Genomic DNA, 123731 nt, shown 5'->3' with positions numbered 1-123731 from the left:
AGTCATTTGCATTTTTATTTTAATTAGAAGCTAGGCTGGTGCTATTAGCTCTAATAAGATTAGAAAGCCCTGCAGGGAGTGTTTTTGAAAATGGAACTAAAAATTTAAATGGTGTTTTTATGCTGCAAAAAAGTGCCATTTTGGCAGTGCTGGAAAGCAAATCCGTCTCTAGATGCAGAATGGAAAGCACGGTTGGTGGCAGGTTGTGTTGTTGCTGTCTAATTTTGCATAACCCTGAGGTAGCAGGACTGTATTTTGCTCATTTATTTTCTTCTTTCATGCGAGAAAGCCAGTTTCTCTCCAGAGAGCCCAGTGGGTCATCAGTGTTCCTGTAGAAACTTGAGAGAAGGTGTGGACAATTGTCTGTTAGGGAGTGCTGCAGCTGGGAGAGGCTGAAACTCTCCAGGTTTTTTTTTTTTCCTACATCCTACAGCTTCCCTTAGCATTGGGCCTGAGGGAGGAAGGCAACAGGTGAAACAACTATTCATCTTCCCTTTTTCGTAGCAACATAGGGGAGAATGGCAAGATTTTGATACAGCAGTAGATCCCTGTGGAGATCAGATGCAGGGAATGTCAAGGCTTGTTGTTTTGGCAGTGGATTTAATCAGTTCTGTTCACTACCATGTAGAATTAGTGAAGTTTTTGGTTAAGGAACCAAATTTTATCTCTGTAAAATTTTACAATCTAAAACCTTTTAAAAGAGCATGAATGAGCTTGAGCTGTAGTATCTGGGAATACCAAGATATGTTTTTCTCCTGGTTTTGCAGGCCTGGCTATGGTATGTGGTCTATGTGTTGTGAAGATAATGAGCCCTGTGAGGTGATTATTTATTTAATTTGTGGGTGGATCTAGTGCCTGCAGAATAGTCCTGATTATCACAGTTGTAATCTAGCTGGGTGCAGTACTGACATTTGCAGCAGCCAAACTGCATTACATTTAATTCAAGAACAGCAATGTTCTTCACCTTAAAAACAGATGTGGTAATACAGAATCTTATTGTGTAAGTGGTCTGCAAATGCAGATTATAAACATTTTCTGTTTCAAGTTCGGAAATCATAAGAGACCTCCCAGATTCGCAGAAAGGTGGGGAAGTGGATATGAGGAGACTTTGCAACGGTATTGGTCAGGATAATGATACTGGGCTTAGCTGTTCATTAACGAATATTAAGGTTTCCCCTAAATAGGCAAGATTCTGTGTTGATGAATTTGGCAAACTGTTATGGCTTTGTGATATGGACAGACGGTGCTCAAGGAATTGAGATTTCCAGAGGACTGCTTCCCAGCAGTGGCCTGTTGCAGGAATGGTGTAATAGTGTCTTGTGCTCTGGATGCTGCTTTTGTGATCAGTGAACTGATATTTATGAGAACCTTAACTGGGGTGGATGTGCTACCAGGCTTCTCCTAACATCTTTGTTACTGACAGACAGTTCAGAAGGGAATATGTGGCAGGGATGTGACTTGCAGTTAGGTACAGTGAAATCCTGAAGTTAAAGTCAGGGGAGCATTTTTGTATCTGACAACCCCCTTCTCTCCAAAGTGGATTATCTGTTTTAAATCAAATTTATGTGTTTTGATTATAAAAATGTGAGCTGGTGATAGATCAGGGAATTAGACAGTGGAGTATTTCAAAATACAATTTCTTAAAAAGTTGTAAACACAGTACTGTAAACTGAAGATGGAAGAGAATCCTTCAAGTACATTCCAGTTTGTCCTTGACCTCATTTGCTATTCCTTTATTTGGAGAACATTGATCAGAACTGTCAATTAGGGCATGGTATTCTCCTTACGGGCATACAGTTCTTTAAAAATATCTTGGCTGCAACCACAGCTTTTAGAAACCACTTTCAGAACAAATGAATCTGCGTGACCTGCTAGAGATTGGAAAAATACCTGTTCCCCAGGAAATACGCTATTGGTGACCTCAAGGAGATGTATAAAGGGAACAAGAGAAAAGATGCTATTACTGCAAGTTTCTGGTCTTCTAAAGAGCAAGAGTTTGTGTCAGTTACGACTGTATGTTTTAAGAACAGTGTGTGATTGGCTGTTGCTTTTCTCATCTTCAAATAAATGACTTGTTGGTCTGTATTATTCTTCTTGTTTGTTTTTTTAGGAAGCGGCAAAACGCTTGCATTTGCAATTCCAATGATTCACTCTGTGCTGCAGTGGCAAAAATCAAATAGCTCAACAATCAGAAATGACAGTGTTTCTAAAGAGTGCCATCAGCATCATGATGAAACAAGATGGGAAAATGAGGATGAAGCAGAAAAACTAACCCAACAGCAGGTTGAAGATAGTGGAGATGAAGATGATGCATCTTTCACAACAGACTGTGTGAAGGTGCTGGAAAATGTTGAATTTGATTCCAGTGACAAGACACATACTGTTGGCTCCCATAAAAAGAGACCTCTTTTAGGACTGGTACTTACTCCCACAAGAGAATTAGCTGTACAAGTCAAACACCACATTGATGCAGTCGCAAAGTTTACAGGTACGTAGACCATGCCTGGGCCATATTCCATATTAGGCTAGGTTTGGATCTTGGCATTGGTGTTGAGCCAGAATGTGTGCCACAGTTTCTTCCACATCATAAAGTTGGGGTGGTTTTTGAAGGGTTAGGGTTCGTAGTGACTAATATTTGAGAAATGCATTAAGGTTTTTCAATGAGATGCACATGTAAGTGAACAGTTAATGTGGGATATTTTGCTTTAAAATGTTCATTCCTTCAAATAGCTTTTAACTCGTACTGTAGCAACACAGAATCAGTACTAGATACCTAGCCACAGCTAACTTTGTCCTGGTTTTGGATGATGTAGGTTATATCTAAAAAATAATTTCATTTTTTATATATATATATTTTTATATATATTTTTTGTTATTTCCTTTTCTGACAGATATATCTATATAGATAATAGATAGATATAGATATATCTAGATATATCATTTTGCTCTATCAAAAAAAGAAATTATGGCCATAAATTTTAAGGGTAGAAGGCATTGCTGGATTGTCTGACTTATTTCTTGCAGCCATCAGGCCACAGCATATTGATGGGTAACAAGCCCGATGAAAGCAATTCCATCCTGTTCCTTTCTGTTCTAAACCAAAGGTCAGCACATCTGTTAAGTGAATAAATGAGGATGTGAAACTGTTCAAGATGGGGAGAATTGGGAAACAACTCCCACCTTCTCCAATAGTAGTAACTATTTATTGAAGAGGATATGTAGTGCAGCGAACTGCTTTTAAGCACATCTTCCTTTGTTGTCTCTATGTCCTGCCATGCTCATCAGTTCACAGTTGATTACAAGGCTAATTTTAACTCCTAGCCTGAAATAATCAATTTATGTCAGTGCAGTTTTGATAGGAGCAGTGCTATTTGTGTGTAAAAAATCTGCTGCCCAAGTGATGTATAGTTGCTGCAGCAGGAGAGAAAATGTTTTGATGTGGGCTTTTTTTATTATAGCAAACTCACTTCAAAAAAAATCCCCACCTGGAAGCATGGGATTCCACAAGTAGTAGGGAAGAGAGATCTGTGGTAGCTTGGATATTGGAGGAATCTTGCACAGTAGCATTGAGTTTGTCATGGGCCAGTGTATTCTTTGAAGAAGCAGTAGAAGTAGAAATAAGCCGTGTGTGGAGTCTATGCTTCCAAAGCTCAACTCCTTTTAGTACCTGAGCAAATTACTTAAAGCAAACTTAGGGTCTGTGTGCTACGGTGCAGTCCAGAGAATCATTAATTGGGCAGGAGCATTTGTCTTGTGATTATTCCGTAGCAAATGAGCAGTTATTAGCAAGACAAGCATTTCTCAGTCTTGTTCTGGGAGGGGCCTGCTGGTTATTTGTAACAGCAACATGCTTGTTCATGCAGATATAGTTGACAAAACATGAGATTCTGAAGTACAGGTAAACAAAGCTAACAGCTATGGAGGACATACGTGATTCTTCCTGCTATTGGAAGACAGGTGCACTAAAAGAAAGACTACTTTATTTTTGGTGTCTAACTGTAACGAGGATTTTTCTGTAAAATTGAGGGCGTTGCTGTGTGTTCAGTGTTATATGAACCCCATGAAGTTTCCTGGGCAAAATGCTTGCTGAAAGTTGCAGTATAGACTTAATACTTATTTGAGTGGATGTATGTAAAGACATTCACTGATAAATTAGTTAGATAAAAACTATTATTTATATGTTCTAGGCATTAAGACTGCAATTCTAGTTGGAGGCATGGCTGCACAGAAGCAAGAACGTGTACTGAATCGAAAGCCAGAAATTGTGATTGCAACCCCAGGCCGTCTGTGGGAATTAGTTAAAGAGAGACACCCACATCTTTCAAATCTTCGGCAGCTCAGGTAAAGGGTGCCTTTTAGACTAACTGCTGGATACTGAACTGGGCATCACTGCATACTGATTATGTTTACTAACTGATTAAATAATTTAGACTACATAAGATCACGTATTTCTTTGCCAGAGTGTTTTATTGAAATGCACAGTGATTATATTGATGGAGGGAAATGTCATTTAAAAGCCAGTAGCAAAAACCTCATTTTTCCTTTAGAAAACCTGATTTTTCAAACAGAAATGTGTAAGGGCTACTGTAGCTACCCCGGCATACTTGGTGTTCCTTTGGGTTTTACATGCAGAACTTCTCTTATGTGTTTAGCAGGAAAAGTTCTTTTGAAGTATATCAGATTTGTATTCATCTGCATAAGTGTATTTTTACTGTGTGTCTTCTATTTGACAGGTGCCTTGTAATTGATGAAGCAGACCGAATGGTTGAGAAAGGTCACTTCTTAGAGCTGTCTCAGTTGCTGGAAATCTTAAATGATTCACAATATAACCCTCAACGACAGACTTTTGTTTTTTCTGCCACTTTGACTTTAGTCCATCAGACTCCCACAAGAGTTTTACAGAAAAAGAATGCTAAAAAGATGGACAAGAAGACCAAACTAGAATTGTTAATGGAAAAAGTAGGAATAAAGGGCAAACCCAAAGTGTTAGACTTAACAAGGAAAGAGGCTACTGTTGAGACTCTGACAGAAACCAGAATCCACTGTAATACAAATGAGAAGGACTATTATCTCTATTACTTTCTTCTCCAGTATCCAGGGAGAACCATGGTCTTTGCAAACAGCATAGATTGTGTAAAACGCCTCAGTTCTCTCCTCACAATCTTAAGTTGTGATCCTCTTCCTTTGCATGCCAACATGCACCAAAAGCAAAGGCTGAAAAACCTGGAAAGGTTTGCTGAGCGAGAGAGGTGAGTTGATTTTCTGCTGCCTAGTAGAGAAAGAAAGAAATAATGTAAAATGTAGTGGGGAGAGGAAACAGCTCTGTTGGAGTAAGAGCAGGCTGGGGGACTTCGCTGTGGCTGTGAGTCCCCCATTCGTGAGCCCAGGTTATTAGCGATTAAGGATGAGGTTTCACAGGATGGTTAAGGTGGTGAACTGGAGCGAGTTCAGTGGAAGGCCACCAAGATGGTCAAGAAGCACTGGCTCTGCAAGGAGAGAGGCTGAGGGCACTAGGTTTGTATCACCTGGGAAAAAGACTTTGTGGGGACCTAATGGTAGCCCTCTGATATCTTAAAAGAAGATTGTCAAGAAGATGGAGCCAGGCTCTTCACAGTTGTGTGTGGTGGGAGGATGAAGGATGACAGGTGCAAGTTGAAACGAGAGGTTCAGGCTGGATATAAGAGCGAGCTTTTTCTCTGTGAGGACAGTCAGGCATTGGAACAGGCTGCTCGTTCTTGGAGGTTTTTGAGGCTTGGTTGGATAAAGCCCTCAGCAATCTGGTCCAACCTTATAGCTCATTCTGCTTTGAGGAAGAGGCTGGACTAGCGCCCTCCTGAGGTCCCTTGGAGCCTGAATTATCCTGTGGTCTGGCAGCTCATTGTGCTGAAGGAGCTGTCACTTGCCCTGTTTTCAGCCCTATGCTTTTATAACGATCCTGCACACCTCTCTGCCCCTGTGCCCTGGCTCTGCAGCTCATTTGATCCTTCTGTATGTTGTTTAATCTCACTAAGCCACCAAAAGCTATCCACTTTGTGCTGGGTTAGGATTTTTTGCATTTAGTTACATGAATTTACTTCCTGAGGGTCAGGTATCCTAAAGCAATGCAAGAGAAGGGGCACAGCTGCCCCTTCAGCAGCAGTGGGCAGTCAGGTTTACCCAGGCAGGCTTGTCCTGCCATTTTAAGAATTATTGTTTCTTGCTGGCTTTGGGATGACCTTGGGGAGGAGATTGGTGTCTAAATACATCCATAATCCAGAAGCCTCACAGTTCAGTCCTGCTGGGAAGTGCTGTGTGCTGTCTGACTGCGTGGGAATTTGTACTTTGGTAATAGACTCAGCAGAGAGAACAGAGGTTGAATTGCTGTGATAGATCTGCAGTATCCCTTGGCAAAATGTAGTGTCGATAGCATTGGCCTAGGCAGACGGGGCATTTTCAGAGACTGAAGATTTTCAAGGCAAGAAGAAATCTATGAGACCATCTATCACAGCTTCCTGCAGATTGCAGGCCATAGAATTGGCTCTGTTTATTTCTGCTTTGAACCTTGTAGCAATAGAGTATGCAGTCAGATGCCATAAAATCTTAACAAATTCCTGTTACCTACAGTAACTCGTTTCAGTTGCTGGGAGATTTTTTTAAAACTAATTGTTCCATACCCTAGGGAGACTTTTGTCTCTGTAGTAGACTTTATATAAACAGAATGATTTTTTGAGGAGTTCTTAATTTCTAGGGTTAAGGAGAAATACTAATTGTCAGAACAGAATCCCCCCCCCCGCCCCTTATATTTCTAGCTTTTAATTTACTGAGAACTTACTTGGGTGCAACTTGGTAGAAGATATTTCAGCCCCGAAAAGCTCTTAATTAAATCTATAATGTTAATAATATGATTTTTCTCAGCTGGTGAGGCTTGTAATAACCTGTTTGTTCTGCCAAAAGATCAACTGTGTTATTAATGATAGGGTCATATCAAGCTAAAGATATTTTTAAACCCAGCCTGGGCAGAGTACTGAAAAATGTAATGAAGGGAGCATACCCCCCTTCCAAGTAGTTGGATTACGTCACTGAATAGCAATTTGCTGTGAATTGGGAGAAATAAAAGCATAGGAAAACAGGATCTAGAAAGGTACTGAATTTCTTTATTGGGAACAGAATAGACCTGCTGAAGGTAACATTTGCATTTTTTCTTTTACTTCAAGAACTACTGTTTCAAGACTGCCTCTGATGTAATACTGGGTATCGTTTTCTGTAAGGGCAAACAAATAGCATATTTCCAGCAGGTGATACAGTACAAATCTGTTCCTTAAATTGCTGTGGTAGAATTCTAGGTCGTTGATTTTATGTTCCTTGACAGATGGTTTACTCTTCAATTTTATGTTCATGAAATGTTATCACATTCTCAGCTGTGTCCTCCTGACAACAGATGTTGCAGCTCGTGGTCTTGATATTCCCAACGTGCAGCATGTCATCCACTACCAGGTTAAATATTTTTAATGTTTTTGCTTTTACTGTTTTGGTTTTGAAATAAGCTTTTGCTGATCCAAACACTGAACACTATAAAGCTGTGATTCTCGGGTCCTGTGTATAGTATAGCCCCAAGTACAGAGATTTAATCATTATTAATTTAACTGTCCTTAGTGCTTTGTACTTAAGGATCTCATTGCTGCAGTGACTGACTGTGGTAGGTAGCACTTCATGAATGTGTGATGATATATGAGAAATGACATAACAGATATGATTCTCCTTGCTTTTTGCTTAACTTTGATATCTGAAGGTGTCAAATGACTCAGCCCTATGACTTTTCTCTGAGGACACATACAATTTTTTCCTGCTTTGCAAATGAAATGACAGAGGGTCAGAAGTTAGGAGAGACTCACAAAAGATTATGCGAGGAAGAATACTGGCCCAGAGAACAAAAAGTGTCTCCAGACATCATCTTTTACTTTACCTTCAGCTGTGTTACATGCAATGTACCATGTGTATATAAAAAACAATATTCTCTGGCAGGCAGCCTCTTGGCCAAATCATGACAGGCTGCTGCTAGATTTCCATGGCCAGCTTCATGGTTTTTCTGAATATTTGTAGGTCCCTCGTACTTCTGAGTTGTACGTACACAGAAGCGGCAGAACGGCCCGAGCTGCCAATGAAGGCCTTAGCCTATTGCTGATTGGCCCTGATGACTTGATCAATTTCAGGAAAATTTATAAAACGTTGGAGAAGAGTGAAGAGCTGCCATTTTTCCCAGTTGAAACCAAGTGCATGACTTCTATCAAGGTAAAGAAACAACAATCTCTTTGCAGCCTCAGTAGATGAAAATGAACTTATTCACACTTTATCTTTTTTTAAGCAATATTTGTAATTTCTTCTCAATAACTGGCCCAAGAAAGGTATTCAAACATAAACATCACTTACGTTTTTCTTGCACATTGCTATGCAGAGCTTCTCCTGACTAGATTCCCAAAAACAGTACAGGGAAGTGAGTATCTTTTATGTCTGGGGAGCTCTGATGGCTCTGTTAAGTACGTTGTTTAAAGCCTCTTGTGTTGGCAGCAGACTAGAAAACAGTAGCAGGTCCAGGGATCTTCAGTGGTCTTTGTCTGCCTCAGCTGAAGTAGGGAGTTGTGTGTGTTTCTGAAAGTTCCTATGCTGTGAGGCCACAGCTGCCAATGAACCCTGTCAAACCAGGTATGTTTCCTTTTTCTAGGTTATCTCCCGTTTTAGGGGGAATTCAGTCATTCACTAACTCACAAGATAGACAATGGTTAAGATTCACAAAACAATATATTTTAGAAAGCATCTAGTCACCACAGATTTTCTGCTTCTCGAATAAGAGGCCATTTAATATCTCAGCATTCTCTTAACAGGTTGGGTGACATCAGCTGTATACAAATGGGACATAAATATTGCATTTGAAAGGAATCCAGCTGGGTTGGAGTGTCTGAATATTGCACAGTCCATTGAGAACAGAAGAAAAATGCAGGAAGCCAGATAATGCAACAGATACCCTCCTTATGGTATTCTGGTTCATGCTTATCCAGTTGGCTTGGACTGAGCCTACGGTCCACCCCAGAGCCAACAGCGGTATCATTACCTTGGGAATAATGTCAGCAAGTTTCAAAGCCCAGGCTTGCTGCAAGTGGGGTATTTAGCATGAATCTTTCAGGAGGTACAGCTTTCTGAAAGAGAAAGAAATCAAAGAAAACGCTTCCACGGACTCATTTTTTTCCTCTTGGTAGTAACAAAACAGTATTTGATCCGTGTCATCCCCCCGCCCCTCCTCCACCCACCAAATCTTTCTGGTTACTGAAAGAAATCTGTTGGTTTTGGAGTGTTTCTTCAGAGGTCCCTTCTGTGTTTCTTGATGAGTAGTTCTTGGCTCTTATGCTCTGTCAATTAATGGGCAAATAAATATTGTTTCCACACTTTAAATTTTCCTGGCACCATCTCACCATCTTCTCTTCTATCCATAATAGCACTCCTCTCCCCACAAAAAGATGTCTTCGTAATTGTAATTACAGGACTTCAGCCTCCTAAGCCCTTCACACAGTCATGTCTCATTTACACTTTGCCCTGGGCTTAATCATAAAGCCATTGTAGTTTGGACTACTAGTGCTGCTGTTTTTTTATGTCTGTCCCTTTGGCACACTCCTGTGGTTCTGCATGCCTTCATTCAAGTTCAGTAAAAGTCTGGAAGGTATTTTACACTGGAGAGGAATAGAATTGGTGACCAGGATAGAGGAGAGACCAAAAGAGGACTCAAGTTTACAAAGATGGAAGAACTATTTTAAATTTCTTGTAATGATCTAAGGAGAAGTGACTGACTTGTTTAAGTTAGACAACTAAAATTTAATTTCCTCTCTTTCTGCATTTTAATTATCCAGCAGTTCTGGCTGGTGCTATTACTGTGTAGCAACACACTATTCTGTTGGGGTTGTCAGGGTGTACTGCACAGAGTTTGTTTTGTGCAACCGCAGACACATTCCAAACAGCAGAACTTGCTGCTGGGTTGATTATTATTTGCTATCAGTACTGATTTTCTTTCCATAATGAATTAGTTATTTAAGACAGCTTGGCCCAGCTGGAAGGCTGCAGGTCAGGTTAGGTTTGCTGGACATCTTTGTTCCATCTGTGTGCAGCTGGGAAGGAGGACAGGACATTTTGTCCTGTGCCTAAACAAGATCAGGTGCATTTCTGAAAACATGAGTAACTCCTTCCACGTGGCCTGCAGGAGCTTACTTCTTCAGAGTGAGATGGAGCTAGCAGCTGCTGCTTATTGTTGAGACTAGTAAGTTTAAGATCCAGCTGTACTCTGCAAATATGTAACTTGAAAATGATTGCTATCTGAATCATGATTTGTCCTTGATGTCTCTGAAGTGTTTGTATGATTCGTTTGAAGAACGAGGAGTTAATGTTCAGGCATGTTTAGTAGTTGAGAATCTGAAGAAGGAGAACACTTTAGCAAATGATGACCTGTCTTTATTAGATGGGCATCTGCTGGGACAGCGGTATAGGAACAAAAGTGTCTCTGCAACCGTCAGTTGCATTGTAATGCATGCTCTCAAACACTGATTCTGCTGAAGTGCTTCACATTTAAACCTGATCATAATGTCTAAAATTTACTATTGTTGCAGGAGCGGATGAATTTGGCACGGCAGATTGAGAAAGCAGAATTTTTTAACAGTCGGGCAAAGCAGCACAACTCCTGGCTCCAGCAAGCTGCAGAGGCCCTTGAGATTGATCTTGATGATGACATGTTTATGGGCAAGTAGAAATGCTTGTTTATGGGTATGCTCGGTTGGTCCCATAGCACTGGTGTCCAGAAGAAGCCCCAGAGGAACTCTTGAAACCTGTAGAGCAGAAGGGAAAGGAAAGGAGTGTCATTATTTAGTACGTGGTGTTGCTGGTGTTTTCAGGATGATTGTGCAGTAGATAGCGCTGAAGCTGAGGGAATGAGGTGTGACAATTCTGGCAAGCCACAGACAAGTCCACATGTCATAGGACAAGAACTGTTTAGCTTCTGGCAAACATTTTAGGGCAGTCTAACAGCCAGTATGTCCTGATTGAGTCTTGTCCCCTCTGTCTCAAAGAAAAAGCTGTTTCTCCACTTCTGCTTATCCCTCCCACTTCCCTGTAGTCAGGCAGCAGGACAGGAGCCTGACAGCTCTGTGTGCAAACATCTAGGAAACACTAGCAAACACCAAAAATTATGTGACCCTTATGTAAGTTGAGTTGTGTGGGCTAAATGGCCAATACTTACATTCAAGTTGCTGAGGTTTTTGGTGCTGTGTTAGAAGTAAATAATTTCTTACATTTTTAAAATTAAATGTTCTGCATGCTGTGCCTGAGAGAATGTGTAGGGCTGTGCAACTACAGGTGCCAATTAGTTCAATGCCATGAAGCTTTGCACTCCTTAGATGCACTGTAAAATGCCACATTGTGTTCAGATTTTAGGTGCTGAAGGTATGATTTCCTATCAGTTCTTTGAAGGCATGCTGAGTAGGGGTGCTGCCTGGGTCACTTCAGCTTAAGATGTCTCTAACCTGTTAGCTGCAAAATATGCAGATGCTTGATATTGAAGCATGTTCAGATTCATTTTTTCCTTTCCTTATTCATGGCTGGACTAGCTTGTCCTCAACCACTACTTCACAAGCAAATACTATTCGATCTCTCTCAAACTGTTCAGGAGCGCTCTCATAATTAGCACTCTGCTGTTTTGTTTTGACATAATTTGAGTATGCTGTGCTTTGAAATGAGTTTCAAAACAACACATCCCATCCAAGTAAGTTGTGGCTCTCGAGTGAAGCACTTCGTAATTGCCACCCAGAATCTTGCCAGATTCATGCTTTAAAATGTATTCAGTCTCTGATTCTTCTGTAGCTTGTTGGAGATCAATTAAAATCTCAGTTATTCCTCCCATAAGCGAAATGCCTCTAACACTGTAATGGTCCTTTCAATTACATTACAGCAACCTTGATTTCATTTATTGTCTCCAGTTCAGGCCTCTGACTCTATTAACTATCTCCAATCTAGGCCCTTCTTTCTAGGCCCTTCTTTCTCCTATGTTATTAAATCTAAGCACCTCATTGTTTTTTGTGTATAAGGAGGAGAGGGCTTCCTGTTTTACAGGTGCTGAAATGAGGCATGCATAAAGTAATAAAATACACAGAAGAAGCTTCTGTTTGAGCTAGAAGCCCTAGGTTAATACCTTACCTTCTGGTCCTTCTTTCTTTTTGTTCCCGAGTCTGTTCTGGGTTGAGAGCCAACTCAATTTAGTAGAAAGATACCTGGACTATAATAACTCAGTGGTCAAGGTTCTTCTTGATCTTATTATTTTTTGGACAGCCTGGGTGATCTGAAAGTGTCACAGATGACTGGCATACTGTATGGGAGTTGAGTGACCTTGTTAGAAAGATGAGATTAGCATCTGCCCCTAGCACTACAAAAGCCTGATGAAAGAGGCCAATGCAAGTTCTTCTCTTGTTGTAACATTCTGTGTCTTTGATTTCTGCCCCAAGGAAGAAAACCTAGTGAGGCAAGAAGAAAGCCAGAAGCAAAAGATGCTGAAGGGGATGAAAAAACAACTAAACATATGTTGTCCCAGCCACTGTTTAAAGTCCTTATGAAACCAAGTACCCAACACAGTCCTGGAAAACTACTCCTGCCTCAGACATCAGCAGGCACTTCAGAATCTGCTCTGGGTACCGTGTCCAAACAACAAGCCAAGAAGAAGAAATCAATAAAATTAAATTAGATAACAGCAAGATCACTCAGTGTGACAGAAGCAAGGACAATCCTTATCAAGGCTGTCAGTGCTTATGGAGAAGCTCAGCTAGAAGACACGTAGTATCAGAGGATGTTGCCTGTGTCTTGGTTGTGCAGGAACAAAGCAAAATGTTGATTTAAAGAGCTCTTTTAACATGCGGTTAGTTACTGTTGAATCTTGTCTTGGATCTTGTTTTCTTACATTCTTACTTCTTTTTTCTTACTCTCTGTATTAATAGAAGTGAATTAGTTTTGAAATAGTTCTGTTTATTACTCCTTTTTGTGAGATGGGTAAAGTTACTGGGGAAAATTCAGTGGGCATAATCTAATGATAAAATTTGATTTGAATTTAATGCCCTTCAAGGACAGGGGAAGGTAGGCTGTATGCAGTGTGAGTACAATCTGAGCGGGTGGTAGTGGGAGGTTTGGCTTTTCCTGCAGCCAGTTCAGTGAGAAAGGCAGCAAATATAGGTAGTGTTACCAGCAAGTCTACAATTCTGGTTATGGAAATCTCTCCCAAGTTTCTTTCTCCTCTGATAATATTTCTCTGTTCTGTTCTCTGATGAGTCTAATTCACTTAGTCCTGTGTTAATATGTTTTAGAATGTGCAAAAAAAGTCAAGGTGGCAATGGGCCAGCACTGACCTTGGGAGATGTGTAGATTTTTGAGGAATAAGTGTTGCTCCTCAGTGTTTTGTTAATTAATATTTGAAGTTAAGTCTGTATTTGAAAACATGTTAAAGCCATGACCTTTGCTTTAATGGAAAAAGATGATGATGATGTCAAATGTCACTTTTGAAGAGTGCTTTCTGATAATTACGCTTTTAATCATTTAACCTGACCAGGCAAATAATTTTTAAAAACTATTTTTAAAAATATGTCAGAAAAATGTATTTTGAGTTTTTTATTAAATTATATCTGCTATAAAACCCAAAGACTGTGTCTCTGTCTGTTTTCAATTGTGAGATTTCTAAATTGTTCATAGCTGATGCCCTTTGCACTTAGCAGGCAAGGAGAGGGGGAAAAGCACCCAAAATTTAAGACATAGCAGTGGGATCTATATTGGTGGGAGCACAGGGAACCTTTACCTCTCAGCTCTGGACTGGGCTGAGTTTGTGTCTCATACAGTATAGAACCAGTGTCACAGCCGTGATAGGAGGCATTAATATACTCAGCTAGTCAAGAAGAAATTTGTCTATGGAGTTGAGTGCCCCCTCCAACCACTTGCCAGTTATGTGAGAAGAGCAAACTCTTTACTCTTTCATCTATGTAAATACTTGAAGACCCCCTCCCTACTCTCCCATCTCTGGAGGGCTTTTCTCTTGCTTCCTTGCATTACTGAAAGAGAGCTGTGACAATTTAATCATAGCATACAGAGCTTATCAATTATGGCTGAAGCTTTCCTTGCAATGCAGTATGTTTCATGCCCTTCAGAGTAGAGAGTGGAAGAGATGGTAAGGGTCTGTTTCCTCACCCATGTGAGAGAAGATGACACATCTTTGGAGTTAATGTGACATCTGAAAAATAACAAGAAGTTAAAGTTCCTTGTAAGGAAAACTGAAAAAAGGAAACTAAGCAAAGGTATTCTTTTCTGTGGAAAAAGAATATTACATTATGGAAAGGAAAATTTGCCATTGGTTTTGCATCCCTGAAGGGATTGAAAACCAGGTGACCTTTTCTGTGTCTTGTGATATATTTCTGCTTACAGTTCATTAGCAAAATCAAGGCTGGATCCTGAAACAAGAGCTCTGCATCTCCTTCCTTGTCTGAAAATCTGCATGAGGTAGGACAGTTTTGGCAATTTCTAACTCCATGTGATCATGAGAACTGAATTAGGGGACAGTGAGAGTATTGTTACTTCCTCTCCATCACTGCTGTCAAGTTTTTCAGTGCTTCTGTTTCCCTGTGTTTAACAACCAACTTCTCACACTCCCACCCCTCTGGCCATCAGCCCACTGTCTTGCTAAGTCTCCCCAAGATGGAGCACAACACTTCTGCCCTGCTCACCTTCTCAGTGCTTGCCTGTGGCATGTTCTGCTGATGGTTTTCTCCTGCAGCCTCTGATGTGCTCAGCATGAGCTCTCAATGCTTGATCTACTGATGCTGCACCCCCCCCAGGAAGCTCAAGCAGAGCTTGGACCCTAAAAATATCTCGGTGTCTTAAAAAGAATACTTGTCGAGTGCTCTGAAAGCTCTCTTGTGGCTGCCTGCTTTGCCTTGTCCTTATCTTACCAGGATAACCTGAGTCTTCTACCTAGAGGAAAAACTTTATAGTTCCTTTAGCTAATTTAAACAAAATATTAAACAATAACTGGAAAATATTACCATTTAGCTACCCTTCTCCAGTGTGAACTAGGTTACTGCAGGAAAAGAGGAAGGCAAAGGAGAATGTTTTCTCCAGCTCTCATCATTTGCATGTGTATTACTGGTGCAAATTAGACATGAAGAGTTTGACATCAAGTACATATGGGCAATTTAATTTTAGTATTTAATGAAATATGTAGTATCGAATGGTTTCTGTAATGCTCTACTGGTACAGCAGTTATGCTAAGGTCTCAAACAAGTAATCTTGTGTTTTGTGGCAGCTGATGTCTGCTAAAATACCCATTAATTAAAGGACTAATTAAGCCTATTTAAGCTGTCACAGCAGCTTCCAAGTAGATTAATAAAAGCGTGAATTCAGCAGAGTGTTGGTAGGGGCCAAGCTGATACAGAGCAACCAGTACTACATAACAGAAAACTGAAACCCTAATAGCTTCTGAGCCTGCATTTTTATTTTGTGAATATGTGGGGCCAGTTGACCTCATCCTTGCTGCGGAGTTCCTGGTCTGTCTATCAAGAGAAGGAAGTGTCCCTGTGGTTTAATACATCTGCTGAGGAGATAGTTTGAACAGGATCTCACATATTGGACAGCAAAGTTTCCTGACATTCCCCTAGCCTTTTCTTTCTCTCCTCTCCTGGACGTTAATAAAACAGCAAGTTAGCAAAGCAGAAGCTGGAGTGCTGCCTTGCCATATGCCAGCAGCCCAGGCACACGGCTGGCCATGTGGCACAGGGGAGGTAATTTGCACCTTGCTGAGAAAGGGCCGGGTACCACACGCTTACTGCAGTCAGTTTGAGTATCCAGGTCCCTAAGGGGGAAAGACGATAGGAAAAGGACACTTTCTGATGATCTCACCTCATACCACCTGACACCAGGAGGAAAATCAGGTAAGAAACACTGTGCTTTCTTGGGTGTTGAAATACCCACTGCTTTGTCCTGTGCTAGCAGGGTGCGTTTTGGGTGCCTGAGTGATTCCAGTTTGTTTGATAAATGGCTTGGTGAAGGAAGCAGCTCAGAAGACCATGAGTTGAGTAACCAGTAACTGACTGCTAATATAGCAAGCAACAATATGCAAGTAATATCCAATAGTCCTTGCAGAAAAGTAGGGTGTTGTCAGAGATCATAGGATTGGGGAGAAGAAGGGAGGCACCAGGCAGAAGGGCTCTCTTTTAGGAAATGGTCCTGATTCCGTAACCTCTATAGATCCTTTCCACCCCCCTTCTGATACTCAGACAGATGGTGTCTGATATTTTTCTGGCCCATGTGAAACTTCCTATTCCAGCTTCCTTTTGCAAAAGGTACTTAAGGGTTTCAGTGTTTTCTCAAGTCAATCAAAAGCTCCTCATGGGGTGGGCTTTACAGAGTGGATAAGAAAGAGGAAAATAATCTGACTCCTCAGGCAAGTTCATCGGCCTGAGGAAGCAAATGAACAGACATGCTATGCTTGTTTGTCTCGGAGTTCAGCAGCTCTTGCTGTGAAGCTGGAAGAAATTGTGGCCTGTTTCCAGAGCAACCAACTTTAGATGGTGCAAATTGCCAAGTTTCTGTAGGTAAGGGCTGCAGTTTCAGAACGCAGATCCAAATCCTGGGTTGGAAACAGAGAAAGTACACACAGGCTTTGGTACCACTGTACTAATTAGCGGTCTGATGTTCTTTTATTATTGATGTAATTATATCAGCCTAATCAGTAGTGTGGATGCTTTTATAGGAGTAGAGTTAATTTTCCTTTCCTCATGGGAATACCTGCACCAGTATAAGCAATTATAGTACTGACAGATGTTACAGATTTAGGCACGCTGGCCACCATAACAGGGTCTGACCCTAGGATCCTCTGATTAAGGTAAAGTCCAAGTGAAGGTTTCCAATTCCTCTCTTATTAGTTCTCACAGGAGGCATGTCAGCGTAATCAATTTACAGTCTTTGGAATGGGAAGTGTGCTCATGGTCGTCGTCCAACCTCCTGTTTTGGTTTTCCAACGGAAAACTTCCAACATGTGGGACAAGAACTCAAAACCCTTTTTACTGCCATGTGCATTCTGGGGGCTGCCCACATTTTTTCAATCGTCTGGTTAACAATTGCTGTCATCCCTCTCTGTGTTTTATCATGAAACCACTTAGCTAAAGACATTAAATATTTTTGTGGTAAAATGGGTTGTCCCCCAATAGTTCATATTCCAGTTTCATCTTTCACAGCCTCCCAACCTTCCTATCAAGCCCCTTCTTCCTGAGTAACTTCTGCATATATCTGGGCTGATCAATATATATTATTCTCTGGCCAGTCATCATCAGAGGGAGTTGTTGTGGCAATACACTTATGTATAGGTTGGTGGCCAGCAGCTTTAGCTGCCAATTCGTTATTTCTTTCAATTTTGCTGGGTCCTTTGGCATGAGTTGGACAGTGTACTACAGCAATTTCCCTTGGAAGATAATAGCTTCCAACAGCATTCAGATTTCAGTTCTGTTAGAAATATCCTTTCCCACCGAGGTAAGGAACCTTTGTTCTTTCCATAGCATACCCCTTGCGTGACACACTCCAAAAGCGTATTTAGAATCAGTATAAATAGTTACCCTCTGATTATGTCCCCACTGGGCTGCTCTTGCTAATGCAGTTAATTCAGCCCCTTGGGCACTCACTGAGGGTTGTAGAGGTTCTGCTTCAAGTACCTCTATGTTTCTCACCACTGCATAGCCTGTGTGTTGTTTTCCATTCACATAACAAAGATCCATTGGTAAAAAGGGTTAGATGCAAGTTCTCTAGAGCTTGATCCTGCAGATCTTCCTGTAGGCAGCTGAAGCGAAACACTGCCTTAGCACAATCATGATGCAGCTCACCATCGGAAGGAACAGCCAGTAAACTTGCTGGATTCAAAACATTACATCTTTTTAAAGTAATAGTATCTACATTTAAAATCATTATTTCATAGCGATTAGCCATTTGTAGGGACAATGCTTGTGTAGCATGTTGCTTAAGAATCAGTTCTGCTTCATGCGGGACATACACGATTGTCAGGTGACCCAGGACTAATGGTCTGCTTTTTTCTATGCTGGTCACTGTTGCTGCTATTGCTTTAACACAGGAGTTACTCCCTGCCACTACAGGATCCAGTTGAGTTGAGGAACAAGCCACGGGGCGGCGATGTGACCTAGCCTTTGAGTAAGGACTCCGCTGGCTACTCCTTTGTTATCATGCACAAATAGTTCAAAGGGTTTGGTGTAATCCGGCAATCCCAGTGCCAGAGCAGAAGGTAGAGCTCCTTTCATAGCTTGGAAAGCCTTCTGGACCCCAACATATAGGCTCCACTTCCTCTGCCTTGGTAACTTCTGTCAATGGCTTGCTTAACTCCCCTAGCCCTGATATCCAGGGTCTGCAATAGCCTGGGCCTGTTCTGGGTCTACTAGTCTTTGTCCTTGTTTTAACATAAAACCTAAATATTCCACTTCCTGCTGACACAGCTGAAGCTTAGAAAGAGATGCACGGTGACCTTTTTCTGCTAAAGCAGTACATAGACGAATAGTATCTTTCAAGCACTCTTCGTATGTCTTACTGGCAAGTAACAAATCATCTACATATTGTACAAGTATAGAACCTCCAGGTAATATAATATCTTTCAAGTCATCTTTAAGCAACCGGGAGAATATCGTAAGAGACTCAGTGAACCCTTGTGGCAAGTGGGTTCACGTTAGTTGTTGGCCTTGACACGTAAAAGCAAACAGATGCTGGCTGTCTTCTGCTAAAGGAATACTAAAAAATGCAGCTGTTAAATTGATAACAGTAAAGTATTTTGCCCAAGGTGATATTTGGAATAATACTGTTGATGTGTCCGAAACTACCGGATGAGGTACAATCACATGTTGATTTATTGCTCTGATATTCTGGATCTCCTTTTTTGTCTAATCTATTTCTGCTTACAGGTAAAATAGGAGTATTATACAGGGAACTGCATGATCATAAAACCCCTTTTTTCAGATATTGGTCGATTTGTTTCTGAATACTTCTTTCTGCTTCCCTGGGAATTTGATACTTCTTGATTGCTACGGGCTTTCCTCCTTTTCTTTTTATGGAGACCGGTCATGCTGATTTCGATAAACTCACATCCATTCCAGAGGAGCTCCACAATTTTGACAGTTCAGGTGGAATTTTAGGCGAGTTTTCAGCAGTGGGACAGACCACTGCTACTATAAGTTCTACCCCCTCTGGGGACAGACAGATCTGAGCATTTAGGGATTGTAATATGTCTCATCCCAACAAACACATGGGCGATTCTTCTGCAATCACAAATCTTCCCTGCACCCCCTGGCCACCTATGCCTAGCAACACTGGCTGGCTAAGTGATTGTTCCTTTTTTTTCCCATGACTCCTTGAACCAATACTCTACCGGTTGAGAGTTGCCCCTTAGGCTTCAAATTCAAAAGAGATATAGTGGCTCCTGTGTCCACTAGGAATGGTATTTCCTTGTCTTCTATTTTTCCCACAATTTGACCCTTATGATTCAGTTTAGTACTCCAAAACCCATATATATCCCAAGATTTCTCTGAATCCCTCTCTTCCCGTCATTGCTATTCAGCGATATTCATCTGATTTCTCCCAAATCCGGGTCCCTGGGGCCCTCTCGGCCTCATGGGACATTCCTGTTTCCAGTGCCCCCGTTCTCCACAATAACCACAACAGTCATTAGCTCCCAGATGGAAATCACGTTCACTTTGATTCCATCTACCTTCTCTGGCTCTTCCCCGGCCTCTCTCTCTGCTTTCTCAAAACCCTTCCCTCAGCACAGCCACAAACACACTTACTGCCTCTTTCCTCTGTCGTCTCTTTTCTTTAACCCTTTCCTCATCTCAACCATTGTATACAAACATAGCCAAACACACTACCTTGTCCATTGACTTCCCTGGCCAGTCGGGGACATGTTTAGAAAAATATTTTTTAATATCCAGAGCTGTTTGATCCACAAAAGTAGAGACCATTAGGGGTCTATTAGCTTCTGCTTCATGGTCTATTCCTCCTCCAAACATTCCGACTTGTTTAAATAATCTCGAGAGAAAAGCTGAGGGGTCTTCCTCAGGCTTCTGTTGACAATCCCTTATTTTAGACCAATTTGCAGTTTTTTGTCTTGCCAAACATATAGCTTCTTCAAAGCTTTGTCTGGCTAATTGTAGTTGTCTGTAGTCTGCATCTACATTATGATTCCACCCAGGATCCACAGTTGGCCAGGCTGTCCGGGCAGCTGCATCTCCCCCTTGTTCTGCCTAGCAATGGTTCACATCAAGAATTATGTGCTTTTTGTCTGGGGTGAATAGGAGCATCTGCACATCTCCCCAGGTAGGGTCGTATGCCCGTAGTGTTCCCTTCACGACTTGTAACGCTTTCTCTGGGTCCTCTCTAAGTTTGGGAGTCTGTTGACTCCAAGCAATCAAATCCTGGGGACACCAAGGTCAGTAGACCCTTGTGTTGGCTACCTGGGATGCCCCACCTGGACCAGCTCAGCTGTCCCCAGTACTGGCACCACCTATGAGGGGGTCTGGAAAATAAGAGTAGATGAGAGCAGTGGGGCTAGAGAAGCCAAAGTAGAGAGCGGAGCATAGGGTGGAGCAGATTCTACAAGCGTTTTAACAGATTATATACTCAAGGTATTTCTAAAGGAACTTTTTCCACTTTTTCTAGGCTTTTCTTTCCACCCAGGAAATGCCCAATTATCCCATGCATGCCAATAATCCATTTGTCCAGGGAATCCATCTTCCACATGTTGACACAGGGAGGTCAGTTCTTGTTGTCAAAGATCCCCTGCAGTGGCCACCTTTCTGCCGGATTGCCCTCTTGTGTAAGGAGTGGCCAGTCCTCTCGGCATGATGTTACTAATCTCTTTTTCCCTATTCCTTTGTACCATCGATTTTACCCCACTTTTCGAGTAGTTTGGCTAAGGGTGTCCCCTTTTCTATGCCAAAAGTATTTCCCATTGTAAAATTCTGTGTCTTATGCAGATCAGGCCGTGCAATTCTCCCGGTTTTGCATCTTATGCTGATCAGGCCACACAATTCTCCTTCAATGGACTATTTTACAAGAATTTAAAATTTTGAAGCGGGAATTTAAGACTCACCAGGTTTGGTGCCTCCTGCCACCAAAGATCCCAGGTGAACTCACCCACTGGTACCAATCAGACATTTGTCAACAAGACTAGGTGACGGTGGTCACCTAGTGTCACATCTAGGTCGCCAAACTGTTATGGATTTACACACGCCGACCACCATAACAGGGTCCGACCCTAGGATCCCACTGATCAATGTAAAGTCCAAGTGAAGCTTTCCAATTCCTCTTTTATTAGTTCTCAAGTTTCAGCTCGAGCTGGGTGCCTCCAGAGAGGGACCCCTACCCCAGATCACACTCTTCAATTGTACCCCTACCACCCATCACCTGATCCCTAAGCCCAATCACTTAATTCTGGTCAGTGGTCTCTTGATTTCTTACTGGTTTTCACTGTTGCTGGGCTGGCTGCCTTCTGAATTACCTCATTCTCTTGGCATTGTTTCCTTGGTCCTTATCTTCTTCATTCCGCTCGCATCCATTGGATTCAGCTAGTTCAGCATTAGTTTTATCAAAAAGTTTACTCTTGGTCAGCTTTTGCGGCCCAAGGCTTCAACTACTTTAGCTACTAGTGCTAAGCTACTAATGTTAAACAAGACTATTCAGAAGAATACAGTTAATCAAATTTCTTCTATAACACAGGAATATAACCCTATTAGATTTCTGTACCAGTATGGGTAATAACAGTGCTGTAAGGTACAAGGTATAAGGTGCAGTCATTTCAAACTATTTCTCGTAGTGTTACTTCTAGACTGGCTCAAGTGAGGTCATTTCCAACATCTCAGTTCTGAGATAACCTCACAGTGTGGTTTTCTTGGCAAGTTAAAAAATTTGTGAGAATTAAATTTGCTGAAATATTTCTCACTATTTTTCTACTTTGTTTTCCTGGGTTCTCAAAATCTCCTAAGTTCCAGCTGGGAAAAAAGTTTATTCTTGCACATATATACATGTTTAAACATGACTGGAAAGTTATGTCCTATTAATTAAAGAAATGAAGTATACATTTACTAAATGATAAATAAATGCAAGCTGGAAAAATGTTATCATCACGCATTTCGAAAGAAACAAGAAAATCTCAATGTTCAATCTCAGCTAAATCTCAGCCAAAAAAATGCACCTTCCTTTAAGCCTTCAAACAGGATCCCTGTTACTGGCTTATCTTTCTTCTTTCTATTTCCCACCAAGGACAACAAAAATGACATTGGTTCATTAGCAAAAAAAGGAAAAGAAGGGAATCAAGACCTGATATTTGGAGCATAAAAACCAGGACAGCTTTATCAAGTTGAAATTCCATGTTGTTTTCTCTTATTTAAGATATGATCAATCACAGTGCAAAAATAAACATTGAGTGACATTTATCGAGAACTATTTTATTAGAAAAGGTTACCATCATTTATCCCAGCACTTTTCTGTACACAAAAGTCTGGGTGTTACCAATAGCTAGGGGCAGCTTTCTGCTTGCAATGAAGAAAATGTTTGCATTTTCCATTATACTTCATTATACTGCAATGCCTTGTTATTTAAAAAAAAAACCAAACAAACCAAAAACCTTGACTGGGAAACTGCCTCTTGTAAGGCATCGGTCTGACTGAGAAAGGTTTGTCATCTAGTGTATGTCAATGGAAGCTGTCTTTGTTATTCCTGCATTTTAATTACACTGTTCCTCATATACAGAGGGTGAGGCCAGAATTCAGTTCACGATGAATTACAGCCTCCCAGAGCTGGGTTATGGTGCAAGAACAAACAACCGTGAGACACTGCTTCCACTGTTGGGCAAACAATGCCATAAATAAACATTCCTGCTCTTTAGCGTACTTATATTTATGACCATTTTATATGCTTTGAAAAGCAAGTCAGGCTCCTGAATATATGGCATTGTTTCCCCAACAGAGGACTAATGCACAGGTACACGCAGAGCTGGTAAATGTGCTTTGCTCTACCAAAGGCCAAAGTGGAGGAGTTAAGGAGGAGGGAGTGCAAGAAAAAAATTTACTGTGACCTTGCAATTGCTAGAACTACATGTTCTCCCTCTCTGCTTCGTTTTTAAGCTATCAGCATAACTTTTCAGATGAATTAACGTGAAAAGTAAACACTCATTTAGAAAAATTGATTAAGTACCTTAGAGTGTTGGGGGGGGAACTGGATTCAAGTGACAGCTTTACAAGTGGTGCTTGCCAATTCCTGACAGCTCTCATTAATTACTGATCCAATACTATTAATATAGCCAGAACTGCCAGGTGCAAACCAGGCTCCTGAGTGCTTGTTGCTTAACAAACATCTAGCAAAAGATTGCCCGAGTCCCCTAAGCCTGAGCCCATTTGGGTGTCAAATCATTTGTCATTTTAAAACCCTGGGAGTTCAGCAGGCTGCATTGTGTCTGGGGGACAGACAGGCATCATTCCCAATTAAAACATTGAAAGATTCTTGCTTTATCTGGTGAACGGTGAATATCAGGCATTGTGTTTGTGTGCGCCTTGCACAAAAATGCCATGGCCATTCAAAAACTTTTCTCAGGTTCTGGAAGGAAACCTTCAAATTCAAAAGGCTGCTGCCATAGTAAGAAGCAAACAGGTCTCTCTGCTTTAGCCATTGGGTTTATCCAACGTGGCAAATCTGATAGTACATTTTTCCCTGGCCAGCACTGAATTTTAGGTGGACAAATTCACTTTGCTGTTGGATTATAAAGTGCAGAGCACATTGCAGCAGTAGATACATTGAGGGATAAGCTGGTACAGTGATTAACTCCAGTATTAGTTTCATGCAGGGGTCTCTTATGGAGATAGTGTTTTGTCCCATGTACAAAACCAGAGTGATGCTGCTGCACAAGCAGTGGTTATTCTCCTTGTGGAATTCTACCTCCTCTTGCAAGAGAGAAAAAAAATACAGTAAGATGAAAGTAAGAGCCTTGCTCTCCCCTCAGTTCGGCTTCAGCACCTTATATCTCTCACCACTGGACATACTTACCACACCACTTTTCTGCCCCACTTCTCTAGGCATTATCACAATAACAGAGCATGAGCTGTTAGTCTGTCTCTTGTTGGTCCTTACCATGGCTGAATATAAATCCCTATCAATCCCTCTCTTCTTTTTACACTTGCAGCTTTCTGCATATTCGTTTATTCAGCTATTGCAACTAAAGCCAAGTCTTGCCAGGTATCATTGCATTGCAGTGATTGAGAAGAGGAGACTTCCTGAAAGGTGATAAATACTCATAGTAACTACATTGCTGATAATTCACTTCGTGGAAACAATAACAGAGCAAGCATCTAAGTTGTTAAAATATCGCTTGTTAACATGATTTTTTTAAAAAAAATCCCAATAAGACAGTGCTGTTTGAATTTAAGCCACTAATCCTAGGGGATTCCTAGTCCAGGTGATGCATTTTCCTTCAGCGTCTTCCTCTTCCAAGCAAAATCCTCCATACCTGCCTGTCAGCTTGTCTCTAGAAAGAGCCTCTTCAATAGCCCTTTTCCCAAGGATGCAGGAGCACGTTAAGGGGAGCTAAGAGGGGCCCTAAGCTTGGCCTTTCTTCCTGTTAATCCAGCATTAACACAATAGCTATTTATATTGCTGAAACCTCACACATTTAATCTCCTGCACAGCTAGCATGTCTTGCTGCTGAGCAGAGCAGGATGCCAACGGCTGCTCCCGTCACCCTCCCGCTGGCTGTAGTTGTGTGTCTGAGCTGGCCTCTGCCAGCACCCACCTCACCTCACCCGCGGGGGAGAGGAGCAGAACTGGGGGAGGACTTGGGACAGACTAAAACATTGGCAGAAAAAGAGAAAGGAGGGGCTTCTCTGGGACAGTTGAGTTTGTGTCAGCTCTACATTGTGCTCCACTGGCCGCAGTTGTATTACAAGTAGGAAAGTTTCCTGGAGTCTTGCCGATTTCTCAGAGTATTACCTTTGCCCACATTTTGTCCCATTTTCTGCAACTGACTGTTGCTCCTTGGCTTATTTCTCTACAGGATGAAGCTGGACAGAGATGCCAGAGTTTCTGGTCAAGCAGCAGATCTATCTGCCTGCACCTAAAGCAGCTGCAGCGTTGCCTGGAGGCTCTTCAGGCAGGAGTGCTCATCTTCAGCACCTCCGCTCTATGTTACCACATCAAAGATGTATTCGTCTGCCCTGTCCCTAAGCACAGCAGCCTGGCTGTGCTGTCTGGTGTCTTTTTCAGCCATACTAAAAGCATCACATGGCACTAAAGATGTTTCAGGCTGTTGCATGCTGTGGCTTTGATATGCTTTTTAGGTTCCCATCAAAATGTCACTGCTGTTTGCAGGAGTTTGACTCAGCAAGTGACTCTCCTGTTCTGCCTACGTTAGGCACAGCTCATGGACAGCTTGTCTGGCCAGGTCCAAGGCCTGCCTAGGCCAGTATGCTGTCTCCTGCAGGAGACAGCAGGTTCCATATTTCATAGAGCGTACTGATCCTCTGTGAACATCTGGGAAGGACTTTTCTGTAATCCTTAACCTTTTTGTGTCTGTCTTCTGGAGCCATACAGATGCAATGTCAGATAAAAAGCTGTATTATTTCTATTGGCTTGGAAAAAAAATTCAAAACTCTGGTGTCTTGCTTCAACAGTTGTAGTAAAATTCAGGCTAACTGGAATTGGTAGTTTTGGGAGGATTATTTAGGTGTTTGGGTTTTTTTTTTGCCTTCCTCTGTGTTGTGGAGTGCGATGACTTTTTAGAGGAAAACATCTAGATGACCCTTACAAAATTCTCTGCTACAGCAGGAACCACAAAGAGCGAACATGCCTTTTTTCCTTCGCTCTCTTCTGTTCACACGTAGTTTTGGCATCTTGTATTGAAGATCCTCAGTTTGCTGCAAATATGTGAGGAAGGGTTTTGTGGGCTGATAAGCAGAGGCCTTCTTGCTCTTGCAGACACATCCAAATAGAGGCTTATGAAAGCTGTGATTAAGTAGGGGATTATTAATTAGAGAAAAGGCAAACATATAAAGCACTTCATGCTTGATTTACCTCTGAAATAACAACTCTAACGTCCATTTTAATGGATCTTTGTGTTACCTTTGTGCTTTCTCTCCAGAGGAAAACACCCAAGTGCTCTGAAGTACTTACTTAGAAAGACACCAAGGGAGTTTTGAACGCTGCCTGAATTGAACTTCATGGCGTAGTTCCCAGAGGGCAAAACTGCAGCACATTCTTTTTCATAGGTAACAAAAAAAGAAATGGGCAGAAAGAACTAACTTACCTGTGCTCATCTCTCCCTGGTGTGTAATGACTCGATGACCGTGTGCCTATGGATGCAATAGAGTTTGTGCGGCTTCCATCTCAGGTATATCTTTACTCAGCTAAAGTTATTAGCAATTAGCCAGCTGATTACTTCCCAGAATGTCTTTATGACAGCCATGGGCTGCTCCAAGTGGAACAGTCGCTAGATGGCACAGGCGGACTTGCGAAGCAGGAGGAAGGATGGGCTGGGCTGGGCTAACCCGTGTAACCATGAACTGTCAGTGTAATACACTGTGCTTCGTTAGCCTCTGCAAGAGGTGTCACAGGCCAGGTTTATATATCTGTAAATGTTCCTCTCTGTGGTTCATGGGTGAAATTATGACCACTGGATATTTGCGTTGCCCCTTTTACTTGCCCAAACTTACCTTTTTTTGGTAACTCATTTACCTCAGCAACAACAAAAGTGAAGCAGACTGGACTTTAGCCTCACTTAAATCCTCAGCATTTTGCATCCATTTTGTTCTTGTGCACTTGTGTTGTTCCGTGTATGTTCAGTCCCGGAGACGAAGATGACCACAGTTGTCCTTTAAGTCTACCCTAGCGAGGCAGGGCCAAGGAAGATGGAAAAGTTCTATACAAAACAGTGGTGTGAAGCAAGTGGACAGATGTAGGCCTTGACAGCGAGGACCGGCATTTTGTATCATCGGATGAACAAACCCCTGTTACTGTTCCAAAGCTGTCCAGACACAGCAGTTCTGGATTACTTTCCCCATGGGCCTCCTGCCTGAAACAAGGGTATTTTAACTCTCCACACTTTTGTTGGTAAATGGCCTCAGCAGACACCTCTTGTGGGTTTGTCTTTTGGGGAAATCTCACTCGGATGCTTCACTCATTGGTACTTACACTCTATAGACTCCTAACTGCGATGGTCACATGGGCTGAGGCCAGCTCTCCATTTATACTGGTTAGCTGCACACAGATCTGCATGGGGCAGCTGTGGGGGATGGGAGTTTGGATGCATGCAATGGGGCTGTTTGCCAAGCACATCTTAGGGATTGATAGCCACAGGCATGACCTAGAGGTGACATCGCTACCCTCTGCTGGGCTTCCCTCAAGAAGCTTGAGCAGCTGGATCCCAATTTTCTCAAGTGCTGTTGGTGCCTGCAAAAGTACAAAGCCAGGGAAAACTGGTAGGGATGGGCTCTCCAGCCGAGTCCCCATGTCCCTCTGGGGCACTGGGCACAGCCATGAGAGACAGCAGGGGTGCTGCCCACAGCACCTCTCCTCTCCTGGCCTTATTTTCTTGCTCTTGCTCTAAACACTGATGGTAAAAGAATTCCAACCCAGAAGCCAGGCTATAAAAAGTGTGAAACAAATACAGCAAGTACAGCAGCTGCTTGCACCTGATAAATCCTCCCATTTTTCAGCAAACAATGATTTAGGGATTCCCACTTCTTCACTTAGTCTCACACTGCAATCCTGGAAAGTCTGTCAAGAGTTGCAAGAACCCTTTTGCGGGATGACTGAGGCACAGCAAGGTTGCAGAAATATGGGAATCTACTAGATTCAAGTCATGACTGTTACAAATATGGAGGATATTAGATTTAAGAGGAATCTGCCAGATACTTGGTCTTAATTTTTACTCCTGAGCTTCATAAGCTTTTATACAGTCAGCGGTCATACTCTGTTTTATGTACTTCTGTTGCCTGAGAGTAAGTCAGTCAGTACTTTTTTGCTGTCAGTATTCAATGTTTTCAGTAATTTTCCCAGTTCATAGGGCAGAAGCCCAGCTTAAAGTTTACAATTCTTCCTCAGGTTCCTATGAAGGAGTGAGAGTATGAATAAAAAGTAGGCTGCATTTAATTCAATCCATAACATCAAACACTATCCAGATTTAATTCTCTCTAACACTGAGAGCAAGACATTCACTGAATGACAGTCAAGTAACACAAAGATGCTTCTTCAACTAGGAAACTGAACTGAGCTATGATTGCACATGTTTAGTCCTATAATGTTGATGTGATGAATATCTTGTTTTAATGAGATACGCACGTACCAATTCTGTTAGCTGCTGAGGGCATGCAGCCGTTTGGCAATAGGCTGATTTGTGAAATGTAGGAATTGCTGTTCTGGATTGCAGCAGCAGAGAAGCTTCCATCTCTGACAGCAGTCAGAAGCAGCTGTTGAGAAGGAATAATGCAAAAAACCCAACAAGTTGCGACAGGCAGATGTGGGTTAATTGGTCCTCCATAGAGATCTCATACTGATCCCAAAAATTAGAGATTAGAGTAATTTTTGAAACACAATGTTTTTAGCATCTGGTGTACTTCATGACAGATTGATTTTTATCCTATTCTCTTCCCATTCCTTTCCTTCTCTTTCCCTTGTCCCTGGAGAATATATTTTGGGCGGAAGAGTTATGGCTGTTCTACGCAGAACATGGTATGTGATGGGAAAAATCTCTCTTGAGCATGATGATCTTGCTTCATGAATACAAACTTTATTTTTAAGCAGATTATTTTGAAATAAATACAGGTTCATCAGATTGCTATCCCACCAGCTGATGCCTTTTTATGACAGTAAAAATAAAACACAGTCTTCTTGCTGCCTTTTTCCATTAATTAAATTGATAGAAGCTATTCAAAACCTTGTTTAGGATTTTAATATTCTTAATGGCTTTTTATATTCGTTTAACAAAATCAGTCTTGTTTAAAAATATGAAACTTCTTCAATTGTTTGACCCTATTGCTCTAATACTGAGTGAGCTACAGATTCAGTTTCAACAGTATAAAACAAGATTTGAATTGCTTGGTTTGAGGCAAATCTGTATTTGTCTCTGTCTTGGATCTTGGGCTTGGTATTCTGTATATTACTGTACGTCTTTCACCTCTTTCCAAGGTCGGGTCTCTGCATGAAGCACTATGCATACAGGTAGAAAGCAGAGCCAACCAAAAAGTGAGATGTCATGGGAAATTTTTGAATTTTTTTTCTTAAAAACCTGGTTTTGATCCAAATTGGTTGGGAACCAACATTTTTCTGAATTTCCAGCAAACTGAAACCTCCGCAGTCCGTGGTGTGGCTGGCTGGAACTGATACACTTGTCAGTTCCACTGCTAACCGCATCTGTCGGTGCCCCAGGCAGCTGCAGGAGGCTCCCAAAATCCCTCCTCTGGGGCAGACCCACAGGCACGTCAGGGTCTGTCAGCCCCAGGGTGGGTGTCAAGAGCACCTGCGCTGCGGCCGTGACCTGTTGCACTGCCTCAGCTTCAGTAAAAAATTATTGATTAGAACATTGCCTCTATTGCCAGTAAATGCATTATTTTATTCTACCTTAACTTGGCTGATCTGAGGTTAACTGATGTTCCTATCTAGGCTTTCTAGTCCTTTAGGAATACAGCCCTTAAAACCATGCTTTTATTTGCTGTGCTCGCTGCTATTCTCCAGGATACCAAAAAGACACATCTCCACTTAGGTGTTCCAGGCACCCTGGAAGCTGGCAATGCCACCACCTGGATGGAGGAGTACTCTTCCTGTTAATATTCTGTTTGTATTCTTTTACACTTTTTTCTTTTGTGTTGTTGCTTAATTGCTCCCAAAGACTGTGACCACTTAATGTTTTTGAACATAAGATTCTTTTTTTAACTTGAAGTTGTTATTTAGTTTGTGCAATAGAGTTTAAATATGACCAGAGTCAATTAGCGCTCCAAATCAGCAGCTGTAAGTCAGCACAATCACTTCCACTGTATAAGGCAATAAGCTCATTCTGCTGCAATATGGATACCTACGTGATATAGGAAGCAGTTTAGAAGTAACATGCCTGCTTTGTGTTTCTGCATTATGCATTTTTATCCCAATATATCCCAAGTCACCAACAGATCCTAAACTGAAAAAGCTAAATGCAAGCTATTGTTCTTAGGGAAGGGAAGACTGCTTGTAGGTCATGACAGTCCTCTTGACTTTTGTAGGAAAGAGAAAGTTCAAAGATCCATCCAGATGTAACCCAGCTGGAATGGTATTGAAGCCTGATTATATCCCCATTTCACTGGGGTAAAGCTAGCATTCAGTGGTTCCTAATAACATTGTTAAACCCTTCTCCGATTCAGAAGTGTATTGATTCCTGTGTACCAACATGGAATGTAGCTACTGCTCATTGTAAAATGTGGTTAATTCTGGAAATAGGCTTGGTAGCAGTGGTGTGGAAGGGAACCTACACAAAATTGATGTAAACTTTCTACAAATAACCTTGCCATCCTCCTGAGGCCCACACTAAAAACAATCAGCTTTGCCAGAGCCCGGAAAAGTCTGATTCTTCTTTTAGCTTGTGTCTTTTCACATCATAAAGCAGTCTGGAGATGTCAGACCTACCAGCTTCTGCCAATAATCTGCTAAAGCAGAAACAACCCCTTCATGTAGAGAGCAGAAAATGAGCAGTTGCTTGCATGATCCTGTTTTACAGATAAAAGATCAAAATGTGGCATAACCAGTCAGTTAAACTGAGCTGCCCAAGCTTTGGTTACTGCTTTCTTCCATTGCCTGAGATGTGAAATTCTGATGCTAACAAAGATCTTTTCTGAGTTCCCAGCAAAGCTGTTTGTTCCCTGTAGATAGGTCAGTCATAAGTTCAGGATCTGGATGGTCCTGCTCTCCCCATCCCTCTCTCCTCTTTTCTCCCTTCCTCTTGCCAAGTAAACAACCAAAAGCCTCAGCAGGGTCGCATTTACTTTCTACAGATGCTGGTTTGCTGCTGGAGTAAAACTATGGGTCTAAACTGACTGTGACCAATGATAAATCACAGAATGAGTAATTTTTTCAGTGGTGCTGAATCTCCTTTGAATTGCTCCGGTGGCAAATGCACCTGATGTATGTCCTTTCTGGGAGGGGTTCTCCATGGTGGGTATAGCTGCAGAATCACCTCTCCTGCTGGGTGATGCCTGGGGGGGAAGGGGAGCAGGGGGCTTGGAGTCTGGTCATCCCTCTTCAGTACAGATGAGCTGGGCTAGGATCAATGGCATGTCCATGCAGCAGGCAACAATGAGCAGCTAAAGGCAGAAGCTGGGAGCTGGAATCACAGCTGGAAGAAGATGGTGGGGAACTGCAGGTTAGGAATAGCCATGCTTGGCTGCCGCTGCCCTGCACCCAGAGCTGCTTGGGACCAGTGCATTTTGGTTGCATTCTACACTCTGCACAGGCTAAACAAAAGTGCAAAGAGGAGGAATGAGATGTTTCTGAGTTTTGTCCGTGTAATTGTCAGGGCTTTTGATTCATGCCAGAGGGACCAAGTCCAGTGTGGGCACCGTTCTGCTCTCATACCCCTGTCATGGAAATAAAGACCATAGCAACTCCAAACATTTGGTTTTCTTATAGAAAAGGGACTTAGGGTGGCCTGAAGAAAAGAATAAGGAAACAAAAATGATATGCAGCAGTTTACAGTTTTAGTTGAAATCCTTTGAAGCATTTTGGTAGGAGAGGGGAAGCGAGGGAAATTGTTGCTGAAATGGAAATGTTTCATTAAGTGGAAAACTCTGACTTAATTTCCAAAAACATGTAAGACTGCAGTCAAAACAGGAGCTGTAATGCCTCTTAAAAGTCGCATTTTGCAGTTGTAGTTGTCATTCTTGTCTTAAGGCTGGGATCCCGAGATGACCCCTCAGCCTCCTCACCCTGGGAGGCCCTGGCCTCGCTCCCTGGGGGCAGAGAGGGTGACCCTGGCCTCTAGGAAAGCTGAAGGATACAAGGAGCAAAGTGTAAGTCTAGCTTAAAGACCCTGTGATTTTTGTTTTTCAGGTATTTACATATCTGTTGTAGTATCTCAAAGGGCAGTTACCTTTTCTATCAAAAAACACATTTTTTGAAAATCTTGGTTTCATTCAGAAGCAGTTTCGGTGTTAGCAGTGCCTATTCGTGGTTCTGTTAACGAGATTCACTGCAGGACTGGTGCACAACAGCCTTCTCCGTGTGACTGATGCTTTGTCCTTCCATCTGCACGAAGCTGGCTTTATCCACAGTGGGATATGGGAGGTGAGACCTATGCAGCAGTCTTGGGCAAGGATGCTCAGAGAAAAGAGAGGGCGCCAGGAGATGGGCTGAGGCAGCCAGAATGAGCAAGATGTACCCAGTCAGCTCTAAATCCTGCTTTTTAAGTGCCAGTGAAGCTGATCACATAAGATACCCATGATACTACCCATGGTAAATGAAACCTTGCAGAGCTCTGAGGTGCTGGCTGTCCCCTCCATTGGCAGAGCTCGCTACCCCTCAGCTGGCTGACCTGGACAGAGTTACTGGGGTCATGTTTTCACATGCATAAACTGTTCTTTGAACATTTCTCTTAACACATCAGCAACAAAAACACTTACCTTCCTGAAGCCTTTAAGCAGGTTCTTATTTTCTTCTTTATCTTACTGTACAACTTCATTTGCTGTCAGTGGTTATGAGTTTGTCCCAAGCTGGTTGTACAGTAGTTTGTTACAAGGGGGTTGTCTTTTAGAGGTTTCCAAGCATGAAGTGAGCTTTGATAATTCCTATTTATCAAACAATATCAGCTTCCAAATACTATTGAATTGAGCCTTCAACACCAAAGGAAAATCCATGTCCTTTTCCAAATGAGCACAGGTGGGGTGGTTTTGGTGGGTTTGTTTTGGGTTTTTTAAACCAGCCCACAGGGGTATTGGTTCATTCTGGGTGTTTAACTATACAGGAGCACTATAAGTAGTAACTATAGTATCAGAAAATCATTAAGAAATCTGAAATGTGGAACTTAGCAGAATCTGGGGTGACTGCGTCAGTGAACTGCTACATCACACTTTTCTGAAAGAAGAAGCAATGGCTATTTGTTTTCCAGTGGGCTGACTGGACGTGGGGCTGTGGTATCAGCTGGAGAAAAGGTATTTCTCTCATCCTCCGTGTGATCAGAAGGCAATTTTTATACAAAACATCATCCAGGGCGGTCCAGTGAGCAGCCCAGCCCTATCCAGCCCACTGTCCCGTGCTTTGGATGAAGAGCCATCAGTACTGCACCCTTACTGGAGAGCATGGGGGCATCAGAGACAAGCCTCTCACCAGCACATGCCAGCCCAGGTGCTTGGCACCATGAGTCCCCATATCCATGTGGCTTTCAGGGACAGTCACATTGATATGAAGGTGGGATTGTGCTGTTTTGGGCAATGGTATTACGTTGCTCCCTGCTATCAGCTTTTTAGGTTGAGAGGGGTTTTCAAATGCATGTGACAATATGATGCCTCCTGTGAGAGGAACGCACCGCTGGGAACTAAGAAAGGCAAGTTCAAGTCCCTAGTGTCCCAGGTCAGCTATGTACCACTATTTAGCCAAAAAAAAGGCCTGTGAAGTGGGACCTGATCCCAGAGCTGGATATTTCGTTCCCTTTGCTCAAAAATCCCACACTCGCTGTAAGGCATTACCTAAAGATTCCTGCCAGGGACCTTATGGAAAGAGTTCATGTGATCTCCTTTGCCTTCCCATAGCTTGGGCAGCTGATTTGGGATTGAAGGGATGTGGTGTTTCCACCAAGGAGCCAGGGCCACCAGTGCCCAGCCCTATATGCAGCTGGCCCCAGAACAGAGCAGCAGTCACTGTGTTTTTTTTTAAGCACTGCAGCACAGGGACACAGTGTTCATCTCTTATCGATGGCATGGTGATTAGAAATGAATTTGAGGCTCTTTCCCTGTCTTCAGGTTGAGAGGTCCAAATTACATCTCATGGCAGTGCCTGGGCAAGAGCGAGGTGGAGGCAGTACCAAGCCATGCTTCAGCAGCTGCCCAGGGTGGAGCTTGGGGTTCACAAGGCAAGAAGGGAGCAGGATCTGCTCCACACCTGCCAGCTGAGGCACGAGTGCTGGCTCTTACCACTGCTTGCCTACCTGTCCTAAAGGTTAACATCCTTGGCACCAGTACCACTCCTTGTTGAGTCTGGCAATAAGCACGGGACACGACCATAACTCAGCTGCTGTCCCACAGGGCTTTTAGTAGCTGGATAATTCTTGGTGACTCAAGGAAGGCTGGTCTTGAGGAGTGGTTTGATGCCAGAGCTATTAAAACTGATGCTACCTTTGGACTGAGAGAAAAAACAAGGAGTTTGAGGCTAGATCTGAAAGAGTTTGGTGCTGCCTGCAATGAGTGCCTCTAGCTTCATCAGCTGGTAAGTCACTTAGGAGTGTCTAATTCAGTGACTCGTAGGAAACAAAAGTTTAGCAACCAGCTCTCCTGTTTAGACTGGTGTGAGGGAGAAGTCAAGGGCTTAGTTCACTGCAGCCTGGTGCAAAGCAATGTCAGATGCTTCCTTTCCAGTTTGGTAGTGTTTTCCAGCAAGCTTTCTCTAGTATAGCTGCTTGGCAGCCTGCAGGAGAGCTGTGAATGGAACACGCTGTTACGACATTGGAAATCTTGGGCAAGATGTTCACCAGGCATAAATCAGTAGAGCCCCTGCATTTTACACGTAATGAATCACCTCTCATACAGAGTGACGGACGCTGTGATAACACAGCGCAGCGTGTCTGTTACTGACCAGTACCAAAGTATTGCCCTGGGATCTGCGATGCTGGGCAGATGCGAACATCCTGCCTTTTCTTGCTCCTCCATTCCTGCTCACATCATCTGGCCCTGGAGAGCCTCTGCTCCTGACGCCCTCCTCTGCCTCTTCCAACCCAGAGCAGAGCAGCTCTCCAGGGCTTGATTGCCATCGGGCAGGGAGCATAGGAAGGAAGATGAGTGGAAGAGAATTGCACCCCACTCTCCTCTTTTGACTGCTGGGGCTCTCAGAGTTGCTGGGTGGTCTCAGTCCTTGAATAACAGACTGGGGAGGGGGCTGTGTGCACTGAGGGGAGGGGGATGAGGGCCAGACTCAGCATAGCCTTGTTTGACTCCAGGTTCAGGGGGATCTTCAAGGGACTAGTGTAAACCCCATGGGCAAAGTGAGCTGTATAGAGCGAGGAGCTAGTGTGGGGAGAGCAAGAGGCCAAACGCCTCTGAACCCCACTGGCCTCACACTGAAAAGGCTCTGAAGTATCAGGATATTGTTTTGGCACTGTGAGTTATTCCAGTAGCATCACTCGTCACCATTCCCACAATGATCTGGTATGTAATACTCTGTCCATTTTGTAACCCCTTCTTTCTCCCAGAGAAGTAGGAAATAAAATGAGGGGTTCTGCACTAATTTCAAACTAGATGCCCTGAATCAGAGTGCACCAAAATATACATTGATCCCCCTCATTCCCAGCATGACCAGCATAATATCAATGTTTATTACCAATGTGTTTCCATTATACAGCTGTTACATCTATTTTTACCAAGCTTGGATATGCAGGGAAAATAAATGAAAAAGAGCGTTAGAAGAAGAATTAGTTAAGGAAAATCAGCTAGCCTGATGCTGATGTTCACAATTGTAATCTGTTGAAGCAGCAGTACATTAATCTAAAATAATGCCATGTGGATGCTTTCCACTTTTTCTCACCACATTGTGTTATTCCACCACTGCCCACCGGTAGGTTGTTCTGTGCCTTCTTTGTAGCATCTTGCAATGAGTCTGGTCTCCAAAACCAGACTGCGACTTTCCAGATTCATCAGGCTGTGTCACTAGGTGTATGACATGAATTTTTTCAGAAGTGAATCCTGGTGATGAAAAGGAGAGTATTCCTCTGTGGGAAACCATTAATTGCTTCAAGTCCCCTCCTAACATACAGGATTTGAGTCTACAGCTCTGCTCTCTTCAGCCTGTGCCCTCACCATAGTCTCAGCGTGGGGCTGTGCTGCCCCTTGCAGGCACACACTGTAGCCAGGAATGCAGGCAGAGTGGATCAGAAAAAGTGAAGAAAAGAATCTGTTTCTGTACCCCATTAACTAATCTTGGACAGTACTGGGATTATTTGCTGTTATTAACATATCCTACCTTCAGGAGTTCCTGCCCTCACTATAAAATGCATATAGCTTGCATCACTGGGGCAACACTCTAGTGTTGAGGTAGACCAGGAGGCCTCCCATCCCCCTAGGATGAAATCGGTGTGCTCAGCTCGCTCCCTGAAATGCCTGTACGCCAACGCACGCAGCATGGGGAATAAACAGGAGGAGTTAGAAATCCGTGTTCGGTCGGGGGGCTATGATCTAGTGGCAATTACAGAGACTTGGTGGGACACCTCGCATGACTGGAATGTGGTCATGGATGGCTATGTCCTGTTCAGGAAAGACAGGCCACTAAGGAGAGGTGGTGGAGTTGCTCTTTATGTGAGTGAGCAGCTAGAATGTATTGAGTTCTGTCCAGGGGCGGATCAGGAGCGAGTTGAGAGTTTGTGGGTGCGAATTAAGGGGCAGGCTGGCAGGGTTGATACTGTTGTGGGTGTCTATTACAGGCCACCGGATCAGGATGAGGAGGGTGATGAGGCCTTCTACAGGCAGCTGGGAGCAGTCTCTCAATTACAGGGCCTGGTTGTCATGGGGGATTTCAACTACCTTGATATTTGCTGGAAGGCCTGCTCAGCCAGCCATCCTCAGTCCAGAAGGTTCCTCCAGTGCATTGATGATAACTTTCTGATGCAAATGGTGGATGAGCCAACTAGGAGAGGAGCGCTGCTGGATCTTATCCTCACTAACAAGGAGGGTCTAGTTGAAGCGGTAAAGGTTGAGGGCAGCCTTGGTTGTAGCAACCATGAGATGGTAGAGTTCAGGATCTCACGTGGCAGGAACAGAATAGCTAGCAGAATCACAACCCTGGACTTCAGGAGGGCCAACTTTGGCCTTTTCAAGCAATTGCTAGGGGAAATCCCATGGGACAGGGTACTAGAAGGTAAGGGGGCCCAAGATAGTTGGTTAGCATTCAAGGACTGCTTCTTCCGTGCTCAAGATCAGAGCATCCCAGCAGGTAGGAAGTCAAGAAAGGGTACCAGGAGACCTGCATGGTTAAACAGGGAACTGCTGGGCAAACTCAAGTGGAAGAAGAGGGTGTACAGATCATGGAAGGAGGGGCTGGCCACTTGGGAGGAATATAAGTCTGTTGTCAGAGGATGTAGGGAGGCAACTAGGAAAGCTAAGGCCTCCTTGGAATTAAACCTTGCAAGAGAGGTCAAGGACAACAGAAAGGGCTTCTTCAAACACATTGCAGGTAAAGCCAACACTAGAGGCAATGTAGACCCACTGATGAATGAGGTGGGGGCCCTGGAGACAGAGGATAAAAAGAAGGCAGAGTTACTGAATGCCGCCTTTGCCTCTGTCTATACTGCTGGAGGCTGTCCTGAGGAGCCCCGGACCCCTGAGGCCCCAGAAGAAGTCAGGATAGAGGAGGAATCTGTCTTGGTAGATGAGGGCTGGGTCAGGGACCAATTAAGCAACCTGGACGTCCATAAATCCATGGACCTTGATGGGATGCACCCGCGGGTGCTGAGGGAGCTGGCGGAAGTCATTGCTAGGCCACTCTCCATCATCTTTGCTAAGTCGTGGGCAACGGGAGAGGTGCCTGAGGACTGGAGAAAAGCAAATGTCACTCCAGTCTTCCAAAAGAGCAAGAAGGAGGACCCGGGTAACTATAGACCGGTCAGCCTCACCTCCATCCCCAGAAAGGTGATGGAACAACTTGTCCTTGGTGCTGTCTCTAGGCACATCAAGGACAGGGGGATCATTAGGGGCACTCAGCATGGCTTCACCAAGGGAAAGTCATGCTTAACCAAATTGATAGCCTTTTATGAGGACATAACCCGGTGGATAGATGATGGTAAAGCTGTGGATGTGGTCTATCTCGATTTCAGTAAAGCGTTTGACATGGTCTCCCACAGCATCCTCGCAGCTAAACTGAGGAAGTGTGGTCTGGATGATCGGGTAGTGAGGTGGATTGTAAACTGGCTGAAGGAAAGAAGCCAGGGAGTGGTGGTCAATGGGACAGAGTCCAGTTGGAGGTCTGTGTCTAGCGGAGTCCCTCAAGGGTCGGTACTGGGACCAGTTCTATTCAATATATTCATTAATGACTTGGATGAGGGAATAGAGTGCACTGTCAGCAAGTTCGCTGATGACACAAAACTGGGAGGAGTGGCTGACACGCCGGAAGTCTGCGCAGCCATTCAGAGAGACCTAGACAGGCTGGAGAGTTGGGCGGGGAGAAATTTAATGAAATATAACAAGGGCAAGTGTAGAGTCCTGCATCTGGGCAAGAACAACCCCAGGTATGAGTACAAGTTGGGGACAGACCTGCTGGAGAGCAGCGTAGGCGAAAGGGACCTGGGGGTCCTAGTGGACAGCAGGATGACCATGAGCCAGCAGTGTGCCCTTGTGGCCAAGAAGGCCAGTGGCATCCTGGGGTGTATTAGAAGGGGTGTGGTTAGCAGGTCAAGAGAGGTTCTCCTCCCCCTCTACTCTGCCCTGGTGAGGCCGCATCTGGAATATTGTGTCCAGTTCTGGGCCCCTCAGTTCAAGAAGGACAGGGAACTGCTAGAGAGAGTCCAGCGCAGAGCCACGAAGATGATTAAGGGGGTGGAACATCTCCCTTATGAGGAGAGGCTGAGGGAGCTAGGTCTCTTTAGCTTAGAGAAGAGAAGAGGAGACTGAGGGGGGACCTCATTAATGTTTATAAATATGTAAAGGGCAAGTGTCATGAGGATGGAGCCAGGCTCTTCTCAGTGACATCCCTTGACAGGACAAGGGGCAATGGGTGCAAGCTGGAACACAGGAGTTTCCGCATAAATATGAGGAAAAACTTCTTTACGGTGAGGGTAACCGAACACTGGAACAGGCTGCCCAGAGAGGTTGTGGAGTCTCCTTCTCTGGAGACACTGAAAACCCGTCTGGACGCGTTCCTGTGTGATATGATCTAGGTAATCCTGCTCCAGCAGGGGGATGGGACTAGATGATCTTTCGAGGTCCCTTCCAATCCTGAACATTCTGTGATTCTGTGATTCTGTGATTCTGTGATTCTGTGATAGATGAAACTAGATCCACGATCTGGGATTTGAGACCATGAGCTGAACTGATTTCCTCCTTCCTCTTCATTTTTGCAAGGGAAAATAATTTGCCTTGTCTCAGTAGGGCCAGGATTTCGACTGAAATTGAGAGAGCTGAGGAAAGGTTCATAGTTAGACCCAAAGCTGTAACAGCTTGGGAACTTTCTTTGGATGCTATTCTTGGCCCTTTCCCTGGCTCCTCCTCTGACCAAGCACTTCTCTGTGTCTCTGTTATCTCTCTGTTAAGACAGGATTATTCTGCTAAACTACTTTAATGCAGGGCTTTGGGAGAGGCTGGAGAAAGCCCTTGAAATATTGATGGAAAAACCATCTCAGTTCTTACTTTCTAGAAATGTCCATATATAGCTAAACTCAGGCAGTCTCCAAGTGGATTTATTTATCCTAGCAGACTGTGTGCTCTGTGGCTTTCTCCAACGATACTCTGCTCCTCAGGTTTACATTCCCAGGGGCTGAATCCTGAGAAGATCAGCTTTAAAGAACATGTTGTGACATATCTTGGCCAAGAAGTACAAGTCTCCCTGTCCTGGCTTTGTATCCTGTCTGTTGTCAGATCACCTAAAAGGAGCCTAATCCACTGCCATTAGTGTTACAGACTGGCAGAAAGATGAGACTAGCAGTGCTTTGTGCAACGTGCATACCACACACGCATAGGTGCATGTGCTGCGGGTGATATATAGCCCTTTTTAGCACCTTTTCCCCCCCGTATTTCAGTTATTTAATGTATCTATTAACTTTCAGAGAAAACATGAGAGATGGAGAAATATTGTTCTTTGTGGGGAAACCGAAGCATGGCGTTATGTGACTTTTTCCCAGTCTCTTCGTAACTCACTGGTAGAGCTGAGGGACAGTTTGGATCTCCTTGTTCCCAACTGTTTGTGCAAGACACTGCCTGCTGCTGCGATACTCCTGATCTGGTCAGTAATGCTGCTAGTCTGGGTGGCACTGCGTTTGCCGGGGCGCTTTGTTGAGCAGGGCGAGTGGCTGGGAGTTTAGTTGGCCATAGGGGTGTGCGTGCTGCTCGCACAGGAGTGCCACACATGTGCCATGCTCAAAGCATGTCTGTTACTTACCTGCCTCGGGTCCAGGCTCGATAGCAATCCCACCTCCTGCCAGGGCTGCATACGATGGGGTGGCTGACAGCAGTCTACCTTGTTCCTGGCTCTGCCCTGGCACAAAAGCCCTGCCCTTGCTGCCCCCCACAGCAAGTTTAGGATTGCCAAGTTCCCAGAAAAGGCCATTACTCCTGCGGTAACAGAGCAGGGCTCCAGCCCAGTACAAATCCCTTTGGGATTTTTATTTTGGGATTTTTCTTTTCCTCTTTCTTTGGGAGCTTCCCAATGATGCTGCTGCTTTTGTCCCTGCCCCCGTTTCCTCCCTGTGACTCCAGCTGGCCTCTGTGAAACCTGCTCACCTGCTGCCCGAAGTGACCTTCCTCCTGGGTGATGTGTGTCTCCAGCTCTTTGTTTTTTTCCCATGAGCTGTTGCTCATTGTCCGAAGCGGGGGAAGCTCACTCATCAGCATCTGGATGAAGAAACCAGAAAGCTCGCCTGCTGTTGTGCTTCTCACTTGCAGAGAGGTGGCCATCTGCGACGGCTTCCAGTTACCAAATGGCTTTCCAAGTGACTATAAGTGTCTTTGCAAATTTACCAAGCCTGCTTCTGGGACTGGGCCGGGACCACTGTAGGCTAGGCTGGTCCACAAGCACCAAGGCTCTGCAAGGGGCTGTGCAGCTCTGCCTTTGCTGGCAGGACCAACTTCTTCTCTCACCACCAATGCCGAGGTAAACTTCAAGCAGCTCCAGAGTCAGCACTCGGCCATTGCTGAGCAGAAAGGTCGGCGCCGGGAGGAGTGCTGCCCTGGCACAGCCCAAGGCCCATGGGCGCCACTTGAGCCTCCTTGGGACCTGGCCTGGAGTATCAGATCCAGGGCGATGATCTGCGGAGACAGGCTTTTGTGGGACTTCTTTCTCTTCCCAGTAAGGGCATGGTTTCCCCATCCCCCATGGTTTCCCTATTTCAGTTATCCTAATTGAAATGTTGAATAAGGATGATTGATGTAACAAAAAATATTGGGATAATCTTTTAACCATAGAAATTGGCTTCAGTAACAACATTTTGTAAAGATGGCTCAAAATTAGGCTTCAGTCACCACGTCTGTGTATCACCGTGCCCTGGATTGCACTTGGCCCCCCTCCAGAAACCCACTTGATATCCGTGATAGACTTCCAACAGGGGGGGAAACCAGGCTGTGCAGTGGCCACTGACACCACTCATTTTACAACACAGATTTTTTTCTAGCCTGTTAAAATGAGGAGGATATATTTTATATTTATGGTCAGCAATAACTGGATAAAAGTTCCCCTCTTCAGCTGTTATATGTGATTCTTGTCCCTAAGGATTTCTTGCAAGAAGATGGTGTTCAGCACCACTAAGAATTTGATTTTTAGGCGGTGTGACTCTGTTGACCTAAATACCACCCCATAAACCGTAAATAACGTGCTTAAGATCATTACGATTTTTGTGGTATCATGTTCCCATAGCAAGGCCTTAAGATCATGCTGGCTTTTTTTGTAGCCATCTGACAGGAAGACTAAATTCTTTATCAGCTTCTGGTTTGTAGCTGAGAGAGTGTCGTGCTTCCTGATGGTAGTTCTCATCACAGGTTCCCTACCGTGTTCCAAGTAATTGGTAGGAGGACACAAGGGAAAGGGATCACAAAGTGGATATAGATGCCACCTACCATCTGTCACATATCTTTGCATGGTAGGGGCCAAATCCTATTTCTTCCTGCAGGATATGTTATTCTGACTGCTCATGGACCTCTGAGGAAGTGCCCGCACCTTACAAAATCCACGAAGGACCAGGACCTCTGCATAACAGCCTAATCTCACTGCTGGGGAGTGTGTCTAGCAGTGGGAATCGATTCAAGATGACTAGCTGGGAGCACTCGTATCTCAGCACTCAACTTGCTCTCCTCTGCTGCATCTGGAGGTCATCTCAACAAACATGAATTCCAAAAACAGAAATTGGGAGTTCTTTGTGCTTGCCAGTTTTTAAATGTGGGAGTTTCACATTTTCAGGTTCTTCCTCTGCAATTTTGAAGAGGCTTGAAACAGACTCTGTAGGAAAAAACCGCACTGTGCCTCCTTCTCCACCCTGCTTGAACAGTGGAGACCGCTGCTTAATCTGCTGAGTCCAAAGCATCAGCTAGTCTGAGGTGTGAGAAAATTACATGTGAAGTGCCTCTGCTGGTGGATGTCTGACAAAAGGAAACAACCCTGTTTAACTCAGAGAACGTGGAAAGGTAAGAAAACAAGGTGGCTGAAGTGATTTCATTTCAAGGTTTTGACAGGGAACTGTATTGGACTTCGTACCTCTACTACTGAGGGCTTTAAACTTCTAATCCCAGGGAATCTAATTTCTGGAAAACACGGTGATAAGGATGGAAAGGAGGAAGACTCTTCACCAAATAAGGTGTTGCACCATGAATAGAGAATGAATACAGCCAGAGTCTGTAGTGACCCAGAAGGAAACTAATCCAGTGTGAGACTTCACACCAATGAGTGAAATGGGTTTTTAAGAGAACCTGTTTGTTTTGGGTTTTTGTTTGGGTTTTGTGGGGTTTTTTTGTCTTGGTGGTTTGTTTTTTTTAAAAGTCTGCATGGGGACTTCTGTTCCTTTAAACAGGCTGTTCCTTCAAACAGACTTGACCTCATAGTGAAAGCAAGCCAGTGATTTTTCATGGCTTAAGGTCTAAATGTTGCCAAGAGATAAACTATTTATAGGCTTAACACCTGACTAGGTGTTAAATAGCTCTTGCTGATAAACCTATTGGTGCAGAATTATCACTTCAGACTGAGACTGGACTGAAGACCCAAAGACCTGGAATGCTTGAAAGGATTCAGTTAGGATTAAGATGCATTTAAGAAAGCACGTTTAATGCATCTTCTGTAAGGTGTGTGTAACTCAGCAGGATTAGAGACTGGTAATGATAGACAGGTCCTTTACGTGTATGTAAACAACACAACAGTGAATTTACCCAAAAGAAAATTACCTAAGTGTTTAAATTGCAGCATTGAAACACAAATGGGTTTAACTACACCAAATGAGCCTTCTGCAAGCTGGATCTATGTTTACAACCTCCACTATATGGTGGCCTCCCTCATTCTAACACAAATATTCCCTTGACCCCAGTATATTTGTTATAAAAGCAAGAGAAAATAGTATCAAAGCTTGTTGGCCTGACTTGCTTGTTTGGAGAAGCTGACAGAGCATAGTTGACCTTAGACATGTGGGGAGGGGTCAGGGAGCAGGACTGTATTCATTTTATAGTGTAATAAATGTTTCAACATATCACAACACTCTTGGTTGCTTTGCATGGGGCTACAGGGGTCACAACCAATTTGCTGAAAAACATTGAGCTATAAAACAGTCTGGAGCCTCTTCTACTGCAACTCTAATCCTCTAATAAATACGTTGAGAAAAACAGACTGTGTCACTCACGAAAGGGTGGAAGCAGAAGTTCAGAGCTGTCTCCCATCTATACTCCTCCCATGCAAGCATGTGCTCTCAAGCCATTTTAAGGCAAGGTCCACAGTCTTCTGGAGGGAGAGAATCTAACCATGGTTGAAAACTAAGTCTTGGGTGCCGAGGATGTGCCTGTCTGGTCTGAGAAAAGTGCTAAGCAAGGCCAATAGGCTGCAATTTGTCCAGGCAGGTTTCTTCAGGTTGGTTCTACCTGAGTGTTGTATGATTGTGTGGAGCCAGCACAACAGAGCTAACAGCCAATGATGGAAATGGGAAGCAAGGGTGCCAAGAGGCTCAGGGTGCTTATAGCCACTTTCAGCCCAGTCTGTGCTTGCAGTGGTAGTGCGGTGGAGCCATCCATATCACTGCCCTCTTCCTCAGGCACAGCAGCCCTGCCGACCGTGGTACGTGGTTGGAGTCTGCAGGTCTAAGTTCTCCCTGTGCAAGAGGCATGCTTTTAGACCCCACCTTCAATAGCAGACAAGCTCAGCCAGGCAGAAATGAAACACATACTTTGTGAATCCTTTCAGTAACTTCATGTTACATCTTGGCCTAACCCAGTTCCTGAGCAGACAACATCATCGACTAATTGCTGTGATGCTGCTAAGCTGCACTATGCAGTCCCGACTTACTTTCTGCCCAAGCACGGTTGTATCAGTAAGTTGAAGAAGATTTCTGTCCCTTGTGCTGGTATCAGCTGGAGAAGTGTGTGCCCCTAGTTCCCAGCCATAAGGCTATGCAGATTCCACGGTCAAACTGGGCTGCTGCTATTAGAGAAGGAATCTGGCTCCCTTGTCCACTACCTACAGCTTGACAGTGCTGGCCAGGCACACAGGCTCAGCCCCAGGACAGCGTGTCTGACTCGCTCCCTGTTGTTCCTGCCATCAGCTGCCAGCTACACCGCCAGCACAGCTAGTTGCTGGTGACTGCATTTACTGGACCACAGCTCAGGAGCAAAGGGAGGCAGTGACAGTTGCTCTTATTACAGTAAAAGAGCCAGCAAATGCCTTAGAGTAACGCTTTTGGGCAATTTGTCACTGGTTTTCGATAGGAAATCTTCATATACTTCATGTTTATCAACTTTCCTCTCTAGATTTTCCTGCCTGCAAAAAAAATGAAGAAATACACAAGACTATTTTAGAAGAGTTAGTTTAAACAGTGAGAATGAAATATGTTGTTAAAGGGATCCTTTGGTGTCAAAGGAGCTTTTAATTACGCTATGCCACATGAAGAGGATTTCCATTATGTTGGAGTATATAAAAACAACTATCCTTTGAGGGGGAAATCTGGCAGTTCTGACAGTTCAGCCTTCCAATGGCCTCCTGAAATAACAGGAATGCTAATAATCATAATACTTAATAATAGCAAGTATTAATGTCCTGTGGTTCTAGACATTAATGAGATCTACTCCCAAATACTGTGTGCAGTTTCACAAAAGGCAGACTCAGACCAGACAGGTGCAGGCAGGGAGATCTGAGCAGAGCAGGGGAACCAAGATCCTGTCTGGGACAAGGGGAACTTGGCTGGCTTAATGCTAGTGAGAAAGTATCCCAGAGTGGAAACCAGTGCTTTCTATAAATAAAGCAAGGGCATAACACCAGGGAGAACGAAGAGCCAGTTAAGCTAAAGGACAGAGTTGGCAGCAAAAGAAAGAAAGGGCCATGAGTCAATTAGAAGAAAGTTTGTAATCAGAAGAGAGAGGTCTTGAACAATATATCACTGGGTGTAATGGGAGCTGGGGCTAGAGCCATGTTGGGCACCGTCCCTTTGCATACTGTTATTGCAAGCTACAGCCTCTTGAAAGCCTTCTAATGCTGGAGGTGCCTAAATCACTTAGCACTCTCCTGTAGGCTTTGAGCATCTCCTGAGCAGCTTCATGCTTTTACTCACACCTGAGCCCCGTCAGAAGTGGCTGATCACCAGCTGATGTCCTGGCAGTTAAACCTGGAGGGCTCTTCACTGTGGGATTGCAGCAGGCTGTCAGGTCCAAGCCCCTAGAAACATTCATCAAGAACCACTGTATTTTAAACATAACTAGAGGAGGGGGAGGCAGTGATCCACTACCTACATTTTTACACAGCTTCTTTGTTGACAACCAGGATAGGTAACAGGGGCTAAACCCCACTGACTGCAGAAGAAACCTGAGCTCCCAAATCTCGAGTCCCCTTTGGCTATAAATCAGGATTTGCATTGCCCAGCTCAGGAGTTGTTGCAGCCCCTTACTGTGTCTAGCCCAGATTTATTTGCTCGTTTTTGATGGGTCTCATTATATTCTGAATGAGGATTATACATAATATTTACGACCAACAGCATGGAACAAGACTTAAAGATGCAATAGGTCCCTTTTAGTACCTTGCTCCTATTACCAATACTGTACTATTGTGCTAATTTGTTTTATTAAGTGAATAATTGGAATGACAGAGATACATGAAGTTGGATGAGACCATGTGCAGGCAGAGGCAGCCCTGTGTTACACAGTCTGGTATTGTGGCAGGGAGAGCTTAGCCCTTACCCGGCTCAATTTTTCAAGCTCTGCTACCAGTTTATTTTTCTCTCGCTCTGTCATTTCATTCAACTCTACCTCTACTTGGTAGTTTGGATTTCTCGTTTCCTTTTCACACCATTAGCCTTAAAATACTTATCAAACTTAAGAGCTTGATTCCTGTTCTGGCACAAAAGAAATGTAATGGTGCATTTAACAGGTGGATGAGGCACCCCATTCAGGGACTTGGTAAACTGCTGGACTATCCAGTGTCCTAGATAGATTTATTAGCTTCCAGCAGATCAACTCCCAAATGATTGAAGTGCCCACACTAGGAATGGAGCATGGAGGAAGACGCTGGTGTAATAACTGGCCCCAGTGTCACTGCTGAACCTAACCCAAAGGATTTTAGAGCACAAGCAAAGACCTAGGCTTCAGCCTGTACAGGCTGCAGCACTGATTCACGGGTGATGGTAAAATACGAAAGTCACTCCTGCCACTGCATGCGGGATGTGCACTTGTGGGAAAGGGAGAGAGCGAGCACACTGCTCTCCCTTGGAGAAAGTCTACCATCTACATCTCTTCCCTTGCTCCAATGGACTATGCCTGCTGCTTAAACTTCCTACTGATCGCAACATGTGCGAATGTGCAAACACTCCCCACGAACACCCAGAAGAGGGTCACCGAGGGATGAAGCAGGACTAAACCCTGACTCTAGAGCTCTCCCTCCTAGCACAGAGTGAGAAGGATTCTTAAATCTTGTTGTGCTTGGCGGCCAGCTCTGCTCTCCGCTGGGACACAGCTTCCATTCTCGCTTTAACTTCTTGCCCCTTGGCAACGAGCTCTGCTGTGACACGATTGACTTTGACCTCTCTCTTTAGAAGCAGAGTCTTCTGGAGTGTGTTTGCACTGCTTTCCAGCGTCTTGCTGGGGGCTTACCAACAGAACTGGCTTTGCAAGTCAGTAAAGGCACACAGCAAATCCCTTTGCTCTTGCATAAAGCCAAGTCAGAGTACAGTAACTCTTTGTCCTAAAGCTGGCCAGAATCTCAAGTTCCACTCCCTCACCCTCACAGTACAGGCATACACTTTACATGGTGACCCTAAACCAGAAAAGGAGTGTGACAGTTTTAAGTTCCCATTTTATCAAAATAAACCATGGGACTTCCTCAGGCCATGCTAGGAGCCATCATGACCCAGTGTCCCATCCTGCCACAGCCCCTAAGAAGCATAAAATGGGAAGAAATCCTTCAATCAGGGGTGCAGCTAAGCGGCAGCAAAGGGGACGGTGGTGGGCTGGGCTGTACTTGCACCATGATGACCTGTGAGGCTGGTGGGACACTACCACATGGGTCTGAGCAGCCCTCGGAGTCACTGACGTCCATGGAGCCGGATGGATCAAGCTGGGAAATGCCCAGACTGTAGCCAAGCCTCACTCAGTGCTGTCTTTATGCTGGTTTCATTTAAATGAATAGTAAGCTGTTGCACACTGGCTGGTGTGGGACAAAGTTGCTAGATATGGGTCTAATCTCCAGAAAGATGTAACCTTGTGTAGTGTTTTTAATTGAGTAGAGGGCATCCTGATTATCTCTAGGCATTTCAAAGAGGTGCCGAAGTTAGAAGATCAACCTACTCTGAAGCTGATGAACAAAGATAAACATCCTGAGAGGTCAGTGAAGTCCACCCAAGCTCTGCAGTGCCCAAGGAGGTGCCACCTCTCTCTCTCATGATTCAGGGGGGTGTAAGGTGATGAGACTGTGGAGCATTGCTAAGTGCCTACACTTATGTGGGATGAATCTGGGTAAAGGAACTGGGCAGATGCCGAGGCAAGTCCCACTTTCTGCACAGAGGAGAGAGTACCTGAGGCAGGACTTGAAACATGTCATGAACCAAAAAGGAGCTGTCCGTAATTACAGATGATATTGTTGAAGACTTGGAACTAAGATTTATTTCCTTAACACAGTATGTTTTCCTTCTTTGGTTGCATTCCTGATTTGTTACCTTTTTCACATAATGAAAACTGCTTTGTATGCATAATTTTTTGATGTATGATTTTCTTTGAGGGAAGTCTCCACATAAAAATGTGGCTCAGCTCAAATTTGAACGCTTTGAATCTAGTGTATGTTTGGCTTCCTGCACTCATGACACCACTTCAGCTCAGCTGTCAAAACACCATACTAAGGTAATTTTCCTGAAGGACAGAGTGCCACACAGTCACTTCTCTAAGGCCAAAACTTGGTTCCAAATGACAACAGACAAATAGCTGCAAACATCTGGCGTGAGCTTGGCTGACATGTTCATTGGGCACTGAGAGGGCAGCGGTTTATTTAAGAGTTAGGAGTTTGCTTTGATTTAAGGAGAGAATGTTGTTCCCTGATATTCTCTGACACACACATGAATAGACAAAGAGATTTGTCCGACCCCACGGATGATGGGGACGTGAGTGACACCTTTGTCCTCCTCTTCCCTGGGAAAATAGACAACAGTCAATCAAATCAACAAAAGCATTACCCAAATCGTGAATTTCTTACTTGGTGTTCACTTGTCTGTACATAGTGAAATGGCCTTTGGCTTCAGTGGGCATTTTGCCCTTAGAAAAGAGTTTGTAGCTGACCTTCTCTGTGTAAATCTGTTAAAGAAGAGAGTCACCCAAGGATATGCAGAAAAAAGCTGAATGTCATGCAGGACTGCCAGTCTTTCTGGCCTCATACTTGCTCTCACTATGAGAGCAAGACCCATCCCTCATCTCTTAGAGAGGGTTGGAGGTGACCATTTCTGCTCCCCTCTCTTGGGGACCAGAGGAAGGGACTGACCATATGTTAGTACTGATAATGCTGTCTCCTAGGCCATGCAGGGCACAATTGTAGGTCACCTTGATTATCTTCATTCCAGACTTGGACTCTCTCTGCTGGCAGGTGATGTCACAATGTGGGACAAGGTGTTTGCATCATCCAGGAAATTACTCAATTGACATGTTTTTTAAAAATTAGCATTATTTATTTACCAACAAAGACTGGTCAGGGACAACTTTCATCAGGTTTCTTTTGACAATATTTCTAGTTACTGATTTTCTGTTGAGACACAATTATTTAATTCTTTGGCCAAGATAAGCTCAATGATGCTGACATAAATTGAAAGGGAATCGGTTGTATTCACTGGTGTTATAATCAGGTAAGTTAGAAGAGCTGAGGGCAGGATGAATCTCCTTGTCTCTAGCAGATTTGTCATCAGCATAATAAATGCAATGATGGTTTGAAAAGTTCTTTAAAAATTTATGAATTGGTGACATGGGAAGTTTAATATCCTGATTTTTATAAAGCTTGATTGGTTTCAAAATGAATTACACTACTTGGAAAATTTTATTTTTTGAAACAAGGTCATTTCAGTCATTTTTGTTATTTCAGTGTTTCTTTTAGGTTCAATATTAAGTTAAATGGAAATGTGACAAGAAATCACATTTATTTTATTAGATTTTGCTTTTTAAAGAAAGACTACACTGCATGTTTCCAAACAGATCAAGAATTTGCTTCTGGAATCAGACCTTGTATGAGAAATATAAGCTTGCAGTGATGAGATTTTTTTCCTAATACATTTTTTAACCCTGATAATAGTAATGATACGTGGTGCATTGTTGTGGCAAACAGTCGCACAGCTCTGCTTGGTAGTGCCTGATAGCAAAGATGAGAAAGGGTTGTGCTGAGACAAAGAAAAGAGTCTCTCTCTTTGCTCCGGCATCAGTGCTTTCAATGCCAAAGGGGCTTTGGTCTGAGTGTTTACAGAGATGACTCCTCTGTGAAATGTTCTGCGTACAAAATGAATGGGTGTTTTTATAAATACGTATATCTATATGGGCAGGGCTCCGTATGAGAACAAAGTGGACTAAATACAGCCTGAGGGAATATAAAACAGACCTGTCCAGCTTCTTGACAAGTTGGTGCAAAGATTATACTTTAGTATTGCACTCAGGGGCCAGGCAGCAAATACATTGCATCATACTGCACAATGAAGAAAGGCATTCAGGGGGCAGGCAGGTTTTCCAACAGAAAGGTTCAACCCAGAAATTACCAACATGACAGCCTTTATATTGTACTTCTCTTTTAACATCAATGTTTAACTCCGAAGATCTGAAATTTTATAAACCTGCGAGCCCAGATCCCGATAGGCAAGATTATATTTATGACCTTTATAATATTTATAATCTTTATAATATTTATATATTTATCATTATAGTTCAGAGTACAATGTCTCTTGAATTAATCTTTCTGTATGGATGGATGCTAAACAGCTCCTGAGTATTTTCTATTTGTATCAGAAATAGTGTGGCCAGCAGGACTAGGGAAGTGATTGCCCCCCTGTACTCGGCACTGGTGAGGCCGCACCTCGAATACTGTGTTCAGTTTTGGGCCCCTCACTACAAGAAAGACATTGAGGTGCTGGAAAGAGTCCAAAGAAAGGCAACAAAGCTGGTGAAGGGTCTAGAGCACAAGTCTTATGAGGAGTGGCTGAGGGAACTGGGATTGTTTAGTCTGGAGAAAAGGAGGCTGGGGGGAGACCTTATTGCTGTCTACAACTACCTGAAAGGAGGTTGTAGCAAGGAGGGTGTTGGTCTCTTCTCCCAGGTAACAAGTGATAGGAGGAGAGGAAATGGCCTCAAGTTGCACCAGGGGAGGTTTAGATTACATATTAGGAAAAATTTCTTTGCCTAAAGGGTTGTCAAGCATCAGAACAGGCTGCCCAGGGAAATGGTTGAGTCACCATCCCTGGAGGTATTTAGAAGACGTGTAGATGTGGTGCTTAGGGACATGGTTTAGTGGTGGACTTGGTAGTGTTAGGTTAATGGTTGGACACGATGATCTTAAAGGTCCTTTCCAACCAAAACGATTCTATGATTGTATGATTCTTCAGATGAAATGTTTGTCCTGCAACCTCTGCTGAGATTAATGCAGTGGACACGATGGCTGGAGTCTTGGAGAAAGTACCTGGTCTCATAGATTTTACAAATGGGAAAATGAGATATGGTCCCAGCTACTAATTTTCCACTGGGCACAGAATAAACTTGGCAGATATGGGGTGAAAAATTAGGCTTCTGTTGCAGGACTAGTCCCATTTAAAAAGTCTTAAGTGATCTTATGCATTTGATTTGTTTATGGTTATAAATATTGGAAGTCAAGAAACTTTTCTTCCTTGGGATGGAGGTCTTTGAGGGCAAGCTGCAAGAGATGGTCTTGAAACATTCAAAACTAATGGGTACATTGCTGATTCTTTTGAAGATATACTCTATTGGAAAGACATGCTGCCAACACATGAGGGAAGGATTGTGCCCCTCGGATCCTTTGCACCATTTTGAGAAGGCTGATGGGCAAGTCAGCTACATGTAGGCATCTGGGCGAGTAGGTTTGGGCAGCAATTTAGGTGAAGCAGGTATGTGTCAGAGCTCTGCAGTACGTAAATAGGTACCACAGTGGTGGGCACATTACAGTTGAATGATAGATTAGATGGACTCATGCGTGAGCAGCAGCTACACATACTCAGTTTCCCACATCTGTCCTAGGCTTTTCTGGGGCTGAGACAACCAGTTGTGCACATATGTGTCATATTATGCATGGTGTTGCTCTGTCTTTTTATTTTTATTGACTCCATATTATCTGCTATAAATTCTGGTTTTGCAATGATGAATCATCTCACTGGCTTCTACAATCTCCCTTCCCTATGTTGCAAGACAGATTTAAATTCAGTCAGTGCCTACTGACATCATCCTAGTTTGTTTTTATTTTCTGGGATGCCACCCTTAAATGCACAGCACTAAGTTTACGTTAGAGCTGTCTACATATACAGGAAAGTTACTACTCAGTCATTCTTCCTTTTTGTCCTAAATTCTTTAGAAACACTGCTGTTTCTGAAAATCTCCAACCAGCATGGTCCCCGTAAAAGTTTCTTCTTTTAATTTCAAGGGTATGGTAGGGTTTGAAATTAAATCACCTACATGTATTCACCCAACTTGGTCAGCAAAACATTTCTTTTGCTGTTCTGCAGCTGCAGCAAATGCCTCATGTGAGACTGCTGGGGACCCCTAGTTGCTCATGACAAGTTGGGAGCGCAGTAGGTATCTTTCCTGACCCGCAGTGCTCTATGCACTAAGCCGCATGTATTTTGATGAATCCTCCTGCAAAGGGAGGAAGCAAAGTTGGGGGAGAAAAGTTTTTAACAGCATCTGCCTGCATCAACACAATCCAACCTCCTTTATTTTAATGATACCAAACTATGATTTGGAGCAATATAAATTTTAAGATGGATGGAAATCTCCTGCTGATCTCCACTGAGCAGAGGAGGAGCTGTGAGGATCTGCGTTCCCAGCCACGGCCGCAGCGCCTGTTCCCCTGGCAGCCTTGGCCATGTCCAGGCAGAGATGGTGGGGCAGGTGATCAAGGGCCTCAAGGCTTGTCCTGGCAAATATTTCTTCTGCATGCCACTGTGCAGAGATCTGCCAAGTCATATTAACACCCTTATTTGGGCAAATGTCCCTTCCTTGCCACATGTAACACCTCGGGGAAAATTTCAGCCTAAAAACTTCAAAATCAGCTGCAAAAAATTCAATATAATCAGTTCCTAGGATACCTCCAAAGTACAAATGCTGCAAACAGAATTGGAATGTTAGGGTTACATTTCTTCGATTTTCAGAAGCTGCTTGACTTACTTCCTTGGTGCTGTCCTTTTTTGCACACAGTTCCCAGTCCTCTCTTTGCATCTGTGTGTGCATGTGTGTATATCTACTGCAGCATATGAAGAGATACACAAATTTTATCTTTTTTAAATCTTCCTCCAAACTGCAGTTGTCTCAGCAGTATTTTGTTTAATTTGCACAGCAAAGTGTGTTTTTCCTCTACGAAATAAGCAAAAGAGATGCAGAATCCCATGCTTATATTGGGTTATGCCATTTTAGTTATATGTAATCATAGCTTTATATTTATGTAATTTCTTTTGGCTCTCTGCTAATATGCATACTGTGCTGCTAATCTTTATGATGATTTTTTCCTGAGGATGCTTAGCCAGTACAGCACTCTGACCTGTCCATCCACGATGGTAAAGACATATACTTCCTAAGGCAAACTCTTTTTTCTGCTTGCTCCAATTCAGCTGCATAATGCACACCTATTTTTTATATTTGATTGATGGTGTGCTCAGACAGTGGTGGAGTCTGTGCACCAGTATGTCATCAGGCGCTTTCCAGGTCTATTTGCAATTGTGGTTGTCAGCAAATTACCCTGAAACATATGGGATCAGCAGAGAGCTTTTCACTCATCTCCAAGGCGGCTGAAGTCTTATTGTTTCTTACCAGACATGGGATATCACTCTGGAGTTCAAAAAGGCAAAGTGTTAACGTGTCATGAGGACTTCACATGGCAAGTCAGTGTATGCCATTTGCATGTCACATTATTTCACAGATCTGAGACAATTTTTAAAATCTCTTGATGGAATGTACGTGCCTCTCCCTGAAGCGCTTCTTGTGCTCCTCAGCCTGAGCTGCGCCTTCTTTGGAAACAAGTACAGTTCCACTAAAATAAACAGGGATGTACTGATTTCTAGTAGCTAAAGATCTGTTTGTTCTTTACACAAATAAATGCAAAAGGCTGCGTTCCCTGGCCTCGTCTGTCCATTTTGCAGCATACAGTGAAGAACTTAGGGATGGATGGAAAGCATCTGGAAGTAGAGTTTTAGCTATATGAAGGAATTTATCATCAGAAGAAAGCTGGAGAAAGCCCGCACCTCCTGCAATATTTTATCCAGCTGCTCTCTTGCCACACTGATTTGTACCTGTAATGGATATCTCAGGTAAAGGACTTCACTGTCTTCACCCACGTACAGCAGATTTCCAGTAAGATACCTGTACATGTGCCACATATACATGCGAAGAGAGAGAGTGGGTGCTTATTTGTGTGTGTGTTTTGCATGACGGGAGGGTCAGAAGAGATTATAATAGTTTGTCATAAATAATAAAGTATAATTACACTAGGGAAAGAAAAGCTTGGTAATGCCTCATTGATCTATTCTTTCTTTGCATATTTATATGTGTTATTTCCAACATGTTATGAGACCTTAGTGGGTTTTGACTGATTGTGTTGTCCTTAATTACTCCAGTGTGATTCCATCAGCTTCTCTGGTACTGAACCAATATACCTGAGCATACCACTAAACAAGTATTGGTTCCCATGCTTTGTTATACAGATGTGATGCAGAGCAGAAACAAACATCTTGGGGCCAAACATGTGACATGGATTGTGATTACAAACATCAGTGATGAGGCCAGCACCCTCCAATTACTCCAGTGGTTTCTGGTAAATCTTTCCTTTTACCCTCCCTTTTTAAAAAAAATTAGTTAATAATCAAATGATTACGAAACACTCCATTCCTGTTCACATCCTGAGCAGTGAACTAATAGCCAGAGACATTTCATCACAGTGGTGAATATTTACACTTTCAATCACTTTTTTATGATAGGAGTGGTTTGGGTCTTGCCAGACACGAGTGTGTCTAAAGCTCTGCTGGTGCCACATGCAACACAGGCTGCCCCAGTGAGAGTGCCTGCGAGTTCATCAAGAGCTGCTGCCTGCAAAGGTGAACCCTTGACTCATGTATGGGGTTTGGGATTTTTTTTTCTTTGACTATGTTTTAAAGCTAGCCACAGTTTCCTGTGCAACTTGAACTCGGTGTGCGCAGCATGCCCCAATGTCGTTTCCGTGTGACTCAACATGTCAAAAGCCAGGTTGGTGCGTGCAGCCTTGCTTTGCCCTAGTGCCTGGCTCACAGTGCCAGCATCCATCGGGGATGGGGGTCCTCGCTCCTGGAGTTCAAAGCCACATGTCGGTCTCTGCTGGTACGCAGCAAGAGGCTGTCAGAAGTTTGACAACAATAGCACAGAAATGTGCTATTTGGGGCTCTTGGACTCATTGCTTCAACATGTCACAGAGATAAAGAATTCAGCAAGATTCAAATTTGGGTTTAGCGTTACGTGAAAACGGGACTGTTGAGAAGTAAATAACCAGAAGAATATTTAGAAAGGTTGTGAAGTGCCAAGTTTTGAACATTTAAACCAGCCTCTATGAGCTGGCAGGACGTCTTTGAGGAGAACAATTTATCCTGCCAGAAGTTTCTTGCAAATGCTCCTAAACCACCACTGTCAGAGTCAGACTATGGGGTGTGTTTAATCTGACCACTGTCCTGATTGATTTTTAGGTACTGAGCAACAGAAAATAAGATTAAATCAGAGATTAATCCGTGTTGTATAGCTGTGACCACAACTAATGTGACAGACATGATGTACAGTTGCAGCAGAGAAAGAAAAACCATTTTCATGAAAAATAGAACGTGCCAACCAAGAAATGACTCAGTCTTTGCAGCATTTCAATAAAAATATCTTTGACACTCTGCAAGGACCCACGTACACTCATATATAGCGTGAGTAGCTTAAGATGTCTAAACCTGTCTCACAATCTCGGGTCAAAAGGAAATCACTCATTAAAGGAAAAAAAGGTAAACATGATTTAAGCGCTTTTGAAAGGCACTGCGCTGATAGCAAAGTGCTTTGTTATCTGGAGAGCAAGCACAAAGTGGATGGACAGATTTCCCTACACTGACACAGTAACGTGCCTTGCTTTGGTCCCACGAGACTGTCCCACCTGAGGGTGAGTGTTTTTGGCTGAGGAGACTGGGCAGTGCCTGCTGTAGCCCACAATGTGATCGATTATCCTGCCCCTACACCCGACCTGAGCCTGCAAGTGATCCCATCAGCTACTGGACGACTGTCAGACATCAGCCCCCTCCAACTGGGCTGGACTAGCTTTGCCCTGGTGTCCCAGGGAGATGTTTGTATCCCATTTCTAATGCCTTGAAACAAAACCCTCTCCTTGCTCAGCTGCCACAGGAGCACTGGTTCCCTTCCCCACACTCCCCCAGTGCTTGCTCAGCAGCACTGCACCCTGCCTTGGCGCTCTCAGTGCACCCTGATAACAGGTTGATTTGCACATTACAGCTGTTGGCCCTTCCGTTTGACGGCGAGCAGCATCAGCATTTTCTGTCTCATCCCAGTGACCCTCCCTCTGCCAGACTGTAGCTCCAGGGACACGAGTGGATGGGGACCCTGTGCACCAGCTGGGGACCTGCGAGGGCATTTCTGCGTCAAGGAGCCATGGAGGTTGCCAGCTCCTTGCACCAGAGGAGAGCTCAGCATTGACGGCCATCACCTACACGTGGCCAGAGCGCCAACACCCACACCATCCAACTCCTGGTGAAAACACCCTAACCTTTCCTTATCAGCAAGGTGAGCCTAGATAAATGCCAAAGGACAGAAGCATGGCAGCAGCTCAAACGGAGAAAATACATCCTGCTTATCGTTAGAGCTCTCAGTAACATCAAAGCAGCTTGGCTGAAGTTCAGCTCTTTACTCCAGCCTTCATCTGTGCTGTCGTGCTTGTTCTCATCTTATCCGTAAAGGTGTTAAACAGATTTTTCATCTCACTTTGTGGTTTTGACACTTGTATAACAGGTTTTTTTTCTGTGCTCAGGCTTTCCCTGGAGCTATGATCTCCAAACACAGCTCAGGAAGCTAATGATGCTTAGTTTGGAGATCTGGGTCTCCCTGCCTCAGCCACGCTGACTGGTGTCATCTAGCTCTGTTGTAGCTGGGGAAACCATGTACGTAGCAAGCTATTTCTTAACTGTGAGAGAATCTGTCCTCTTCTAGGCTTAGGGTGGGAGTTTTAACAGCCATTTAACTCTGCTCTTGAGGAATCAGAGATGTCTCACTTTGGTGGGAAAAAAACTCTACAATTCTTTTCACAATTCTACTCTAATTTACCTGTTCATGTCCTTTTTTAAGATAATCTAGACTGTCATATATAAATTACTATGGGACAGTAATTACTACTGGATTAAAAAAAAAAGAGAACAAATACAGAAAAGGATTTTTTTTCTGTCTTCTTGCTTCTAGTGATGTCTCTTCCCTCATTATACTTGTGACTCTTATTATTGCACTGTCTGCTTACCAGCTCAGTAGATAGAGTCCAGAAGCCTGCTGAATTAGGTAAGTGTACAGTTATTTTTATCCAAGTTGAACATTACATGTTCGTATGGCGTGTTGTGCAACAGATATACGCTGGTGTCATATGACATTCTGTCCAGACACTTGTCCTAAATTTAGCTCTAAATTTAACCTGAGAGATGTAGGGTAAATAATTAAATGTCAGCCCTGCAAAACAAACCTGTTGCATTGTGATTTGAACTTAAAGGAGGCATAAACCTCTGATCCTCTCTCATGCATGCTCAAAGCAATCAGTGCAAGACAACAAAGCTTTCTCAGTGGCAGTATAAAGGACAGTTCATTTGATCAGGGTTTCAGACACGGTATTATTACATATGAATTTGACCGCACAGCAAAACAGCAATGGGTAAATAGAGATGATGGTGCAGTGTCCTTTAGCACAGTCTGTTCTGGTTCTTTCACTGCTCTTGTCTGCACAGCAACCTATGATGTCCCAGGCCTGGCCATCTCATCAGGAGGAGCAGGCCAGTGTAGCATGGCAGAAGCCAATGATGTGAATGACAGCTTGTCCCCCTGCTTTGAGTTTCTGAGCCTCATCACAGCCAACCCACTTCCAGATGGGGTGGCCAGAAGCCAGCTTCAGCATTCATCCCAAGGCAGGCTGGAGCCCATCTCTCCAACCAAAACCAAACCACTTCTCCCTGAAGCTGTGCACAGGAGGGTCCTGCTCTGCCTTGCCACTCCAGTAGCAGCTGCTAGCCTTAGTTTAACTCCAAGCATATAGAAAGTCGTAATTCCTTGAACTTCATTGTGCTCAAAGATATGGACATTTCTGCAAACTGCTGAATTTAGGTAGGGGCATCTTTTGTTTTTCGAGGGCTGTTTATCTGTGGCAATAGTAAAGCAAAGACAAATCCGTATCTAGAAATCCTGTTGTTCTCATGTCATTGAGGGAAGGGAAGGAGAGCAATGCAACAGGTCTTATTGCATACAGAAGGCACAACAGTTAGAAACAAATCAGTCTTAAAGGAATTAAAGGGTACCAGAGAAAAGCATCAAAAGAGACCTTGTTCATAAACTAGCCTAAGGGATGGAATGGAGAGGTAAACACCCATTGTATATTTCTAAAGACTGCTTTAAAAAAACTGTGGAAACATTGTCTCCCATCAAAATCGATTTCACTTTTCCATCATTGCTGTTTTAGAGTTGTTGTTTTTCCAAGGACCTTTGCTATTCACAGAAGCTTGTGTCTCGTTGCCATTCTCATCCTCCTGCTCCCCTGCAAGAACCTTGGAGCAAAGCGGTTGCAGAAACATCTCTGAATTTTGTGGATTTTGTAAAGGTCAAGAAAAAGACAAGTCTTCCATTAGAATTCTTACTAACATACATTATAACATAAGATAAATGATATTTGCACAGCAAAGAGTAACTGAAAGATAATGTTTATGCTTTCCCTCTTCCTCCAAGGAACATGTATTCATTTATATAGTCTTTAGGTTGTGTTCAATTCGTAATAGCATTTCATGTTCCCTCTGACTGATTCCTCTTTCAGTTTGAGTCAGCGGATGAGACCTTATGATGACATTTGCAGAGAGGCAGTGACTGCAGTAGCTGCACACTCCTCCAAAGCTCGCTGGCATGGCAGGTCTGGGCTGAGTCACCAGACGCCTGAAAAGGGGCTTAGGACCCTGGTTACTGGGTGTCCCCCTTTGTGCTCATGTTGTATCTCCAGAGGAGTGAGGACTCCATTTTGGTTGTAACTGAAAGGTAAACATTTTCTGTGAGGAGCCACTGTGCACAGGTGGAAGTTGTACACTGAGCCCAAGTCCACCCTGACTCAGGGATGTGAGTCAGGAGCCGTTAGTGAGGGATGAATTCCTCCAGAAAGGGGAATTAATTCTGAGCAGAGTGATCTCAAAACACCTACTTCTTTGCAGCACTGAAGTATTTAGGCAGCAGAGTCAGCAAGAAGTAATGTATATTGTATTCCGTACCCCTGGGCATGTGTGACATCCTGCACCTTTTCCCATGCAAGTGCCTCTGGCTCCTTGCCTCTCTCAGGGTACTGGGGCCAAAGCAATCATTAGTTCTTGCAAAGGAAATTGAAACCATCTTCCCCTGTGGGAGTTTCTATCTTCTTGTTATTTGAATGTGGGTTGTATAGCGGGAGGTACAAGAAGGTTGCTTTTGGTTGTGGTGTTTACATTTAGTCTTTGGGAGCTTCTGATGGAAGCACAGCATGGCAACACTGAACACAACGCTCTGCTCACTGGAATATGATTGCAAAAGGTACAGAGATGTGTACCCTAGGTCTATGCTCTCAGTGAAATACGCCACCCGAAACACCTTGTTGTCTTTCTACAGTAAAAAAGTTCAGACAAGATATAAGTAACAAGGGAACAGTTCCAGGTAATTGGTGCACAAAGCAGTATGCTGTTCTGTGGCAAAGTATGAGGATTTTCTGTCCAGAGACTGCTACTGTCACAACTAATCAGTATTTTCTTCCTTTCAGAGCAGCCACTCATGAGCCAAGTGTCTGGGTGCAGTGGAGTTACTCATTGTTGGTAGTTATAGGCTATGGACAAGAATACAGTTTGTGCTAATGTCCATTCTCACCTGCTTTTCATCGTGTGATGGCACATCTATGGCAGCTCTGCACACAGAATGAGTCTGCAACAAGATCATCGGTCTCCTGGGATGCACAAATGAACTTTGTTTTTTGACCGACCTCAACTGCCTGATTCAGTTTTGTCTTAAAACAAAACAGCGCTTAGTAGAGCTGTAGGGCTACTTAATTCAACTAATGGAAGTAGAGACTCTGAACAAACCCCCAGATTAAGGAATTGTTAAGTGTGCTTTCCTAACCTGACTTCTGCTCACTATTTCGAGGTAACATGAACAATAAAGCAAAACTTGCTGTTTATTTCTCCATCTGTTATTTTTGTGTGGTCATCCTTCTTTGTCTTCTCTCAGATTCAAAGCTCTTTTATTGCACCCTGTGTGTGAGACCCTAGCTTACTCCCCCATCAGCGTGAGTTGGCTATTTCCATCATTTTCTATTTAAAGAGAAAGCAAACAGATCTAACATGCAGTGTCCGAGTTTGAAATATGTCCCAGAAAATGGCGTAAATTTATGTATTTATTTTTGCAGGTGACATTTTGTAATCTCTTGGAATGTCTTGGGGTTAAGCTGAAAATGCAGATCCATAACTGTGCGTGCCCCAGGGGAAATATTAACAAATCTGATGCAATGCTAATAAATCATAATGATTGTTATTATTATGCTTTGGATATGTTGTAATAAAGCCACAACATTGTTTTATTGGAAAAAAAATCAACCCCCAAATGTATGATTTCATTCCTGTATAGTAATATTTCTGTAATTAATATTTAAAACTTCTATGAGGTCTTCCTCTGAGGATACCAAAGTATTTCATAGATACTAATTAAATAAGGTCTTATTCGGCAATCTCTATCCATATAAGTAGTCTTGGTGTCCCATCTGCAAGGAATTTTGGAGTCTTCTCTAAAGTTAATGCATTTGATTATTTCCACTTCTAATGTAGAAAATGAGACACAGAGGAGTTAAATGATTTACTCAAGACAAAAGAGAGAGTTAGCGGTATCTGAAAATAGTTCTTCTGAAGCAGTCCCGCACTTTTGTCAGAAAATGATGCAGCAGCATTCATAGGAGCTCCAAATACATCAAAGAGGTGCACGGGGCTTTGCAAGGAAACCCAGGAATGTGGGAGGGAAGGGAATTGCAGGGTGCTTGGTGTGAATGGCATGGGGAACCATGTGCAACATTCATAGCTGATGGGACCTGGAGCCCCAGTATCTTTTTAATAATCAAACAGTCCATCCTGGAAGACGTGGGCACCCTTGTCTCTGCCAAACATCAATCTGTGTCACAGTATCAGCATTTTTCCTTGAGTTCAGGGGGACATCAAGCTGGCCGTGAGCGTCAAGGGTGTGGATCTGATGATAGACTGCCAAAAGGCAAGCAGAAGTGTTAAATGTGGGAGATAGTCACTCTTGGTTTTAAGCCAAGGCTGGTTAAAATCTTAAAGTAGTATCGGGAAAAAAAAGTGCTGGGTGTTATTTAAAAATCACGGAGGGTTGGCTGACATGCTTTCAAGGATGTAAGAGTTTTACACCCTCTTGGTGAGGACTTCAGGGCTCCTTTGCCTGCCACAGTAGCTACTAAATGTCCTTAGCTTTGGACAAAACAACAGCCCTAGCACTAGTTTTGAGGGGCAGATGGCTTTGTGGGCAGTAGAGAAGGTGGACAAATCAGATACTGGCCATCCTGTCATGCTGGAGCAAGCTGGATCAAGAAGCAAGCATGGAGAGGGAATGCTGCTGGTCCTGAAAGACCCTAAAAGCAAAGCTGGTGAGTTGGAAGGGATCACCTGTTAGTGGGTGATGTGGTCTTGTTAAATTGGTTCCCTTCATGATGGCTCTTGCTAAGCCTTAGGGAGCCGGTGTTTATGCACTGACAGGGTGAGTACAGCTAGCCTGAGGCTCCACAAGGTACTCGGAAAGGAAACCAGACCCATCGCAATCTAGGATTTGTTCTCTTTATGTGCAATGTTTTGCCATGGGAATCAGTGAAGTAGAAGCTGAAGGAAAAAGCACAGGCATCATTTTGATACCGTATTATACTGTTTTCCTTCATTTATGGTATTAGCTGGACAAATATATAGAAACCTTCCCAAACTGGGTGTGATCCCCATGTTCCAGCTATTCCAACAGTGACAATTCTCCTGTATGTGCCTGACTGTTTTCTTCTAGCTCATTCCTGTTCAGTGCTATCTTTCCCTTGGCCAGCTTGCCCTCTGCCAGATGTGGGGAGGGTGGCTACCATTTCACATTTATGGCCCCGAGGAGTCTGACAGAGAGTCTGTCATTCATGTTTACGTGGTATAAGAGCAGGTTTTTTCCAGTAGTAAGCTCTTACAACCACTACTTGGAACAGGTTCACAGCTGCTTTTGTCATCTTTTGGAATCTCAAAGTCTCAAACTTGCAGCCTTAAAAATATACGATCCACTCTAAAACATCAATAAATACCCACGTAATGTTTGCCTGTTTTGTTTAACAAGCAGCAGCTGAAAGAAAAGTAAATTGAGCTCCCTTCTCCTCAAGTAAATAAAACTCTCCAGGACAACATATTTTACTTCAAAATTATAAGGCAATTTTTTTTCTCTTTAGGTTCCAGAAACATGTCCATATATGGTCTACTTGTCAGGGACAATAAATAATGATGTAATAGAAAGGTCAACTTTGTGTCATTTAGCTACAGGATGCTTGATGAAGTGAAGTTCTTCAGATAATGCAACAAAGAAGAACTTTAGGATGGGTAAAAGTTTCTGCCGTGCATCTTCAAACAGGAAATCTGAGATTCAGAACAACTTATATTTTGGCTTGTATTCGCTGATCATGGGGTGATCCAGAAATAAACTCCAGGCTTCAAAGCGAGAGCGTTTCAAAGCTGTCCTGCAGTTGATCGAAACATCCAGGCAAAGCAGGGAGATGAATACCAGCGAGGATTTTCTGAATTAAGACTTAATCAAGGAGATAACCCATTTCAACAGTATTATTACCCTTTTATTTCAGAACAAAAAGGTAATGCAAATCTGCATGTTTTGAACTTATTTATCATTTTCAATCTGTCAGTTTGCTATGTCTAGGCAAATATTTATTCCTATAGCAGTTTGTAACCTAACACCCTAACACAGTCTTGGGAGGTTTTGTGGTTTGCTTTTGGGGTGTTTTTTTTTTAAAAAAAATAAGCCATAGAACACTCACTGGTGTTAAGCAGAACTGTGGCTCTGCCATTTCCTTATTTTTCTTTTACTTGCAGGTGATACTTATATCTTTGTCCCTAGGATAGCTTGCTCAGAAGTAATTGTAGTTCTTGTGACAACATGCTAAGGTACAATGTAGTGTGCAAGGCACAGTGCGAAGGAAAAAAATGACATCAGCAAATATTTTCTTTCATTTATAATTTTCCAGCTGGTATGACACAAAGCTAACATTGCACTGATTGCTGTGTGAATTAATGCTTTCTGAAAAGAAATAGAATCTTGCAGGTGTATGCATTTCCAGTAAAGAATTTGCACAGATCCACAATTTGATGGCATCATAACATATGCCAGACTGATAGGTGAACTGTTTTGACAGCTGGGGCTGGACAAGAGAATTTGTTTGCTTGGAGAATTCTTTTGGGAAGCCTGGTTTTGCTCCTTCAGCACTGGGCTGGAACTTGAGCGGTTTGCATAAGCTGTCATTACAAAATATATTTGCCTGTTGCTGGAGTTGGACAGCATGAGGTGTCATTCTACTAACGTCCCAGCTCTGGCAGATCCGATGGGCACTGAAATCTTCCTGGTTTTAAAAAGTCATTTGCTTTCCAGCAGTAGTTATCCAATAATATCATTTGAGAACTGCAAAGATTTATCTGGAAACTGACCTAAAATACAGCAAAAATGTGAGTACTTTAGGTGCTGCAAATTGGTCTAGTTTCCATTGCCAGCAGAAGATCTGGCCTGAGAGGTGCCGCAGTAAGAGCTGAAGTAGAAGCTTGGTTTACTGTGAAGACTCCCAGCCGTGTTTACCTTCCCCCTGTGTGTGCTCTTACTGCTCTCAGAAGTGAAAAGGCAAACACATGGAAAGGCAAACACGTATCTGCAGGAGCTGGGGCTCAATCATTCCTTGCAAAAAGCAAAACGAGCAAGCAGCTCCTCTTCTGTCCCTTTTGCAGCCTCCAAAGGCTTGGTTTTGTTTTTGGAAATGTGGTTTATCATACCCTGAGCCATAAATACTGAGGTCCTGTATTGAGTTACAAACTGACTGGGGTAAACTCGGTGCAAAGGCAAGCAAAGTCCCTAGCTCTTCTCCCTTAATGACCTTGTCACTCACCTGCCACCCTCCTCTGACAGCAATAAGTGATTCTGCTAATTCTGCTGCCTGGGATCTATTGAAGGAGGACAGGCAGCCTTGTTAAGCTTTTCTTTAAGGCAGTGCTATCAATGGGGACCAGTGTTTCAGATGTTAATGGTATTGAATAGCGCGGTTCTGCATGTCCAAAGCCAGCTGTAATCCTTGTTGTTTATTTATGTTGCATCAGGGATCAGAGGCCCATTCTCCCAAACACTGTATGTTGACAGAACTTGTAGTCCAAATATAATAGCAACCTAATTGTGTTTGTCTGTGGCTTTTGCTGTAATGTGAGTGGTTACTAATAGTCACCATGGGGAGTAGTACCTTTGGTTTTGAAGATCTGCCAGGTACAGCTGCCCATTAATGCAGGACAGTGTCACAGCCTGGCCTGGCACAAGCGTTTCATTTCTGACCTTACCTTCTGGTCACTGGCTGCAGCGCAGTTACCTCCGTGTGGCACAGGCCTTATTTCTACAGCTAGATAAACTCTCACCGAAATAGGCATGGCAAAATTCAGAATCAGGATCAGGCCCTATGTGGAAATGATGACAAATTTAGATCCAGAAGAACTCGTCAGACTGAGATATTAAGTGGCAGCACTATCCTAAGACACGTCTCTCTGCCAAGAGAGAGATCGCTAATGAAGCCATTCAGACCTGAAGGCAAAGTGATCTCTAAGGAATAATAAGGGCACCATACTCACAGCTTTAAAAATCAGGTTTTGCTCTTGCAGCATGTGCAATGCTGTGTGCCACCTGCATGTGAGGACAGGCTCTTGGGCTGCCAGAGAAATGCAGGCGACAGCCAAACTTTAGAACCTCCCCCAAAACCTGAAGTTAGGGTGAACACTAAACGCAGCATTTAACTTATAAATCTGATTCCAATACTTTAAACCTACAGTAAGCAGGCTTAGAGCAAGCAAATAGATTCAAGCTGCATTTAGAAAGACCACTTTGGCCAAATCTTACTTATTCAAGCAGTTCAACCACTCTTAGCCACAAAGATTGACTTTTTTTCACACCTTTGTAACAGAAGCTTATAGCTTATGGTGCATTAGTCTAGTGGGCTTTCATAAGGTTGTTGTAGTTCACCACTGACCACAGATGGGGTTGCCGTAGCCCTGTGGTGTCAGCTGAGCCAGGGTAGGTCCGGGTGGGTGCAGCAGCGCCAGGTGATGCCACCAAGTTTGGCCGCAGAGAAAGAAGTTTAAACTGCATCAGTCTGCATTAGCCTCCAGCTGAGGGCATGTGCTTGGTCTGTTACCGCAGCTCAGCTGGCTCACCGTGGCTTGTTACAGAAATAACTTGAACAAGTGCCTGAGCCTCGTGGCTTCTGCAGCTTTGAACAGAAGCATCTCCAGGTGGAAGGGGAGGGTGGTGGCTCTGCTCTGCTCGGGGCTGTTGCACAGGGAGCTGTGTGGAGGAGGCACACTTCATACCTCCTGCCCAACTCGGACACACCACACAGGTTAGTCTGAGGTAGGGGAGACAGGTGGAGGGAAGCAAGAATGGCTTGAAGGCCAACTGAAACCATCTCTGCTAGGGGTCAGGTCAGCCAGGCTGCCCTTGGCTCTCAGGACCAACCCAAAAGCTCCTGCAGTCCCAGGATGTGACCCTCACACCTTTGTCGGGGTTGTGCCAGTTAGATGAGCAGAACCAAAAGCTTTTTCTGTTTTGGGCCCCACGATGTTTCTTCCTGCAGGATGAGTCAGTGGTGGAAGCTGCAGCCAGCATTGTTGTTTCTGAACTCCGGGGGACTCCTGTCAAAATATTTAGATTAGTGAGGACCACCAACATGCAGGGAAGGTTCTCCCTTTTCTCTGAGAGTGGGTGGGACCCAGTGAACCCATACAAAGAATAAGAGAGTGAAATAGGAGTGATCCCCAAACTCAAAATCTTCCTTTTCCCTCCATGTACCTCAACGAGGTGTGAAACAAAAGAAGGAGAGAGGGGAAGATGTCCAGAAATGGCCTTTATACCAAGATCCACTGGGGATTTAGTGAGGCACCTAAATCGTTTAGCTCCTGTGTGCCAGAGTGTGGAGTCACATTGGCAGTTGTCACCTGCACACTCCTCAAAGCCCTGACTGCCCACAAAGGGACTCTGACATCCAGCTCAGAAGCACAGTGAGGCTGGATCCACTGCCTGCTCTGCCTCCTGTGCTGTCAGGGTGCCAGCGGTGGGGCTGGGGAGGATGAAGAGAGAGATCTGTGCCCCATGCTCCACTGGCACAGGTTACCCTTGGAGAGGAGCACTTTCATCTCCATTCTTGCCTCCTCCAAAGAATCATTGTGCGTCACCTCCATTAGGAGCTTATGATCAGATCCTATCCTCTCCATTAACTGCTTAGTTTAGGTCTCTGAGTCACCATCGGGGCCAGGTCCCTACATTTAGGCATTGCAGTGCTGGATGCTGCAGACAAGCCCTCTGACTCCAGCCCATGGGTTTCATACATCTGCAGCGCACCAGTTACTGAGTGAGTACATAGGCTGACGGACTATGAAAGTGCTGCTGAGCATGCCAGAATCACAGAATCAACCAGGTTGGAAGAGACCTCAGGGATCATCGAGTCCAACCGTTGCCCTGACACCACCCTGTCAACTAGACCATGGCACTAAGTGCCATGTCCAGTCTTTTCTTAAACACATCCAGAGATGGTGACTCCACCACCTCCCTGGGCAGCCCATTCCAATGTCTAATAACCCTTTCTGAAAAGAAATTCTTCCTAATGTCCAACCTGAACCTCCCCTGGCGAAGCTTGAGGCTGTGTCCTCTTGTCCTATCACTAGTTGCCTGGGAGAAGAGGCCAACTCCCACTTCACTACAACTTCCCTTCAGGTAGTTGTAAACTGCAATAAGGTCACCCCTGAGCCTCCTCTTCTCCAGGCTAAACAACCTCAGCTCCCTCAGCCGTTCCTCATAGGTCAGACCCTCCAGACCCTTCACCAGCTTGGTCGCCCTCCTCTGGACTCGCTCCAACACCTCAACATCTTTCTTGAAGTGTGGGGCCCAGAACTGAACACAGTACTCAAGGTGCGGCCTCACCAGTGCCGAGTACAGAGGGACGATCCCTTCCCTAGACCAGCTGGCTACACTATTCCTAATAGAGGCCAGGATGCCATTGGCCTTCTTGGCCACCTGGGCACACTGCTGGCTCCTGTTTAGCCGGCTGTCGATCAGCACCCCCAGGTCTCTTTCCCCCAGGCCGCTTTCTAACCACTCTTCCCCCAGCCTGTAGAGCTGCATGGGGTTGTTGTGGCCGAAGTGTAAGACCTGGCACTTGTTCTTGTTGAACCTCATGCCATTGGTCTCGGCCCATCTGTCTAACCTGTCCAGATCCTTCTGTAGGGCCTTCCTACCCTCCAGCAGATCGACACTCCCACCCAGCTTGGTGTCATCTGCAAATTGGCTGAGGGTGCACTCAATCCCTACATCTAGATCATCTATAAAGATATTGAACAGCACCAGCCCCAGAACTGAGCCCTGGGGAACACCGCTAGTGACCGGCCACCAGTTGGACTTTGACCCATTCACCACCACTCTCTGGGCTCGGCCATCCAGCCAGTTTTTAACCCATCGAAGAGTCCACCCATCCAAGCCCTGGGCAGCCAGTTTGTCTAGGCGGATGCTGTGGGAGACAGTGTCAAAAGCCTTACTGAAGTCTAGATAGACTACATCCACAGCCCTGCCCTCATCTACTAAGCGGGTCACTTTGTCATAGAAGGAGACCAGGTTGGTCAAGCAGGAGTTGAGCAAGCCAAGCAGCAGCAGAAGCTGCTAGGTAAACAAAGCTGTGTCATGGTTCTTGGCCAGGCGCAGGCTGGAGTGCAGGAGCAGCTGGGGCACGCGTCTGGCAGCAGCTCCGTATGGGAGCTATCAGCATTTTGATGTCTGGGCTTGGTTCCTTGGGACAGTGAGGGTCATAGCAGAGCTGAAGCACACCAGCTGTCACTGGAGAAGGTAACCTACAGCAGCCATGAGAGATCTGGCTGAAAAAAAAAAAAAAAAACCAACAAAATTCAGTGGCATTATTATTTACAGCAACAGAAGTTTTTATTTTGGCAGTTTTCATGGCTGTAGAATAGATCCTTCATTGTTGAAAGTCACGTCAATCTGAAATCTGCTGGGCTTCCCTTTACCCTGAACTCTTCCCACTTCTTCTGGGGTGTGCTTGGAGTCTGAGGCAGCTGTTGATGTGGGAGATATCACAATTTCTGAAGTGAAAAGCCTAAATCCAATATTTTATGTTACTTATGACTTGATTCAAGCTCTTGCAATTTCTTCAAACTGTATTAGTTTCTTTTTTTTTATTATGGTTAAAGAAACAAACATGAGTGTCTTGACATGCATATATATAGCTCTGTCACTGTTCAGGGAGCTATGATTTCTTCCGGGTCAGGACCGTCTCTTGGCCTTACACACAGCAGTGAGGACTGCTAGAGCAGTTCTCCAAGTGCAAGGCTCACTGTGCTGGACCCCACTGCCATTGACATGGGTGCGAGTCTCTAGGAAGCTAGGTTACCCCGGGCACTCAGTGAGCAGGGCAGAGCCCCAGCCTGCTGGAGAGAGCAGCCGTGCGGGGAAGGAGAGATGAAGGCTTTGCTGTCGGCGGTGCCCGGAGTGGTGGGAGGCAGGTCCTGAGCGGCAGCAGGCTGGGTGGCTCTGCCAGCCTCATGCATGTGGCCCTGCCAGGGGCCCCAGCTCGGCAAGGCCCATGGCCGGGTAGGGCAGGGCTGTGGGGAGCTGGAGACTGGCCCTGCTGCAGCATTGCTGGGGCAGGGGCTGACAGCCACAGGGTGGGGGGCAGGCAGCTTTGTGGTGCACTTAGCCAGCCCCTCGCCTCTCTGTGCCTCCATAGTACCTTTCTGCTGGCTCCCTGTCCTCCCTTGCCCTGTCCACAGACAGCTTGTACCCATTGCTCCTCATCCCAGCATTCTCCTTTATTTTGCACAGTTCTTGCTCACTGGTGTGTTCATAAAAAGCAAACCTGTTACCCCTTGGTTGTCATCTTCTTAAAAGAGGCAAACTTTTCCATCTCTTCTTATGAAATAAGCCCTTGGCTCTTTAACACTGGTAGCCAGAGTGCCCTCTGTCATCCAGATGAGATCTTGCTAGATCATCGAGCCATTCATGGCATTAGTACTTCTCTGTCACTGCTGGAAATATCGCAGTATTTTGGATTGTCTTTGCCTTTTTTGAGTCCACGCTGCGGTGACGGTTCATAGTCATTCTGTGATTGCTGAGTGTGCCCTGATGTTTTCCCCGTCTCTCATTTCTATCTCTCAACCACCAGTTTTTAGAAGAAAGTCTGACCATAAGTCTCAGAGCTCATGACCTTGAACTTTGTTCTGTGAAAAGCAAAAAAATCAGAAGTGAAACTGAGCAGTGTCGTGTTGCTCTCCTAGCTAAGTGAAATGAAGAAACTGACTTCAAAGAATAGCTTTGCATGTTGCTTGAGAGATCTCCAGATAAGGTGGAAAAAATTACTCCATGAAGTCTCTTTACCCTTTGTGGTGGAGAACCTGCCCTTGCAGAAAACCAGCAAACAGACAGACAAACCTCTTTCCTTAATTTTCTGCAATTAGAGCAAGAAATAAAACAAAAAAAAAACCCACAACAGAAAGAGATGTTCATTGGCATTCTTCTAAATCAATAAATTTCAGTGCTGTATCTCTTTAATCTTATGGGGATTTCCTTTACCGATTTTTCTCTTGAGCTGTGATAACCAGAATAAGTAGATGAAAACCTACCTTGCTTGCAGCAGCTCTCTTCCCTTTTTTAAACACCAGCTAAATCAGTTACTTCTATGTGATAGAAAGGAGTTCACTAAGTTTACATGCAGATTTTAGCTGATAACATTCTCTCCCTGGTGAAGGATTTCTGAAGGGTTTTCTAGCCAGTCTAACCAAGAGGCAGAGCTGAACGAAAGCACAAGATAGTTGAGTTTCTTTCTTTCATTTTTCAGATGTTGATGATCACCATTTCCTTTTACAGGAAAGCAAAAATAAAAATTAAAAAATGGCTACAATGGCCGCAAATACTCAAAGACAAACGATAGACTGTGAGGAATACAGTCTGTACAGTAGCCTGAGTGAAGACGAGCTTATAAAGATGGCCATCCAGCAGAGCTTGGGAGAGGACCCTGCGGGCCAGCCAGCTGCTCAGAGCCACCAGAAGTTGATGGTGGCAGGTCCCAGCGAGGCGGCTGCCCCGAGCCGTGTCAGCAGCCACAACCCGCCCTACCACATCTACCCCTGGCAAAGGTGAGTAAGCGCCTGCCTGAGCTGCACCGTCCCAACAAACACCCTGCCCAGGAAGAGCAAAACAGCTTCCCCTGTCTAAACACGTGCTTCCTAATTAACTTTACCAAGCGGCTGTGAGCCTGTCATTAGTTTGAAAGCCAGAGTCTGCTATAAATCCGACGAGGTCAACAATTTACGTCCTCACAGCGAAATGAGAATTTGCTTGGTGTTGTCTGTTTTAAGCCACAAATAAAATAAGAAAAGGGGGACTGCTACAAGCTTTCCTGAATGACAGAAGCCCCACCGAAGCCAGTGGCTCCTTTCCCCCACGCAACACACTGTACGCTGAGCTTAGGTTTCGCCAGAGAGGGAGCACGGCATTTGTTATGGGAAAACATAGGAGAGAGGCCAAAAATGCGTATATAAAACAGTGTGAGCTGGCTACCTTTTAGATACTGCAGTCTTTAAAGGATGTAGTTATTTCAGATCAGAGTCTGACCTCAAACACACTGCGCTCAGCCCAGAGCAGCTCCAGACACCAAAGTGTGTCGGCATCCCCCTCCCCTGCGATGCTGGGCTGTGGGTTACACAGACCTGCTGACAGTTTCAAACCCAGACATTGTTCTCCTTTCATTTTTTTAAAGGCAGATTTCTCAAGGGGGGAGGGAAGAGGTTACAAAGTCACCCCAAAACCAAGGAAAAATATTTTTTTCAACTAATTTTTTTTAACAAGGTGAGAGAAACTGAAGTTTTGTTCCTCCTTCTTTCTCATAATTCCACTGTCCTCTGATGCCACACTCAGTACCACCTGTGACTGTTTGGTTTCCAAGGCTGGAAGACTGGGGCCAATTTGATCAGCAGTAAGCGTGTTTCATAGCTGTGGAATCAGGATGCTGTACAGCAGGCAGTCCTGCTCCCATCAGAGGTCGTGGCTTCTCAGTGTCGTTCCCGTGCAATTGTACTGTCAGCTCTGCCGCAGTGACCCGATGCGGGGGAGAATAAGGGCTTCCCTGGCCATTTGGTCCTGTCCTCCTCGGGGGTCCTCCGACCCCTGCTATTTAGGCAAGAGGCAGCACCTGCAATTCTGTGCGTTAACCTGTCCTGCCTTTGCCTCAGCCCAGCAGCTTTTGACCTCCCACCGGAGGGAAAACCTTTGCAGCTTGTAGCTCCAGATCTGTAGCATTGCTGAACTCTTCTGCCACCTGGGAGAGCCAAGCTGGAAATGGAGACAGCACCGGGGGGGCCCTGGGACCTCCTCCACCCCTGCCTCTGACCTGCTTGCATGGCACTTCGGAGGTGATGAATGTCACCTCACCTCTTGTCTGCTTCCTGTGCAGTGGTGGTAGGGTTAACCTCACTGTTGTCTTATATGGTCATTTGAATCCCCTGGCGCTTCCTCAGAGGGCCAAAAATAATCTCGAGCTGAGCGAGCAGCTGAATCGAGCGCAGAGCAAGCCGTGGCCATCTGCTTTTATTCAAAGCCCTGACCGGCAGGCTTTCTCACTCTGTCTCTGTGGATGTGTGCCTGTTTCTGCCTCAACATGACCTGTTTCTCCTATTCGGAGTATTTCTCTTTATTTCATTCATGTCATCGCCACTCCAGACTGGCAGCCCAGCCGCGAGGCCGTGCTCAGCCATCCAGCTCGGGGGCAGCCTGGGGGGTCAGGCGAAGGTACGACGGCAGCCTTTTCAGCACATCCCAGCCCATGTAAGTGCCTCCCTCTCCCTCTCCTGCTTTCCCTCCACCCCGGTCAAAACAAGCCTTGCTACCCTCTCTCCCTGTGAGCCAGCTTTTCTGGGCAGTGATGGTGTCTAGTGGGGGGAAAGGATGGTGTTCATCTGGAGGAGTTGATGAACTGCTTAGCAGGGTCTTGCTGATACCTGCCCCACACCCTCGCTGCCTTCCCGCTCTTCTTTCTGACCTTCCAGCTGCCCTGGACCATGTGCAGGCTCTTGCAGGTGTCCCATCTCAAACCTCCCTTGTTCTCTTCTTCCCCTTCATCCCTCTCCATCCCTCCAGTGTACGTGTCCTGGGGACTCTGGGTCATTCGGTAGCTCTGAGGTGACAAGGACAGCAGGGAAGGGATGCCTGCACTGTCATTTATTTATATAGGCTGGCTCCTGCATCAATACAGTTGATGAGGCAGGCAGGTGCTGATAGTAACTCCATTGGTATTAAGCTGACGGTTCAACAGTGGGGAAGAGCAGGGAAAACAAACATTTTATCTCAGTATATAGACATGGTGAGAAAGACCAGTCCTTCAAAGTAAATATTTTATAAATTGTCCCATGATACCGTGCCTGTTCCCAGCAATACCTGCACTGTCTTGCCACCCTGAGGAGGGCGGCTGGGGAGCCGTATCACATCTTACCTGCCCAAGGAGGAAACCAGCTTGACTGACTTTGATCCTCCTGGCCACATTCTGCTGTTGGCAGAAATCATAAATAAGCTTAGGTGAACACAGTCATGGATGAGGAAAGCAGACAGGCAGGGGGGTGGCCTAAGCTCTGCCCCAATGTCTGTGTGTAGTGGAAGTGTCTGGATCGTGATGGGTTTATTACAGCTCTCTGAGGGGCAGAGTAGATGCAGGCACCTGCCTTCAACTCTCAGATGAAGACAGGAAAGTGGTGTAGGCAGTGCTTCTGTGTCCTGCAGAAAACTCTTCCCTGCCTTTTTTATCTACCCAGTTCAAATCCACCTTCTTTTATCCAACTTACAACTCCCTCCCTGGATGCATGGTTGCAGTGACTACCCCTCCATCACTCTTCTTCCTTTCATGCCTCATCCAACTCTACTATCTCCCCCACCTCACCCTGCACCCTGGCTGATCCAGGCTCTATTCTAGGCTCTCCACTGACATTGCCCTCCCTGACACATGTGAAAACCTCTTTCTGCTGAAACATGAAGCCTCCCTCATCCCTGTCAGCTGCCAGCTCCCCGTGGCCACACTTAAATTGCATCCTCTCATTAAGTGCTCTCGCACCCTGCATGCCTCTTGCCTGCTCTGGGTGCAATGACTGGAGGGCAGGCTTTTCTTCTTCATCACGAAGCTCAATAGAGTTCAGTCCACAGGAAGGCTGGGGTAAGGCTAATAAGCTAGCCCTCCCCTGCTGCCAGGTGAAAGTAGAAATGTGGCTGGGAAGCCACAGGAGAGCATGATAGCACGACTGTTTTATAGCCCTGGTCTCAGAGCCAGGCAGGGATGAGAGTTGGCTTCACCTGGGGAGATGTCGTTCCTTCATGCTGCCTGCATCTCACCAGGCTGCCAGGAAAAGACGTATCTTCCTGAACCCTTCTGTGCTCCACTGAACCTCTTCTTCAGCACTCAGAACTGACCCCACCATACATCTCTTCTTTAATGGGTATTTCGTATCTTGGCTATCGGCCTTTGAAGTGTGGTAATTCTTTTGATTCACCTATAAGGTTAAGATTTCATCAGATCTTCAGGCTTCCTCCATGGTTCTAATACTCGTTTTTTCTATATGTGATGAAATCCAAGCAGCAGAATGTGTTGGGGTTTTTTGTAACAGCCAATTATGAGCCAGGCAGAAAACACGGATTTCACATGGAGATTCATTAAACTTGCTGTACTGAACTGGAATTTACTTGGCTAAAGCATCTACAGCCTTGTCCAGCAAACCCCCTCATCTTACTCAGGAATCATTTAAGGTCAAGGACCCTGACAGAAGTTTGCTTCATTCAACATCTGAGGGCTTAAGCAGAATAGTAACTGATTCTTCACACATTTTTAACCCTACCACAGACCTGAGGTGCCCTCTGCTTTCCCTGGGGTCTCAGCTAACGTGATTCACCTTGCCTTTGCTGTGTGCCAGCCCCATGCACCGGCTCCTGCCATGGCCCCCCTGGCATGCAGTAACTCGTTAAGTGCTGGTAACTCCATCGTGTGCCCAAATCCCAAGGTTGCAGTGAGCAGCTCTGCATGTGTAACATGAACCTTTGCACAGAACAACAGATGGCTTCAGCAGCTTTGTGCCAGAGGCTTTTAAAGACGAAGATCCTCCACCTCCTCCTCCTCTCCCAGCCAAACATGTCAATTGTTGCTGTTAACTGACTCAACAAAATGCTCAATTTCAAACACCTGTATAAAAATCTATTATCTATACAAAACTAGCAATTTTACGTTTAGTCCCCAGGGTACTCTAAATAGTATGGAGATATGACAGTGTTCCTGCGACCTAAGCCTGGCAGTTATCAGAAGGTCAGTTGATTCCTCCTGGGTGGGCTGTGTCCAGGACGGCAGCTGCCTGTTCTAGCTGTTATCTCCTCAGGCAAAACGCCTGGCTTTGTGTCCCATAACTCCCCCATTCCAGTGTTGCTATTTTTGTGACTCTGCTGTCTTGAGATCACTGCTCCCAGCTATAGAGAAGAAGTAAGTGGCACTAACTACTTTTTCACCTGGGAAAGGGTATCTTTTCCCATCCCAACACGTGTTGTGTTTTGTTCACCTGCTTCCACTCCAGGCCCTGAGTTTATCCTCAGAGAAGCAGCTTTACGACTTCTCTTTCAGTGCTAGTATTAGTGTTTATGGCACAGACTGGGTACCTCTGGGCAAGCTGAAATTAATGATGCCTGAGTGAGTTTCAGGCTGTTGGTCTCTCCAGCCCCTGCAAGGCAATGAAATCCAGTGCTGCTCCTGTAACCTGCACTAAATGCAGAGGTTATACCAATGATCTGCTTTTTGAGGACTCCTGTGCTGAACTGCCCATATTTTTCTGTCTCTGATCTCACTCTGTTGTGGCATTTAGACCTTCTGTCATAAGCAGAGTTTCTGGCTGTTCCCATCGTCACTGCCGTGCATGACCTTCATCGCGTGCTGTATTCCTACCCTGGTGATGCTAATAGTCTCTCTGAGACTCCCACCTCCCTCCCCAGTCTCTCTGCCTTCAAGACTGCAAGATTTTCTCCTCAGAGTTAGTTCAAACCACAAAGTCTCCTGTGTTTTCAACATCCTCTTATCCTCTGCCTCTGAAAATATAGCCCACATTCATTTTTTGCAAGTCCGCATTAGAACTGGAAAAATGCTTCTTCCTTTGAGGTGTTTGCTGTCCTGAAGCTTAGCCATTTGGTGCCTCAGAATAAGGAAGCAGTGGCTGCCTTCTCCCAGTACAGCTCAGCAGGAGCAGGACCAGGCACTTGTGCTGGAAGGCTCAGCACACTGCCATGCACAGAGCCGCTGCCTGCCACGGGCAAGGATCCTGCCTGCATCGCCTGTAGGGTACCAGCTCCCTGCCTCTGCTGCGCTGTCACAGTCTCAGCTGGGGTGGAAGGAGGGAGGCAGGCCCCGCTGCAGGCACTGCTGCTCAGTGGTACGGTGATTGTCAAGCAGCATTGTGACTCCAGCAGAGCGGGGAGTCCCGCAGCGGCTCTCGCTGTTGCTCTGCAGAAGGGCTGGTGTGCTCAAGTCAGCCCTGCTCTGCAATTGCTCTTACAGAGCTCAGAGAAACAGGTTGCTGCCCAGACTGTGCAGAATGCATGTTTGGCACGGGGAAGACTTGTCAAAGCAAAGCTCACTTACAGACTGATCATTGTGTGTCAGTTCTGGGTGTCATGGAGCACACTTCATGCTTTTTGTAGATTTTCACCGTAAGCCCCTTCTTGAAAGCTTCAGAATTAGGTAGCATCAAAAAGATGATGTTTACGTTATTTTTCGTTTTGTTGCTAAACACAAATACTACTTTAACACTTTTCAGTGATTCTACACATTTCAATGACTTTCTGCTCCAAAGAGGCTTTAATATATTCCCTCCCTTCCAAATATTTTTTCATTCCTTTTACTCCCTGTGCCTAGAAGTTGCTTGGCCCTGTGGTGCCTGACAGTTGTTTGCTGGGTTCAAATGGACTGTAATGTGAACCATTTCACAGCTTGGCACCAAGTCCCAGTTGGGGTTCCAGAGGCCCCTGACTGCTGCAGTTACTTGGGGAACCACTAACTTGGCTAAGAGGTTTGCAAGAGTGAACTTGTTGACAAAGGTAATGGGTCTGCTCCCAAGCAGGCTTCTAAAGACCAGATTTTCAGAAGTGTCCAGCACCTGTCTTATTGGGACACCAAAGTCATATTTTTGAAGGTCTATAATGTCCAAAGTGGTTGTCATTTCTGAAAATTTGAGTACTCAGTGCTGAAATAACAGCTGGGGATCTCTGGGACATGGTCAGAAAGGGCAGCTCAGAATTTCATTTGGGTGGGTGGGTGTTTTTTTTTTTTTAATCCTCACTGGCTGAAGAAAGGAGAGCCCAGACCACCACTGTAATGTTCACATGTTCTAACCAGAGCTCTCCCTTCTTTATAACTGGTCCAGCTAACTTCTGAAAACATGCTTGCATAAGAGAAATAGGAAGTATCTTCAAAATACAAGAACAAGATGTATGGAGCATTTCTGCTTTATTTGCCACCTGCAAATCAAAGTTAAAATTTTCTTCAGGGATGAACAGGGGCAATTCTCTTCAAAGCTGATCTTGTTTAAGAGATCTCACATTGAGACAACTTGCCACATGGGAGGGTGATGTAATTATCACAACCATGGATACTCATGGCAGTGTACAGAGCACAGGTAGAGCTAGTCTCCCCCAGCACCAGATATCTAAAATATAAGAGTTTTTGTCAGAGATTAGTCATGCCTACACTTTCCTTACTCTCCGAGGAAAGAGATCAGCACCTCCAGCCAGTGATTCTTCTTTTGTGAATGGCCAAATTAGAGCAGACAATTTTTACCTCCACAAGCCCTGTAGCAAGAAACTTTAGGGCCACAAATACTTATTATATAGGCTGTAGGGGTTCACTATTTTGGCCAAATGATACAGTGATGTTGCTGAAAAAAAGCTTCTCAGTAATGAAGGAAGCAGTAATCAGGTTTTAATCTTGTTTTAAAGAGAACTGGACCCTGTAGTGGAAGCAATCAAGGATGGAGATGAAAAAGCAGTATGTAAGATGATGAAATCGGGAAAAAACCTTTCTGAACCTAATAAGGACGGTTGGATACCTCTCCATGAAGCTGCATACTATGGTCAAGTGGGTTGCCTGAGCCTGTTGCAAAAAGGTCAGTGAAGTTTAAACTAACTCATTACAAAAGGGAGAAGAAGAATATAAATAAACTAAAAAGCAGAATTAGCAGCAGCCCAATCCTTTCCTGGGAGTGTGTGTGAAGTTTTTTTTTTCAACCTCTCTGAGTGTGTATTAATTTCACCTTCTCTTTGAGAATAGGTTTCCACACTGAAGCCTCTAAAAGTTAGGATCTTCAAGAGAAAATTATATCTGGAGAGATCTTTCCAAGCCCTGGATTTCTCGCAGTAAAGCCTTGTAGCTGATCTCTCAGCTGTTGTGAGCTGCTCAGCTGCCACAGCTGACAGCAATTACCTCAGGACCCACTAGCTGGACATCCAGCCCAGCACATCTTCGCTGGTGCTTGAAGGTGGTTAACTACTATAGTTTGTTTTCAAACTGCTGCTAAAGAGCAGTTACTCTGCAGCTTTCTGCATCACTAGTGGTGACAGCTGAACATTTTCATCTAAGCTGGTGACTGATTTAGATACATAATCTGAGTGATAGTAACTTTATAGTATATTCTCAACTTTGCTCACGGAAAAGGAAAGAAATAAACAACAAAAACTCACCTAAAACTCCGAGAATTTTGAAAGGTGGTGGTGCTGCAGATTCTTGTGTACTTACTACATGCCATAATAACTTTGGGCTTGCTGTTTATGCACAGCATACCCTGGCACAATCGACCAGCGCACACTCAATGAGGAGACGGCTCTCTACCTGGCCACCAGCCGGGGCAACCTGGACTGCCTGCTCACCCTGCTGCAGGCTGGGGCCGAGCCTGACATCTCCAACAAGGCCAGAGAAACACCGCTCTACAAAGGTGAGTGGCTGTGTTTCCAGGCATGCTGAGCTCTTCTGGCACCACCAAGGAAGAGCTGCAGGCACTCTTGTGATGTGGGGCTGAAACTCGGCAATTAGCTCCCATTTTGCACCTTCCTCCAGTAGTCCTGTATCTCCTACGTCTGACCTGCCATGCCACGGCCTCTCTTCTCATCCACATCAGAGACAGGATTAGTGGCTGCCCTGCAGACTGCCAGGTGCAACACAGTGCTGAGGATGGGATGTGTGATGGTTAGTGGGGTCTTAAGCACAGGTGTCTGCACAACGTCCCAAATTTAAGGAAAGCAGAAAGCTGGATAGTACAGGAATATATATGCTTTTCTAAACCGTAGGACCTAAGTAGCTGTTAGAGGTGCGAGAGTACAGTAACTGTAGACATGCCAGTGATTCATATACTGTGTGGGTCAGGCCAGACTGTGTGCTATGGGAGATGCCTAAAGTTATAAATATTTCAGTGAGGTAGATAAAGTGTTTAACGTGGACATATAACTTCGCTGCTGGTCAGAGAGAACACTTTCTTTAGTAGAACAGCAGAGGGACTTTTTACAAGGGCAAGTAGTGACAGGACGAGGCGGGACGGTTTTAAACTGAAAGAGGGTAGATTTAGATTAGATATTAGGAAGAAATTCTTTACTATGAGGGTGGTGAGACACTGGAACAGGTTGCCCAGAGAAGCTGTGGATGTCCCCTCCCTGGCAGTGTTTAAGGCCAGGTTGGATGGGGCTTTGAGCAACCTGGTCTAGTGGAAGGTGTCCCTGCCCACGGCAGGGGGGTTGGAGATAGATGATCTTTAAGGTCCCTTCCAAGGCAAACTGTGCTATGATTCTATGAAGCAGATGATCTCTCACACCTCTGTGTCCCTTCACCCTTTATTGACTGCTCCTGCCATGACTACTTTTAGCACTCTAAAACATTGAAAAGCACATATTACTTGTTTCAACAGTAATCTTGTCTCCAACTTTGGATGCCTGACATTAGAACTGCTCAGTTTAAAATGCCTTAGAATTTGGAAAAAAAAGTGTTCAGGTCATGTGATTTCTGTAACATGTTTGTTCTTCATAAATTATCTCCTGCACCTTGTCACCTCCCTGTGTCACTCTGGTGTCCAGTTGGTGCAAATGTGCTGGGCTGGATTCCCCTCAGTACCGGGCTTGGCACAAGTCCTGCACAGGACACTTAGCCTCCCCCAGGTCCCGGCTGAAGACTGGCTTTGCTGCCACATCCTTTACGAGCCCCAGTGTCATTTGGCAATAGCCTTGGCCCTCATATTGACCTAGATGGACCTTTGGTCTTACTCACTATGGCCTAGTTGTATTATATTGCCTTACGCTACATGAAATGGATACCATAACACTGAGAATCTTTTTAAAAACCTGTCCTAATCATTTCCCTTTTTCCCAAAACAGCCTGTGAGCGCAAGAATGCAGAGGCCGCAAGACTCCTGGTACAGTACAATGCTGATACCAACCATCGTTGCAATCGAGGATGGACTGCTCTCCATGAGGCTGTCTCCCGAAATGACCTGGAGATTATTGATATCCTTGTGAAAGGGGGTGCCAAGGTCGAGTCTGCAAATGCCTATGGGATCACTTCTTTATTTGTGGCAGCTGAGAGTGGGCAGTTGGAAGCTTTGAGATACCTGGCAAAATGTGGTGAGTACAGTTGTGCCGTTACATGCCTTTACTCATTTCATTCTTAATATTTCAAAGTTCCCATTAATTCTCCCTGGCTCAATTTTTCTGTCTCTGAAGACAAGGCGTAGCCTGCAGAGGTGCTGAAACCCTGTTGCTTCAGATGGCTGAATTGTGTCAGGTCTTTCAGAGAGCATGGTCTAGACACACGCACTTCAGCATTCATTCATGGTCACCTACTTTGGGAAGTAAAATGTTGCTCTCTAGTTGCATTGCCTGGCAGATTTCAAAACCTGTATTGTTGCACACATGTAGCCTAAAATCCAATCAGTCATAAAAGACAACTGTAGGTGGTAATAGAAGTTGAACATGAGCCAACCCCATCTGCTCATGAACATGTGCAGTGATGGGCAAGGTTAGCTCTCCTCCACTAATGAATTCTGCTGAAAATAGATAAAGTACTATTATATAGTTCATGGGTTTACACCAAGGAGAAGCAGACTTGCTCTCCCCCATGTGTATGTGTTCAAACATATAAACAGAGTGAATTTGATTCTAGTTTGCACTAAACCTACCTTTTACTGCTCCATTCATGTAAAACAGCTTTACAATAAGTGTAACATACTTTACTACTCCTTGGAGGCACATTTTATTTTCACTGTGGCCTAATATTATCAATGTAGGTAAGATCTGGGTCCTGCCCTTGTGAAACAAGAGCTAAACAGCAATGAAGATAAGAAAAACTTCTGAAGCCATTAGTATGGCTAAGAAAGATATGAGAGTTGGGGAACAAAAATGTGTTCTGCTGTCCAGCTAGCATTGTCAAGTCAGTTTTATATGACCAGTTAGTCCATCATACTGCCTGCGATTTTAGAAACTAAGCCAGAACGTGATATGTGTTTCAACTCAGATAGATATTAGGATTTCCTTAAGGTTCAATTTTGAGAAAAATACACAGGAGAAAATCCAATAAAACTGTTCAATTGTTTCAAGCCCTGCAAAGCTCCTCTGAGAATCCCAGGAATGATATCACTGCATTGTTTACGATGAGCAATGTTCATCATAAAAACGGTTTCTTTTTCATTTCTTTTTCATTAGGAACGTAGTCCTATGTTATGTTTTGTCACTGCAATTCTCCTGAGTTTTCCAGCCACAACATCTTCAAAGGGCCAAACACAACACAGATGTTTCAGTTTGGGGTGAGAGCACAGGGAAATGTTCTCTTTGGCAGGGAGTTTTCATGATCAAACTGGAGACTAATTGGCTTCTTTATTGGAGTTTAGAAGCAAAACTTCAGTAAACTGTCATTCCCATTTAGGGTACACATAAAGCAGCCTTCCTGAGGACACCAGGGTACAGTATATTACAGTCAAAACCCAGGCTTTCAGGCCTTAAATATCTAGCACACAAAAAGCTAGATTCCAAATTGTTTGTGGCCAAAAAGTATTAGGTCTTGGTTTATTCTTGTATGTTGTTTATTAAGCCAAGCACACACTAGAGCTCAAGAAAAAAATGCCTCAGATAATATCATTATCAATTATTTACAATTATTATTTATAAGCTCATTAATAACATTTATCTTTTTTTTTGGTAAAATTTACCATTTGGAGCCCAAATTGAACCCTCATGAAATGAAGAGATACAGCCTCAGGTGTTGAGTTTTGAAATGAAATATTCATTGACTAAGGCATGCCCAAATAAAAGCTGATTAGAATTGTTGCTTGGTACTAAGCAGATGTCATGTTACAGAGTCTTATTTTAGACTGGATATGTACCAAAATTAAAATGTAGCACAAATATATTTAAAGTATGTATATAGAGAGTATAAATAATAGGTATAAATATAAATAAATATGCATTATAAATACATAATCATAGAATTTTGGAGAGCACCTATTGAGATCATCTGGCCCAAACTCCTGCTCAAGAATAGTGGATATACATAGTGTAAACACATAAATACTGATGGAATTATTGTGTCCAAAGAAAAGGCCATGCTCTATAAAGAACAGCATATTTTGAAGTGTTTGCCTTTGAGATACAGCTGAATGGAGCCTAGATTCAGGACTGGCAGCTAATGGTTGCCACCCATGTTAAACCCTCCTTCATAAAATTCAGATCATAGTAAAAACCAGTGGAGATTTATAATATAACTGTATATAACTGATATGACTGTAACACCTTTTCATTTTACTCTGATATGACCTCATTCACATCCCCTTCCAGCACATTTTGTAGCTCCAGTGTCATGGAGATGTATGTGCTCATTCAAAGTATGTTGCTTACATCTGATTTTAACCTTTTGGTGCTACAAAGATTTTTTTCCTTCGTAGGTGCTGATATAAATACTCAAGCCAGTGATAACGCCTCTGCTCTTTATGAAGCCTGTAAAAATGGACACGTACATATTGTGGAGTTTCTTTTGTCCCAGGGAGCAGATGCTAACAAAGCCAATAAGGATGGCCTGTTACCTCTTCACATAGCAGCCAAAAAGGGAATTTGCGAGTAAGTTTTAGTTCATTTCATAGTTTTGTCTTTTAGACAAGAATCCAAAGTCCTTATGAAAAGGAGAACATAATGTCCCAGATCTAACCCTGAGCATTGCAAGAAAGGGAGCTGCCAGTTGAGAGCTGTGCTTTCCGCTCGCAGAACTCAGGTTGGAAATTATAAACTGAAGAGTGTGTTTGCGGGTTGGCATGGGATGGGATGGGATGGGATGGGATGGGATGGGATGGGATGGGATGGGATGGGACGGGACAGGATGGGATGGGGTGAGCAAGAATGTGGGGTGCAAGATCCCTTTAGCTTTACCAAGATATCACCTATTACAGCTAAATAACCTCATGTATCTTGAAAGTGGATTAAACTGAGCTCCACAAAATGTGCTTGAGATGGAATAAAAAAGCATCGGGCGTCCTGAATAGCTATTACAGCATAGTTTGCAGTCATTTTCCTACATGAGTCCATCGTGATTCTTCTGCACAAGCAGAACATGTTGCATTCATCTCTGGTGTGCTCAGGTTTTATTAACAATAAGTCAGATGCTTACAATGGGAAGTGGTTAAGTGAATCTCTAGGGCATTAGTGAGATTGTTGCTAGAATGTGGTGTCCAGTACTGCTGTCCTCCCTTTCAGAAACCTTTCAGGAAATTGGAAAGGCTTCAGAAAAGAAGTACAAGAATTACTCATGGGCTGGAAAATATACTTTGTTAGTGAGTGATTAAATGACTCTTAGATGTAACAGACATGCATAAAATGATCCAGCGGTTTGTTTCTGAAATGAAATGTGTTTGGGACAGAGCTGAGCACATTCTTTAAACAGTGAGAAAAGTAACTAATGGGAAAAATAGCCAGGAATTGGGTAGATTTACCAGTCCTCTGAAGTAGAGGTGTTCATAGGAGGAGGAAAAACTCTACAGCCTGTGATAAAGAATATCAATTTAGAAGGTGCTGCCTAGGGATGGAAATGTTGCACTGTCATGTAAATAGTGTTCACCTAGCTCTTTCAAGACCTGGGACATCGGAGCATGCTTCTGAGCCTGAACTCCTCAGCATTTACTTCTGATCCTAGGGCAGGTTTTAGCTCCTGCCTTTAACTCCTTGCTGCTGGAAGGGTGAGTGACCCACAGCTATTTTTGCAAAACAGTCACATCTTTCAGTGACAGACCCTTTTGGTGACCGTAGTGGACTCTCCTATCACAGTTTCTATCATCAAAGTTCTTTCAGCAATAGTCAAAGGAAAGAGTATATCCAGCTGCAAAGACTGTTTCTGAATAGTAAAGCTATCTTTGCAAACAACTGCTAGAGCAGATTCTTGTATATTTCACGATGTCTGAGGAGTGAAAACTTCTGACAGCACTACACCTTCCCATAGCATCTTTTATCCTGGCATTTAGGTCTGCTTGGGAATCCCAATTAAGCTTCTCAAATCACTTTGATAGACCTGAGGGATATTCATTTTCTGTAGTTGGAGGAAGCCTGCTTCTTTGTGCAAGCTGTGTATTCTAGAGGGCAACCCAGTGTGAATTTATGATATAATGGGTTTATACACTTACAGCATGTACATGAATACCCTGCATAGACTAATGCAGGCATGATTCAAAATTTTCTCTGGGGTTTGAGTTACAAAGACATTTTCTTGAAAACAAACACATTTTAGATTAAAAATGTGCCAGAGACAGAACCCAGCTCCAGTTGCTCACTTTCAAAAAGTTCATCTGAATCCAATTTGTATATAGACTCTGGACCATCTCTCTGAATATTTATTTCCTCCCCTCTGTAGTTCCACAACCCAACCGGCAAAGAAGTTTACACGGAAACTCTGCAACCTGAGTCCATCCCCATGTTATGAAAGAAAGGGCCTGATTCAGACCTCACATCAGTTATTCCCAACAACCAGCAGCATAAATGAGAGCAGAACTCAGCCCAAATTCTGAGTTCCTTCACTTGTAAAAGACTGAGCACAAATTTTTATGCACAACTGCTGCAAACTGAGTGCAAAAGAAAGAAAAAGAAAAAGATCTTCTCTTATAAATATTTATCTAAATGACAAAGCTTTAGCCCAATTGGCCCATCATTCTTAATTCCTTTGGTATTCAGTAAAATAACACCCTTCACGGTGACCTCTCTTTGTATTCCTGCAGATTTGATACGTAATTCTGCAGGAATTCCACGCTTCAACTTTTTGCCAGAGTACGAAGGCTCCCTACCATCAAAAAGCCAAGAATGTGGTCCCAAGGCTCAACTGTCAACTCTTGTTGCTTGGTGTTTGTTTGTTTTAAATGACACCTTGTCAATACTGACCTGAAATTCATAAGGGGCATCTCATCAGCTGTAGGACAATCGCAAGCAGTCATTTAACTCTTTCCCTCTCAGAACTGAGATGCTGAGAAGGGAAGACTTTGAGAAGTGTGGGAAGATTTATGAAGTAAATGCAAGTCAATAAACTCTTTGCACGCTCATACTAAGGATGCTCTGCCTCCTCCTCCATATAATTTCTAACAAATAGAAATCACAGAAGCAGATGTCAGGGATGAGGAGAAACTTGGCACTATTTTGAAATTGTACATGAAGCTCAGCCCTGTGATAGGTGTGGGATGTGTTCTGGCTTGTCTGGTCTCGGCTGCCTTCACCTGAGCTGCCTTCTCCCTCTACACAGACAGGAAAGACTGCACAGGTGGAGGCACCATAGCACTGAACCAATCAACTTTGGAAGATGAGGAAGAGAGACAGGTTCAAGCTACAAAATTAAACTCTAATACAAATTTGATGCTTCCTGCTTTTCCTCCCAAAAATAATTCTGGGGTACAGGGAGTGTACTGAGGTCTGGGACACTGCAGCATTTGGATGCAGAGTCTCAGTGTGGCACCTCTGTGGCAAGGTTCAGGTCCCCCATGCAGACAGAAATGATGCAGTGCCTCTTTAACTCAGATGTGAAGAGCTGGCCAAAGCACACATGCTGGAGGAAAGAACAAAACAGACCCTTAAATCTTTGAAACAGTTGATCATGGGATGACTAATACTGGCACTTGGCATAGTGTCCTTGCGGTGTTCTGTGCCCTTTTTGTTATTATGGCTCTTATAGAACATTTGCTAATGGTGGGAAGTTGCCAGCTCACCAGCACCCAAACCTCTTGCTCCCTGGTGAACATCACAGTGCTGGAAGATTAGTGAGGCTGCTTGGAGAAAAAAAAAACCGTGCTCAATTTACCAAGATATTTACATAGTTAAAAAAGCCTTTCTGTTTAAAAATGAGATGTAGAAGTACCTTGGAGATGTCAACAGTCCATCATGTAAATAGGAACATAATCCTGTAAAGTGTTTTGCATCTTCAACTCTTATTTCAGATCCTGGGAACGTTGGAAGGTGTCTTTCACAGGATCATTCAGTGCATGACAGACAAAGGTTTTCCTGAGACTAGCACTTACATTTGGCTTAGTTCATTATGTAAATATACGTTTGAGGGCCCAGTGTTGGGACCAGCCATTGCAGTCAAGCTGAAGACTTGCAGCATTTTAGAGGAGACACACTACGTGGTAGGAAACTGAGCTTTGCATGTTTGTGTGTTAGAAAAGATGTTGACTGCTATATAGAGGAGTCTGCATGGGAGGAAGAAGAGGAAAAAGTGTGCTTAGCTTGCTGGCTCCCACAAGATCCTTTTTCAGATATCCCTCTCTCCACAGCATTATACAGGGAGTATGGGCATCTCCTGAGACAGTAGGCAGACTCAAGTTGGATGGTCCCTAGTCACTTTCTGGAAGTAGCTTAAGGTGACTTGTCTGTATTTACAGAATCAATCATCTAGTGCCTTGGCTAAACCACTCAACTTTATGAGCAGGAAATGAGGGTTTAACCCATGGGGCCGGTCATGTGGCTCCAATGACACCTATAGAGACATAAAAATGATCACGGATTTGCGTTCCTGTACATCATATATTTGAACTTCACATTACACAATGAGAGCAGCTTGATTTATGTTGCTGTGTTTAAGTCCACATCACACCTTCCAATAGCAGTCCCTGATTACTGGGGTTTAGGACTTGGCTGTACATTTTTTCTCCCTGGGTTGAATCATGAAAGCCAGCCTGGAAAATATTTTTATTTCTTTTTCTCCCCTTCCTTAATTGTCTTTTTGGCTCCCCATGATCTGGGATGGACATTGATAGCCCCATGGATTTGCCACAGCCAAAAGTCACACAGTGAGGGCCTCCAGGATGGGGATCAATCCAGGGTAATAACTGTAAACTAAATATGTAGTTTATCCTAGCTCAGTCCTGCAGAGGAAGGTTTAGTTTCACCTGCTTTCTGGCCTCAAGCCTCTTGCTGTGGCTGTGACCCAGAAGGCATACCAATGCCTTGTGTTGGTGCCCTTCTCTGCTGAGCAATAAAGCAATTCCAATGGAGGTGGGGAAATAAGACTCTCTGCTGGCACCTCAGGCCGGAGGCCATGTGCCTGTTCCTCCAGTCCTACCCACAGTGCGATGATGAAGGTGCAGAATGTCTGGGAGATCCTGGCTGGTGTCTGCCATTTGGGCTGTGGCACCTAAGAGAGTTACAACAGGGTAGGTGAGGCACCAGCATGTCATCTCTTCAATCATAACTGACCCTGTAGCTTCCATTACCCCATAGAAACTGGGCAATAATTTGAAAAAAACTTGTTCCTCCATGAAGGAGGGGGTCATGCAACTCACATTTTTGGCAAGGTAGGAGCACAGGGAGTTGTTGACAGGCTTCCAGTTCACACCCTGGTTTCTCTCAGAGAGAGTTGTTCTGTGCCTGAGTTAGCAGGCTCTCTCGTACAATTATAACCATACAGATTTGCTTTATGGTTATAGATCATCTATGGTTATAGATCCTCTAGATCTCCTAGAGCTCACTGCTGTTCACTGACTCTTCACCTGGCAGGATTGTCTCCATGCTGATCCCTGTGACCAGCCGCACCCGCGTCAAGCGCAGCGGCATCAGCCCCCTGCACTTAGCGGCCGAACGCAACAATGATGACATCTTGGAAGAGCTGATCGATGCTGGCTATGATGTCAACACCGCCCTCTCCAACGAACGGTCCTGCCTTTATGAGGACAGACGCACCACCCCCCTCTATTTTGCTGTTTTTAACAACAACATCTACGCCACAGAACTCCTGCTGCAAGCCGGAGCCAACCCCAATGTTGACCTCATCAACCCATTACTCATCTCCATCCGCCACGGCTGCCTGAAGACCATGAAACTGCTCCTCGACCATGGAGCAAACATTGATGCCTATATATCAAGCCATCCCACCACATTTCCGGCTACCATCATGTTTTCAATGAAGTACCTTTCCGTGCTGAAGTATCTCCTTGATCTGGGCTGTGATGCAAGTTCCTGTTTTAAGTGTCAGTATGGAAATGGCCCACACCCTGCATTAAATTACAGACGGGACAGACTTAATGATCCTCAGCCGTCCAAGGAGCCAACTGTAGTACAGGTAAGCATGGCCTAGTCTACCAACAGCACTTCTGAGGACGTCTCCTACCCATGTATCTTGAAAACTTTGATGCACTCTTTCTTCAAATTTCCTGTGAGAGAATGTGCCTTTATTCCTACTTTATTTACAGAAAAAAAAGCTCAATAAGAGTCTGTGAATGTTCCAAGACCATGTTCAGTGACAGCAGGAGGGTAGGCAACAGCCGCTGTGGCCCTAGCTTGAATTTGCAGTGAATTATAGCCATCTTGACAGCCTTGCCATCAGATCTACAATATTCTTTTCATCTGGACCTGAGGTGCCAGGAATGAAGCATGTTTTCTTGACAGGCAATGTCATATGGGTGGTAGCATATGGGCGGTAGCATATGGGCAGTAGAAACCTGCTTGTTTTATTTGCCCTGTAAGATTTGTTTTGTCTGATAGGGAATTTAAGCTCCCAGTTAAATTAAAATTGTCTAGTGCTTCACTTTATAAGGGTAAAATAAAAATGTAAATAGTTGCAATTTCCAGGTCTACTGGATAAGCAGACCTGGAGAGGGGCTTCAACATGCAACACAACAAAGAAATCTCAGCACAGCAGTCTTTCTACTTTACAAAGAATCAGGGAAGAAATAAATCAGCTTCTATCTAGTTTAAGTGTAGCTTAACTAGAATCTTCTGAGGGATTCAGAAGAAAGTGTCATTTAGCCCAAAGAGAGAGTCACCCATAACTGTTCATTGGTGGTGGAAAGAATAAAGGAAAACATTAAAAGATCCTAGGAAATCTTGACCTTTTGATCAGTCCTGTCTTCCAAAAGACTTTACTGTCCTGTAACATGTCTGGGAAACAAACAAACTAAAAGAAATCTTAGAAAGAGGATTGTAAGAGTCCATCAAAATAATCTCTTATCCCAAACAGAGCTGTCTTCCTCTTGAGAATCTTTGTCACAGCACGGTTGCTCCAGGACAGCACATTTTTGTCAAAGAAAAATTAATAAAATATATAATCTCTAGTTCTTGAACCATGATATGGTAGCATGTAGAGTGAGCAGAGGGCTGGAATTCCAAAGCAAGGAGAGAGGGTTTGTCTGTAGCCCTCTATGATATTCTAGCCACTCAAAACCAGTTCTGTTTTTACTTATTTAAGCACATTATTTCCCTCTGGATCTCACCTAAAACTACTTCTAGTGCCTAACAAAATATTAGGTCACTCACAAACAGAGTCATCACCCCAAAGGCCAGATCACACAAGGCAGAGGTAGCAAAAGCTACGTAAAATTATATCTGGGCCTAGAGAGAGACCAGGGAGGGACAAATGCATACAGAGAAAAAGCAATTTGCTTCTTAGTGCTGGGAATTTGGCTAATAAAAGTAACGCTTGTATAGTGCAGCTTCATGACATAGTTGTGACATGGTTTGTATTCTGAAATATAGAGGACCTTATGAAACTATAGCATTCTCCACACAAAAGATGTGCATTTTTTATTTTCTTGTATAAGATTATATAAGGATAATAAATCTGAATTATTAGTCTTTACACAGTAAAGACCATGAGATATTGGAAGTGGATTTGAAAAATGCATAACTATAAATCATTAATCTTGCTACTAAAATAATGTGTCCTGGAGAGAGTGAATGCAGAAAAATGGTTGCTGTCTCACTCCATATTTCCAGAACTGCAGTGTCAAAACCATGAACATGGGGAGTGAAGTATCCTACTGCTGTGAGAGGGCATTCAGGGGCCTACCGAGACTGCAGGCAAACTATGTCCCAGGCCCAGAGTCACTTTGTCCCTGAGTTAATTCCATTGCCTGTAGTTGCAGGTTTGCATTATTCTGCACCGTTTTGCTGTGCTTCTTTTCCTGCAATGTGTTTTTGAACATTTTTATTCCATGAATAGGGAAGAGAGAAAATGCAGGCAAGGTCTCTGGTGGAGACAAGAAGACAGGAGCAGTAATATCCAGTGTTTTATTGACCTACGCATGTGGCCTCATTTAAACTCTGACAAAGTGGTGTTACTGCTTGGAGGTGGTAGTGCAGATCCCCAGTTCGCATGTCTTATGGGTAACTGCATGGCAATTGCATATGCACTGGAGAAGGACAGCCAGATATACTAAACCAAACTTCCTATAAGCAGTCCAGGTAGGAAACTGTGGGTTGTCCACTGGGATCTTCCCAACATTACTGTATCTGATCTTCCTGGGAAACAATACATGGTGATGCTCAGTGAAAAACAGTCAGAAGGGTTGTAAACATCTCTGTGAATGCTCTCACCTTGAATAAAATGGCCTTATAATTTTCAGCAGCTTTATTCTTTCCTAGGTGAGCTAATACAATTTTATTTCTGAATAAGAGTATCCACACAAGAGTTTAATGCATTTTGAGTTGGGGGTCATGCATGTATAATCAAATGTGATCTAGTTACAGGAGCTTAAACTGAAAGAGGTTTAAGCTGGTGTGTTTTCTTCCCTGTTTGGGGCGGGCTTGGAAGGTGCCTGCAGATAGTCTCAGTGACTAAGCTGATGGATGGTGCTTAAGCCACCATCATTCAATCGGGTTTGGTCATGTGCCTGAGTTCTTATCCACACAGTGTGATTTAATTAATCTTAAATTTTCTGACCTCTCACGTACAGATAAGTCCACAGATATCTTCATCATATTCAGCACCCTAACAGAGACAGGTGAAGCTGTCTGGTATAATATACATATTTAGATTAAAGTAGGAAGAGAACTCGCTACTTTTTTGAAATTAGTCTGCTTAAAGTAAGGTTCTTAAGTCTGTTTTTCAATATCTCCATAAGCAGCCTTCCATGCAAAAGCTTTGAGTACTCTGCAGCTCACACTGGGGGCAATAGAAGATTTGCTCGATCCAGGACTGACTAAAGAAGATGCTTCTTCTCTGTATTAGGCCCAGGATAGTTCTCCCATGGGCGAGTAAAACTGTCTGGGATTCACCTCTGCAGAGATTTCTCCAGACTTGTTTCTAGTGAGGTGTTTGGACCCCAAAAGCTGCAGATACCAGTGGGTTCACCAGAAGTAGGATGTGCTATGCTCTGCTGAATCTCCCTCTTTCCCTAAGCCTCCTTTGTGCATAGTTGCCCCACATAGCCCCTTACAAGAAGGAAAAGGGACCCAGCACGCTGGGTCACAGTGCCCTGGGCTGCATGGATCTTTCAGCATCTCCCTTACTGGCTTGGGGCAAAGCTGTGAGCACTCCTCTGCTCTCCCATTTCTGTGGAAGTAGGACCTTTGGACTCTGTAAACAATTCAGCATCTTTTCCATGCTCCAGAGCTAGGACTCTACAGGGCTTTGTGTCCTCCTGCAGTTGTAAAGAGGGGATTCTGCCCTCAGTTACAAAAAAAAAGAGGCTTTAGTTAAAGTTTTCTGAGGGGAAATTGGTAATTGCTCTCACAGATGGTACAAAGGTGGGACCACCAATGCAGTTGGGGCTGTTGCTATCGTTGCAGCTTCCACAGCTGCATTCATGTCCCACTGACTGTAGTCAATTTTTTTTTCCTTGAAGTTTTGTGAAATGGTGTCTACTCCAGAGATCAGTCGCTGGGCCGGGCCGATCATTGATGTTCTCCTGGATTATGTGGGTAATGTGCAGCTGTGTTCCCGGCTCAAGGAACATATTGACAGCTATGAGGACTGGGCTGTCATTAATGAAAAAGCAGGTATGTCACCCAGCAGAGAATCTGGCACAAATAGTCCCACTATTGGATTCAAAACCTCAATCATCTCCTCTTAGTATTCATCCCTTAAACTTGATAGGATTTCTGAGAGTGAATTATATTTTGGACCAGCTATGAGGCACTAGAAATTGCTGGGGTGTCACTGACTTTGTGATGTTAAATGTACTGCAGCTGTGGATCTGACCCACTGGGAATGACCATTGCCAGTGCAGGAAGACCTATTTGGCTGCACCTGGGGTGCAGTCAGATCAGGGCAGGTGGGCAGCATGACTATTTCCACAGCAGCCCAGCAGGCACCAGTGGCCCTTAAAGCCTTTACTAATATTCTATTCTCCTAAGCATCCTTTCCGTCAGAATCCAAAGTCTTTCATAGACATTATCAGAATTAGTTTTCTGGCACCAGGCTAAATTTGGTACATATTACATTTATTTTCATAGAAGACTGAGTAGTGTGAAGCGGCTTGTTTAAATCCTCCTAGAAAGGAAGCTAAGGCTAAGGAGGCCCATTGCTAAGGCTGAGATGGGATACAGCCCCCCTTCCTTCTCTATGTCATGCCTCAGAATAGATGAGTTGCCATCAATGCCAGATGCATCATCCCTCCATTAGAGAAAAGCCCCCTTTTTTCATTCCTCCTTCTCCCATGTTCTTCTTGCTACTGACCCAGCCAAGCCAAGCTGTCCCTCTCAAGTTTAAACCTGTTCTGTTCATGTTTCTAACCTGCCTGTCTTTCAGAGCCCCCACGACCTCTTTCCCATCTTTGCCGCATCAAGGTACGAAGCCTGGTTGGAAGAAACCGTGTTAAACTTCTTGACACCTTGCCTCTCCCGGACAGACTGATTCGATACTTACAGTATGATTACACACAGTGACCCTAGGCACACTGGACACACAGCAGCTTCCTGGCATGACACCCAGCATCATCAGCACAGCGATGGCGCACACAGTGCACGGTGGGGAGGAATTGCTGCTGTCTTGGTCAAGCGCGCTCCAAAGACTAATCTAAGAGAAATACGCTTCTGAAGCATGAGTGAGAAGAAAATGGAGGAGACGGAGCTAAACATAGGACTGCTGTTAGATTTTTCAAGAGAAAACACATATGATTCACCTCAGAGCTTGGTCTGCAAAGAACAAGGAATGAAAGCCAACACTGAAAACTGAGTAATGCTGAAGCAAGTATCAGTGAGGAATTCAAAGGTATCCTGGGATTGTGATGGAGCTTAGCATCCTTGCTGTAATCACAATTCAGAAATTGTCAAGAGTTAACATATTTGGGAAAACAATCACATTTCCTTCACTGACTGAGATTTTTATTTTAGCTTCTATTCTACTGTTTGGATTTCTGCTAAGTGTGCTGGTTGCTAATTCTCTGATACTTTGACACCATCTTGCTAAGCCCTTTACTTTCATTTTTTGGACCTTTCTTATTGAGTGCTTGATTTCTGAACATTCAAATCTCAGAACTTTTTAATAGACTAAAATCCAGAAATGCTGATTCCTTTAAAAGTCAAGGAAACGTTTATTTAAGAAGGATGTAAGAACTGTATTTGCAAATAGTGAATACAGTTCGTTTTGTATTACATTTGAAATAAGAAGTAGGTTAAATTCTGCTTGAGAGAATTTCCTAGACCGGGGATTTGAAAGCAGCTCTGAGCTCTAGGGTTTTTTTTTTTGGTGTAAATTAGAAGTAGCTGCACTGTAAACAGTAGCTTTAATCTGTCATGAAGCTGGTGTTGGAACAGAACAAAGCCCCAGAGGAGCAGGAACAGAAAGTGATGTGAAGAAGAGAGGCAAGGTATGCAGGGAGAGGCAACACTGCTAAAACAACTTTATCTCTTCCTCCCATAGAAGATCTTGTCCCTACAAAACCCAGCCTCTCTTACCTCCTTGGACCTCCATGGCTATAACAATACCTTCACTGGAAGAAAAGAGAGATTATTTCAAAATTATGAAAGTCAGACTTTGAGATTTGTGAAAACAAAATATCCAGAATTAGGCTTCCAAATCTTTATTCAGGTGCCTAAACAATGCCAAGTTTCTTGCACCAGGGGTAGTTCCACTTAAGCCAATGGGACCACATTTGGTGTCAGATATTCCTGAGGCAGAATAGAAGTGTTAGGATTTAGCCCTGAATTTCCCGACTTTGGAAGTTTGAAGTATCTGTTAGCTCCCTTTGACACTGATGAAAGTTATTATCTCAGTTTCTTTGAAAATTAGGTCACCTATTTACAGCTCAGATCCACCACTGATTTATGGCAGCTTAACAAGTTACCATCTATCAGCTGAACTGCTATAATTGTCTGTGAAATTCTTTTATTGAAGTTTTTAACAAGTCACGTTCCCTCACAGCTGGGGAGGCCGAGGAGCCCATGAACGCTTATTGGTGGTGACTACAGCTCAGTTGACAGGTGTGACTTGCTGAACCACTGATTTGTTGAGTGCCTCATTCCTGACTAGGCACCTAAGTAAGGGTGGAAGAGCCTAAATTTGGAACTACGTCTTTGCAGATCTTATGCTAGAAGCACACTCATTCTTACCTTAGGTGACAAAGGAGCTGTGCACCATGGTTTGTTTGGATTCCCCACCAGAGACCTGACAGATCTGGTTTTGTTTGTTGGCCTGCATACCATCCATGGAATCAGAGAAATGTAAGCAGGGAAAATGCGTTGCACAGGGTTTTATTTGTGTGGAGTTTTATACCTTAACACAGGACTAAAAGTGTGTTGCACACATACAAGTCTGGGCACACAAGTTCAGATTCTGTGATGGTTTTGTGTGAAATGTGTTCAGCACTTGTGGGACAGGATGTGAGCAGAAGAAGAACTGGTTACAGCTACAAGCACTCTGTCCATAGCTGTCCCCTTCCAACAGTTTCAATTCACACTGAACAGTGATCTTCTTGCAAAGCTTTGGAAAGTCAGGTGAGATTCTTCCACTGCTGAAATTTCTCCCAGTGGCTTCCATTACTACCAGTTTAGGATCTACCCCCTTGTCTCCTGCAGCGTGAACAGGGAATTGCTTCAGGTTGGAAAAATACTGGGTGGAGGGAAAGGCATGGGGAACAGGAAATCTTTAGACCAGTTTTGCCTATGAAGGCCCTGTATCAGTAAGCAATAGCTTGAGAGACAGAAAATCACCTCTGGAGTTCATGCATCTCTCACTTTATGGGGCTGAGCAGTGAAGGTCTGGGTCTTACTCATATTGATGTAAATCAGAAGAAAATTCCTTGAAATTAGATGAGTCTAACACGGCAGAGTTGTAGAGGGTGATGGATACAGACATAACTTGCTGGAGACCATTTACTTAACTGATAGAAGGATTGACAACCACCAGCTACATGTGTAACCAGAGGGGTGGGATTTCATAAATTCCCAAACTGGGAATTTCCCCAGAGCCAATATTTTTATGTACACAAAAGTCTCGTGAGTTGCAACTTCTTTTCATGTCCTTGGAGAAGTTGAAACTGGGTTTGAGTAGAGAAAATATGGAAAGTCCCTTTCTTCTTTCAACAAAGAGACCTTCATCTCTATTGGGAGACCCATGTCCTGGTTGCTTTCAACCATCTGTCCTGAGCAGGAGAGTCACTGAGCTGGAGAGCACTGGTCTGATGGGAACATCCCGCAACTGCGGGAAGGATAAGGGCACACTGTGCACAGAAACTGAGGACAGAAGAGTCTGTTAGAGAGGGAATCTGGTAATTACAATGCTATTAAGTCCTTTCTGCTTGTTCCTTACAGCAAATCTTCACACACTCAGTTTATATTTATTTGCACTGAAATGGAGCCTGCTACCTCTCCACTCCAGTCATTGACACAATATTTTGTGCACAATACTGAATCTGCACAAATTCAATGTGCATTTCATGCACCTATCTAGAAGTTACTGTGAAAAGACAAATACCCCAAAACCCAAACAAACCAGGCTTTGTAAGCAGATCAGTAGTTCTAGTGCAAGGAAAAGTGGCTTGTTTTTACTGAGTGTGATAGAGACTCCCTCAGAGATGATGACTTTATGTGAAATGTTCTACTAATATTTCATGACCAGGTTACTGTATTTTTTTTTACTGCAACATGTGCAATTCACTTGATGTTCTTGTGCACTTTTTTTATTTTTTATTTCATTTTGTATGAAAGCTTTTTCATTTACCTCTCCCTTCCCATTATTTATAAAAGCTATTGTGGTTTTAACAGTTTAGATTTGCATTGTTGTAGTAAACAGCAGCTCTTGAATGTTATGTTTCCATCTTTCAAACAAAGTATGAATAAACAAGTTGATTCTGAAGGGCTATCAGCTGTCCTGAATAGCAATATTGAACAACCGAACACAAAAATAGCCAGGAAAAGTTTGAATCAATCCAAGCCTGAACAATTAATAATTTTGATGTTAGTCTCAGGGGTGAGAGAAGTATATACTTAACAATGGTCTTCTGTTCATTTGTGTTTAACTTCATTGCTGCTCCAGTTCAGAGCCCCAGCAAGGGCCACTGCCTGCCTTGGGATGGGGAGGGAAGTTTCATGTCACAAAGGATTTTAAGGATTTTAAAAAGTAACATCAGTTTAAATCTGAGGGTAAGTGCACAAACATCTGTGTGTCAGAGGTCATTTGGAAAGGTCTGGTTCAATCCTTCATTGTAACTTAAAAACATGCTATTCGACTACATGGGAAATGTACAGCAACATACACTCAACTAAGAAACAGTTTAAAAGAAGAACAAGAAAACAAAGAATTTAATATCCAAAAGGTATAAACTTGATTTTAAATCTCTTATTTCTCTGGATTTCTTTAGAAATAAAATTTCTACAGAGGCTATCCACTTTGCCAAGTATTTTAACAGAAATCCATATTCTGGTGTGATACGCAGCACTTTCGAATTTCCCTTCTGAACTCACACAGGAACACTTGTCCACAGCAATCACTGCAATACCTGTCATTCATTCCACGACTTGCTCTGGTCACCCAGATGGAAATCCAGACTAATGCCAAGGAGGCTGCTCTGCATTGACAGCACTGAAGCAGTGTTCAGCATCTGGCTTCATCTGGATTACAACAGTGACACAGAACTATGGGTTTGAGAAAGCGCCCCTATTTCCGTGTAAAAAAATTCCTTGCCTACAGCTCTGCAAATTAAGAACCATAGTTCTCCTCCCATTAACTTAAATGAGGTACTGCCTCTGGTTTCTGTTAGAGTCTCCTTGTGGAGAGGGACAGAGTCTCCTCACGGATTTTTTTCCCAAAAAGACAAAAAAGGAAAGACATCTAAGTATATTCATATCTTCACTTCCAGATCAAGAGCTAACCTGATGCCTTTAACCCTTAGATCAGCTCTTTACCACCTTGCACCTTACATGTAGTTGCAGGTATATGCTACCAAAGCCATTTTCTACTCTGTCTCCTATAGGGGTAGTCTGTACAGGCTTGATACATATATTAAGTGCTGGTAGCAAGGAGAAAGCAATGAAAACCATCTCCGTTTCTACTTTTGGCCTGCTGGACTAACATATCACAGCCATTGTTTCCAGAAAAGTAAACATTGGTGGGATGTACTGTGAGGTTTGGGGAAAGAATGAGCTACTTTTAGGCTGAGACTAGTTCATATCCTAACGAAAGTTGCAACCTGGTTATATAACACCAAGCCCCATCAGAAGATCCAAAATGATAGTCTACAACTGCTTAAGATGATAATTTTTTTCATGACTGCAATGTGCTCAAAATAAATGTTGCCTGTTTTTCCCCTCATGGAGATACCAAGAGTCATAGGGAGCTATGCTAGACAGAGACCGAGCTGATCAAGGCCACTTTTCATTGAATCCTGGAAGAAGTTCCCATTAGCTTCAGCAAGAGCAGATTCAAGGCCTGGGAGATCATAGGTCCATTATCTGGCCCTTCCCCCCTCAACATAATACACTTCTCTTGACCTCAGTCATTTACTCCAGTATAACTGAATAGATACATAGGTCTGCAATATTAAACCTTTCAAATCTCATGTTTTGTGTCTTAGCACCACTTTCTCCATGGGTTTAAGAGAAATCTAACTTAAAAAAAACCCTATTAACTTTTCTAATGCCAATTTGTTAAAATAATTGGGAAAACACTGGGCAAATCTTTTGCACCCAGGTCTTGTGATGGCATCTTAAAATCAGTCAAAATAAAAGATGTCTGTGAGACAGAAATCAAGGCAGGCTATGCTATACACTTTTTTCTTTTATCATATTTTATGTTTTTTTGTATTCAACTAATACAAATTCTCGTTTGTTCTGTTGATGCAGAACAATTCCTGATGTGTAAATTCATCCAGCTTCCGTTTGCACCAGCTTAACACTAGCTAATTTCCCAGCCCCAGAAGAATCACTTTTGATTTGCATCGCTCTGATTAGGCAGAGATTTCAGCCCTCACATCTACCCACCACTTGCAAATCAAACCTATGTCTACCCAGTGAGGCAAAAATAAACAGATTGCATTTGCAGAATCACCAAAATAAAATTAACTTCTTTCTTCCCTTATTTTTTTTTTTTTTAATTCTCTCAGTATTTACATACAAGAAGAGCTTAAATCAATTCACAAGCATGGTTTCTACATTAAATACTGTCCTTCCAGTCTCTTGCACGCAAAAGGAATTGACCCGAATATCTTGACTTCTCTGGAATTACTTTAAGTACAAAAGCTCTCTGAATGGGTTTAATTCATTTCATTTCACTGCTGCTGCCATAGGGCAACCCCAAAAAGATGTTCCCACATGGAGGAGGTCTCCTAGGTGTTACAAGTGCGGCTATGAATGGCCCATAGCCCGGCTCGCCGCAGCTTAGACAATGTCCGTCGATGAAAGGGCCGTGGTTTGCCTCACGGTCTGTGCCACTGGCTTCGTAAGGCTTGTTCTTGATTTACACTCATATACTGAGAGGAGAGTGGAGCCCGAGTAGCTTCCCAACAGTTACCAATTCGCCCCAGCCTGCCCAGGAGGAAGAAGGTGTGATTGCTGGCCTCCTTCCCCCTACCACTCCAAGCTGCCAGCAGCTCACGCCTGGTGCCTGACCGGGTGTTTCAATTCACTTTCAGGATCTGTGGTGTTCAGCACGACTCCGACATCCCCCAGCTAAAGATAACCGAAAACATTGAAGATCGGCGGGGGGACAGTGGGCTTGGTGGGGATGGGTTTCAAAACCACAGGCCTGTAGAGTTTCTGCCCCGTGCCATCGGCCTCCTTGCAAAAGTGCGGCACCTCCGACGGCAGCACGGCCGTACTCTTCCTCCACAGCCCCAGCCCTGGGAAGGGTGACGGGGGCAGCGCACCCAGGGGCTGGTACACCCCTAGCCCAGGGCAGGGGAAGGGGCAGCAGGTCCAGGCACCCACCCGGCCTGAGAGGACCCTGGCAGGGTCCTTCTCCCCAGCATGCAGAGCAGGCTCAGGGGAACTCTCTGGGCTGGCAGCATCCGGGTTCCGTTTGCTTTTCTTCCCCTCGTAGGAAGGAGGTTCTCTGGGGGTTGGGAGCCTCTCAGGACCAGTGGGAAAGGCCCTGGCCGGCAGGCTCTGGGCTGGCCGCGGCTCTTCCCAGAAGGAGGCGGGGAGCTGTCGCTTCCTCATGGGCACCTGGTCTGGCCTGGCAGCCTCAGGGTTTTGCTCCTGCAAACCCCGTTCCCCAGTGAGGCTCTCCTCCTCATCGGCTGTCCGCAGCACCTTCTTGGCAGCAGTCCCACCGTGGGGGCTGGGGTCAGGTGCCTCGGGCTGGGGGCCACAGCCCTGGTCCTCTGCCCCCCTGCGCCAGCCGCACTCGGGGGGTTTGCTGGGGTGGCACCGTGGGATCCGGGAGTACTTCTGAGAAAACCGCTTGAGCTGCTTCTGCAAGTATTTTCTGTGGTCAACCGAACGGCGACAAGGAGCTGATTTATCCAGGGCCGCTTTGATGTCACTGGAGGCCAGGTTGACGAAGTTCAGTAGGGTTTTTACCTCACTGTCCGATGCCATCTCACTGGATGTGCCGTGCAGAGTTTCCCATGAAAAGTTTATAATCCGCCTTCGGACAAATCTTGGCACACCTGAGAAACACAACGGACAGATTTAAAAGCGGGAAGCCTTGGTTCAAATAGCACCAAGAAAATGGAGGGAGGGTGGGGTGGACATGTCAAACTTCTCAGTCATGCAAACAAGTTGTTGATCAGCTCACCTCCATGCCGGTAAACGCCCGGTGGAGCAGCCATGCACCCGCAGCCCACCACCCCACAACTCTGCCCCGGCACGCACCAGCACGGGGACTGGCTCAAGAATGCCGGCCAGCCCGGTGTCTAATCTTGTTAGATAGCGCTTAGGTGGAAAGAAGAAGCCGGGGCTAATGCTCCCGCCTCCCTGTAAGCAAGGGCAGACACTCACCCGGCGCGCGGCGGCTTTTCTTGCCGGTGCTGGCGGCTGCGGCGTCGCTGTGGAGAAGAGCCCCTTCCCCGCTAATCTCGTTAGGCAGGTTACACACCGCCAACCTCGGCGGAGGCAGACGGGGCCCGCCAGTGTTTGGACGCAGTTTAGCAAGCACTTGAGCAAGCTGAATGAATATCGACTCTGGCGAGTTCGGGGCTCTCCCAGGCCAATCAGAAGCCACTTTGCCAAATACAAAGCATCCCAATCAGGCATCAGCCTCCCCTCCTCGCATTCTTTGCCATCACAAATTGTCGCCATGGGGACAGCCACAGAAAGACAGCTAATAAATACAATCATTTCCCCGCAATTTCTACTATTCTCCTTATCCTCTTCACCCCTACCGAGGTCTGTCTTTCTAAAAATGACACAATCTGAAGTGAAAATGCTGAGGATGAGTTAGGAAAGTTTAGGCACTCTTTTCTCCACACTCCTAGAAGATCTCTGGTGCCTGATACTAACCATGCTTCGTTGGCACGGGACAATGTACAGGGGACCAGGCTAGCCTACTTTTAACCGTTCCCCATCACAGCCTTTTTTTTTTTTTTTTTTTAAGGGGAGGATGATGTCAGAAAAAGGTAGGAAAGGAACAAATCTCTAAAGAGATGTGCAGATATCCATGGAAAGGGAGCTTGAGCGCTCAAGAATCTTGTCTTTATGTTTGCCCCCTCAATTGAGTTACACAAAAGCTGAATTACCCATTCAAACTACCCGGACAAAAGGATGGAGTTGGATAGTACTCTTGCATCTGTAGTCAAACAGTTAGAGACTTAAATCGAGTCGTCATGATGGAGAAAGAGTTAGACAAAGCCCATAGAATTGCCATCAGCAAACATTTTCCTGTGTCATATTAGTGGGTCTCCATGACTCCCCCTGGCCTGGGGACAATAGCACAAGTTTACACACTCGACTACTGTCACCCTGCCAACGCTGGCAAGGAGCAGAAACAGGACAATCCTTTAAGGGGAAAGCATGCCTGCTGCAGGGAAGGTAAGAAGAGAGGGAAGAAAAGGCGTGTGAAATGCTAATTGAGCTGCTTCCTTTACTGATCCAGAGTTATGTGAGCCCTCCGCCTTCTCGCAGGCTTGTCCCTAAGTGGTGGCAATAACTTAATAGCATGGTAAAACCAAGGGCTGGAGAAAGAAGAGAGCAGGAGGACACACTGACGACACAGAGCTGGAGGCAGCCTGTGTGCCAGCCTGGGACCCACTGCCTCCCACAGCCAGAGCATCACTGCTCCTGCTCTCCAGCCCGCAGCACCCTGGGGATGGGAGAGTGGAGAGGGGCACAGGACGTGTCACGGAGATGCAGCCGGCTCTGGATCAAACACACACGTGGCCTGGGGAAAACAGGGACTGAAGTCCGAGACATTTGGCGAGTAAAATCTACCTTACTGACACGAGGCACCAAAGGTCTCAGCGCTAAGGGTTGAAAACAGCGACATTTTATTGTATTTCTATTACTCTGATTTTCCTCAGAGGAGTACAAGACCCAGACTGTGCCATTATACCAAACTCTGGGCAGAGGCCTCAGGGATGGCTCTTCAGTGTCCCTGTACTGGTGCACCCAGTGCTGCCATCCCTGTTCACATCATTTCTCCCAGTCTGGCCTGAGCCACATGCGCTGGTGCCTAGGCTCAGGTTTTTCAGGTGTAGGGACACCCTGGGGCCAAGACATCCTGCAGCAGAAGGTGCTGCAGAGCCTTTGGCACCATGGCAGGCTGTAACACAGTGGCTGATTTGCCACTGCAGATGTGCCTGTCTCCTCCCAGTTTCTATTTCAGAAGCAGTTCATTCCCTGGGAGACCTGGGGCAGCTAGCCCTGCCTGCACCCTCTGTCACCTGCCTCATGCCAGCATGCAAATCTCTGCACAATCTTCTCCATTCAGATCATTTGGGGGGCGCAATTTCCAGTCACCTGCTTGAGCATGTATTTCGGGATGTGCTAGCTGGGGCCTGGCCTCTCTGTGACCCGACACAGATCCTTCTGTGCAGCTGAGGCTACAGAGAGAAGTTTTGTCTAGCTCATTGAAAGAGATGCACACCAAGGGACCACAGCTCTGTTTGCAGGAACAAACTGCCTCCTGTGCTTGAGCGTTTGAACTCAACCTGGACACCACGTTGCACAGTGCAATCTCCTGATAGAGCTAGCTGGTTGCCCAAGGGAGTGAGAGGGAAAGACAGAGAGATGTGGGACAAGTGCCTGGGAGCAAAAGATTGCCTCAGGAAGATAAAAAGAGCTGTCTTCAGAGGCCTGGAAAACACATGCCGTGTATTATGAGACCCTATATCCAATCATAGGGGCTCAAGACCCCTGGTCTGTGCTCTGAGACTGAGGGCTAGTGGATCAGTTAGGTTGAAGAGGGTTGATATGGTTCACCTGCTTACCAGAGGATAAGGGAAACCCCCTACCCCTCCAACACACCCATAGCAGAAGCTTTCTCCAAGCCCCCAGACTCCAGCTGTGCCTGTCCCGTCCTGGAGGGACACTTGCCCAGCATGTGGCTCCTTGGGCACCACGTGGCAGTGGTGGAGGGGGTCCCCATGCCCCACTGCACTCGCTGCTCTGGCATCCCGTTCCCCTGCAGCTGGGTAACAGTGGGGAGCCGGAAGGGAATGAACCGGCGAGCAGGATTTAAAAACCAGAGCAACCCACCCTTTCAAGGTCAGACTCAGGTTGAGCTGCACAGGGTTTTCTCTAAGAGGCCACCGGAGCCCTTTTGTTCCTCGCTGCTCTCTCCATGTTCATCCCAGTGTACATGTGAAAGAAACAATTAACAATAGGGCACTCCTCTCCGAGGATCCAATGCACTTTGAAGTGTCCACCAACCAAAGGCTCAAGAATGATACATCATTTTCCACTGTGAATGTGTCAAACTAGTACAGCAATTGAAAAAATGTCTCCACATGCCTTCCCAGCATGCAGACAGCGACCAGCTGGAGAGCCACTTCATATCTGACATGTCACCCCCTGACAGCTGTCTTCTTGGGAATTTTTGGTATGTGAAGTTTTCTAACTCCTTTTTTTAAGTGAAGCACAAGAATATATCCATTCACACCAAAGCTGCAACCAGGCCTCTCCTAAACATGCAGTATTTCCCTCAAGACTGAATAAAGGAGAGAGAAAGAAGATTTTCTTACACAAAAATACCTGGGAAGTGTTTTTAAAGTGTCACTCATTGCAACTGATGTCAACCTTTAGCCACTTCTACACCAAAACCTCCCACAGCTTATTTCCAGGCTGAAGGGCCCATTCAGCAAAGGTGTTCCAGCATCAGGCTGGCCTGGACCATGTGAGTGGACCCACTAACCGCAACATACACCATTAACAGGGGTAGGAGTCCCTCTACCTAGTGAATTTACTCAGTGCATTCAGTAAGTGCACTGAGTAGTTCAAATAGCATGAATACCCAAATCACTGCTGTTATTTCAATGGTCTGTAAAGCAAAGAGAAGCTCAGTGAACAGCTGAGCAGGACAGAGATGTTACAGAAGTCACTGTTTTGACACTAGTTTACTCAAAGTTCTTTTTCCTCCCCTAAAACAGAGCTTTTTCTCCAACCTGTCCTGAGCAATAGGTATTGTCACAGGGTTCCCCCCGCTGTCAGAACACCACTGCCTGTCACTGTGCTGGTACACTTTCTGGGCAGACCTGGACTGAAATCAGCACACGGTGGCTTCTTACCCTCCCTGATTTGGAGGAAAGGATTGTAGTAACTCTGAGTCACGCACCTCAGACACTGATAGCAGGAATTTCTGCCACAAGGAAAGATGTCACTGTCTGGAAATGAGAAAGCAAAATAGGTAATAGGTAATAGGATGAAAATGAATCCCCCTCCATCCAGTCTGACCTTCAAAGGGGGTCACTGATTGTATACAGGCCTCCAAACAGGTTGTCCTCTGGACTCAGAGCCTGGCCCCAACCTGGGATGTGAGCCTGCCCATCCCAGAACCTGCAGGTTCATTTGAAAGGGAAAAAAACTTCTATGTTACCTTCATAAATATTTCTGAGGATTAAATTAATATGTGAGGAAACTGGTGTGGGCCAAGCTAGCAGCCTGGCTCCCAGTCCAAGGACCTGAAGGGCATCTGGGACAGGGAAATGGTGACCATGGTTGCAGGTCTGTGGTCTCTGCCACCAGCCCCCAAGGGACGTCTGACAGCACGTGTATGGGGTGCAGCCGAAGCCCTCAGCATCCCTTCCCACACCCCAGCACGCAGGCGCTGCAGACAGCAGCAGGGACATCTTTCCCTGGCACTGACCCTCACGCAGCCTGGTCCTGCCCCAGAGCTGAGTCCTCTAAGCTCAGGGAGGGAAGAAGGAGGGACAATATGGGATTTCTCCCCAGACTCCTGCTGTCTAGTCATCCTCTTTGCTCCCCCTCCTCATCTCCTTGTTGGAGCCAACACCTCTGCTCCCAGGAGAAGAGAAACCTGGCACTCTCACCAGACAAAACTTTGACTCTTCCCCCCTCTTTTTTTCTTTTCTTCTTGACAATCTGCTTTGACCTGAGTGACATCCTCCCTTTGCTTTCAATCCCTGATTTTCTGCACTTGGGGACAGACTTTGAGCAGGCACTAAGTGCTGCGGCTGCGCAGAGTTGGCGAGGGGGGCGGCTGCTACCCCGCAGCCTGCCATTCAGGCAGATGGCGGAGGGGGACGATATGAATAGCTCCTGTCAGTCTCATAGAGCGAACTTTACAATTGTGCTACGTGTTGGTCTACACGTGACTAATGCCATTCTTCTGCAGGCTGCAGGCAGGGCACAGCTGTTTCTTTAAGGAAAATTTTGTTTTTCTGGGCAGAAAAAAACACCCATGGCAATATTATATCCATGTATCCAATATTACACTTTATAATTAGGCGTGATCAAAGCCCATCCTGCCTTTCCCTGCTTCTCTTTCTGGTAAATTAGATAATGTTTAAAAATGAGCCTGGCCTTCGTTTGGTCCTTCTGGAGGTTTAAATCCTGCCTCCCCATACAGCAAGTACGCACTGAGAAGAAGCAGCAGGGCCAAACACAGGTTTCTTTACATAATTCTGGAATAATTAAGTATTTCAAGATCAGTGACGAGCTCAGTGCCAGAAGCTAAACAGAGCTTCTGTTGACAAGAAATAGTGCTACAAAAAGGATTAAAAAAATACAGACATGAATATGAGCATGTGAAAAGGTGAAGACCTTCTCTTAAAAGCTGCCAAAAAAGAAATGCACAGGGAGCTCCGGACAGGAGGTAAGCCTGGATCTCGAGCCTATGGTACAGAAGAGCCATGCCAGACCAGAAGGGTAGTGCTCCTCCTGCCCACATTTTGGCCAGGCTCACAACTCTGTTCCCTGCTGCAGTCTCTTGGATGGGGCTTCTCCACGTGGGTGTTTCTGCAGTGACATCAGTGCCAGGGTCTCCAGCTCCGGGGCAGCCAGAAACACCCCCCTGTTACTCCTGCACCTGCATTTCATTAGCAGGGGGCATGCCCCTGCCCTGCAGCCTGTCTGGGGCTGCACCTGCGGCCGGGCAGCCCTTGGCAGGGGAACAAGGTGCAGGCAGCCCCAGGCAGCGCTGCCTTGAGCTGGCCCTCTGCAGCGGTCTGGCCATGGGGCTGCAGGTAGGCAGCTATCTAGCAAGGCACCATTGTGGGGTTATACCCCTAACATTTCCCTCCGCCTGCCTCTCTTATTGCACTTCCAGACACGGCGTCTGCCCATCAGCACTGCCGAAATACCCCACGGAGTGTGGAGCAGGGCAAGAGCTTTGGTTTGACTGGTGGGTGAGCATCACCTGCAGACCTGCGAGTGCATCGGCTCAGCACAGAGGGAATTCAGGGAGGCTGAGATTTGCTTAAAGCTCCTTTGCTATTGCTGTGGAAGGTGAGCAAGGTGGTGTCTGGACAAGAAGGATGTCTTTGATCTCCTTCCCCTCCTCGCATTGATGGGCCATAGAGGCTTGTCACGGTTTAAAGCTGGGCCAGCTATTAACCCGGTGGCAGACGCTCTCTGTTAACCCTCTCCCCCCCACCCTAAGGGAAAGGGAAAAGGGAGAGAGACTTACGGGTTGGAAAGTTAAAACAGTTTTAATAAACTATAGTAATGAAAAAGAGTATAATAAGAATAATAGAAATAATCACATATATACAAATATATACAAAACCAAGATCACTAGCTTAGAAATCCTCCTCAGGCAGAGTTGCTCCCCCCAGCACAGGCAGAGGGGAAAATGCAGTAGCTCCCCCTGCCATCACACCTGCAGGCTTTTAACTGGAGAATTGGCAAAGCTGGTACCAATCAGTGGGAGACAGGAGGGCCCCTCCCTCCTGGGCCCCACCTCCAGGAGGCAGTGGGTTAGTGATAAATAGGAAAGTGAGAATGACGTGTATGGGATGGAATACCCTCGTTGGTCAATCTTGGGTCACCTGCCCTGTCTGCTCCTCCCTGCATGTGCGACCCCCCTTCAGCTCTTCACTCGTAAGCAGTGAGGAATTTAGCAGTGACCTTGGTTTCTCTAAGACTAATTGGCCTGGTTTGGGACAAACCAGGACAAGGCTGTAATATACAGTGTTTCTGTGGCATTGCAGTCCCGGCTCAGACTGCATTTGTGCAGCACAAATTGCCCTCGGACCCACACTTGTTTGGGGTGCTTTATATGTAACATTGATATAGAGAATAAAAACTAACTCTGACTACTATTCTAGTTTCTCTTCATTGAGAAAATATTTAGAAATAAAATAGGTCATTATTGACAAACCAAAAGAAACCCTCTTCTAACCTGTAATGACAGCTAGAAATAGCTGATGAACTACACCCCTCTTCTTGGACCAGATCATCAAATACTCCTGGTGGTCTGCAATGTGGGAGCTACCAGGGAGCTCTTCCAGCCCCGAGTGTCCCTTCCGGAGGGATGTTAGGATGAAGGCTCAGTGTCCAGCCTAGCTGAGATGAATTATCCATGCAGAAGGCCTAGCAAAAACTCTAGAGAGACCTATAAATCTTCTCTGCACTGTCATCTTGACTCATAATTTTAGCACTATTCATAGTTTGGAGAATTCAGCCACCTTTGCTGTAGGCAGCAGTTGCTCGAGGAAGTAGCACCAGCCTGTACCAAGTTCAGTGTCATCCCTCCATCCTAGTTTTGGAAATGTCCTTCTCTAAAGTTGTCCTTATGCTTCAAAGGAGTATGGAAAGTTGATGAGGGCTGCAACTGCTGCTGAGGGTCACCCCGGGAGCCCCTAGAAGCGTCCCTGGGAGGTGTGTACTGGGAAATGAGAACAGCACACTGCACTTGCCAAGCAACCTGGAGACAAGGAGCATTGTAGGGCCTGCTTTTCTGCAAGGTGGGTAAATGGAGAAACTTCCCCAGGAGAGGCAATGTTGTCATATGAAGAGAAGAAACAGGCACTTTTCTGCAGTGCTGGCTAGTGCCATCCTCACTGCCCTGATGGTGCCCAGATGTGCACCCTTGTGCCAAGTACCTTGGGGCTAAGCTGGTACGCCAAGATCTGCTTCTCAGTGTGATGCATTTGATTCACAGGCTGTGCTAACACAGGTACGTGGCCATCAGCTGGGGAAAGCCCCTGTCTGCTGCGTCCGTCTGCCACTGGGAAAGCCACCTCTGTCCCTGTGCCTTTCTCAGGGGTTCACTAATGGCATTTGTACCTCAAAGCTGTGGAGCAGAAGGGAGTAGGACCCATGTCGCAATGAACAGCTCCGGGTGAGGGCAGGATCATGGCATTTCAGGAAGGGAAGGGAGGCACCGACTCCCAGCCTGGTTTCACAGCAAGATCCACATGCCAGCAGTGTGGGCATGGCTGCTGTGCTCTTGAGGACCATTGCCGCTGGCCCCCTGGAGCCTGGGGCAGACAGGAGGGTGCTGGCTCTGGGTGTCCCCCAGCCCCGTCTCCGGCATGAAGATGCCGCTGGAGCGCACTGTGGGCACCCACCAGGACCAGCTCTGCTCCCGCTCCCTGAATTTTGTGCTGTTTGTTTTCCTCTTTGCTATGATCCTCCCAATGCTGCTCCCTGACTGGGCAGCCACAGCCAAAGAAATACTATTACTCCAGCCAGAAAAGCCAATATCAGGTTTTTAATTGTTATTTATAACAAATCTAAAATTCCTTGACCCTCTTCTCACCTTTTACACTGTGATGCCGGAGTGCATTTGGGAGGTGCTCTCCTGACACAGTACTGCTTCTTAAATGACACGCAGTAGGAGAAGCCATTGCAGGCAAACAAACGAGACTCTGTGTTCAGGATTCCCTTGCACAAGCAAAAAGTTCAAAGATGCCTGAGCAAAACCCTGAGCAGCCTCAAAACTCCCTCAGTTCAATGGTGCCTGAGTGTGCTCAGCACCTTCCAGGTGCTCAAAAAGCATCAGGAAGAGTTTCAGAGGCAAATGGGTTCTGCAGTACATATTGCAGTGAAGAAACTGAATAAATCACAAAGCAAATATTAAGCAAAACATCAGTGATCAGAATCACTCTCTGCTGTAGCTCAGGTGTTTGCTACAGCAGTTCTGGGTTCATTACTCCCACTGAAGCCAAATTTGAGCTGGGCATGGATTTCTACAGGTGCCAGATTAGGTTCTCCCATGAGTTTTCCATTAAAAACACAAGAGCTGGGTTCTTGGAGCAGATTAGCACTCTGCTTGTCTGGGATATCATGGTGTTTATGTCTACTGAGAGCCTATACATGAGTGTTGATGGGAGGCAGCAGGGTTTGGTATGTGCTCCTGCAGAATGTAAAGGGCTTAGAACAGGAGAGTAATATGCTGAAATTAAAAATTATTTAAAAAAAAGTTTATTTGCCCTAAAACAGTCTCTTCAACTATCTTTTACAGAGAGAATGCTAATAAAGAAACAAAATTAATATTTTATTTGTTTATGACAAATAGCAATAAGAATATCTTGTCCAAGTTGGGTGGCCAAACCAATTTTTGCAAGTCTGATGCCACGTCTATCGTTTGCCTTCTTTTCTTTCTGCCCCAGTGGATCTGGTACACAGGAAAGTCTGTCACCTTTGTACAAGCTAGATCTGTGCATCAAGCTGCTGGGCATGTGCAGAGCTCCACATGAGAGGCAGTGGTATTGGGGAGCCTGGTCTGATCCATCGTGGGGACCACAGAAATCAATCCAGGTAAGTGATGCTTTAAAGTAGTGCTTCACTCACAAAATCCTATAATCAGTGGCTCATGGTGAATGAGAAGTGTTTGTAGCTATTTCTAATAGTAGCTTAAATGTCTATTACTTGCAGCGTGATTGGCACCTTAGCAACAAAATTTAATAGGCTTTTGTATCTGAGGAGGCTTTTAAATCTGAGGAGGCTTTTATACCTAAAATACTTAGTCAGAATTTGTATTATTTTCTTCATAAATACTTCATGAAGAAGTGGAGCCAGGCTGCAAGGACAGCAGTGGGTGCACAGTTGTGTGGATCTCTCCTCCAAGAGAGTGGCACAAGCAATACTTTGGCTTAGCTTTGGCAATCCTCAACTTTGCGATTGTTCTTTGTTCTAGCACAGAGGGATGACACAAAGTAAACTAGAAGAGACCAGTGGCTTACCAGTTTGCCAGCCTGGCTGAAGCAAAGCTGTGCATCTGTGTATCAGAGAAAGGACTGTAGACCATAGAGCTGCCTTCACTGAAAGTAAGTGGGAAAAGGAAGGGTCAAAACACAGCTTGCTATCCTGCTAGGAGTCTCCTTCCCACCTACAAGAAGAAGTCTAACCATATATGTGTGTTGCTATAGATCCCAGTTCAGGGGAACACATGAGCACAAGCTGTCAACAGACTTATTCAGATGGACTCTACTAAATTAACATTTGATTAGCATCAGTCAGTTACCCTTACCCCACTTTTTTTGGACAATAGTCCTCAGAAAGACATTACTCCACTGCATTACATGCTCAACAGAATGCTAATTCCAGCACTCCATATTTGCAATGCAATATCCTTGAAACAGTTTTCCAGTTGTAACTGATTGATAGAACTTAAATTATGGATACTGAAGGAGTCCCCAGGCCTGAGCTGGTGGAGAAATCATCCTCAGTCTAAAAGCTTAACCTAGGTGTACAGGGACCTTCTTTCAGGGATTAGTTTTGCTGGAAGATGCAGAAGGTTGATAAACAAGTCCTTACACCTGCATCATTCCCAGAGCTGGAGATTTGATGGTGAGGTGGAACATCTTTGTTCAAAAAGAAGTACAGACAGCCTCTGGAAAACATACCTTCTTGGATAAATTGAACTGGATCAAACCATGAGGACAAGATGGCATTCAACCAAGTGTGCTAAAAGAGCTCAAGTATGAAATTGCTGAGCTACCAATGCAGACCTTACACCAGCCTCCAACCCAGAGAACAAAGGTGAGTAGTGTGGTAGGTGGTTGTATGAATAACAGAATAAATAAATCAACATTTCCTCTGGACTGAAGGCAGATTTACCAGAGGAGTGCCCCAAGGGCTTATGCTGGGATCGGTGCTGTTCACCATCTCTGTATGTGACATGTCAAAGTGGGTGAATACTGGCAAAGTTTGCAGATGACACAAAATTATTCATAATAATCAAAGCTAAAGCTGACTGTTGCAGAAGGAGCTTATAATATCAACTGACAGTGAAGTGCCAGATGAAATCCAGTATTGACAAGTGCAAAGTAAGGCACTTAGGGAAAAAATAACTCTACTTATACATCCACAGTGATGGGCTCTAGATAGCAACACTCAAGAAAGAGATCTTGGGTAACTGCAACTAAGGTATGAGGTTTCTGAAAACATCACTTATTGCCCTGCAACATCAAAAGGCAAATTGGATAGCAGGAATTGATGAATGAGACAACACAATAAAATAGAACAGAAAACAGTATTACAGCACTGAGCTAATAACTTTAGAAAAGATATAGAACAGGTAGCAAGGATAGTCAGAGTTTTGGAACAGTTTCTTTTTGAGGAAAGACTAAATTATACCTTTTCAACCTGGAAAGAAAACTACCTGAGGGGACTTGATATGAGTGTATAAAATCACCAATGGCATGGAGAAAGTAAAGAGGATAAGGTTAATTTGTTTTTCTCCAATGCAAGAATTAGGGGTAACAAATTGAATTCTCATACAGCAGGTCTAAACCATAAGGAAGGAATTTTCCACATGATACAGTAAACCATGGGACTTGTTGACAAAGTATAAATGAGCTTAAAAAAGACTTAGACAAAGTCATGCCATATAGGACCATTATTAAGCTGAAGAATCCCCCTTCAACCTGTAGCTCAGGGACTCCTGAAACTGTTGATTGTCAAATGCCAGAAGAGGATTTCAGGTACAGATCACTGTGTACTTCACCTGTCCTTCTGTCCTTCCTTAAATATCCACACAGGCTGTCATCTGAGGTGGGATACTGGACTAGAAACACCCTTGATCTCATTCACTATAGTATTTGTTATCTGAAGGAATGGGAAAATACATCCTGGGTGTGATCATGCAGTGTGAGGTATGAAAAGGGTGTGCTGGAACTTTATTTGTGTGAAAAATTAAGTCCCATTTCCTTCCACCTACTGTTTACAAGTTTGTTTGGGGTTATTCTGCATTCATAGCAATTTTGTTTTGATGCTCATAAAAGGAAGTCTGCAACTTAGAAAGATTCACTTATGATGCTTTTTTAGAAGAAAGATGAGGTTGCTCTAAGGGGAGCTAACATAATTCGAAGTGTCATCCATCATGAAAAAATATGGTATTTTTTGAGAAGATTTTGTTTTGGTTGCTGTTGTATTATGGTCTCAATCACAGCATCTTTTTTTACACCAGAATATACAGTACTGAGTCCATCAAAACAAAAGCCCCAGTCCAGTTCTGAAAACAGCCACACGCTTGCTTACCTCTGAAGCTTCTCTCCAGCATAGCTGGAAATCAGGGTGGCCATTCATTTTGGTACACGTGAGTGTGTATGTGCTTGCAGATTTGGGGCCCAGGAGAAAATTCAAGCCAGAAGGAGAGACATAAAATTACACTCTTTCTTGTTTTCTGGTTTGCAGATCCCATCAAGGGTTCAGATGTGCTAGTTCAGTGGTACAGGGGTCTGCATCCAGGGCTTGCCGTGGGGTCTAAGGCATAAACAAAGTAGGCAGTTGTTGAGGGCAGCACACAGCTGGCAGCAGCCTGATGTGGTCCTGGCGGTGGGAGCGGTCAAGCTCCATGTTTGTGGGGCAGCACAAATTCAATTTTGCTCAACTTGCTGCTGAGTCTCGAGCTGCTCTGCCTGGTTTGCAAACACAGGGGAGGCATGTTCCCACTGGAGCTAAAAAGCAATGAGATGGGGCTGTTTCTGCTGTCCCATTTGATTCATATAGATTTCATGACCACATTTGAGGACACATTTGATACATAGAAAAAAGCCAAAGGTTTTGATTTCCCAGGAGTGAGACAAATACTCATCCTCAGCCCCATGAGCCTTCAGATACTGCAATGAAGCGTTTGTTCAGAAAACCTTGGTTGCTTTCTGCTCCAAACAGCTCAGCTTTGATAAAGGCAGCAGGATTGATCCATGCTGTGCATCCGTTAACTGAGTTACAATGTATAATCCTTCCTGGAACAGAACATTTACATTCCACTGACCTAGTTGAAAAAATGCATTAATTTTAATTTATGTAAAATTCTCCCAATAGAAGAGTTAGAGGAGAGAGGCAATGTCTTATTTGCAATCCTTGCCTGCTTGGAGCTAGAAGTGAAGTCCAACTTCTTAATCAGGATTTTGAAAATGCTGAAGCGTTTCAATAGGTGGCTTGTTCATGTAAATCCAGATACAGCTTTATTACCTCTCATTTTAGCTCATGGGGGTCATGAATAAAAAATGTGCCATCAACCTGTCTCCTCTCCACTGAGGGGTGCCTCTCCTCCTCTGAGGACCCCGGGGCAGTGGGGCATCAGGGCCAGTATGACACAAAAGAGAAAGCAAAGATCTCACCCAAACACCTCATTTCAACTCCTCCTGTTGCACATCTCCGTGGATGTTGACCCCATAGTGCAGGGACTGAGGAACTTTGTTGTTGAGGGAAGAGGCTAATTGTGCATCTTCCTACACCAGCTGACCTGGAGAGCCCAGAAAGCATGGTTAGTCCACAGCCCAGTCCCAGTGCTGCAGTGCCCACAAAGGAAAATTGGCCAGTAATGTTTGTGAGAGCTGGTTGTGTGGCCCAAAGCTTGGCTGTAGAGTCACTTCATCCGAGTGAGTCAAACACCACAGGTATATTTACAAAAGGGACTGAGTGAAGGGTAGTTTTGTATTGCTTCAGCATAGAAAAACAGCTGGCAAGACGCCTCATGTTAGAATTCTTTTTAGTACGAATTACTTGTGGGGTCTCAGCTCAGCAATGTTCCTACTCCAGCCAGCCAGCCCTGTTTCCATGTAAGAGGTTGTCAGAGCAAGGAAGTGGTAGAAGCCATCATTATATGCTCAGCAGGCTCTTTGGCTGCTAGCAACATTACTGTAGCCAGTGGGAAATAAAGCCAATTTCAGGAGCTTTTGGTACCAAAACAGCCTAGGATCAGGGGAGTGCAATGATGTCCAAGTTATCTTTTCCTTCCTTTCTTAACTCCTGCAGAAAAAGCAAATTTGGGGCAGGTGAGTCTTTCTCTATCCCTGGAGGCTCAAACCCAGCCTGCCTTACTCATGCTGGCAGCCCAGCTGTGGCTGAGGGGACTCCGCTTTCTCTGCCTAAAGCAGGAGCTCCACAAGCCTGAGCAACACCGCAGCCATCCATAGGAACCTGTATGCGACCTGAGGGAGCAGCTCAGAAACCCACTGATTTGGGGACATGTATGAATCCAGACTCTGCCATGACCCCTGATCCTACAGCAGAAACATCAAACGCAGCCTATGCTCAGACAGCGCTGCTGAATAGCATGTTGTCTCATACAGTCTTTGACAACAGTTGCCACATAAAAACAGGAACCAGAACTTAAGCAAGCAAGAGCAAAAAAAAAGAGGTATCTGCATACAGCAACTGTGTAATTCTTACATTTTCATATCATGTAGAACCTCTGCTGCTTACAGTCTTATACCTTTCTCTGGTTCAAAATCATCTCTGTTGTAACTCCAGGAATGAGAAGAACTTCCCTTGTAGGTGCATGTAAGCATCTGTGTCTAATGGAGATATCCCAGGTATTAATTTGAACACCCATGTGTAAGGGCAAGAGCCACCGTGCTTTCAGGAAGCCACTGCCCACCTGTCATGATATTTTTTCTTAGTTGCTGGTATCTTTAGCTTACAGTAAAGCTCATTTCAAATGGAAAGTACTGTAGATGTTTTGCTCATTACCAATGGAAATGCGATGATGTGTTCTCTTAAGGCTCTGAATGTGCTTAGCTCCAGCTGTTTAAGGACGCATTCATATCAGTGAAGAAGGGCAATCCCTACACTAGACTGCAGCTGCTCGGAGAGATATAGTATCATAAAATGCAGACAGTGATTTGTGACAATAGAGAAATTTTTCTTTTTTCCCAGCCAAAAAGCAGTCATTTTGTGCTCTACTCTATGCAGCCTGAAAAAGATATACGGAAAGTAACTTCTCCCTGTTTTCTAATAAACAGATACCAGCAACGTCAGGGGTAGAATATCAGGCAGGTATAAATAATGGAAGGCAAGGAAAGCAGGAGGAATATTGTCCACAAAAGGAAGTAGCCCATCAGCTCCCAGAACATTTCCAAAGATTTATTTGGTAATGAAACCAGCAATATTCATTAGAACCCAATCATCAGCTTTTCAGCCTTGATAACTCACAAGCTGTCAGATCTCCTTCCAAATACACATACACCCTCACAAACGTGTCTTTTTTTTGCAGCTGGACTTTGGCAGAGTCTGAAAACAAACTTTTCAAGAGGGAGAAATGGCTATGCAATGACACAGCTTTCACTAAAAAGATAGAAAAGAGAAATAAATAAGTAACATCAATGAACCAATGTGCATCTCTGTAAAATTTAAGATCTGCAGGACTCTGGCAGAACAGGGGGAATTTTATTAACCATTCTTCTAGGTATGGAATTGTTGAGAAGAGACTAGAGTTGATTATTAACGTGAGTAGCCAAGGCTTGGTAAAAGCTGTCTGCAGGTGGTAATATTCTTCCAGCAGAATCTTTATTTTCCATGGAATTTCTCATGATCTTCAGGAATTTTATTTACTCATAGTTTGTAGGGTTTTTCTGTTATTAACCTAGTTTGTTTTCACAATCAACAACATGCTAAAGGCTGTCATTCTGCAGTGTCACTCTAAGGGCAAAGCTGACAAAAGGATTTCTGACAGAGAAGATTGTTCCAAGATTTTGAACACACCTGGTATTTTGTGCAATCTAGTGGCCATCGCATACAGACGCTTGCTAAGAAAAGCAGGCCACCCCTATTTGAAGCAATCCTACCTGGTGACAGCTGTGGGACACTCAGGTAGGGGTGGCCTGGTACGCCAGATCCTGGACCAGACCCTGTTCCCTGTGCAGGGTCTCTACCAGTGCAAGCAACTCAGTGGATCAAACTAGGGATGCTGCTAAATGTGTTTTGTGGGAAGAGGCAATAGATCTATCAAGAGTCTGTCAAGGCTTATTATATCATCTGAATTGGCCTGGTGTGATCCCAGAACACCTAGGAACAAAAATGCCCCTCAACAATTTTTATTGTTTAACTTTTGTGTGCCACCTTTAGGACAGGCTCGTTTGAATACTGCCACAGATTTCTGGCATGGTAGCCTCGCTGGCTTGACACAGATGCATTAGTCTCTTCCTGCTCTTCTTGCTCCTCCTTTAGTTCATATTTATGAAAGCACACTGGTCAGAAACTCCTTGAGACTAAAATAAAGCTCCTTTTCTTTCTAAAAGTTAGTCATTAATTATCCAGTTACAATTTCCTGGACTTGGTAACCCAGGTTCCAGCAAATGGGTTAATTCATTTTATGTCAGTTCAGCTAGGTCACATTGTGTCATTTTTGTTTCTCGATTGGGTGAATGAAACCTTTAAAATGGGATGTAGCAAGTAATGAATACCCTGTTCATACAGTAGAGTAATTCTTGGTTTTGTGTGTGGCTGACTATGCAAACAAGATTACATCCAGGCCAGTGCAGCCAGCCACCATGGGGTGAATGCAGCACGCCAGCTGCACAGGGAATAAGTGGAGTTTGAAAATGTCATTGCAGACCTGGCCAAATGCTCTGAATGAAATATCCCCCTCTTACAAAGCTTTTGTAGGAAAAAAAGATCAACTGGCCCTAGAAAATGATCAGCATTATTATATGGGTTTGTTTTTTTTTTATTTAACAGTGACTTTTTAAAACCTTTTAACCACCTATTGTCACCACTGGACTGAATCTAATATTGTTATCTGAACTCATTTCCCAGGAATAGCTGTTACCAAAAAATGAGTAAAAATAAAGAAAAACACGGGCACATGCTTATCCAATAAAATTGAACAAATTCAGAAGAGTTTTTTTTCTAAAACTGCTTTTGTATTTTAATGCACAACCGTGCCCTTCAACCACTCAGCATTATTTTTGCAAATGTAGTACACAGAAGCCTTAACATACCAGGATCTCATTGTCTTTTGCTTTAGTCTTCTGTATAGGCTGAGCTTCATTCATGAAAATCTATTTCTCCAATAATTATAAAGGACAGGGAGGGGGAATTTTCTAGAAATATCTGAAAAAGTGACTAGTATATGGATCAGGAACATGAATGAATCCAGCACCATTTGGGGGTTTCACAAATATTTACAAACGCTGTTTGCAGCGTGCAGGCAGCCCTAATCACCAGTACAAAAGCCGTATCAGCCTGGTGTTTAGCAACTGTGGTGAGCATTAAGAGTCTGAAAGCTTGTTGGCTCTGGAGAGATTGCTTGGTAGTGGGAATATTGATTTGCAAGCAGAAGATTTAGATAATCCATTTCCAGGAAAGCTTGTAGAAAAAATAAGTTCTGATTGCTGTGTATTTGACACAAAAGAGGGCTGCACTTTGTTTAGTTGCATCTGCATTTTATACATCAGAAGCTGAATAGCTTTCCCTTGAAAACTGCCATTTGCCAGACTTCACACTGTTCTGCTTCAGGCAGGTGGAAGCAAGGCAAAAGGGTGTAGAAATTAATTTTATCGGTGCAACTGATACAGTTGGAAAAAGCAGGTAAGCTTTTGAACACACGGATCATTCTTTATGCCTGAAATACGCATCAAGCTTCAAGCTGAGTTTAATTTGGTTATGATAGTTGATTAAACAACTGCATTGATTGTTTACAGGAAAAGGCTGGTTGGTACCCATGGAGCAGGTGAATGGAGCAAGAGGAGATACGATGAAGTCCTGCAGCCCAGAGAGTAATAGCTAACCCCAGAGCAGTTTTGTGAGGGGAAGAAAGGAGATTATTCTACACCACAAAACTGATGTCTTTGCTGGTAACACCTAGTCTCCAGCAGAGCTGTGACTTTTTTAGGTAGGTGAGGTAACCTGTTCAGTACATTTTATCTGCTGGTGACAAGGAAAACGGGACAGATCCTTCACAGTATTATATCAAGCAGATTATATTAAGTGCATCTGGTCAATGAAATACATCCAAGCTGTCTGACATGTCTCTCAAATGCTGAGTTGTTTATTCAAAACAAGATTGTGGGGCAGAATGAAAGACCAGTGGGAATATATGTGGCTAATATTGATTTGGTTAGGAGCTTGCTATAAAGCTAAACACAATAAGCTTCCAGTGAGTTCAGCTGTCTGTCTCTGCGTCCCAGGCTCTTCAGTGCTGCTGTCCATTAGTGAGTTTCTTTTAGCTTGGGGTGAGTTGCTAGAAAGGCTTGAACTACTCTGGGTCAGGGCTCCAGGTCTCTCCTCCTGATCCTCCTCTGCTCTCCTGCACCAGGACTGCTTTCTCTATGGGTCCTTCTCTTTGTATTTTCCTGTGTCATAGATCAATATTATTTCTATCATCATTTTTCTAACAGCTCTTATTTAGAAGTACAGGAAAGTAGGACCTCCCACCCATATGTTTATCTTGTTAATGGGAATTATCTGAATAGAAAATGAGCACAAGCAACACTCATTTACCATGAAAAAAGCAAGCTGGAAAGTGTCAGAGAGATGCAATGAATGAGCTCCTCTTGCTAATGGCCGACTGGCCCTGTTATTAATATAGATATAATGATGTTAAGCTTCTCTATTAAGTCAGCAGACCGGGGCTATTGGTTACACTTCATTTCTAAGAAACAGGCTCATTTTTCAATTACATTGTAATTCACAGTGTCTTTAAGTGTCTGGAAAATGCATGAAGTTCAAGAACACCTCACTGAGGATGCTGCGAAGTTTCACTCAAACAAAAAACTCAGTACAGAAAGACCACGTTCACTGGCTTGTGATTCACTTCTTCCCTGTTCCCAGATGAAGGGAAGAAAGTGATGACACCCATGCAGATTGGGAACCAAAGTTCGTAATAGGTAAAACTGAAAGTAAGCAAAGATCACCCTGAGGACATGACTAAAGTTGTCTGCGTAAAACTCTCTGCCAGAGCCCTCCAAACACTGAGTTCCCTGGGTGTGCTGAGCAGTCACGTACTGGTGTGCAGCTGCAATTTTTGGAGTGCCTGGTGGGGTGAGGTGAAAGGTGTTAGAGCATCTTTATCTCTTCCTCATGCCTCTCTGCCCCTGGTGCAATCACTGGGACCATTTTCAATCTCTACCTATTGCTGGGGCATAGACCCACTGGAGTCCGTCCTGGGGCTGCTGGCCACCCAGGGGGAGCAGGGCAGCAGCACCCTCATGTCCCCTGAGTTTCTGGGTGTGCTGGGAAATAGCATTACCCCAAGGATGCTGTTGAACAGTGATGAAAGCAAAATGCATCCCACGCTGTTTGCATCCAGATCACTATACATACACACTGTATGCATCTGAGCACAGACTTGCTCAGGTCTTGGCAGCGCGTGTTGCCTTCCCCTGCACATGGCTGCAGGGAGCTGGCATTCAGGTACAGCATGTCTCAGAAGGCCCCGTCCCTCAGCAGAGTCTTCTTCCCTCTCGGTGATCTTATTTTTGTCTATTCAATTTAGTGATGTTTGACGTCTAGCAGCTGTGAGTCCCAGGGGATGCTGTATTCTCTCGGTTGGAAATCTTGTGCAAAGGAGACAGTCAATAGTTGCCCAGGAGGGTGAAGCGTGACAGCAGAGGGAACAGTTGGCTCCAACTTAAGCAGCAAAGACAAATGCAATGGTGGTTGGCAGAAGGAGAGCATTTCCCTTGCCAGCACCCTCCCTTTGCCAGTGCTTGGGGGAGCAGACCACACACAAGGCCTTGCTGGGTCTCCTCAGACCTCTTGGATATACTTATTACCAGGATGTTAAGGGATGCCCTCCTCTTACTATTGCTGGTGGTGGAGCCTGGCCCAGATCCTCACAGCTACTGCCTTACTCATTTCATTTCAATAGCACTAGTTTCCCACATAACTTTCCCCTTTTCTCTCAGCTGAAACCCAGGCCACACTAAACTGCTGCAAACACCATAGGTGCCTTTGGGGTCCCAGCATCTAGGACAACCCCCAGAAAAGACTTCTGCCTCTCCTGACCCTTGTGACACCAGTTCACCTCTCCATCATGCAGCAAAAGCGATGTCCTGTCCTGCTGCCCTTTGGCTACTCTGGGGGCCTTCATCTGGCAGAGCTAAAACACTTGTGCTCTGTGCCCTGGTGATGGGCTGCCATATTCTCAAACAGGAGATCCCTTTTGCTGCCTAGTTATCATGGGTTATCTGGTTCTAGCCAGCCTAAGATAAAACACAAATAAACCAGTTTATTCACAGTCTCAAAATATACAGCAAATTTACAATGCTTGCAAAAGTTGTCAGCAAAGAAGATAAAGTTAACTTCCTAACTAGTTTAGTTAATGTTAATATTAAATCAAGAAGGTCTCTTTCTCTAGTATCAGTCTAGAGATATCAATCAATCTCTAATACCAATCATCCTGGCAAGGCGGCCTTAAGGGACAACACCCCTACGGCTGCCTCCTGCCTGAGCCGGAGCCCTTTGCAGCCCTTTCCCACACGCTGCAGCTGCTTGGCCACGATACCAGAGAGTAGCCAGCGGCCGAATGCACGGCAGGGGCAGATGCTCTGCAGCCCAAATAGGAACATTTTCAGGGCAACTTGCAGGTTTCCACAGCTCAGCATTCACATTTTAACACCAGGAGCTCTTAGAAATGTTGGAGATCAAGTAACAGAAAGCAGGAAAGATTATTAGGAACACGATCTGTGGGCTAAGCCAGGGCAGGGCAGCATACACACCTCTGCACCAGGGCTTGCACCAGTCCTGCAGTTTGGCTTCAGTCCAATGTGACAGAAGTTTGTGGCTACTAGTCACCTCTCTCCAGTCTCAGTTTGGGCTGGAGGAGGCTGCTCAGATGCAGAGCACAGGGTGCTTTAGGCCAGGAAAGCCGATGATCTCCAAGCTCTCCCTACTGCACACACTGCATTTGGTTTTCCCATTTGGAATCCATTTGGATTTGGACTTTCTGTCTGCACAACTTCAGGCAACAGTACTGGAGCAGGACAAGCTCTTGGCTGGACACACACTGCAGTGGCTCTAGCTCTAGACCCCAGATCTGGCCACCACGCACCCTGCCCAGCTCCCAGCCCATGCCCCCGACAGCCTGCTAGCCTTGGGGAAGGAAAAATTGTGTGGGGCAGAGCAACTGCTCACACTTCACACATGGGGAGCAGCTGTATGAGATCAGTTCATCCACGTGAAATTCAAATCCCCATAATGCTGCCAAGGTCAGGAACATCTGCTTGGCTGCCTTGGGCTGAGCAAGGGATGGTCAGGTAAATGAAAGCTGCCTCTGGGCACAGCTGAGTGTTGCACCTACTCTTTGCAAGATATAAAACAATACTAATAATACAACTAATAATATGTGAGGAGACAGGGTGTGCTTTCTCTTGCTGAGGCAGATACACCTGATTTTCTGCTTGTGAGGTCCCCTGCACGTGACTGCACATCGCCTGCTCCTCTGAGACATGCACTAGCCCCTGAGAGGGGAGAAGTTGCTTTTGCATCCCAGCCAGTGTCCTGGTTTGGCCCAAACCAGGCCAATTAGTCTTAGAGAAACCAAGGTCACTGCTAAATTCCTCACTGCTTATGAGTGAAGAGCCGAAGGGGGGTCGCACGTGCAGGGAGGAGCAGACAGGGCAGGTGACCCAAGATTGACCAACGAGGGTATTCCATCCCATACACGTCATTCTCACTTTCCTATTTATCACTAACCCACTGCCTCCTGGAGGTGGGGCCCAGGAGGGAGGGGCCCTCCTGTCTCCCACTGATTGGTACCAGCTTTGCCAATTCTCCAGTTAAAAGCCTGCAGGTGTGATGGCAGGGGAGCTACTGCATTTTCCCCTCTGCCCGTGCTGGGGGAAGCAACTCTGCCTGAGGAGGATTTCTAAGCTAGTGATCTTGGTTTTGTATATATTTGTATATATTTGATTATTTCTATTATTATTATTATTATACTCTTTTTCATTACTATAGTTTATTAAAACTGTTTTAACTTTCCAACCTGTAAGTCTCTCTCCCTTTTCCCTTTCCCTTAGGGTGGGGGGTGGAGAGGGTTAACAGAGAGCGTCTGCCACCAGGTTAATAGCCGGCCCAGCTTTAAACCGTGACAGATTTATTGGCACCCAACCTGGGGCTCGAAAGAAGCTCCAACAGGTTGCTCTGATAAGTCGAATCCTGGCTCTGGTGGGAGGAGACCCAGAGAGCTCAGCTGAGAGAATATCAGATTTCTTCCTTTGAGATTTACAAGGGGTTGGAAATTAAAACAGATAGTGAAGATGGTGATGTCATTTTTGAATGCTGTGTTATCTCATCTTTTTATAGAGTTTCTTTCACAGTTGAGTACTGCAATGATGCCTTACCTGCCGTGGGCACTGTGTTATTGCTTGCTTCTTATGAATGTTTACATGCAGTTTAGCAGTGGGCGCTGGTCAAAATGTATTGTTTTGGTATGGGGTTCGATACTGATTTATGCTGTAATAAACTGGGCAGTTCCTGTTCCGATCTCTTATCTCTATGACACAATGATGGGCAGCTTTAATCGCGAATCAGTAGCAGCAACTTCATCTGCACGCTCCAGGCGTCCTTTAGCTGATTCTGTTAATGATTACACTCCCAGTTTTACTTCGGGAAATAGTACCTTCTCCTTTTCTGCCAAGCTGATTCCACTAGATTTTGCGAAATTAGGATGGTGCTGTCTAGGTGGCATGTTTTTATTTTCGGTTGTCCTGAATGTGTTTCTGATGTGGGATAAGATTAAATATCGGTGCAGGGACAGTTGTAGGTGTTATGCAGCCACCTCAGATCCTACAGTGTGTGCTGCTGCTACAGCCACTAAATCCACTGAATCCTTGGCAGCCTGCACCACAGCTGCTACCCCCCCCAAGATGGCCACTGCAGCTACTCAGAACCCAGCATCTAACAAACCTGTACCAATTGCTCCTGTAACCAGGAAGAAATACCAAAAGAAATCAGCTTGTGAAGAGGAGGATGATGACTCAGAGCCTTCTAAGGCAGAGCCATCATATGACCCAGGTGAGGGCGCTTCTCAGGCAGAGTCAGGGCCTGACACAGATGGGGGTTTCCTCGATTGTCCTTTTAAAGCAGACCCATCACAGAAGAAAGGTCCTTCTAAAGCAGAACTATCACAGGAGGAGGACTCGGATGTAGAGATAACCTACCACTCCTTATCCCTGAAGGACCTGAGAAATATAAGGAAAGACTTCAGCCGTTATGATAGTGAACCTATTATTACCTGCTTGCTCTGATGCTGGGATAATGGGGCAGATAGCATGCAATTAGATGGCAGAGAAGCCAGACAGTTGGGATCCCTGTCTAGAGATGGTGGTATTGATAAGGCGCTCGCAAGAAAGTCAAACACTATCAGTCTCTGGAGGCGACTCTTGTCAGCTGTAAAGAGCAGGTATCCCTATAAAGATGATGTTATGAGCCACCTAAGCAAATGGACCACTATAGAAAAAGGTATTAACTACCTTAGAGAACTAGCTGTGGAAGAGATAATTTATAGACACCCACGGGAAGTTGTAGATCCTGTAGATCCTGATGAAGTGGAATGCAACCGATCCATGTTCCGGAAGGTTGTGAAGAATGCTCCACCGACATACACCCATACATTGTCAATATTAGTATGGGGAGAAGATGATATGGCACGTTCTACTGTGGGTAAAATGGCTAACTGCATGCGACAGTATGAAGATAGTATTTCTTCCCCACTGCAGGCACGCATCTCGGCTGTGGAAAAACTGACTAAGGAAAACAAGGACTCATTTAAACAACTGTCAGACAAACTGTCCAGGATAGAGAATAAACTTGACTCTCTACCTACACAGGCGCGCGTTGCAGCTGTTAAGAGAAAACGCTCTCCTACAGGACCAGCTCAAAGGAAACGGAACACATCACGAGGTATCCTGTGGTTTGCCTTGCGTGGTTGTGGGGAGGACATGAGCAGATGGCATGGACAACCTACCAGTACCCTACAGGCACGAGTGTGTGAGTTGCAAGCTAAAAGAAATACCAGAGAGAATTTTTCTAGAAGGATGGCTGCTCCAGTTACCAGTGAGCAGGACCCCAGTCAGGGTAGATGGGCTTCAAATCCCT

At 44.5% G+C, this 123731-nt stretch overlaps 3 protein-coding genes and 1 long non-coding RNA gene across 11 annotated transcripts in view; 3 read left to right on the top strand and 1 right to left on the bottom strand.

The window, feature by feature from the left end:
• The window catches only part of DDX24 (DEAD-box helicase 24), a 16464-nt gene extending 2783 nt beyond the window's left edge, over positions 1–13681 (top strand). The window contains exons 3-9 of the mRNA XM_068398469.1: positions 2111–2488; positions 4188–4341; positions 4734–5249; positions 7398–7473; positions 8080–8268; positions 10626–10755; positions 12510–13681. Of these exons, the coding sequence (XP_068254570.1) occupies positions 2111–2488; positions 4188–4341; positions 4734–5249; positions 7398–7473; positions 8080–8268; positions 10626–10755; positions 12510–12745 (1679 nt within the window). The 3' untranslated portion in view covers positions 12746–13681. The remainder of the gene's footprint in view (positions 1–2110; positions 2489–4187; positions 4342–4733; positions 5250–7397; positions 7474–8079; positions 8269–10625; positions 10756–12509) is intronic.
• A 28209-nt stretch (positions 13682–41890) lies between these two features.
• On the top strand, positions 41891–60275 carry LOC137662166 (uncharacterized). Of its 7 annotated transcripts, XR_011047961.1 has the most exons (7): positions 41891–42605; positions 54533–54642; positions 54806–54922; positions 56337–56624; positions 56869–56998; positions 57294–57386; positions 59857–60275. It is a non-coding gene; the product is annotated as an uncharacterized lncRNA (long non-coding RNA). The 7 variants fall into 7 exon arrangements; XR_011047958.1 differs by lacking the exon at positions 56869–56998 and having other exon boundaries at positions 56393–56624; XR_011047957.1 differs by lacking the exon at positions 56869–56998.
• Positions 60276–62710: 2435 nt separating this feature from the next.
• On the top strand, positions 62711–95979 carry ASB2 (ankyrin repeat and SOCS box containing 2). 2 transcript variants are annotated; one of them, XM_068398231.1, is made up of 10 exons: positions 62711–62970; positions 70281–70549; positions 72132–72236; positions 77418–77584; positions 78254–78409; positions 79836–80081; positions 82394–82565; positions 87465–88026; positions 91529–91682; positions 92434–95979. In XM_068398231.1, exons 2-10 carry the CDS (start codon positions 70305–70307, stop codon positions 92568–92570), a joined length of 1944 nt encoding a protein of 647 aa, XP_068254332.1. In that variant the 5' UTR covers positions 62711–62970; positions 70281–70304; the 3' UTR covers positions 92571–95979. The 2 variants fall into 2 exon arrangements, with proteins under 2 accessions (XP_068254332.1, XP_068254333.1); XM_068398232.1 differs by lacking the exon at positions 72132–72236.
• Positions 95980–98789: 2810 nt separating this feature from the next.
• Positions 98790–99659, bottom strand: FAM181A (family with sequence similarity 181 member A). The gene has a single exon (XM_068399954.1). The coding sequence runs from the start codon at positions 99657–99659 to the stop codon at positions 98790–98792; it is 870 nt and encodes a 289-aa protein (XP_068256055.1).
• Positions 99660–123731: the final 24072 nt, after the last annotated feature.

The sequence above is a fragment of the Nyctibius grandis genome, chromosome 4, assembly GCF_013368605.1.
Source record: "Nyctibius grandis isolate bNycGra1 chromosome 4, bNycGra1.pri, whole genome shotgun sequence".
Lineage (NCBI taxonomy): Eukaryota > Metazoa > Chordata > Aves > Nyctibiiformes > Nyctibiidae > Nyctibius > Nyctibius grandis.
This window is presented reverse-complemented; position numbering and strand designations above follow the sequence as displayed.

Excerpts from the sequence above, each read along its gene's own strand:
- ASB2 (XM_068398231.1), top strand. The coding sequence starts at position 70,305 with ATGGCTACAATGGCCGCAAATACTCAAAGACAAACGATAGACTGTGAG. Across the intron at positions 77,585-78,253 it reads CCTGAGCCTGTTGCAAAAAG|CATACCCTGGCACAATCGAC; the intron begins GTCAGTGAAGTT and ends GTTTATGCACAG. Across the intron at positions 91,683-92,433 it reads TGTCATTAATGAAAAAGCAG|AGCCCCCACGACCTCTTTCC; the intron begins GTATGTCACCCA and ends CCTGTCTTTCAG.
- FAM181A (XM_068399954.1), bottom strand. The coding sequence starts at position 99,659 with ATGGCATCGGACAGTGAGGTAAAAACCCTACTGAACTTCGTCAACCTG.